The following is a 144,179-nucleotide window of genomic DNA, read 5'->3' on the forward strand; positions in this document are numbered from 1 at the left end:
CAGTTTCGTTCTCAGTGGATGCTGGTCTCCGCCAGGGCTGCGCCTTGTCACCAATCCTGTTTGTTTGTGCTCCTTTACTTAGAAAGGAGTCAGCTGAGGTGGTTCGGGCATCTGGTAAGGATGCCCACTGGGCGCCTTCCTTGGGAGGTGTTTCAGGCACGTCCAGTGGGGAGGAGACCTCGGGGAAGACCCAGGACTAGGTGGAGAGATTATATCTCAACACTGGCCTGGGAACGCCTCGGGATCCCCCCGTCAGAGTTGGTCAATGTGGCCCGGGAAAGGGAAGTCTGGGGCCCCCTGCTTGAGCTGCTCCCCCCGCGACCCGACCCCGGATAAGCGGATGAAAATGAGATGAGATTTTTTACTAATACACAATGATCCAACATCATGTGAAATTTCAAAGGTGTTGCTTGTGGTGAAGCACCCAGAGAATATCACAGTTTCTCTGTATTACTATGGAGCAATATAGCATTTTTCAGCTCCTTCTTTTGGTTTTCTGGCCCTTACTGCAATCATCGACCTTGTTTCTGGACGTAGCTTGAGGTGAATTTCAGCAAAGTAATAATAATAATAATGAACCCACAGGCCGTCCTGCAACACTGAGCAGATGAACATAGTTAGCTACTAGCAGGTAAACACATAAAGGAGAGAGACATTTATTTCTCTCCGGAATTGGAGGAGACGAAAATAGGGCAAAAGGCAGGGTGAATAATAGACTACTTATCAAGTAACCAGAAACACGACAGCAAATAAATCCTAATATGGCCACATGCTACTATGGAATACGATATCAACTTTGTGAGGTCGAACAAGCTAATAAAAACAATTACTGAAAGTTAGATATAAGTGCTAAGAAAGAAAATCAGTTTAAAGATTTTTAGAAAGTAACAAGTACGAAGAGTTATTGTAATGATATGAAAGATGCCTGCAGTGAAATGATTGACAATAAAAAAAGAGACAGGGGAAAGGATTGGAACATTAGTAGATTGAGCATCTGTCAGAAATCAACATCTGTCCAGGAGATAGTAGATGATGGTACTGGGACATTTTCACTGAGCTAAGGGAATGTGTAACGTATGCCACAAGTATAAACTGTGTAACGTCCAATTCATTTCAGACTGCAAGATTATGAAGTACACAGCCTGTACTTCCCTGGGTGTCTTACTCACATTTATAGTCACACATTAGAGCATTAGTGATGTGATTCAAAGCTATCTCTCTCCAACACTAACAAATCCATTTCCAGATTTATCAGTGTGAAGCTCCAGAAAGCCATGGGTATTGATTATGGACCACAATCACAAATTACCAAGATGAATCGTGTGTCTGCGAACGCCTAGGATAGAATAAGCAGTCTGGATAGAAGTGAACTGTGTGGTGTATCCTGTGGAATTTGTTCATCCCACAAATGGCAGGATGACTCGCGGATGCCCTTGCTGTTGTGCAAAGCCTTTTAAGACCAGGAGTGACATGGCTTGTCCAATCACAGGGGCCTCTGCGGCTGACCATAAAATGCTTCCAGATTTGTCGCACACAGACACACACACACACAAACATATACACACACACAGACTCATTGTTCAGAGTTAAAATGCTTCCAGTAAACTTGCATTTATCATATGAGCACTATTTTTGAGGTAGAACGCAAGGAATGATTTATGGAGGCATTTCGCCTTCTTTCGCGCTCACCCTCCATCATGAGCAAAATGTGCTGCCATAAAAGTAAAATACACCCTGTGCTACATGGTGAAAATGTACTAACTCATATTTTATTTACTCAGGCATTGTGTGACAAGTTGCAGTGTGCCAAAGGAAGGACTAGTGGCTTTTTGGGAGGTCCAGGCATGAATATAGATTATTTAGATGTGTAGGTAGCAGACTGTACAGTCCATTAGGATGACTGAAGATAAAACCAAAGCTTTAATTGCTCCCGGTTTACAAGGACTCCAAAGTCACTAGGCAACTAGAAAGTGCTGACATCCTTTATTTAGGAGGGGGCCCCCTCTATCCAACTCATCCCCCATCACTCGCATCCACACGTATTTAAACAAAAGTCCTCTCACCGGGGAAAACAGCCCCTCCTCCACCAAAGCATATGCGGACTATTCAGTGGGATGGGTAATTTATTAAAATCGACCTAATTTTCCGTGATATATTAAATCCCTGCCCCAGTAATCAGGAGCCCCATTTCATTGAGCATATTAGGTGCCCAGTGCTCTGTGCGATCAGAGGCCCGGAAAATGAGGGCCAGACTGGTATAAGAGAGTGTTCCCAGCCTGCTAATGGTCAGGGGATGAAATAGATTACCTCAGCATTGATTACTGTTCAGCGACAAAGTTGAGTAGCCACATATAAGCACTCAGTCAGCGACATCATTAAGGAGGCCTGTTTAAACATGAGGCATTTTAAGACAATATGTGGTACAGAAGTCCTGACGTGGTGGGCAAAGGAGATATTTGCACACTTGTATTGTTGCCATAACAGAAACTATTCAGACCTCATGCATTTTAGACATTTAGTTTAAACTCTCTAGGGTTGATTCATAAAAATATGATTAATTACATTCGGCAATTTGGCCCAATGGTCAGTTACAGGAATATGTCAATATTGTTAGATATAGAGATGGCTAACAATGTTGAATTCCCGATTACATATTTCTTTCATTACTCTGCAAATCTCCATCAAATGTTGTGAAATCCATTTGGCATCTCCAAAAGAGGCAAAACCACATTTTTCACATTTAAAAAAAACATTTATTTGGCAGCTGCTTTTATCCTGAGCAACTTACAACTGAGGAACAACAATAAACCTTCAGTACAGTGGGATACCTTGTTGTAATTGTTAAGTTCTGCAAAATAAGACAAAGGGAACAAGATTATAGGGAAAGAATTGCACTGCAAGTACAAAGTAAATGCAAGCCAGACAAGCTAGGCTGAGAGGTTTTCTTGGAGATGGAGTGAGATACCCCTGTATTAATAGAATTTGGTATTTTTTACTACTATCAGGGAACGACAAATGAGATCTGTGATGGCCTTATGTGCAGGGATAGATGGCGTATCTTGACTATGGGGCATAATGAGCGTAAGCCCATATGATTGAGTTCAAGTAGCTGGGTGTCCCGCTCCACACGTCACTAAGTAGGCAAGCACTAGTGACATCAATTTGATCCAGATTAATATTTTCTGGAAACAGATCAGATGGGCAGGTCATTCTGGTAAAAAATAATTTGTGTGTCCCAAACGCCCTGCCAGCACTTTTCTGCTGGACAAACCATATTTGGACACATGCCCTGACGGATCCTTATTAAAGAGGTTTGAATGAAAGTGTTACTTCATCCATGCACATGTGCATTAGGGACTAGCCGAGATGGACTGAATTAGTGGCCAGTTAGATAGGTATCAAACCAAGTCAGAACTTTTCCATTGTTGTCCATATTGGAGAGTAATTTAAGATGAGTAGACAGGGGGAAATCGAAGAACATTTACCAGCACCTCTTAGGCATAGTCTTTACCATCTTCAAATGCCAAATTCTTTTCAGGCTACTCTTTCTTTTATTTTGACTAACACCAAACTACCCAGACACATAAAAACGAAAATATAAAAACTAATATATAATCCAACAGGCCCTCAATTTTAAAGTTTAAGAAACTGAATTTCAAGATATCACCAGCTCAGTATCGGGGCAAGATTGTTTCATTTGATAAAGCTGGATGGAGCTGGGAACATCACTCACACAGCATTTCTTTCTGTCTTAATCTTTTACAGAGAATGACAGTAATCCCAGGTTGTGATCAGATTTATACCGTAAACACTGCAATCCAGTTGGTAGTGAGGTGCCCTCACACACTCCATGACACCAAAACCACTAGGACACTGTCCTCAGCTACATAACATAAATACAATAATGTAGAATAAAATGTGCATCTCTCAGTCATGTTGAATGCAATTACTCTGAAAACTGTTCAAAGCCCAGCAGAAAGTGGATAAGTACAAGTATAGCTCCCTTCACATCTAGCCAAACCTCAGAGGCCATTTTTGCGTGGAAACAGACAAAGCCTGGTCATTGTCATGTTGTTCTGCTTGTTTTGGGGTTGAGACTAAATTAGTTGCAACTGAGCTTGAGGTCCCAAGACAGCATGCTCCCACGATGTTTGGGCCACCATTTGTCATTATACAATTTGTCGGTACTGTTTTCAGCAAACAGGAAGTCCCTTAAAACAAGCAGACGGTCTGGCAAGGTCGTGTCTCCTCCGACAGGCTCAGGGATGAGGGCTGATGGGATTGGACAGATTCAAGATGGTGCGGTTATATCTGATGGCTGGGACTTTTTCCTCCCAGTTTTTCTAAGGAATGAGCCAGTACACTTGGACAGCCTGCCAGCCTTTAAGGCGCGTGAGAGATCTATCCAACAAAAAAACATTGTCATTTGTGTACTCTTTTTGCCTCTGGTTTTTCTCCTGACACACAAGCACCCATGCGTTCTTATAACTAAAACAGCATTTCGGTTTGCACTCCAACATTTCCATTATTTCCCCTCCCTGTCTTCCAGTGGTTCCAGCTGGTGTTGTTGGATTGCACATTGCAGCATGATCCTTAGGGAAGGCATTGTTATGGAAGTTGGGTCTACTGCACAAGAATCTATTCTAACTCCATTCAAAAGCTTCCCTGTCTTAACACCACAGCTGTCAGCATTGTCACTACATGATGAGCCGTGACACTGCCGAATCTAGCAACGCTTTGTCACCCTGATACACTTAAGCATTGGTTACAGAGCTCCAGCTCGGAAAAGACATGCTGTCAAGTAAGGAAAGACCATTATCTGCAATAGACACAGAAGTACAGGGGATCCCTGCAGACACAGAGATGATTAAGGGCTAAGTGTCATTCTTCCTGTCTTGGCGTATTTTTTTGAAAGAGCTCTATCTCTTACTGTCCTTTTTTACCATGCGCCTCAGACTTAGTCCTATCCATCACGCCTCCACTGAAGGGACAGACCCTGACGACCACAGGGTAGAGTCCTAAAGTATGGGCCCTGTTCAAACACATTCCTTCAAAACAACTGTAGAGCTACAAAATTTGGCTATCTGGGATGAGCACAAGGACAGCTAAGTGTGAGCAGGATTTGCTGTGATGGGAAAGTATTTAAGGAATGCACACACAAGAATCAGAGTCCTGGTTCTGTGGGACGAAATAATGGAGCTAAGCCTCGCTGACATGTGTCTGGCTGTTGGTGTCTGATTTCCCAATGACTACACCACTAGCATGCCACTAAAACTGCAAGATTTATGTGTGATTCCCAATGGGGCCACTCACACTCAACACTCATGCACTCGAGGTATTGTAGGGCATTTTAAATAAAGGTTTTTAGACAAGGAAGGACTGGATACACAGTTACAGCAATCCCAACACACAGTCCAACATTAATTCAAAAATCAGTGCCTTGCTTGAGGGACCTTTTGTGGCAGTTAAAGTTAAAGCAATAATAATGTAGTTTGGGAAATAGGCCTATCTCTCACTTTCATATCTACCAGGTTAAAATGAAGCTACAGCTGGCAGTGAGTATAGCTTAACACAAAGACTGGAAACAGGGGGGGACAACTAACTAACTAACTAGTAAGGCAAAAGTTTTTAATGCTATAATTAATTGTTTAAATCATTGAATAAACAACACCAATTTGCTAGTAGCAGTAACTTCCTGGAGTTACAGCAAACGTTGCAGAGCAACCATGGCGCCCTGTCAAATGGTGAGTTGTATGTTTTACAACTTAGACTTCTGCAGACTAAAGTGAATAATGTAGTAATTATACAATATTTTCTTAATGTAACCAACAACTTACATTAAGAGAGAGCCAGGCTAGCTGCCTCCCCTTGTTTTCACTCCTTGTGCTAAACTAAGCTGACTGGTTGCTCTTGGTAGCCTTTACCCTAAGAGTGGTATACTCAGCATTTGTCAATAAATCAATAAAAGTTCAAATTTTCACCCTATCTTGCACAACTGCGCCTCTTTCAACTTACACTGCGAGTATGAATTGTGCACAGAATAATGAAAAGCAATTATGTTTCTAAACAAAGCCATGGTGGTAATAGGCTTTTGTTTTATTTTTATCCACACTTTGAAAATAGATTCTGCGGCTGTTAGTGGTTTTCTTTTTTGAGATCCTGTGGGTTACACTCAGGACACAATCCTCCTAACACCAGTCTGCCCACAGCGCTATTGTGATGCAGGTTCAATCCAGATGAATTAGACGGCAAGTGAGTATGAATGCGGGGGACAGCGGCAGACAATCTGGCTGAAGCGAGGAGGAAACAGAAGTCGGCTGCTTAGACTGTGTCTCAATTAATTATTTAAAGACCAGATTCTCTATCCAATGACCCCGTTAAAGAAGCACAAATTATTTAGCAAGCTGCCACATCAGTGCTTGGTGTGAGGACATGAAGCATGAGCTCTCACTGAGGTATCATAGGAAGCATGTGAACCTCCGTTGAGGCTGCTTGCTGCATGACACACAGCCTCATGGGTATTGATGGCTGTATCAGGGTACAAGAGTAGGGTTTCTCTCACCGGTCACCAATCCAGCCTGTTTGTATAGGCCAGGTTTAATAAGGAGGGTGACCTGGGAACCATTGTTACCAACAATGAATGCTTTAGATGCAACAAATGAGGGGTGTCCTTCTAAAATCATATTCCTATGTTTGAAAACGAGAAAACAACTCCTTCAGAACATCTGATTGCACAGGGTTGAAATAGATTTTAGTACTTGTCGCAAGACATGGAGAAGTCCATGGTGGGCAGTGTGGTAACAATTTTGCAGATCAGATTCTTAAGATTGAAAGGACAGGGAATATAAATCATTTTAAGAACATCTTCATGAGCAAGTGTGGCAAAAACTGAGCCTGGCTCATTTTTACTCTCTCTTTTTGGTATAAGTACATACAGTATGTGTTATGTATAACACTGAAACATATAGACGCATTATGCCGCAGTGTCACCAAGACAAAGTCTTGCACTCAGTGACATACACTGTAATGAAACAGCCTTGTCTGACAGCGCGACAGTCACTGTGTTATTTTTGTAGCTCTTAAAAAAGCTATATACTTTCCACAGCCACTCAAAATGTGTTATAATTTCCGAGCAGGCCAGAGTGCGTGTGCGTATGAGAGAGGGAGAAAGGTCCGATGAAGAGAGAGGGGACAGAGTGTTTGCACACATACATGCAGGTGTGTGTGTGTGTCTCTACTGTGTATGTGATAGGGAGTTAGCCTTGATCTTGTTAGTGGTGACTGGGGGCTCTGTGGGACCTCACACACTGGGTTGTGGGTGTAATTGCCCCTGGCAGGCCGGCCTGTAACCACGTGGAGAGTTAGGGGAAAAGGAATGGGGAGAAGAGTACGGGGCTTTTGTTTGTGGCAGCCGCCAAATGTCTGCCTGTGTGGCAGTGCTGAGCTCCCGGGTGTGGAGGCTTGGCTTCAGGGAGATGATTGTTATGGCACTGGTGTTGGCTTTAAAAATGACTTTTTAATGGGAATGCATTTCACAGGCAAGAGCACCGAGATCTGGGAAGCCAACATCACAGCGACCAGGGTACAGAAGTTCAGCATGTGCTCGTGTCTGGAGACGGTTCATCAGTGGAAACAGCCTGCCATCTGCTGCTCAACACAAGAACGACAGGCAGGCTCTTTGAAATCCCTGCAGACTTCGCTCTCCTGAGACAAAATATTTTTAAAACAGACATCAGAAATTGATATTGTGTTAAATGTTAAAAACAAATCATAAATGACAGCATATCAAATTATCCAAAACCCAAATGCACATTATATTCACACACAGTAACATATTCTTATACCTTATCTCTATTGCTTTGGAGGTGATAATATTGTATTTCAAATAACTGGGTCAAATAAATTTAACCTATTCTATTTCACAATTTCTTTTTTGCTTGTTCCTTTTCCATTTTGATTTTGCATGTAAACAAACACGATGCATATGTCATCATTCGTGTAACTGCGGTTGTAGAGTAGCTTAATTAAAGATCCATTCAATACATGACCTTTTCCACTTACCTCAAGCACTTTCAATGCTTTTCCTTAATGAACAAATGAATAATGCAGTAACCTAGACTCAGCCAACAAAAGTCATTTGCTGCCTAATGTGTTTGCCTAAATAGCAGTGATGAGCAGGCCTACCTTTTAAGTGGATAAGGTACCTCTGCTCAGCTTGCGGTAAGTGTCTAGCTTAATTTAATTCAATAATCCCGATAAATGAAATAAATCCCTTTTGGGACATCCATTTCTTGAGTACTGAGATAATATAAAATGAGGTTCACAGAGAAAAAATTAGGACATTATGGTTGATTGAGCTTTTACAAAAAGCAGAAATATTAATACAGAGATACTCTTTATGTTTATAATTTTGCAATAATGAATGAAGGCATCCATGCGGAAAACAATCAGAGCTCAAAATGGATGACAGTGATTGTGAGGCTTAGTGAAAGAATGCATTAGCATTTTCACACACTCCAAATGCAAATTGTTTCACTTAAACTTTTTAAATACCATTTTGTGTTCCGACTTAATTTTAATAAGTTTGCAGATAAGGAAGCATAAGCATGGACTTCAAAGGCAGATCGTGAGTCTCTGCAACGCATTTATTCACCATTTGAATCATGAGAGGAAATGGGCAAATTGAAAAGAATAAAAGATCTCTGAGAAATAATACATTTTGTGCTGAATCGGGATTATTTAAATATAATAAAAAATATCCATATCAAACATTAATTTGAATTCAATATAGATTCTTGTATAATTGAATGCACTACTTTGCACAAATTAAAACAGGCCTCTTTGGAAGCTGGCACTGCTTATATTGAAAATGTTTTCCTTATACCCATGCAATTGAGTCTGGGCTGAAACCTATTTATGTTTATGGTTGGCATTGTAAATATATTTGTCATATTAAATGATACAAAAAGTTTGTATATGACCCAGCTAAATGATTTTTATCTTAGGCCTTGTCACATGAATATGATATCATTTGTTAACTTATTTAAAAACGATGTCCTGTATTTGTATATAACAAATGCAGGAGTTATAGTTATTGCTTCAACAAGCTCAAGTTAATGCTTAAATGGCTTAAAGCTGCCAATAGTTAAAACAGCACCACCAAATCTTATAATCATCTTGTAAACGTCAGGAGAACTTCAACTCATTAACTGTGTGTTTTTAATCGTTGGAAACCAGTCAATGATCTCACTCTAAATAATGGACCTACTGTAAGTCAAATTCTGCTGTACCTGTGTATTACCAGACTGAACTGTTTTTATTCAACCCCCCCCTCCCCCGCTCCTCCACAGACTTATCACTTGTTTCCTGCAACTGCAGCCTCTTGTAAGTCAAATTGATTGAGTCGTCCTTGAACATCTGTTGTTCAGCCAAGCCTCAAAGGTAATCCTGCTAATGGTCCTCTAAGCTATCCACATAAACACACACATAAATAAAAATGTTTCCAAAGAGATTTGGTCATTGACTCGCCGCTAATCAATTCTGCAGCCGCATCTGTTGATGAAGGTTTGGGAAGTACAGAGCAAGATATATGTAGCGATCAATGCCTGGCACTGGGCTGGCTGGGCAATGAGTGACAGTCACGGCTCCACCGGGAGTCAACATTTACACACAGATGGACCGGGCCTGTCGAATGTCTTGGCAAAAGGCTGCTGCACACACACACACACATACACTAAACAGTGAAACATTGACCAACAGAATGTTGTCCATCAACGACACAAGAGGGAAAATTATGGTCTTGTGTGAAGCGGAGTCAATAAAGTGAAGACGTGGCATTCCATAATTTGAGCTGCGAGGCTCTGGCGCAGACTGATATGACGACTGTTGGATGAATGCCTCTTCAGAGAGCCAGTGTTTTAGGATTTTGGGGAAAAAGGAAAGAAAGGCTTTTCAAGATGCTGGCCATTGAAATTGTACCTTCATTTTGACAAGAGGGGAAAAATGCTTATTTCCAAATCTGAGCAGCATTGTGCTTGGTGCTAAAGAAAGGCTGAACTCACACGTACAGTATAACAAGAGCATCAAAAAGTTGCACTGTCAATTATCACAGCTCCATCCTGCATTTGACACATTATCTGTGTGATGTGTTGTCACATGGGAGAATAATAATCACATCACTGCTGTTTTATTTTATCAAAACACTTGTCCACTTAGATTGAAGTATTCACCAGCACGGCTTTCTATTTCTGAAGACAAACAGATGAAAAAAAAAAAGGATGAACACGATACTCATGGGAGGACGACTGGAAAATTCTCCCAAACCTGAGCTTACATCCAGAGAAGGATCTGCATATGACAGACCGAGCTTGGCTTTTTTGGATCACACCCGCTGCCGAGCAATATTCATAAATTTAATTTTCAATCATCCTTTTATTAGTTTGGGTGTTATTAAATGAGATTGCTTCATCTTAATATAATATATTTCTAGGGCCCACGAATGTGGCTAGGAGCTGATATTCAAATTCAATAACATGGCCTGTACTTAGTGCATAGCACTAATAAATGCCAACGTATGATGCATATGAAGACGGGGCTCAGCGCGGAAGGTGCGCCATGCAATAATAAAACTGTGAATGTCCTTCAGAGGTGAGTCTCTCCACCCTTGTGCTCCGCTGCTCATATGCCTGAAAAAGCCCAGGTGACCTACATACAGAGACAGGTAGGATGGGAGTACAGAAGAGAGGAGAGGCAGACGTTCATATTTCCCTGAATTTTATTATTTTATTGACTGCACCAGACAAATCCCTGAAGAATGTTTACACTGGCTTTGATACTGTACGTCGGAGAGTAGACTGTGTATTATGTGACTGACCTTTAACCTCTCCGCTGGACGCTGGAGGAGGATCCATCTTTGAACAGACATTTTGGTGTAGGGGTAGAAGAATGAATGACCAATGAGATATAGTACACAGCAGCAGCTTGGTTGCAGTGTCTCACCTCTTGGCCTACGCAGGGTTAAAACTTGATGCCTCTACCTTTTTTTCCTATTTTATAGCTGGAACCTGACAACTGCTCCTCCAAAGGTTGCAGCTTAGGAAGCTTAGCTGCAGCAGCGGGTGACCTTTACTTTTATTATGAATATTTCTATTTCATCATTATTATAAAGTGAAATCTATGCATATGATCAGCACAATGGATTTCTTTTTCATTAGTTGTGTAAAATGCCAGTCAGTGAATAGAGGGGCGGACGAGGCTGCTTGACAGATTACCCTCCCAACTCCCCCACTGGAGGGATCTGACAATTGGAATTAATATGCGCGGAGTTTTCCCTTCCTCTATTTGCTGGCTAAGGTTTTCCAGGCAACTTTACCAGGGGTAACATTATCGGGAGCTTTGCAGAGAGCTTCTTCATCATGCTCACTTCTGAGCCGGCCCAACACTTGTCACTGTCAATCACAAGGTGATAATACACAGATGATTCTCTCATTTGGTTTAATAAAATCTCCAGGCTTATTTGAACTGCAGTCATTACAGCAAATAATTGCTGCATTGAGGTTTTGGCCAGGCCATAGCCTCGGGGATAAGGAAAGACTATTGCTATATGAAGGATTTGGCTGATGTTTTTTTAACCTTTACTCCCCAGTTGTTCATATTTCTTTAAATGAATATTAAATTTGAATCTAGATTTGGCTCTCTTTATTCACACTAACGTTGTTATTACAGATTATTTGGACACAGAGTCATCCGTTTTCACTTTTTTATGACCGCACTGTCAAGACAGGTTTCACCTGGGACTTCCAATTGTAATTTTTAACTGTCATTTAAACCAGATTGTAGATCTGAATGTGCACGCCTAAAATTCTCTGAAGGAATGGACTGACAGAAGGAACATATTTCATATTAAATTTGAATTCTGGCACTAGCTGAACTGTAAAATGCTGCCGAAAATAAAACACAGGCTATGAATGTTTCGTAGACAAACAGTCAGATGATGAAATATCTGATTTAATTTTTGATCCTCCCAAAACATCAAAATATATGTTTCGATTCTGTTCTAATCTAAATTAAAACATTTTAAAACAAAGGCTCCCTTTTACAATTTTACAAGTATAAAAGAATATCCAGTTCCAACGGGTCACATATTCAATTAGCTAATCCAATCTCCCCACTTTAATTGCATCCATTAATATATTTGTCTGACCGAACAAGGTCACAATAGCTGATTAAATAAAGAATCAATGGCAAAGACAAAAAACTAATTACAAAAGCAATGGTGTGGATATTTGTACCTTTGTTTGTGTCACACTTTATCTCAATGTCGATGAAGGTAAAGCCGGCATCAACTTATTTGTTTTGAGGTGGTTTTGATTTGCACGTGCCAAAAGAATGATGGTGACCTTGCGTCGTCGGCCGTGCCGACAAAGAGGCAGGTCACAAATTATCTTTGTCAGTGAAGTGTACTTGGGACCATATACAATCAGATAACAATAATGGAGTCAATAATTTGTATTTACTCTGAAACTTGGACAAAGTAATTTCTCCCAATTAATGCAATCACCCATGCATTAAATTAGTTTTTTTTTCTTACCCTGAAAAATAATTAGGTGTAATTGTTAGGAAATCAATCAATCAACAGAATGAACTGCCAATGAAGCGTGGTCAAAACTAAAGAAATGTGTGACACAGATGGCTTGGATACGCCTTACCCTCAAGGGAGTTCTACTGAGCAGTTCACCGTTATATTTAAATGAAGGCGACAGAGAAGTGCATGTTTGTTTATGTCAGACAAAAGGCCTCTAAACACCTTTAGGGGGCATCTTAGTCAATTTCAGTAAAAATCTGAAGAGAACCTACAATATTACATTACATGTCATTTAGCTGCTATTTTGTCCATTTTTAGTATACTCAACATTTATGAGGGGCCACTTAGGGGTTCAGTATCTTGCCAAGGACACTTCGGCATGCAGATGGGGAAGAGTGGGGTTTGAGCTGGCAACCTTCATGTTGGAGAATGCCCGCTCTCCCCCCTTGGCCACACCGCCCATGGTGCCCATAGTACAATACATTTTGTATTTTAAACAGAGGACAACATAGAGGAGCAGATAATATAACTTTGACTGATGTGGATCATTGGGGCCAACCAATATTGGAGTGTAAAACATTTTTGATACTGCTAGATCCTCAAATGGATCTACTAAAAAAATATTTTGCAATGATTACTAACATGTTCTTATTGAACCCTTATTACAAAGAAACCTCACTAAGGCTTGATACAAACAAACATAAACAGTGATAACATATGTCTGTGAAAGGCTCATATTGGTTAATTATATCGGCCAACCTATAACTTGTTTGTCTCCAACTATAGGAAAGCTTTTTTTAACCTTAAGATTTTTTGTTTGCTATTTCAAGGGTAGAAATTTTCACAAAAATAGTTTCTCTAATTTCAAGTATCTCTTATCACACAGATGTATGTCCACGTGATTATTTTTTATGGTACTTTAGGTTTTAATAAGTTATTCGATGCTATGAAAACACAGGGAAAGGTCATAATTGACAGTTGAGACGGCCTCACGATTGTTCAAGCACGTGTGTAGGACCTTGCTACCGTGGCAACTTCCCACAATCACAACTGGGCAGGCTTCAAAAGCACAAGATGGTTGGGTGCGTATCTGGGGTAGTTTAACTTCATGTCTGGATAGTGGGAGGAAGTTGCAAACATTGGCCATGTTTTTGTAAAGTCTATGATATAAACACATAGTTCCATGCTGATTCATAACCAGACTTTGTGAAGCTGCAGGAGCCAAAATCAGTACAATAGCAGAGGGGTGGATCCTCAGTAGAGTCGTCCTGCCTATACACATGTACTCGTCCAATCAAGAGCCACTTTCAACTGTCAGTCATTACATTACATTACATTAGTCAGTCATGATGATTTTACAACATTAAATAAATTACGTGTGATAGATCAGTGTGATAGATCAGTGTAACGGATCAAGGTGAACTACGTTAAAAAAGACAGAAACCTTCTTTTAGAAAGATATATTTAAAACCTAGTTTTCACTTTGTTTCCACCAACATGAATAAAGCAGTAATTTGACCAGTACTGCAGCCAGCCAGAAGGGGGTGATCAAGATGCTTTGGCTTCACTTTAGAGGTGCTGCCATGTCATTTGTATAGTCTACAGGCCACACAGTAATAATCAGAAACCCTTGACGACGGACAGCAGACATGTCAACATGTCTAAGTAGAAACATACAGTTACAATTATTGTAACATTCAAAATAACTACATTCAATTTAAACATCACTGTTGGGAGAAGTTTGACCGTGGGTATTATTTTTAAAGAAATCCTGACTGGTAGGCTTTCTTGCTTCAGCCTTCAGCCACTGTTTGGTGAGGTTTAGGTAACAAAACTACTTAGGTTGGGTTTAGGAAAACATAATAGTTTGCGTTAAAATGGACTATTCCACAATAATAACTATACAAAATGATTCTTTCTGACAGGTAACATTTCAGGAAAACTTAATCGCTAACTTAACAAAGCTTGGCTCACTTCTTTAGTGTGTCGTAAAAAGAACTTCATGTAGCTGAGCCATGTCTTGTCATATAACAAGACACGACTCTGTAAATTACAATATTATTATTTACCTGAAAACAGCCACGGATCTATCAGTCTACTTTACCCACATTGTGGTAAAGTACACTTTTCGTTTTTAAGTGACGGATCTGCTAGCAAATCAACTGTGAGGACGCTCATCCCTTAGACCAATGACAATTCGTACTCACGCAACGAAACGCCCCCCTCGCTACGTTAGATTGAACTCCGGTTTCTGTGCCTGTCAAATTATTTGGCTAGCTAACGTTAGCTAGTTAGCCGGGATGACACCCACAGGAATGTCGAGCAGCTGAAAGGAGTTAGCTAGAAAATTATATGTGGACACGCGTTAACACCTCCGCTAAAGAAACAAGTAGAGAACCAAGCAAATACGGTGAGTCACACCACTCCACTTGCTTCCGTGTAGAGGCTCAAATTGAAGGGGTATTTAAGTTGGTAGCAACACCAGAGGTAGCTTCTTTGGCTAACGCTGTAGATGTCAAGACGTGAGTCAAGGAAACAGGCGAGACAGCGCCGGGGAGTGGACATTGATATTATTCACGGAGAAAGTATAGGTCATATTTACAACTGTCAGCTAAAGTCAGGTCTTTTGCAAGCACCTATTGTAAGTCAGTCGTGTTTGCTAACTTAGCAGTAGCAGTAGCACCAGGATGGGGCGAATAACCCGTCAACTCGGTGTCCTGCCAGAAATGCCAAGACAGTAGCTGCTTATTTTACTCAAACTGTAACACAGGTCTTTGATACATTCTTCAAACATTCAGCATTAGCTACGCGACAGACCTCGCTTATTGAATGTCAATAACAACATAGCAGCTAACGCTAGCATACTTCATCGGACTGCTAAGTTAGCATGAAGCTGCACTGTCCCAAAACAATCCTTCATGTTACATAATTCCGCAGCAATCTTTCTTTTGTTTTTTCCTCCCTGCACACAGTCAGCACTTATATATTCTAATGAAGACCACCAGGCTGCCGTGTTATCTGGAGAACAGTAGATCTGCATCATGTGTTTTTATTGTGTGGATGTTTGGAAGTTGTCACTGTGTGTGAACAGTCAGTTTTCTCATGCGTGTTATTTTCCACCAGAGCAGCGGATGGCCTCGGCAGTACGTGTGGTGGGACCTACATAAAGAGAGGAGCACCATTCCGAATCTCTGAATGAGTAATGAATTTAAACCCCTTCTGGAGCATGTCTGCCAACACGAGTCGCAAGGTAAAGCTACAAGTGTTGAATGAACGGTCTGCAACAACGCATCTGAATCAGTTTGGAAAGCACATGAATGATCATATACAAAGTTGTCAATGGCTCAAAGCATTCATCAGATGATCTTGTTCAAATTTCTCTGCGAGCCTTTCTCTGAAATCTAGCACACATGGCAGATACCTGTGCTTTGTAGCTCTGACCAAGAGACTATTTTCTAAGTCGTTACTGCTCAAACCTTGCTCAAGACATTGTGTTCCGGCTTTTAAGAACATGACAGGGCCCATCATAATCTCTTGGCATTGTTTCAAGTTACCTCACAATTATCTTAATCAGTTAGTCGGATGGGGCCTTGTGACACTGTGGGTTTGCAAAGTGATATTTAATTTCCTGAAAACTCACCAAAGAATTGGATTAAAGTTGATGTGCCTGTACTCTTCACTCAAGTTTATATTCATTCATTTTCTAAGGCATCTTGCCAAACTAAAACTGTTTAAAGTATAACTGCAGCATTATACTCAAGTCGAGGGTGCTGATTTCAAATCAGGTATATACATAGGGCTGAAAACTGAGACTTCATGGTAAGAATCCTTGAAAGCATTACTTGTGTCAGAGTTTAGTACAGTTAACTTGTAATAGATAAACTATTTGACAACAAAAGAGAGGGGTTGGGGACATTTTAGCACACTGTTGCAACCCTGATGAGGTAGGAAGGAGGCAAACAATGTATCTTGCATGTGGGTGCGACTTTCATTTTGTCCTACCTAGTCAGAAGAACAATACAGAAACATTCTCTAGTCAAGTCTGTCCTCAATAAATGTTCATACGAGTTTGGTTGAATAACGCACTATTCACGTCAGGCATTTCTGGCATACTTGCAGTCATCATCCGAAGCCTTCACTGTTGCCTGATACATTGTGCTGACTGTATACAGTGACACTACAATCCCTCTTATCATCCTTAGCAGCATCAGCTAGCTACAATCATTGTGTACTTCAGAGAGCATGGTCTTGTCTAGACAGTGTTTCCCGAAATCGGGAAAAGGTTGCCTTCTCTAATATGGCTGCCAAGACCTTCCTACTTGTCATACAGCTAAATATGTATGCACATGGTGATCCTTTTATGTTTCTCAATGAAAACAGCAGAGACCCGACAACGAGGAACAAAGCGGTCACGGGGAGCAGAGAGCCAGCCCAGCCCGGCTGTCCTTGGGCAAAAAGCAACTTCCACCCATTCCAAAGAATGCCACCCCAATTACCAAGCCTGCTTCATCGGGCACTCCAGCACAGTCAGCCAATGGAACACATGCCTCCTATGGCCCTTTTTATCTGGAGTACTCTCTCCTGGCTGAGTTGTAAGTACTGGTGCAATAAGAGGATACAAATTCAGTTTTTTTAATTATTATTATTATTGTTCCTTTGGCATTTGTCATGTTGTGTTCTATGTTTGTAAATGGTGTAATTTGAAAAAAAAATGTGTTGGTTTCAAAGCATGCCATCTAGTTTCATTAACCCAAGAGTAAAATGTGTTTCATGCATATGTTATCTTCCCTTTTGATTTGATCTAACTTCTTCCCATGTGATCTGCAGCACACTTGTGATCAAGCAGAAACTCCCTGGAATTTATGTTCAACCATCCTACAAGTCAGCTTTAAGTAAGGACCCTCTTTTGATGCTCCTGTAGTTGATAATGTTTAATATTTATCATATTAATCAAACGCCCACATTTTCTAAATTGCCATATGGAACCTTTCTTTAAACAATGTCAAAATCTGCCAATACACTATATTCTACAGAAAATTGAATTTTTATTATAAACTGGTAACATACTACTTATAGTTATCATGAGTCTTATTGGTGTTCTAAAAAGTAAAGATTCTGAAATACTTTGTTTCTCTCTCTAGTGTGGTTTGGGGTCATATTCATCAGACATGGCTTGTATCAGGATGGAGTCTTCAAATTCACTGTCTATATTCCTGATAACTATCCAGATGGAGAGTGTCCCGTGAGTAGTTTAATTTTGACTAAAGGATTTTGGACTATTGACACAAAACATAAACCTAAAAGCAGTCACACCACAGTTTCATAATGAACCAAAAAAATGACTCGAAAAAAATATAAGAGATCTCTCAATTTGTAATTTTGTTTGGTTGATTCCTTGTAGGGCTCATGTTGGCTTAATCTCGCCTCTAACATGCTTGTGTGTGTTCAGTCATATTTGAAACTTTCTCAAAATCAGTGTGCTGTTGATATCATTCTAGATGTGTAATGAATTATGAATTGAACAGTGATAATGGAAAGTCAGCTATATAGAACACTCTTATAGAGAACTCTGGACCATTTTTATTTTGCCTCATTTCAGAAATTAGTATTTGACATCCCAGTCTTCCACCCTCTTGTGGACCCCGTGTCTGGAGAGCTTGATGTCAGAAGAGCTTTCACCAAATGGAGGTAGGTTTTCTGCTTGTGCCAGTAACTTTCACTTTCTTTTCAAATGTGGTTTTGGTAGCAAGTCCTGCTTGGCTGTGCTTCTTACTCAGTGCAAAGTTAATTTAGAAGTAAACCAAAATAGTCAGAATGTTTATTTTAAATGAAATGGAGAGAAAACGTATTCAGCATCGTGTTGTAATTCGGAGTCAGAATATTTTAAACTGTGGCGGTGGGCAAGGAACACACCGTATTCCCAGAAAGGTTTAATAATATATCCAACCTCCTATGCTGTGTTCTTGTAGACGAAATCACAACCACATCTGGCAAGTCCTGATGTACGCACGTACAATTTTCTACAAGATCAATACCACGGAACCACTCAACCCAGAGGCTGCTGTGCTGTAAGTGTCCTCATGTTCTTGAAACTGTTTTTATCTGATATTATAGATTCAAATTATTAAAAAAGTAATTCCTAATGGGCTGTAATGTTGCCAAAGAATCAGTTTTTTTCCAAAATTTTCCAAATTTCTGAAAACCTTTTGTTTGCTTTTTTGTTACAATTCAGTGTCAAAAGTATATCAGTATATAACTCTGTATGTGGTTGGTCAGGGTTAAAGGTTACAAAAGCTTTTTGGAAATAATAATTTGTTCATTGATTGACCACCAAAACACACTTACTTTTGTCCTGTCAGATATGAAAAGGATGTGCAGTTGTTCAAAAGCAAAGTGGTGGATAGTGTGAAACTATGCAACAGTCATCTTTTTGACCACCCCAAGATAGATGATCCCTACGCAATAAGGTTGGTAAACTGTCCACATTCTGTCCATACCACAAAAAACACACTTAGTTCTGTAAGTATGTGGATAGGTGCCATGAGATGCTGAAAGGTTAAGTCTCTGACAAACTCTACTCTATTGGTTACAGTTTTTCTCCATGGAACCCAGCAGTTCATGAGGAAGCAAAGGAGCGCATGTTCACATGCAAAGTAAGTTTTATGAAAAACCTATGTTTACAAAGTGTAAATGAGCAGGAGTCTCCTTTAAGGGTTTGTGTTAGTGTGCAAGCACCTCGTTTGGATGAGCTCTCCCTGTTATGTAACTGCAAATTTGCCTTGTTGCCCTTAGAGACGGCCTGAGGATCACCACAAGGGAATGCAGGTGTCAGGGCTGTCTTGGGTGAAGCCTGGATCGACGCAGCCATTCAGCAAAGACGACAGTCCCCCCCAGAGCTGAACCTCTACTGTAGCTTCAGTGGCCACTAGAGGGAAGCAAAAGCATCAGATGCCGTGCCACTGGCTTTCCTCAGCTGTCTTACTGGATGAACTGGATCCTCGGAACCGTTGGGAGAACTTTATATAAAATCTCCATGTTATTGCTCAGCTTTAAGCTTTGTAGGCATCTCCTCAAACAGCTTTAGAATAAGGAAACAAAGTTTGTATCATATGTTAATCGACAAAGACAAATGGATGTCTCAGCAACATCATTTAGGCTGTGATGCAATCAAAAAGCTTTTCCCATTTCGGATCCATGCACACGTTGGGCTTGGTGATATCATGCTGTCCCAAAAGGAGCTGAAAAGTATGAGCAAAGCAATTTGCCTTCATACAGTAAGTAATAGTGGACTATGATCTTGTACCGCTTGTTGAAACTGGCTCAGGACTGTTTATTATGTAAGACTTGGAATGTTTGTAGTCACAGGTGGTGAGAGAAACTTCCTGATTACCACCTCTCCCAATACCCAATTAGGTTGATATGTTTTATATTTGTTTCTTATTGGATGATGATTTCTTTTAAATTCTGTCTGTCTTCTATTGTCTTACATAGTTCCTAATATATATATATATATATATATAAGAAGCAGAACAGGCAAATATGGTTTTAAAATGAGATACTAAATGACTAAATGACTAAATTTGTGTTTTATTTTGTCTGATTCAAACCATTTTGAATGTTTTATGTACCTTTGGCTCTTGGTTATTAAAGGTTTGATGTGCAAATAATGGATGCTGTGCTAAGGTTTGACTTCAGGAGGCATGTCTGCATCAAGGCTTTGGTTTTATTAGTATGTATTTTGGTTCAAATGTTAATTGAGCACCCTTTTAGATCTGTACTTCAAAAGTCAAAATAGTTACTGCAGGAAACCAACACACTAGGTGTAAAGGATTCATAAATATTTTGATAATATTTTGTTATTAGCAGCACAGATGAAGATAAATCCCACAATGATACCCACCTTTGCCAGACCAAAGTCACTTTGTGTGACGTCTCCTGAAATGGCTTCAGCCACTTTCAATATTTTTACACTTAGGATATTGGGGGGCAGTTTAAGATTTTTGGGAACCCCCTCTTATAAAATACTCTATTAGAATAGCAGACATGGAATGCTGAAACCTGTTGGATTTATTTTTAGCTGCTGTGAAAGGAACATATGTAACAGAATCTCAGTGTGATTCACACGTGGCCACTTGTGCTGTAGGAATCCTCAGACGAGTTTGAATGTGGTCTGTATGGGACGGTTCCTCCACCGGTTTGTGAAAGATATTGCTGCATAGATGACATTAGATTGAAATGCTTTTCTCTGAAGTAAATAAAAATGATCAAAAAAAGTCCAGTCAGTTTGTCTTTGCCATAAAGGGGTTTTAGTCATTTAAAACACTAGCAAAGCCTGAAGTAAAACACTAGCAAAGCCCGAAGTAAAACACTGATTATAGAAAGACATTAAAGAAATAGAATGAATTTAATGGAAGTGTTTAAAACTTGTTTTTGAAAACCTGTTTCATGATTACTCTGTTACCAAAAGTCCCAAGTCAGCTGTTGCACACAAAGAGTCTGGGCAATTTAATTAAATACGCATTGATTACTGTTTCGTAATCTAATAAGTAGATGTAGGTTATAATAAAATACAATTATTGAAAAATCTGTTTGAAGTGACTATGTTCACCTGGATCCATATTGTCTTACACCGATGTAAAAACGATACAAGATCTCAAGCACTGGTTTATTTTCTATTAAAGCAGTTTCAAATTGTAAGAGAAGGATGCATCTAGGAACAGACACTGAGGAGCCAATGGTTTCTGTGGTTTCTAAGGTCAATAACTTCACACAACACAATCTTCAAACCTACCTTTTTAGCTTAGCATTCTCCTCTTCAATTCTATTTTAACCTACCTGCTTTATTTGATTTGGATGTTCATTTCATTACTGTATTGTTTATTCTATTGTTGTATTTAGACTATTGTTAAGCACCTTCTATTAAAACTTTGTACAAAAGGTGATATAAAATTAAAGTGTGATATAAGCTGAGAGAAGAGGCACTTTATCGATCCCACGCCAGGGAAATGCACTTATTACATCAGCAGATAGTCAAAATGACGTAGCCAGTAAATTCGAATAAAGGCAGAATAAAACAGGCAATGAAATACCAAATAAGAAAATAAAGTTAAAAAAAAAAGGAAATATGCAGAATATACACATCAAAATGTATACAAAATATATGTATATACACAATATACAAATTGACATCAGTACACATGCAATATAAACGCTATGCAATGTAAAGATAAATAGAATACTATATAAAATGTAAACCTAATACATACAGTGTAAACAGATTGTATACAGTGAAACTGAATATATACAGTGAACAGGGTTCTACAAGCCATTGAATTGCACGTAGGAATGAGCGCCATGTCGCTGTCAGCCACCAGAGGTCGCCATGTACCCGTGGAGGAGAGCGGCGCTCTTCCTGTTTGCGCTGAGCAGCGAGTCCACTCCATGTGCGAAAGTAAAACCTCTCCTGATTGGCTGTGGCCCGGACGCGGCCATCTTATGCTCGCCTGTCAACACGGGCGCTTTACAAACGAGCACCCGACTCGAGCCGCCGCTCTCCGGTGCTGACCCGGGGCGACACCGCACCGGCAGCAGCAGCAGCTCCTCCGCCACGCTACCCGGGAGTTTGCTCACACCCACAGGCGCCATCGTTTCCAACAGCCTTCGGTCCAATCACAGAGGAGCTCACTAATATGCAAATGCGCTGTTATCGCGGTCACGTCAGCAGCAGCCGCTGCGCAGCGGTCACCAGCGGGAGAACAAGTCACAACACACGCACAACTTCGCCGGTTACACCGCGTCTGCGCCCGGAGCTTCGCTTTCCGCTTCGATTCAGGTGAGGAATTACACTTCGACTGATAGAGAACTGACGAGCGGAGAGTTTCATTCAGGCGGAGCGCTGTCATATTTCTGACAGTCCGGAGTGGGGCTCAGCTGTGTGATGACACAGTCCTGCTCCGTGTGCGTGAGTGTGCGTGTGTGTGAGGGAGGGAGGGAGAGTGTGTTATCTGGTAGAAACCACGCACCCTCACTAACTTGTCCGCGTTGAAATGTAGCGCTGGCGACGGCGGGTGCTTCCTCACTTTCTCGCAGTTTCGCCGGTGAAAGAGAAGACGCGCTCGGCTCGGAAAGTAGTCCTCCTCGGTCATGGTGGTCCTGAACTGACAGCGACCAGCCAGTCCGCTCGGCACGGCCCGGTACGGCACGGTAGGAACTTTAATGTGGACGCATGGAACTGTTCGCTAATACTTAAGCAGCTTCAGCGAGGGCTGAAAACACAAAGTCGGCAGACAAAGTAGTCCTTAATCACAACGGACACCATCACTGTCGACCTCTCCATCCATCTCCGGCCTCCTCCTCTTCGCTGAGGAAGCGTCACGACAGCTCTCTGGATCCCGTGGCTTCTGGAGTGTGGTGGGTGTCTGGTTTACAGGAGCACGTGTGCCTCACCTCGAGGGCTCGTATCTTTCTTTAATTTAACACCCAATGTCCCGCGTGTACTTAATCCTGCTTCCACTTGTCGAGCAGTTTGGGCTCCAGGTGGCTCAACACATCGCTGGGTCGTCGGGCACCGTGCGAGCCGGGGTTGAAGCCACGGAGGGATGCTGACTTCAGTGGGGAGCACTGGGAGAAATGAATCTGGAAAAACGCGACGGACATCTCGCTGAGTTTAGGGCATTAACAACGCTTTGTTTCAAATCAACTTCACTTTGCATCCCTTTGCATCTTCCTCACCACATATGAACCCATCTTCTTCACTGACGTGCTGCCTCTTGTGAGGCCCTATGTGACACCAGGTCCAGGTTTCAATGGCTACCTCGGGACCGTTGTATACACAGCTCTTGTTGATGTTATAGTCCCTGAGCAGCACGGGTTCGGTTGATGCTTCACCGGATCCACAATAATGAAGGAAACAGCTGGGAGTCGACAGAGGCTGCCAGGACATGGTGTGTTCCTTTGGACGACATGGGGGCGGTTATAGTTTAGCAGGGGCTCTGCTTTAGCTAAGAGGCTCTGTAATAGGCTGCAGTGAATCAGGGCACATGGCACATATGGTGGTATGATCATGTATTATTGATCAAACACAGTTGTGGACTTTCAGCGTTCAACATCCGGGGCTTCAAACTTAATTTTGAATGTGACCATCAAGACACAAGCTGCAAAACAGTTGTTGGAAACCATTACATCTACCAAGGAGGTAATGTTTTCATCAGTGTTTGTTTGTAACGCAAAACCTACAGAATTTCTATGAAACTTGGTGGAAGGATGTGGTTCAGGTCTGGAAAGGACTCATTCAATCCTGGCATTGATCCAGATCAGAGATGGATCCAGGTTTTTTTCCCCCGTCTTTTTTATTTATTAGTATAATTAATTGATCTTGGTTGAAAAAAACGATCATGTTTTGGGGACACATTTTGGGTGTGTGAAATTTGGTTGTGATCCAAATCCAGATGTAGTGTATTTAAATACGGTTCATAAGGCAACTGTTGGACCTTGGCGGACGTATACGCTCTGCTGAGGGCCATCCTAGTTTCAAATAAGACGAAGGAAATTAATGAGTTGAATACATTGTGTTCATAAGATGAAAATGATCCAAGCATCAAATATGTTGTCAATGTTTGGCACAAATCCCCAAAATGATTAGCCGAAATAATAAGTGCACGTCCGTATAATTATCATGAGAACACAGGGAGAACAGTGTATTACACAACCACATTAACACAATTTGAGACACAATCTTGAGTGTGACTTGGAAAGTTGTAATTTTATTTTGTTCCTAAATTGTTTCGATGTGGCCATTACGCACACTTTATTTGAGACACTTGATTTCACAAGCCTCCCATTGCACTTGTTGATAGTAGGTTAGATAAATCATCATTATGTTGCCTTAACAGATGCGTGGGACAGTCACATGTTTCCTTAATAAACAGGACAATTAACAAAGCACTGGAGTGGACATGAAGCTGAAAGCACACATACTGAAAGCAGAGAAAATACTAATATAAGGAAAAAGTTAAATCTCAGCAGCTTAGCCTATGTAAACACATGTCCTCAATAATGTATTTGTGATATAACAACAAACTGAAATATATGAGACAAAAAATATATACCTCATGACACTACTCTCAAGCTGTGAATTAGCTGCAGTACAACTGGTGTGAAAGTAAAAGAGCCCGACCGTTATGAATTTCCTAGGGGCGATACTGATTTTGTGGAGTCAAATATTCTGATACCTCTATATTGGCTGATTAAAAAAAAAATGCAATAATTGCTTAGTTCTCATTATCAAACCCATAGGACTAAGAAGTGTTGTTTTGGCTTGATATTTTACAGTTGAACTATAAACTTACTTTAGTAACTATAAAAAAAAACATTAAACTATAGAATAGAGAATATAAACATCATAAAAGTTATCATAACGGCTAACTTAATCGCAGATATGGATATATCTGTAAAAGGATTGTGTTGGCCGATGTGTATTTGCCAACCGATAAATCGGTCAGGCTCTAGAAAGTAGGACAGCTCGCTTACCGTTAGGTTCAGGCTTCTCACTGTGGATTTGCAATGTTCTCCCTTTTAACTTTGTCCAAATACATGTTAGGTTAACTGCCAACTGGATCTGTGTGTAGTAGAGAGCGTGAATGGTTGTCTGTTGTGTCAGACATGTGATTGATTGGCACCCTGTCCAGGGGGTGTTCCACCGCTCCTCAGTACATGTGATCTGGGATCAATTTCAGCCCCCCACCACCTCACCAAGATAAAAGGTTTTACAGGTTTCACTTTGAAGCATGGTAAAAATCCCAACTGTTGATAACACTCTTTCAAATTTTATGAGTAAAACTTTGTTAGAATCGAAAAAATTACTATTAATAATGTCCAGCAGTATTTAAGTTAACAAAGTCTCTTAGAATAAGGCGTTATGGGGCAGCATTAATTGTGGTTTTGTGTTGCAACTGTTAAAATGATCAAGGATTTTTCAGCCTTCAACCTTAAAACCTTTAAGTGCCAATGTTGTTTCGGCTGGTCACGCACCTCTTTACTTTTGTAAGTTGGCTAGTCCATATAAATCATGAATGTCATCATTGAAGGAGCTCAGATATTCTCATATAGCTCCTGAAGGGGAATTACATAGACTTTTGCTAAAGATGAGGTATTCAGCAGGAAACTATGGAAAAAAGTTATGTTTAAGCACAGTCATCTTTGAACTTTTTCGGTAGTGTTGTTTGGTGGTTATATTTTTGTGTTATGGGAGGGTTCAAGGAAACTTGATTGAAGATATTCATGGTCTGCAGAACATGCAGAAAATAAATCCCTGCTAAAGAAGACAATACCTTAAATTCACTAATATTTTAATAAAGATTATAACAATACAGACAATAACACCAACATCACTGTTCATGTCCAGTAGCTGGACGACCTTACTCACGTTCAATTTTGTACTTTAAGAGAAACATAACAGTTTTCAGTTACAAACAATTATATTATTCTGTTAAATATATACATTTCCTATTTACGTTACAGATGGGTTGGACTGATAACGTTGCTGCCCAGCTCCCACATTAATGTTAGTTGTTTTATTATTAACCATGGCCGCTATCCGATAGCGTAATGATAAATTAACTGACAGCTAATGTGGCTATCAGCTAATTGCTAATAGATAAATGGATAACGTTAAAGTGTGCCGCTGGCCAGGTTAACATTTATGATTACTGTTAAACACTTCAATAGCCTGGATGCCTGATTAATTTAGCCCCGCCCACAAAATTTGAGGTCGGGAAGTTCGGTCTGGAGTCGCTCCGTTGGGGAGAAATTATGCCCGACCGGGCCAATCAGATTGTCAGGGCGGTCTTTATACGATGATGGACAGATGATCAACGGTAACGTCATCAAAGTGCCCTTGGATTGAATTCGTTTTCAACAAACATATCTGCCGCTAGAGAGCTGAGATGTGTAGATGCTGCCATTGAGTCTGTTTTAGAAGACATCGACAGCGCATTCATTTTGAAAGAGGAACAGAGAACGTGGAGGCGACGCCAAAGCACCACGCTAATCCCTATTGCGCCGTCGCTTGGCTGTTCACACCGGACACTGAAGCGACGCTGAACCATTGGGCAGCGCTAATAATATCACCCGTTGATCCAGTAGATTAAAAGCATATACTTACTTGTTGCTCCAACATTAAGCAACAGCGTCCCAACATTTGTCTTTCTTGGTGTTGTCTTTATACAACATGTTCTGAGGATCATACAACGCACTTCTCAACTTCAATTGTTTATTTAATGTCATCCATGTTGAAGAACTTCGCTGTTTGCTCCGTTAAATGTCAGGTGTCTGGGGTAAATTACGTATTCTCCACTCAAGCCTATGAGGAGAATACGTAGCCCCCCCCCCCCCCACCCCCCTCTCTCTCTTTTTATCTGTATCACTACTTGTGTAGCTGTAGTGGATGGGCAGAGGGGGACATTTAATAATATCATTGGTCTGCAAGTTTTGTGTTGTCTGGAGGAGGCAAAGACTGCACTGTTGAAATTGATGCTGTTGCAAATGAGTATCCAATCCGATACAATTTTTTTTTTTATTATCGCATAGTATGAGTATCAGGTTTTTTAAAACATTTGTCATAGTTTCAGGTTTATTTGGCCTATAATTTGAAATGACACAAGGTAATGTAGGCTGCCATAGTTTTAGAATGATCCACTACGAGCAACATGTATTGTATTTTGGAGAAGGGTACGTGAAGGCACTGAACTTTATGTTAAACCACACATCAGCCCTAATACCAATAGGTAAATTGAAATGTAAAATGAAATGTATAATAAAAACAATTAAAATCCTCCATCGATAGTCTATAGTTAGACTAAGAAACTGAAAACATATGCTCTGCTTATTTTTTCTTGTGTGTCTGTGTGCATAGCAAGTCAGCATATAATGACTGACCTGGGTAAGCTTCTGTTACCCACCGCCGGTCAGTGGTTGCAGAACACACACACCCACACACACATAGACACGTACACAAACACACTGGCGCACACACTTAAAGGGCCTCATCTGCCTCTGTCCCTAGCTGTTGAAATTGTATCAGCTGTCTGCACTTCTCACAAATTCTGCAGCAGCAGTGTAGGCCACTTCATTGGTTGTAGAGTTGGAGGGGTTGAGGTACATTTGTGTGAATGTGTGTGTTAAAGGGGAGGGGTACAGGAAGAGGCACCTGCGGGTGGCTGGCGGTTGCTTTGCACCAGCTGCTTTGCTACACACATGAAAGGCAGTGCTGACAGCTAATTGACAGCACCAAATTTCTTTCTGACCTAGTCATTACCTGCCTTTTGTGAGCTTTGTTAATGTCCGATGGGAATTCATGCCATTCTACTGACCTACTGAGTATGTATCAAGGATGATTAAATAGATTGTCGGAAAAGGTATTTGAGAAATTGTCATCACATACTGTAACTCTTGTGTTTACCTAATTAGTTTGTTTACAAACCTAATGTGATCCTTTTCTAGAATACACATTATGTAGTGTTCATCTTCTGATGTTAATTTTTTTATTTTTATATTTTTGTTTTTGGACAGGGACACAATATACTGAACATGCTGTAGAAAGTGAGGCTCATTGGGACCAGCTTGGATCCAGTGGAGTTCCAAAGGGTCCAGTCACCCTATCATGGAATTCTTTGACGATCCCGGCCTCTTTGTTGGAGGTTTGGAAGGGCTGGACGAGGATGAGTTTCCCTCAGCACCCTCACTTGTGGATGAGCTGAACCTCAGTGCTGATTTTGAGCCCCTCCACCAAGTGGAGCCTCTGGGCCAAGGAAAGCCGCCAGACATAATGCCCCCAATTTCTATCCAACAAGGAATACCTGCTTATGTTCAACCGATGGATCACTATATTGGCATTAAGGGACAGAATACTACAGGGCAAACATTTTCTGGTCATAGAGCCACAGGTGCTGGAGGTGGCAGCATAATGCCAGAGCAACATGGCCAGTACCACAATGCTGCCCTGAGCCAAGTGCCTCAGTCAAATGGGCTCTTTTGTAACAGTAGCAGTCCAATGTGGGGCAACCAAGACCAGAATGGGAATATGTTCCACCCTGTATCTCAACAACAGCAACATCCGCAACAACAGAGTTGTCATCAGCAGCAGCTACTGCACAACCAGCAACTTAATGTCAGACAACATATACGAGAGCAACAACACCAACCCTGCCATGATCCACAACAGGAGCAGCAGCACAGAATGAGGCAGCAGCTGCAACAACAGCAAAGTCATCAGCAACAGCTGTTAAACCAGTGCCAGTCCCAACAAATTAACACACAGACTATGCCCATGCAGCAACAGCAGCATCACAATTTCTCCTTTCACCAGGGAATTCAGCAAGTTCACCATAGTCAGCAGCGGGCTCAGCACCAACTATCTGTAGGAGGACAGAGATTCCAATCAAGGCCTCTGCCAAACAAGTCTTATTTGGATAGTCAGAATGCTTCTCTGAGTGGGACTTGCTTACAGCAACATCAGCAGCAACATGGTTCCTACCGTTTAACCTCAGGAGGCCAAGCCTTCTCTGGATCAGGACTGGAAGACCCAAACCGGCCCTTCCCCATGCATTCATCATCTATGGTTCTCTCCCTGCCCACATGCTCAGTCAGTTCTGCCCCTGCTTACCAACTGGCTCAGTACCCTGCTTACCCTGGAGAGCCTGAAGTACCCACTCTCAATCAGCAGTCTTTGTCCACAGCCTCAGTGTCAGGTCCCACACTCACCACCAATGTATCTCTCACTTCCACAGTGTCTGAGCTCTCAGGGACAGTATGTCAGTTTCCATCCACAGGAATTTTAAATCAGCAGCACACTAAGACCTCAGGTAATCAAGAAGATGAATGTCCTTTCCGGGCCCTACATTGTCCTGGCGAACCCCAAGGAAGCAGTGGGTCATCGGAGATGTTTGGTGAGTCCATGAGCTGCTACCCAACCATGGCCAGCCAGCTTTCCTCTAAACAGCCTCAGAGCTGCGGGGCCATCAACACTAATGGATACCAGGCTTTGGGAGATGGTCTCCTCACATCAGAGGCTCATGATGGAGACATGGAGGGACTGGAGCCTCCTGACCTCTTGCCTGACCTACTGCCCCAGCTGGAGGTTGCTCTCAGCCAGCAGGATGAATCCAACTGTTCCTGGGCCAGTTCCAGTTTCAGTTCCAGTTTGGAGAGGCGACACAGGCACAGGAAACCACCACCTGTTGAGTACAAGGAAGAGAAGGTAATACAAAGTCTATATATATATTTTGATCCTTCAAAACTACAATGCATTGCCAATACATGGCTGGATATTTTGGCAGAGAACCCCCTAAAGTAACATTCTATCTGCTCTAATTTATATAAACAGAGTCAATACACGCTGTCCTTAACCTTTTCTAGTTCTCAGGTCAGATTATAGAGAAGTAAGGGGAGAGAAGGTTAATGATATGACATTTATTGAAGAAGTTTGATGTTATAAGGGCTTCATGTGTGCTTTACTTAGGAGAACATTTCCTTGCTGACATAAATAAATTGTACATGTTTTTCCCAGTATACTGTACCTGAGAATCCAGTCACTCATGTAATGTTTAACCAACAATCCCAGATAGAACATGTGCCTGTGTAGTAGGAAACCTGCAATCAGTGGTGGAGTGGGGGGAGGTGGAGAGGCAGTACCATGGGCCATCTGAAAGCCCTCTGAAAATGATAATGGTCTGTCCAGCCTGTCCTGCTCAGCTCGCCGACAGCAGGTCAGGCCTGATTAGGCTAAGAGTGGCAGGAGTGTCTTCAGGACTTAGCTGTAAGCATACTTAGGGCTATATCAAGATGTGGGTCAGGGCAAGCCAGAGGCACTTGCACACTGCCTCGCTGGAGTGTGGGGGAGGTTGCACGCTGTTGTGGTAGCTGCCACAGTCTCTGTGTGTATGTGTGCACGTGTGAGAGAGCAGGAAAATAGCATGGTGAAGGAGAGTGGTTAGCAGTTGAGGGAGGGGGGAGGGGGTCTGGGGGATGGAGAGAGCAGTAGTTCATGGAAAAAAGGAGCGCTTAGGCAAGAAAGGGAGGGAAAGAGACAGCGAGGAAGAGCAGTGAGAGGGAGAAAAGAAGGGGGAGGTTGAGCGAATGCATTAGCTGGCTGTAACAGGCTTCAGGCAGTTCCTGGACCTCAGTTGGCTGGTAACTTAGCAGCATCCACACAGCCTCCTGGCCCGCTGGTGACGTATTGGCCAGCAGTGAAAGCGGCAGACGCTTCATCATGGTGTGCACATTTAATATAAAAAGGACCTGAATTTCAGCACATCCATGGGTTCCTTTTGATACAATTCAAGCTATGTTAATGCAAGATTAACACGTTTAACTACAATTTAAAATGTTGTCTTGAATGCAGTGGAAACTGATAAAATTATCTAATTTAAAATAGACAAATGCAAACTTATTCACACATTTATATCAGAAGAACACTTGTGTTTTTATGGCCCACTACAGAAAATAATTACTTCAGTGTTGGAAGTGTTGTTTGACATTATTTTATCAATATCACCTTTTTTGTATCAGTACCTACCCAAGAGTGGCAAACAGGAGAGACACTCATATTAACCGTGTGAGTCACATATTTAGATTTCTCTAAACGGTGCTCTCTGAGTGGCAACAGACCCATTATAGCCCTCTCCTGAACATAAACCTCAATGTCTAAGAGACAAAACGCAACCTGTGTGTTGAGCACTGCTCCAACTATCACCTAACCGGCTGTAGGCGACAACAAAACTGGCTGCCTGCCTGAACCAGAGTTCATCCACACAGCCTATTTGCCCATCTGTAAAGGTCCTTGATTGAATTGGGCTGTGAACCACAGCCATACGAACGAGCCTCTCCCTGTCTGTGTCAACATCCAGCCCTGTGTTGATGCTTACAGGCTGACTGTGCTATTCATGTGCACTGATGTGTGAAGAGCCTGCTGATAGTGTGTTTGCTGAACAGGCAAGGCATCAGGAGAAAGTTGCCCACTCTTCACACCCCCACAGAGAATGTGGCTAATTAGGATTGCCAATGGTTGTAATGGTCAGCTGCTGCTTGATGAGCACCCAGTGTTCAAGATAGAATAGTTGTCCCAGGTTACTGTGTTCAGAGCTTAAATTTAGTAAAAAATAATGCGCAGGGCTCCGTTGCAATGGATCTAAATTTAAATCAACAGATGTGGGTAAAAGTCTGGGCTGTCCGGTGAATCATTTAAACAATATGATATGTAAGTGGCTTTATCTGAGGCAGTAGTACATTTTAGTGAGACCCTTCTGAGCTGCATGCCACTGTGTATTGCTTATGTGTATTGAGGTGAGTCAGCAGCCACTCGTTATACTGTGACTAGTCAGGAAGTGAAGAATGAGATGTCTGAGCATGTTTATGTTAACAGATTTTTCCTTGTTGTGATTTTATTTGTATAGTTTGTATGTTATTTCTAAATTGGATTCCCAAAAAAGTTACTATATCATTGTATAGTATTACATAGATATTGTCCATGCAGTAACATTATGTTTCCGGAGACACTGGACAATGTTGGTATTAAAAGGTGCTTTGCATGTCTCTATTGGGATTTCATAGACCTATATATGGGTGCAAATTAAACTATGCCCCAAACGCAAAAAAGAAAGTGGTTGATGAGATTTATGGAGTTACAACAGCTCATTCAATATACCCCTTCTCTCTGCACTCAAACCGAAAGAGGATGTTTGCCACACAGATTTCAGTCCCACCCATTTAGTACCAAAGAAACCATCATCCATTCAACACTGACATGGTTCATCACCTTTCAGAGCATACACCCTACCTAACCCTAACCCTAACCCTGGGAGAAATTAAGAAAAAATAAAGCTTGTTTAAATTAATCACTTTCTTGCAACATTACGAGAATAAAGTTGCAAATAAATGAAATGTTATTGTAATTTTAGCCTATGTTATATTAGAGGTGGTTTATCAGAAGATGAGCCTCTCATCTGTGGTAAAATAAGGACTGTGGAGCATATTGTTAAGTTATACTTTAGTATAGTTTTCACAAATAACGAAACGCTTAATTTTTTTGCTCATAATTATAAAAGGTATCAGGACCTTGGAAGTCTATTCTGGCGATAGAAACACATGGACTTGTTGGAAATTGCCTGTTCTGTCGAGAAGTAAATGTTTGATACTGGTCAACTGTGAGGCTTTTGTTTGTTGGTAGATCTGTGTGATAGTCATTGGAGTTTTGTAATTTTTGGATGAAACAATGAGATTGGAAATCAAGACTTTGGATCTAGAAGAGTTGTTCACCTCGGTTTTTCATTGTTAAATTACTACTTAATTCTCATAAATAAATTAAATATTCTCATTAAATTGTGATGAAGTTGCAGGTGGCCATTCTTACTTCCCTGTGTGACATAATATCAGCCTAAGTGTATTTTGATCTATACTGATAGATCCTTATTTTCACTTTTAAACTTAATGCTGGGCACTGCCGTTTTTTGTCTTATTGCTACACTCTGCTGTCAAACCAAAGGCTTCAAGTATGAGGGTTCAAATCCTGAACAGGTTGGAACAGAGATTGAAGTGGATCCTGATGGCCTTGGCTGCTCCAGCCACTTCAGGCCCTCAGGCAGTGACATTGACCAGGTGCTTCCTCCCCGGGTACCTGTGTGGCTGATTTGTTATCTGTGTGGGTATCTAGGTATCAACCCTCTCTGCCCTGCCGTGGCTCCAGAGCATGCGTGCGTGTGCGTGTGTCTTAAAGATATGGTGGCTTTGTTGCTTCCTGACCTCTGTTGAGGTTTATATAACCAAGCCAACCAGCTGACCAGACTGGGCAGGCAATGCCATAATCAGCCCTGAAACATGACACCATGCATCACCCCAGCCCTCACCCTACCACCCACATGCAAGGCACATGTAGCACACACTCGTGCACAAACCCTTGTAAAACCTGCTGCTTCTGTAGTCATATGGTGATAGGCTGTCTCACTCGTACACTTTCTCTGATTACCCTCCCACCCCTAAACCGCCACCCCCCTTCTCTCTCCATACCCACCCCTTCGTGCTCACTCTCTGTCAAGTGTTCTATGTGCATGCATCCGGCCTCACTGGCTTGTCTGTTTTGGAGGCCTGCCAGATAAGGGCGGGGGCGGAGGATAACTAAGGGTCAGAGGTAAACAGGAAGTCAGGCGGTCTTTGCTGTGGGCTGAATGGGAGGTTTCAGTAAAAGGAGGCAGGGGAGGACCTAGGAGAGGGAGGAGGGAGTTTTACTCGAATTGACTGTGTCAGGAGCATGTGGGAACGCTGCCAGCCCAAACTGCACAGTAGGTCTGAATTTAAAGTGTGTTCTTTTATGCTGCTTTTCTCTGCATCCCTCTCTCTTCTGCCTAATGCCATAGGGATTAAATGACTTTGAATTTTTTTTCCGGGGTGACGGGTGTGTGTGTTTTGCTCAGTGGCCAAATGTGAAGAGTTTTCGTAGCATGTGTGTGTTGTGACAGGAATGTGAAGCTTCTTGGTTGAGAAGTGAGGCAGCTTCCTTGAACTCATGTTAGCCTTTGACTGGTGGAGAATGGAGAGCTGGGAGGTTAGACTGCTGCAGTGTCTTTGGGCATGGAAAGACATGATTTTGAGGAGGACTTCAAACAATTTGTATTGACCTCAGTGAAAAAGAGGAAATTTGAAAAGGTGTGAAGGGGTAATGACCTCTTTGCCCTTGTGTTGACAACTGACACATGGACTGTTGTCTTGTGGCAGGAGGAAGAGAGTGAACATGTTGGAATGAAACATCTTAAGATCAAATAAAGCTTGAATAAAACAGGCTAGATTAAGGTTAGTTGTAGTTATTAGGACTCCATTGAGTCTGTCCTGTTCCAGTCGATACATGGTTGTCTGTGCAACAGTTTGACTTTGACAAAACGTAGTGTTGGTCACGCTCTGCACACGAACGACGGTTGGCTGGCTGGTTACTGATTGCAAGTTCAGCCAACAGGTTTGTGTCATTAGAAAGTCATTAGCTTGTTGCCATGGACTCCAGTGTTGCAAGGCAATACTGTGTTTATTGAGGTTTCCTGTGTGTATTTTACAACATTAAATTTCTGTTGACGGTACAATTGACTCACTCAGTTTAATGTTTACTTATTAGAAGTAAGGTCTCTGTCAAAACTGGCACCTCAATCGCTCGTGTTTTGAGACTCGCTGTCATCGTCATATAGGCTCACAAAGAGGTCACTTTAAACAAAACATGGATGATGTTTTCTCAAGAAACAATGAGATTGACTTCAACATTTGGGTTCCAGAACTCTGGCAAGCACAGGTTCTCCATGCTGTTTGTTTCCTGCATTGTTTTTTCTTTTTCTTGACGTACTATTTATTTTTTCCTCATTAAATTACAACTTTATTCTTGTTTATATTATAACCCTATTCTCGACATCACATAAGGTTGTTTTCTATAATTCACCTCCAACACACAGACTTCAGCCTTTTATTTTCATCCACTGTTTTTTTTCTGGTCATGTTTCTACGCACACTTGAACATTAACTTTCCTTCATTTTTAATTAAGATGGTCCTTTGTCATCATTGCTGTGTCTTCTCTGTTTCACAGCTCAGAAGTCACTCCGATTGTCACCATGATTGGCTCCCTACTAACTTATGAGTATTTGCAGCCACCATTGGATATTTGCAGTGACTGAGGTTACTGAAAAAGTCCAGCCTTCATCTGACTTGTTCTCAAATATTGTAGACTACAGTGGCCATATATGCTTGTATCAAAAAATATATATTAATGTTTTTAATCCGTCATCCAATAATATTCATCATACACAGAAACTTTGCACACAGAGTCCAATGCGTTTTATTTTTTGTTCCGAAAATTCTTAATAGGACATACAATGGCGTTGAGCCGTGAGGATTCTATTTTGAGAAGCTGTGAGGTACAACAAGAATTTCATCTTTTGATCAGAAACTGCCAAAATATTCAGATCGGTTCAAAGTGTATTTCAGGATTTCAGTGAATTAAAAAGAATAGTCAGACCACTCGCGTTCAAATGTTTATTGCAACAGGTTAGTGTTTGGCATCTAGGCTCCCACTTAATCACTCCCCCGATATGATCACATATATGTGATGGGAGTGATGAGCAAATACTTGTAACCCCCCATCAGAGCCTACAGGTGGATGCTGGGGTGGTGGAGAGGCTGAAGCAACTGACAGCAATACTGACTCAGCAGTGAGTCAAGCTAAGGGAGTGATGGGAAATGTCCTCTGCTTAAATAGAGTGTGGGTGTGTACTATAGATGATTGTGGAGAGTGAGGTATGTTACATGATGTATTTCACATGATTGGAGCAGTGCAGTTCAAGTTAGCAGTCTGACCTTGGTTGCAGGCGTAACTTAATTTCTGTTGTCCAATTGATCTTGAAGAGCTCAAACAACTCTGGAACACCTTTGTCAGATTGCAAAGATGTCAAATCTATCCTGAGTTTGAAACCTTAATGATGGACAAGTTCCGGAATTGGTTTGCAAACATTGTTGACACATGAGGTTAGAGTTGCAGTTAAAAAAATATGGTCCTGGTTTGTTAAGACTAGGGCTGAGAAATGATTATAATTTTTAATCAAATTAATCACAGGTTTCTATGGATTAATCATGATTAATCACATTACCGCTTTCTCTGTATATTTTTGTGAAAACAAACAATTTATGACAAAAGACGGATATACATATTTAACATGTTTTCTTTTAATAATCATAAATAAACAAAACAATGGTGCCTCAACTCAGCAGTTCTTTATCAGTTCTCTTTGCTATTCCATATGGAACATTAATATAATCTTCATCATAAACAGAATTCGAACTTTTTTCTTTTCTTTTTAAATCAAACAAATTATTTGAGCTTCTTAGCCATTCTTTTTATAGGATGGTTGAATTTTTTTTGTATTTTTTGTCAAACAACCATTAACCACACCATGACACAATCTAATGCCTCTAAAGGTCCTCTTAGCTAGTCGTTCTTTAGCCAGTTGTTGAGGAAAACTAACTTGTTCACATTCTCTGACAGTAAAGCTGACCGCTTCTTTTGCACAATATGTCCTGCGAGTGAAGCTGGTTTGGTGCATTGCACTTGAACGCTCCTCGCATGCTTCGTGTTGCGGTGGTACTTGAGGCGGGTATTACTACTGCGAAACGATAGACACAGAGTGTACATATCACCTTGGTTTAGTTGAATGTTCGATCTTTGTTTTTTTGGAACACGATCTTCCCGTCCAGAAGGTTCTCAGGTTCATCAGAATTATCCATGTTGTTTATTTGATTGAATGGCAGCTGCCGCCTGACTGCATTAGAGCGGCGACTAGTGCAGAGTGGTCGGAATTGTGGGTATATTGGAAGGTCCTTGTGCGCATGCGTTAAATGCGTTAACGCATTATTTTTCACAGCTCTAGTTAAGACCTTATGATACAGGGTGGTGATCATAGATCAATTTGGGCTTTTTTGTTACACATCTCAACCTTAGTGGAATTTGGTCATATACTTTTTTCAAGTTAAATTGTTACAGGAACCATGATATTTGTAATATTTTCTTCTTATAATTGGGGTACAGGTGATCCTGTTAGTTATCTTCTCTGTGTTGAGCATGTGCCAGGCCTCTACCATTCCACTGGAGATTGACTCAACCGACACCTGCCTCGAACTAAGGTGGAAGTAGAGGGGAAAATAAAATGCTCACTTCATCAGTTCCTGAAGGCTGCAGGTCAACTACACACCCGCTCTGTCTTGCTTGTGCGCAGATGTTCATAGCTGCCTTTGTGTGTGTTCCTCTTTGCACAGGCAGTGGCCTGCTCTCTCTTTGCACTGCTTTAATAATGAAGGAGTTCTAAAGGTCTGGCAGCAAGCCCCTCGCTGAATTCCCCTCAACCTCATCCCTTCCTCACTTGCTGCCTCTCTGTCTTTCACATCCTTAGGGACCTCCTCTCAGCTTCACTCTTCGGATTGCACCGATGTTCCATTTAATGAATGGCATCATCCGGCTTGCTTGATTTGCACTATTCACTCTCACTTCACACCCTGTTGTCTGACCTACTGTGCCAGCTCTGATTCAGAGAGCATCATGCCATTACTCAGAGCAACTACTGTTAAAAACAAGCCTTTAAAGAAGAGGCTGTACAGTTTAGTTTGAGCTGTTTAAAAAACATGGAAAACCTTGTCCAGTTCAGTATGTAAAACAGAATTAATTCTACTGCGGCAGATGAATCATACAGCCACTGCAAAAACGATCACTTCTTTGGAAGCCACCTGTGCTGCGCTTAAATCCAAGTTACCGGAGGCTCGTTTAAAAGGAACAGATACTGGTGATTTTGATTAGTGCAGATCTCAGGTGAAGAGACCAATATGTAGTTAAAAGGATAATTACCAGTTTAATACATCCTCCAAGGAGGTTATGTTTTTGTTTGGGTTTGTTTGTCTGTCTGTGAGTTAGCAGGATTATGTAATAACAGGTGGATTACCATGAAACAAGGATTGAAGGATGCCATATGGTTCAGGAAGGAGCCCACTCAATTTAGATGTTCAATTGGATCAGGATGCAGATCCAGGAATTGTGTCACTTACTTTAACAATGTTTTTATTTAACATTTTCCTTGATTTCTCAGAGAATAATTCATGAATCTTTGTGAAAACAATCAGGCATGTTTAAGGGATTGTAATGTATGAGTGTGTGCAATTTGGTGAAGAAATTCAAAATGAAATCTGGATCTAGTGATTTTAAATGTGGTTCTATAAGGGAACAGTTAGGCCTTGGCAGAGGAATGTTCTTTGCTGAGTACCTCTATTTACAGGGTTACAGCAGGGATTTTATTTCAGTAGGTTTTTATCATGATTTATAGTTTGGTGTAGTATATGAGCTCTGGGAACCAGGTAACAGGTTTGTGATAAAACTAAAAAAGTAAACAATTGGCATTAATCAAAATTGAGTAGAACTTAATATTTGAATCTGATCCCAAGGAGACCTGCTTTCAAAGTGTCAAGATGTGTCTGAATAGGAAGGGATCCACAATGACACAGAATAAAAACTGCAGGAGTTGGCTGGTAATTGTGAAGGGTGTTTCTCTGTGGATGGATGATCTCTTGCCCTTGCTCACTTTGACTCACACAGTGCAAGCCCTTTAAAGATAATCTTAAATCTCACTGAGCGACCGTCTACTGAGCTGACACTTGAAGATGCCTCGAGAAAGCCAGATTCCTTTGTTAGAATCACTGCCTGCTATTCCCAGTCATTGGGGCCTGATTGATATAGAGCCAGGCTCAGGTTGTGCTCAAACCCCAGTACCAGCTGTGTTTGCAGGGGTCAGTGTGAAATAAGCACCATGTGAAAGCCACAGTAACATAGACATGGAGCAGCTGTTTGAACAATCTTTCCTCAGTGTAAGAGCTTTGTCTGAATAAGATTCGCTAAACAAGTTAATGTCTGTTTCTTTTTAATGCTACCATCCACATAGATGATCATTTAAATACATTAATACTGCACCTGATTTCAGTGATTTTACTGAGGTGTAGTACAACAGATTTTAGCATTTGAAATAGTCGATGATGATCAGCAGAGGCGCTGCTTCTTTTTGTTCACTGAGGAGAGGAAATCATATGTCAAATAGTAGCTTATTACACCCTGCTTCTCAGGTTGAGTAACTTTGTTACCCCTACAGGCTTTGCACTGTAATTGGAAGTATTCAAAATATGCATTAGACAGACCATTATAATGGTTAGTATTAATACCACTGCTTTTCACATCATCATGGGTTGCTCTTACTTCCTTTTTCTATTTACCCAGTGTCTTGTAAGTAACAATTAGGGGGGAGTCCTGATATGTTATTAAGGAGCCTCTTCTGGTGATGGCAAACCATTTTATCCTTTATCATGCACTCTCTGATCCTGCTCTCTGCCCTCACAGTCACCCCCTAGTGTTCATTTCTATCCAAACCAGATTGGAACTAAGCCCAACATGCTGTTAGTGTAGTGGTTCTTAAGAATCTGTCTGCCATCAAAACTCTTATCAGCAACAGGACTGGTTGTTTGTGCTGAGCTTGATTTAAATAAGGGAGACAATTAGCTGCCTGCATAATACCAAGCAAATAGGCCGTCTTTGTTAAAGCCTGTTGGAGGAGTTGCTTGAGAGAGCAGCAGGGGTAGTGCAGTGAGACTTTAGCTAGACCAGTGAGTTAATTCTATCAAGTGCACTAATCGCTGTGTTGGCATAGAATTAACCGTGTGTGTGTGTGTGTATGTGTGTTAGGGCTGCTCGATTAATCAAAATGTTATCGTGATTACGATTATGGGGTCAAGCGATCTCCAAACTACTATAATCGAGTTGAAACGATTATTTGGCATTTTTTTCGAAAGAGACGCGCATGCGCGATTCAGTCCTTCCCCCAAAGCATTCAGCGGCTCTCACTCTCAAGCAGCAATAAAGCAAAGGAGGCGATTTGTGTGTGTGGTGATCGGCAGTGAAAAAAACAGCGCAAGTGGAAAAGCAGGGAGGGCAGCAGCAGACCATGTAGCTGCCGCACTGCGCACCGCTATTCTCAGGCGCTATCCCGCCTGGCTGTTCAGACCGGTCACACCGAACTCGCATTTCTCCGCGCCGGTCAGTCGGTCATAGAGTGTAAGGGTTGCCATCATTAAGGGTTTGAATAACCAGGCACCGATATCCTGGGATCACGGAGGAATAAGACACGCAGCCGTCATAGGTGTTTATGGAACCGGAAGTGATAAAAAATAAATAAAGCATAACTTCAGAATAAGGGCGTGTGTGTGTGCGTGCGTGTGTGCGTGTGTGTGTGTGTGTACTCCGTTTTGACGGACACATGGGAATGGCTTCGCGGCCGTGGACCGCCCCTCTCCGAACATCTCGGAGAGCTCTTCGTTCACCTCTGATGAACGAAAGCCTAGGGATAGCCCTTGGCTGTGATTGGTCCGCTAACGATATCATTTCCGATATCGTTGGCGGTGAATTGTTTTCAGCACCCACAGCCTTCGGAAAACCATTAATGAAAAAGAGTTTGTCGGATCCGTCCGTCCGCCCGCCCCTAACGGATTCGGAGTAGCATATATCGGCCTTTAGATGTTTAGTGGCTTCCTCTTTTCAGTATAACTAAACAAAAGGTTCACTGCAGGGGTCCCTTAAGTGTCTGCAGCAGGAGACTGCTGGGGCTTTAAGGTGTGGGTTGCCAGAGACAGGGTGTCTGAGCAGATGGATCCACAGGTCAAAATCTCGTAAACTAATACAAGATGCCTGAGACATAGATGGAGACGGAATGGCTGATCATTCTGATCAGGACATCCATGTAGCTGATTGGATAAACTTCTGCTCCTGTGAGAGGAGGAACCTGTCTAGTATAAATGTGTCGCACATCAATACCAGTATCGGCCTTCATCACCAAGAGCTTTTGAATATCGTTATTTTTCCATTGTAATATCTTCGTCTGCATCGTCTCGTTTATGGCTCCTATCTTTCACCCTGAGACCAGGGATGTCACGATATGAAATATCGGTGCCATGATTATTGTCAGAGGAAATATTATATTTTTGTTTGGTGAGCTTGTGCTGTCCCGTTTCTCCCCTAGTTCTTCATCGCGCTAAGGGAGGCCGTGTGGTCATACTGGAGTGGGACAGACTGGTAATAATGCTTTGTTAGACTGTCAGCAGCTCCTCTAGAGGGCACCATGCTCAGCCCAGCTACTGTTACTCTTGGCCCTGATAAAGGATCATTAATGCATGGTGCTGTACTTAATTGGTTGAGGAAGCAGCGCTGTGTATCATGTCTCCTTTCATTCATCAACCTCACTCCAGTGTGGCTGCAAACTGGCCTGTAGCTGGAGGTCTAATTAGTAAAAGCCTAATCCCTTTCTCTTTTTTTGCATCTAAACCTAATAATGAACATATGAAGCCATAGGTAGGAGGTCTTTGATTGTAGATTTATGCTGTACAACATCAGGAGAATACGCCCCCATCTCACTCAGAAGGCGGTGCAGGTTCTGGTCCAGGTTCTGGTCCAGGCTCTGGTCATCTCACGCCTAGATTACTGTAACTCCCTCCTGGCAGGTCTACCTGCTACTGCCATCCGACCTTTGCAGCTCATCCAGAATGCAGCAGCTCAACTGTTTTTTAACCAACCTAAATTCACTCACACTACTCCTCTCCTCCGCTCCCTTCACTGGTTACCAGTGGCTGCTCGCATCCGGTTCAAAACACTAGTACTTGCGTACCATGCTCTGAACGGATCCGATCCAGTCTGCATCCAGGACATGGTCAAACGTTACACCCCACCCCGTTCACTCCGCTCTGCTTCGGCTAATCGGCATGTTGCTCCTTCACTGCGAGCTAAACACTCATCAAAAACACGACTGTTTGCCGTCCTGGCTCCTAAATGGTGGAATGAGCTCCCCATTGACATCCGGACATCAGAAAGTTTACAAATCTTCCGCCGAAAACTAAAAACATACCTCTTCCGACTTTACCTTTGTTGTGCAATAGTAGGAGTAGAATTGATGTTGGCTAATTATTAATAATCATGAAATATGATTATTAAAATAACAATTATTTCTTAAAAATAATTAAAATTAAAAAGCTATTAATTAAGAATAGTAACACATTTAATTAGAAATTATACAGTTATCCATTAATAATAGTTAAAATAATTAATGAAAACAATAAAATTATCAATTAAGAATAATACAAATCTGTAATCATTGCTTATTGTCGCGGGGCACCACCCTGGTTACAGGGACCAACGAGTCAATCTATAAAATATCAGTCTCAATGATATAAGTTATATTAATAATCTCAATATTTAGTATTAATGATTATATAATAAACTATGAAGGGTTTTAAGTTCAAGCACAGGCAATCATAATCCAGCTGCAATCACATACATATGCACAAATAATCACAGACTACAGATACTTTAATTACAAAAGCATTTATTAAAAAGGGGGAAATAAAGTTATAATGTTATTCAATGATTCATCATTTTAACAAGCTCGGATATTTCAAAGATAAACACAGCAGCAGCACTTATCACAATTCAGGAAATACATGTAAAACCGGCGGTCTACCTATGTATGTATGTCTGTCTCGGTATGTGTGTGTGTCTGTGTCAAAGTGTCTCTCTGTGTGTGTGTCTATGTGTGTGTGTGTGAAATACAGTTAGTGTTATTTAATGATTCATCATTTTAACAAACTCCCATATTTCAAAGATAACAGCAGCCGCTTATCACAATTTAGAAAACACATGTATTCATCTATGTGTATCTGTGTGTGTGTGTGAGAGAGCGAGAAAGGGGAGAGAAAAAGAAGAGGGCGTGGCGATGACGCAGTCACGTCACAACCAAGATGGCGGCCGATCATGATTCGTGGAACCAAGGCCTAAAAACTCTCAAAATGGCGGATTGACTACAAAACAAGATGGCGGAGCCGTTATGAATTTAGAGCCAGAATGGGAGGAGAGGGAGAGAGGAGGCGTGGCAATAATAGACTCAAAATGGTGGTTTAACTTGCGTTATTCAAAATGGAGTCTATGTTAATGACACCATGTGGCCAGAGCTCACACCGGTGGTCGTCACATTACACAAAGGGATTTTCAGACAAAGAGAATTATTTGTCTCTGCTTTGGCGTTCGGCCGCATGGCTTCCAGATGTGTCCAGCCTCTCTGAATATAGATGTAACTATGTTACATGAACTGTATTCTAAATACAGATCGGATGTGTGTATAGGTCGGTTTAGAAGGAGAGAGAGAGAGAGAGCGAGAGTATACAAGGAGAGAGAGCAAAGCTCTTAAAAGCACCGTCAGAGACAAGTTACATTTACTTTACCACTCAGCACCCAAGTGGCGTTGTGTGCTGAGGTTTGACCGGTAAAGTCTCTTTAAAGTTGTTCAAACGGTCACAATGAGCTGGAGACGCTGCTCACGGCGCTTAAAAACTATGGCACAAGGCCGTAACTGGAAACCGGAAGTGGCGAATAGCCGCTAAAACACTGGAGACTCTGCGGTCTCATACAAAACAAATACATTCAAGTATTAAAACAATACGCTACGTATTAGATTAACATCTGCCCAGACAATAAAGCCTCTTACTCTGACCTTCACGGTGTTGCATGCGCGTGTCGCGCGGATATTTCCGAAGTCCAGTGAATAATCGTGGCCGCTCAAGCCTGTTGCGCTGGTTCCTCTGTCGCAGCGGCGTCGGCTGGGCCGAATAGGAACGGATTCTGCTTGCTCCTCAACGGGATGAACGTTGTCCTTCTTCTTCAGGGATGTGGAGGTCGTGCTCCTCAGCGGAATGAATCTCGCGCTTCTGCAGGGGACGGCTGTGGAAGCCGTTTCTAGATTGTTGGGAAAAGAAAGTAAAGTCCGTGGGGAAAGTGATGTCTCGTGATGTCTTCAGAGCAGGGTAAAAATGGCTGATAAACTAAAAGTTAAGGTTACCCCCTTTAGCAACTAAAACAGCTGGGAGGCCCCGAAGGGGCCTCGTGATGTCTTCAGAGCAGGGTAAAAATGGCAGCGATTATTGATGTCTCAGTGGTTTTATTCTACCTGAGAGGGTCTGCCTCCTTGAGGTGCTGGTCATAGGATGATGCTGGCTTTAAGCCAATTGAGTGTCAGTTGGACCTCAGTGGGCGGGGCTTGGAACTCAGCGGGGGTCCTGAAGGCTCTTCAGGACATTTTCCAACCACCAGGGGGAGATTCTCAGGCCTGCTGGAGAATGTTTTCCCTCCAAAAGTTTTACAATCCTTTGTCCTCACCGTCGGCTCCAGGCTGTTTGAGGAAGGTGTGAATTAAGACTGAAAACTGGCCAAACTGGTTTCAGCTTGGCCTAGCAGGGCCCAAGTATTTACAACCCACTGGGGAGTCTACCCCAACACCTTGAATGAAAAAAAAAGAAAAATACTAACAACTTTTGGAAACTAACACTTTAGTAGCACTTAGATGGCACTTACTTATAGCATTTTGTAGTTTTGCTTTATTTTGAAGAAAGTGTACTTTCTTGATTCTTGTCATCCTCGGTATGTACCCTCGGGTTTGAATGCACTTATAGTAAGTCGCTTTGGATAAAAGCGTCAGCTAAATGAAATGTAATGTAATGTTATCTGTGCCGTTTTTATTTCAGTCAGAAACATTGTCATCTAAACATATTTTCAGTGATAACAAGGACGTGTCAAAAGCCAGGAAAAGGTTCAGCCGATATTGGAGGTGAAAATGACTTGTATTTAGTACGGATGGGCATAATTAATTGACGATCGATGAATTGATCATTAAGAATTTCGTCGAAGACATACTTTGTTCATCGATGAAAACTATTGCATGTTAGCTATGTGGCAGGAGGTTGGAATATCAGAGTTGCCCTGAAGGCAGCACAGCGAGGATGTTAGCAGCTGGAGGAAGCATCCCGAAGCTAGCCTCCGCTGCTCGCTCGGCTTCATGTCCGCACACGGACCGTCAGTCCACGGGGAAGGGAACCCAGACAGACCCGGGTCTGGGGTTCTGGGAGTGAGGGCATGACAACAAACGGCCTGAGAGGTCGAGATCCGTCAAATCAAGCTAGCTCTCAGCAGCTAGCTGCTGCTCTCTCATGGGGGCTTAAGAGTAGAGCAGCGCTTATTTTCAAGTGTTACCAGTGCACGGAGCCCGTTTAACTGCCACAAGAGTTATTAATCTTGTAATAAAGATCTCAATGAGGAAACGCGCTGTGTTTTTTCTATGTTCACTGCATTTTAATATATGGCCTATATGTAGTGAATTTTAATATAAAAATATTAAGTATTAATTGAAAATCGATCGTTAATTCTCCCGACGATCGATTAAGACAATTTAATCGAATGCCTATCCGTAGTATTAAGTATTTCCACCTTTCAGTCTGCATGCAACACCGTTGGTCTTCTACATTTTAAAAATTACTAATCAACTGTTAATTTGTGAATAAGCATCCACCTTTCACACATCTTGTTCAAGCTGTGAATGTTTCACCATCATTCTGCCCTGCTGTTTTATATATAAATTACAAAACATTGGGCCTGCAGGAGGGGTAGTCACTGGGTCTGATCGTTGCCAGCATGGTTGGGCCGACACAGTTGTCTCTCATCACATAATCTTGGAGCCTATTGTCAATTGCCTTACAACGAATTAGCCTCTAGGAGCAACCGCCAATATTTTGGGCCTTCCCGTGTAGAATTGAAAAAAAGTAAACAGGAGATGCATTTCAGTCAATATGTTGCTCTCCACATGGATCTGCAGGCAACCAAAGCCGAAGTCAAACATGATTGACCAAAATAAAGATGGAAACCAGACAGTTTCTGCCCCCAAAAATGTTGTTCCTCTCTGTCAGATTCTGCAAATTCTCATGCACACAGTTTATAGAGATATCTCCTCATTCCTCTGATTCCAGAACAACATCCTGTTAATAAGATCACATAAGGTCACAGCAATATGCAGGTTTGTTTAGTTCAGTGTAAAACGGCAAAGGGGGGCATAATGACAAGTGGTCTTGTCATTAAGTATCGCTGTAAAAAAGTAGCCACTGTGTCCATTCCGTGTTGAAAGTCAAATTGCAGCAAATTAATCCTGAACTTGAGGGAAAATCTGTCCGTCCTGTGTTGGACGTTCACTCATTTCAAGTGAGAAAATCCATTGATGCTGCGTTGTTGTGTTGCAAGGGCTTTCATTATTTTGCATTTATTTAATAAAATATTGAGTATTTGTATATGTATACAGAAACATTTCGGATTACTGGCCACTGATCACAGAAAATAACTGATGATACTAGAGTTTCAGACATGGCTATCACACATGCACCACACAGAAGAAGATTCCCTGCTCAGACGAGTTCACAACGACACAGGGATTTCACCAAAGGCAAGGGTAGAATGTAGTTTATTAAATGCGCTGCAGCACATAGACACTGGCGTTGGCCCTTTCCACCAAAAGCTGCCTTGACATCTTAGTCTGTTTTCTTGTAGTTTTTTTTTTTCCTGCCTGTAGACCCCTTAACAACTGTGGTGAACCCTTTTTCACCCCTTTTAAAGTATTAAAGTGCAAATAACCAATAATCCATTGTCCACAGTAGTGTTCACAAATACTAGTTAGAAAACTTCATTTTTGTCAGCCGGTGCACTGTGGATAATGTTACCATTAACACCGGGTGACATTCAATTCCATTTAGCTATGGGTTCCATCTCTGTGTGAGAGAAACAGCTTGCTGTAGACTCAGATGCACCGGTGGGTGCTATAGCCATCTTGTCATTTTCAGTCAGTGCACTGCGAGCTCTCAGCTCTCATTTCCCTAATGGTAAGTTAGTGGAGACTCTCACGGTGGTGCAGGCAAGAAATGAGAGCGGTGGCGCACTAATACAGGCTCTTTGATGAGGAAGTAATGGAGTGTTCAGAGACAGACACCTGTGCCTCTGCAGCCACCCAACCTCTCTGCACACACATGCACACACACATTCACGCACGCACATGCACACACACACACACACACACACACGCACACACACACCCCCTCCCTTTCAGCAGCTCTGCTACTTCCCTCCCCTTCCTCTACTCCCCTGCCCGCCTCTTCCAATCCCCTCCCTCGTCTGTCCTCATAGGAAGCCACTCCTCCTCACATAGAGCTGCCTGGCTTGTTTGCATATTAACCATTGACTTGCCAAGGAGCTGTGGCTTCATACCATGTGACTGTTAAAGCATGTGTATTGACTCATGTTCTCTTTTCTCTTTTCAATTCTTTCTTGCTCTAACTTTTTTCTGATACCTTATTAAGCATTGTGCATATTTCCACCTTAACAGCAAAATGTTATTTTTTGCACACGCAGCAGGTAAGGCCATAATTGTGACAGTGTGTGACCAGTTGTGACTATGTGGAGACTCTTTTTGTTGTTGTTGATATACACACACATATAAATATACTCACCCATTGCACTGTTGCTGTGTGTGTTGTCAAGTCTCACCCCCAGGCTGCTGTGCCTGGCAGAGGTATTATCTGACAGTGCATTTGTTTAGCTTGGAGAGGACGCTGTTGCTCAGCTCCCGGTGTGTATGTGGTCTGCTTCAAAGTCCAAACTCCAAGGCCTTTACTGGCAGGTGTATCTGATGCCAGCTGCTGCACACACTTGGAAAGGAAAGCCATTGTTTATGGCAGTCATCTCTGTTTTTGTAGATTTAAAGCTGTAGAAAGGAAAATTACACCGACCACAGAGATATAGTGCAGAGGGTATTCAGTGCCACTGTTGTATTCATGCAGCATCTCTCTGATTTTATAACCCAACTCCTTTCTCACACATACTCTCACCGATGCACACTCAGAATAAGGCTTTCCACACCATTAGTTGGTCAGTTTATTTAGGTCATCTGTACAGCTTGCAATGTAAAACCATATTGTCTTGTAGACTTTACCCATGTTTCACACCTCACTTGTATAAGCTCACAGTAAGTGTCGTATTGTTTGGGCAATAATTGAATGGCCTTTAGTGTCCTGTCTGGATGTTTTTCATAAAAAAGATGTAGAGATCATTACAAACATGATTACTTGTAGATATTTGTTCTCTATGATTTTTTTATATTGTGTTAGATCCTAGGTGATGCTGTGTTGTATATACTCTTTAAATAAAAAGCCATATTCAGCTTTACCTGTCAGAGGAGATATATTGGTTAAAAATTTTTGAATCAGTGGTGGTTATCACCGAACACTACACAAATAATGCACAAATTAACACAACAGATGTGGTGAAAGCAATGTTTATGCTTTTTCCAGCATGGCCATCAGTGCCAGTTTTTCAACATGGTGTAGAAAAGGGTATGTGGGTGGCAGGTTGAACAGGAGCGGCACATCTAAAAAGCCTGTGTATTTGTGTGTGTCTGTGTGTGTAAATGTATGAAAAGTGAACATTGTGTTGGCAGTGAATGAAGCCTGTTTAGCTGATTTTCACAGTTTATATAAAGCTGATGGGGTATCTGTCAGTAAATTAAAGGCCCTGGCCCAGTAGTGCTGTGCACTGTACCTGGCTCCAGGCCAGCTCTCCACATAATTCCCAATACCATGTGCTAGCCGGTGCACATGGCCTCTGTATCATGCTGACAGGAGTCCCCTGAAAGGCTGGCTCGTTCCTCCTGAGGTTTCTTCTGGTGCACAGGAAGACGTGCATGTACTGGACACGTCCCAGTTTCCCCTCCTTGGAATTTGTTATGCAAAAGTCAAAGCTGGGTGACCAGGACTTGACCTCAGAGGGGCTTGACTTCCCAGTAGACTCAGGACAGTGAAAGCTGAATATCACTGGTATGGTTAGGGAAGTAGACAATCAGTTATATTCACCTGCGTTGATTTTTTTTTAATTATTTTTGTCCTAAACTTTGTGCACTGTAATTTATTTTTAGCATTTGGCTTTTTGCGGTTTGTTCATCTCTCATGGACGATGGTTCGACTTTCCAGAAATAATTCAGTATGTCACTTACACAAGGACAAAAAAAAAGAAGCTACGCTGTTGACAGTTTTTGGTGTTGGAGAAATCCAGTGCTTTAGGGGTTAAGTTGTGAAAGTTAATTTAATAACTGCTAGCACCATCTGCTGGCCTACTTCCTTACAAAGAGAGAGAGAGTACAAGAGCGCGAGTGAGTGAGCGAGGGAGAGCGAGAGAGAAAAAAAGAGCCTCGGTTTTAACGACATCTCTAATATTCATGCTGATGCATTTTGCTGCTTTGTGCTTTCATTTTCCACCGCTCTGCCTGCCAGAACCTCGAGCTCGCCACACGCGCCCCAGCCAGGCAGAGGGGAGGGCAGCAAGGGAGAAGGAGGAAAAGACAAGTGAAAAAAGGAGGAAAAATCAACCAACCAAACAAGCAAGCAAGGTTATACAAAAGCCTTTTTTGTGTGTAATTAAAGGAGAAACCTACCTTATCCTGGCTGATGAAGAAGACGAGGAGAGGCGCAAAAAATAGGGAAACTGCAAGAGCGGAGAGAGAAGGAAAGAACCAGAAATAAGAGGGAAAAGGGTGCTCAGAAAGTCATAGAGAGCGCACACGAAAGGCAGGCGGAAAGAGGAATCAATGAGAGGGGAGGAGGTAGGGGAAGGCAACTCTGACACACACACACAGAGTGAGGGAGACTTTGGTGAAGCCGGACTACGGCGAAAGCAGCACGCAGTGGCAGAATGAGAGCTTCCTGGACTGCCACGCACCTCCTCTACCGCCCACAGCGCTGCTCCCTCATCACCCTGTGAAGAGACAAACGAGAGTGAGAGAGAGAGCGAGAGAGAGAGCTCCCATGCGCTCCTCTTGAGCCCTGCCCGCTGGGGGAGGAGGAGACGGTGGAACCGCTCCGGCGACCTCGCACTTGCCCGAGGAGAAGAGTTGACCGGGGAGGAGGAGAGAGGGAGGGGTGGGGGGGGACACACGACTAAAGGAAGAGTGAGAGAAAACGACAGTTGGAAAAGGGCAAAAGAGTGAGTGTTTTCGAGAGAAGAAGCGTGAGCAAGCAACCGGAGAGAGAGAGAGAGACCAAAACCCCGGGAAAGGGCAAGGCTTTTGTTAGCCGGTTGGAGAGGGGGAGGAAAGAGGAAGAAGAAGAAAAAAGAAAAAAAACATCATGTCTACAGTGAAGAGGCCAAGAGGAAGGGTAAGTGAGCTGCTCCAAGTGCTGGCTGGGAGGGAGGAGGTCCGAGGGGGAGGAAGAGGAGGAGGAGGAGGAGGGGCCGGCAGGAACTGAGCAACCTCTCTTGCTACTGGCTCATGCTGCACTGCCGCCATCTTGAACTCGTTGCTGCTTTTTTTTTCCTTCTGCTTCCCTCCTCTTCGTACTCATTTGCTTTTTCTGTCCTCGACCTTATCAAGCCGCACTTGATTTACAGTATTTTCTTTTTCCCCACCCCCCATGGCCTGATCATTCAATACATCACGTCTTTCCCCATCCTCCTGTGCAGCTCTCTCCAAGCTGCCCCTGCTCTGTAGTTTAGGTACAGTGTATGATTTGTATCTGTGTGTGTGTGTGTGTGTGTGTGTGTGTGTGTGTGTGTCTGTCTGTGTGTATGTGTCCTCCACGAGTTGAGCCTGTCACTCACCAGAGCGCTCACTACATGTGGAAACGAGGGGGAGTGAGAGAGCGAGGGAAAAGCTGTCCGGCCCAAATGGAGCTTGTTCTACCTTTTCATGGGCCATAATGGTCCCTGACATTTTTTCATGGGACTACGTGCTGCTCGAGAGATTGAAATCACTGCAGTGCTGGCAGGCTGTAATTTCAGTTATTTATAGATGTATTACACAGCTGCAGTGCTCTCACTTTTGCTGCATTTTATTTTTCCTCTCTCTCCCTCCTGCTATCTGATAGACGCCTGTTTTGATATTTTGCTATCTCTTCCATGTGCCCCTCATGTTCCTCTGCTCTTTAGCATTACTTTCAACCCCTTCCCCCTTGTTTCTTTTACCATTAAAATGAGTGAGAACATTCCAGCGTGATCCAGTAAATTTCTACCCTAATAGCCTCAGCGGCGTTGCACACGTGAAAATCATAATGCAGCTCTTGTGTGTGTGGTTTTGTGTTTGTGTGCGTGTGTGTGTGTGTTTTCTCCCCTTCCTTCCGCTAATTATTCAAGTCCCTGCCCCCACTTTGTTGGTGAGGTTCAAGCTAATTCTCTTTATTTAGCTAGCAGTGTGGAAAAAAAAAGAAAAGAAAAGAAGCATCCGTCCATGCCTGGGCCATGTAGGCATACGCAACACAATTTTAGATTAGGTCATCCATTTATGGGTTCCCTCTCCGCTGGGCTCCCGGCCCACCACAAGCGCTTGTGTTGGCATAACTGCAGTCACGCCATCTATTATTCACATATTATCATGTATCGGGCAGACTGGATTATTTATGTCTGCGAGGCTGACTGAAACCTGCGACAGAGAGCCAGCGTTTACCCCTGTCTTTGAATCACCTGCTCCACCTAAAATAATTCCTTTTGGGTCAGGCTCAGGTCAGAGTTTTCACATGGTCTCAGAGTTTTTCGACTCCATTTCACCTGATCTAAAGGAATTCTTGGAGAAAGTGCTGGCCCCTCTAAAGCTGATGGTCTTACGTAAAACGCAGAAAGTTGAAGAGAGCATTACGCCGAGTACAGGTCCACTCCCCACACTGTGGCATCTGACTTCAACTGGTTGTAGTGGTTCACACAGCCTCCACAAGGTTGTGTTTTTTATGAATGAGTCAGTGATAGTTGCAGTGGTCACATCGCTGTATCAGTGTATTTTTCTTTGCTGGGGGGGAGCTGCAGTCATTTTATTCTTTTAAACCCATGCATCATATTATATTGTTATGTTGAACCTTGCTTATAGATCAATTTGCTATAAATAACAATCACGTTATTTATAGCCTTAAGTGTATTATTTCTACTCGTATGTTGCAAAACATGACAAAGGAAATCTTAATCTCCAAGGCTGCTACCTCTGCATGTGGAGAAATGCATATTGTTTGTCATTCTTCTGTGAGAGGATCTTTTAAAGCTTGTCTTTGTACACCAGCTCTCCTTGAAAGGTCAACTTTTTATAGGCTATGTGCTATATCCTTCTTAAGCACACCATCTGAGTATTCGTTTGTGTCATTGGCAATCGATGACATCATGTCTGAAATATTTGTGAGATATTTGCGTGTAAATTCTAAATACTAATTATTACTCTCTGTACTTTTCTCACTCTCTCCTTAGCCACGGAAGAATGCTAATGGTCCTGGCAGCCAGGTACGAGTCCTCAGCCCCCCAGTGAAGAGCAGCTCGTCGTCTTCCTCGTCTTCCTCCTCATCTTCATCCTCATCAAGCTCCTCGTCAGAGAAAAGAACATCGCGGATGACGCATCATCAGATGGAGACATCTCCACTGGAAAAGCAAGAGAAGGCCAATAGGATAATATCAGAGGCTATCGCAAAGGCCCGGCAGCGCGGGGAGAAGAACATCCCCCGGGTCATGAGCCCCGAGAGCTTCCCAAGCTCTTCCTCACAGTACAAGTCCCACCGTGACCGCAAGCACAAAGGAAACGGCAAGGCACGGCAGAAAGTGAAGGCATGTAGGAAGGCATGCATTGTCCCCTCCTCCAAGCCCAAGCAGAAGGCCAAGATTGGGTATGTAATCAGAACTGTTATTACTATTTGTTAGCACTGGTTGAAATAATAATGGTTTCGTCCTTTGCGTCTTTAAAGATTCTTCACTTCACCCATAACCTTTTTTCTATTTAATGTGGATATCATAGGTTTTACTTGCTGCGATCTAGGGGAAAATTGTTTTACAAATAAAGGGAAAGAATATCCCATCAAGCCTGAGGAATTTTAAAGGCAAATTGAGATTTATTCTTTTAACATTAGATGTTTTGAAGTTTGTGTTTAAATGTTATTTCAAGAGGTCACATTTGTTGTTGTTAACTTATGTCTGTCAAGCTGCCAAATGGTTAGTGTATCACTCTTCACATGACCTAATGGTCGCACTATAATTAAAATTAATCGCATAAATCAGTCACAGTAAGATTTCGAAATTGTTAAATTGGGATGGAGGTTAAGCTTAGCTCAATGACTTGGTAGTTAAGATAATATCGTATGGCAAATGCTTATATTAAACAGTGAATACATTTTTGTTTGGGTATATTATCAATACCTGATCTCTATGCTTGCCTTGGACTTCCCTTCAAATAGTACATGGGCGTTTCTCTAGTAATATACAATGTTTCATATTCTCTAAGTAATATAGAAGCAATGGTGTATTTTACTGGTTGATTTTGCTGTTGCAGTTTAACGTGTGCATTTTCTGCCTCTGCTTGCTGAGATGAAAGCTCAAAGTTCAACAGAATTTACTGCATGCCATAACAATAAACCAGGCTCAGTCATCAGCATAGACATAGGAGGAGCAAACAAAGGCTGCATTTACGTGTGAGACAGTACTGCCTAGTATATTCAGGCAAGTAGTGCTGATGTATAGATACTGTAATCCGCCTCCCATCCCCCTGTTTAACTGCTATACGCACTGTGAGCTTTAAGCCACACCCAGCACAAGCTATTGAAATATCAGATGGTGTTAATGTGAGGACAGAGGCATGGAGGAAAAGGGGAATGGTAGATTGTGCTACTGGAAAAAACAGACAAAAAACTTCACTAAGAAGGCCTGTTTTATTTAGACTTAGCACAAGAGACTGACAATATATGGCTGGCAGCTGCTTTGATTAATAATTAGATGAGATAGGCCGAGGGAGACAGGCTGTTGTAGATAATGGATTTTGCTTGTTGTGCGTCTGTGTGATTGAGTGATAATGAGAAAGTTGTGGCAGTGCTGATGTTCTGGAGAATAGTGAGATGCTGGAGATATCAGTCATGGTGATATGGTCTCATCAGCTTTTCAGCTCAAGTTAGATGTACTTGCCAGGTGATACTCATTGCAGGATAGGCCTCTCGCTGTTTGGTCAGCGAAAGGATTGTTTATGTGGTGGTATCAGTGGTTAAGCCCAGTTTCGATCACGAAATTGCATTTCCAATTGATAATCTTTTTAAATATAGTTATACCCATAGCAAATATATACATACATAGATATACACAGTACAGTAAGTTGCATTGAACAGTGACAGGGGCACATACCAAAGAAATTAACAACAATAATAATAATAATTGTATCGTGCTCTGCACATGCCCACCCACATTCCATAACATCAGGATAAAGCATAAATGGATTTAGAGTGACATGACAAGACCAAGCAGATGGACGAATGAAGGGACAAATGTCATGTCATGTCAAGAAAAATAAAATAGGCAAATATACTGACTCGATGGAATAATCAACAGAAACATATGAATTTCCTCTTTACGGATTTGATAGTTAATTGGACAAACACTGATTATAACACAGACTTTGATTCAGAGTCAATGGAAAATAGTGGGGGGATATATTTGTGCCTCAATATTGAAATGGAGGTCAAATAAGATGTTATAATATTTGGGTGTATACTATCTAGGCAGGGTTAGAAAGGAAATAATGGGTTTCCAGATTTAAATATATAAAATATGTGTTCTGTAATTAATTGAGTCTGAGTACTAAATTTGTGTCTAGATTTCCAATTAATAAGAATGCTCTTAGTATGATAGCAAAAATGAGTGAAAATAAATTTGAGTAATGGTTTTGTGGGTACAAATTGCTAGATCTCCCAGTAAGCAGATCTTTAGTGATGGTAGATTTGCACAATCCAGACCAGATATTATGATAATAATGGTCTCCCAGAATTGACAAACGAGGGGACAATACCATCTGACATAAAGGTGTCTGTGGTATTATGAGGCAATAAGACCATTGCTCATAGTAGGGCTGTAACGATTATTGAACCAAAACTCTGTATAAATGTTAATGAAGCGACACAGACGCTTTCTCTTACTGTTTACTTTCCCGAGTTGTTGGCTTATGAAGATACGCGGAACAACTTATTTCTGTTGCATCTGTCTTTCTTAGTTTGAACTGAACTATGTCGGGTTTGTGGGGGAGACTGAAACAGACGTAAATATACGGATTGACCTCTGGATCCTGAGACTGTGGGAAATGCTCGACACACCCTCACCTCTTTCCTATTCTTTTTTGTTTGTTTGTTTAAGCTGTTTTAAGTGAAATCCAGTCCAACTTGTTATTGAGTCTTCTTCCCTTTACTGTTCCAAATGTTGGTATTTAATAAATGCCAGAAATTTCCCCAAGCACTACAACCGGGATGTTTATAGTTTCCCTTACGGAGGGTTCGTCTTTAATGCTGATGTCTCTACATTCAGTTTTTTCTGTATCAAAACTTGTGTTTTGATATTGTTTTTTGCAGATCAATTTATATTTATTATAATGTATTGGAGATGCTTTCCTTAAGGTAAAGAGGGAGGTTCCTTCTGAGTTTTCTTATATTGTTTTTAATACTGAAATGAAATTGAGCTGAAACAGCTATGGGTGCCTAAGTGGGAGATTTTAATTCCAAAGCACTTGATGTTGCCAGTGGTGAGGAGTTGTGGGATTTGGCTCTGGACCATGTTACTCCACAAAGCTTAATGGAAGGGAAGAATAATTGGGTTTTGTCCAAGTAATTGTGTAGTCTGAAATGTCAAATGAACTGATGAGTTTGAATGCTTGTTGGAATGATTTTGATGGAATGTTTTTTTTGTACATAGTAACATATCATCTGCATAGAGACAGATTTTATGGCTTGAGTTCAAGTTTGATATTCCACTGATGCTGTCATTCTGTTGGATAGCAGTAGCTAGTAGCTCGATGAAGCTACTAGCTAGTAACACTGTCTAAAATAGCCCTCCTCAGATTGACCTGTTTTGAGTGCCCCGCCCCCCTCTCACCCCGCCCCTTCTACCCCTCTCCCCTCCTCCCTCCTCCCTCCTTCACGAGATACAAGCGCTCAGATTTTTAGCTATCCATTACCTCTGTAGAAATATGGCTACTGGAGGCGAAGATACAATCTTGCAACCATATCGTTTTGAACCAGTCAGTTGGGCCAGATCCTGCTTGCAATAGCCCCTGTTGAGTCAACGTTTAGAGGTGTCCCAGGGTCTCCGCCTCGACGATTAGCATGTTTATGCGGCCACTTAGATGTCTGAGGGGTAGCAGCAGCGAGCTAACGCTAGCTTGCAGCAACTTCAAGATCTACGCGAGGGCAGCTCACTGGGAGCATTGGAGACTTCCCTGTGGTGTAGCCGGGAACGTGGCGTTGACACGGTGCGATGCCGGGACGTCCGAGGCAGCGGCGGATCTGCTGATATGATGAAATAGCAGCTGGGATCGTAGCTTTTGCCGCGTGTTAACTCGCTGCTTACCTTGAGCTGGCTACACTTCAGGGAAGTGTCCAATGCTCCCAGTGAGCTGCCCTTGCGTAGTGTGATAGCAACAGCGAGCTAACGCTAGCTGCAAGCATCTAAGTGGCCGCATAAACATGCCGATCGTCGAGGCATAGACCCCCGGGACACTAAACGCTTTCCGCAGGATCCGAACTTCACCCTAATGCACAGTGTCAGTCCGGGCTCCGCCGGCCCGGCTCAGTCGGCACCGTCTCCCCGGGGAGAAGGTGAAGAGCGTTAGCCCGCGTAAGCTCTCTCTCTGGAGCCGGTGAGATGATGGTGGGGGGTGGTCAAAGGCCATGTAGCGAGACTATGACGTATTTTTGGGTCGTAACCCCATTTTGACATAGAGGAACCACAACAAATCACGGAGTTGTTTTATTCCAGAGTTTTTGGGACGGTAGAGGTGCCAGATACCCAAATTAATGTGTAGAAGCACTACAAAAGTGGAATTTTCATAATATGTCCCATTTAAGTGTTTTTATCCACGAATTAATGATTCTCCCAAGCCCACTTTTTGTCATTATGATGAATAAAATGTCCATTTTCTTTTGTCGAGTGTTTATGTACATCTAGAGAGGTGACTCTTGCATTGATGGTTTTTGTTGATGCTGGGCAATATGCATCAGGTTGAACAAGCTTCCTGTGTTAGTTGATTATGGAATGCCTTTAATGAAGCCTGTTTGATCTGGGTGGATTTGGGTTTTAATGACGCCTACAATCCTTGCAGTTAGTGTTTTGCTGATGGTTTTCATGTCCATGTTAATGAGTGGATTTTCATGTCTGTGTTAATGAGTGATATGGGGTGATATATAGCACAGAGGGTGGGGTCTTTGTTGGGTTTAGGTAGTTTTGAGATCAAAGCTGTATTCATGTGGGCTGGTATATCAATGCACACCTTTTTCCTCCTAACCACCTTACATCTGTGATGACAGGGTTGATAAATTAGCCTTTAGCCTTAAATTAAAGACAGTATAAGACTTGTTAGACAGGAGGGGCAGTTGCCAAGTTGTCTGCAGTTATTCATTCAAAAGTGTCACTGATAACAGTCCTTGTTATGATGTGGTAATGAGTTTCGGTAACCCATTTTTTTCAGTGTAACCATGCTTGGCCTACATCCAGAAAAAGCATAGTATCAGAATGTATGCAGACTAGCCCGCTTGCATTGCCTGATACACTGTTTTATAGCTCTCATTACAATATGAATTCCAGCCATTGTAGAACATCAAACTATTTAAGTCTACTCATTTGACAAAATGTCACTACTTTACATTGGCAAAGTGGTGAGAAGATAAAGGGTGAATTTTTCTTTTAGGTTAAGACCTTAATTACTAACCCAAATTTTCAATAACGAACAATGCTTTAGTGCACTGCCTTGCACAAAACAGGGAATGCCCCCATGGATGGTGTTGCCACTTAATCTTGATTGAGCCTCAGACGCAGTCCAAATTGAAATCAGAACACATATGCACTCATTTGTAAAAAGTTATCAGGACAATTAAGATTGTCACGCACACCTTGCCTGAATGGTGCAATGCTGGTTACATCTCTGCCATGCATAATCTTTAATTTCGTCTTCGAGGATGTGGTCATTGTCATCCTTGAAGTAGCTCACTCTCAATGTTCATCCTTTGTTTTAATTGAGAAAAGAAGTTCAGATTCACAGGCCCTTGGCACAAATTCGGCATTGACGTATAGTTCTGTCTCTGTATGACAAGAGGCTTGTGGGAGTGTGTGAATATTTCACCGAGGTGTGAGGTTGCCTAGTTGGTCAAGTTAATCAAGCTTTTGCCTCTCTGCAGTAAAAAAGAGGGGACAGGGATTTTCTGAAGAGCTTTACTTGGTGATGAAGCTTTAGTTCTGAATAAGCAACATACATTGTATTCTTGATGATTGTGATGAAGTGGAAAAAATATTGTTCCAGGACTGGAATGACCATTCCCTTTTTATGAAGTTGTGCTGTAAATCACAAGTGATAATAAATTACAGTAATACAGCCACTTAACTATTGTGTTCCTTGAAGGAAAGTGAAACATTTTCTCTTGGGCAGTCAGGCAGGTGTTGCCTGTGAATCATGAGGAGTCAGAACATGATCAGTCACAGGCTCACGGCACTGTAATGTAAACAGAAAGATACAAATATGAAAACCACCTTGTTGGCATTATCACAAGGTGACCTATTTCTTCGAACAATGTTAAAACTATTGTGTTTAAAATAAAAAATACATACCATAAAAGTGTTTATTGATTGGACGCTCAAGGACGTATACACAGTTTATCAGTATGACAGCTTTATCTGGGACTTAAAACAGAGAGGAGGACTCACGCAGGCCTTGCAGAACAAGCGTAGCTGTACACTGACTTGGTTGTAAAAGGTGTAATGTGGTGACAAAAGAGAGAAGCTTGTTCCAAAAGACATTAGCTGCTGTTGTGAATTTGTACTAGTTGTATATAGTCCAGAAAGATTTGAGCCAGGGTACTTGCATCAACGTCGTGAACCTATGGCCGTGTTTTCTGTTTCAAACTTTTGTAATACACCACCACGTTCTCTTTAACCGTCGAGGCCCTCGCGTGATTAACTTCAGTACTGGGTGACGTGTGGGAGTGGAGACAATCAGGCTCCATCCATACTACGACAACATTTTATTTAGAAAATGGGTGTTTCAAACTAAAACAAGCTCTATCCACACAAGCGACCGGAAAACATGCCTGAAAACGCGTATGACAAGACAACTCAATTACACTTGGTATTTGCTGGAATTTTGCAGATTACTCTAATATAGCTTGTCTCCAATGTTGGTAAGCAGTTGTATCATTGCGAAATGTAGCATTTAACTGCACAACAGCTGTTGGCAAAGTGAACAGGGTCAATAATGCTTCTAATTGATCATCCATGTTGTGTTATTGTTGATGATAACACTGGATGTTTTCTTCCAGAAGGGGGTCAAAGTAATTACAGTCTGCTGAATCAATGAATGGTACGTTATGACCGAAAAGACCCAATCAGCAAAGAGTTGTGCAAGTCCACGTCATCATCTCCAAAGATCTTTGTTTCTGTCTGTCCAGACTTAACCTCTGCCATAGAGTTTTAAAAATAAAACCAGCAGCATTATACAAATTTGTTTGCCTCTCTTAAACTCCGGGGTAGTGCGTACACAAGGCAAATCCATAGCAGAGTTGATGTGTTTTCAAATGAAAACGTAGTAGTGTGGATGTAGTATCAGTGAGTGCCGGGAATATACTGGGGTCTGCTTTCCTCTACTGTATTTGGCTTGATCCACCAAACGCAGTGAGTCCTGTTATTTGTTCACCTGCTTTTATGTAGCAGGAATTTGTGTCTGCACACACTGAGCTATCGTGAGATAGTTGTTCTGTTGCTAATGTGGGGTAATGGAGATGGCCTGGGTACATAATGACAAGATGCTCTAGTGAGGGATGCATACGTGAGGAGAGTCCTGTTCATATGTTTGCACCACCCAGGATCTCCCCATAAAATATTAATGCCTCTCAGCTGAAAAGGTACTAATCATCCTCTAAAATGTCATTACTCCAGCCTCCGCTCTGTATAGGGGGTGTTTGGGCTTTGTGTTCAGAAAGCCTGAGGTTGTGTGTGGATTCAGTGTTTATGAATCCACACACAACATCTGACTGCTTTTAAACCGAAAATGGGGCCTGAGATAAAACAGTTTTTTGGGATTGCCTGTACTTAAGGCTCAGTTTCTCTGTGACTACTACTGTCTTTCTTCTAACCTAGTGGTTCTCAAAGTGGGGGGCGCGGAAACTCTCCAGGGGGGGCGCAATGTCACAGACAAAAAAAAAAAAAAGACCAACCACCTGTCACTGGTTAGTGAAAGCTCCCTCAGTGGTGAAATACTAGGGGCTGGACTGACACAAACAAATCAAATACTTTTTCGTTCCTTATTCACCAATCAAAAGAGGAGTGTTATCATTTGAACGCGAGTTGCTCATATGCTTCTGAGTTTTAAAAGTAACTGCAGGCATGCTAAGCGCTCACCCTCACTGAGACGACACCCTGCAGAGTTTGTGCGATTGCTGTTTCCTCTATAATTCAGATATTCATGCTTTATAAACATTCTTTTTAAAGACTTACTCCTTCCTTAGTAATACCTTCCTGCACTTGCAGCCTATTCTTAGCCATATCAGGAGTAATTAGCTCTACAGTCTTTTGTAGAAAGCTCATAGCCCCAAGAGCTAGCCTTCTAGCTAGCTAACTTCTTACAACTGCAGCTAGCCCTTTTCTCCTTAACACCTACCTTTACATCTTTAATCATCCACCGTGTTATAACAAATGAAACACCAGCACTTGAATACTATTCTGTGCTGTCCCTGTCTACATTGTGTACTGTTGGTTTTGTTAAGAACCATAGCCTAGCACAGCCTTATTCATTATCGTGTTCAAGTCGCTCACAGCCACACATACAAACAAACTCACAAGACCACAACGTTGCAATTAGAATTGTATTTACATTACACACACTGTATCAGCAAACAAACACAACTATGGACAATTTTCTGATTCGTAAAAGTCAGGCAACCGATGCGCCAGTTGCGAAGACGCCAAAGCTAGGGACGGGGGGGCCCAAACTACCCCTAACCAGCTTTGTTGGGGGCCCAGCTTGCAAAAGTTTGAGAACCCCTGTTCTAACCCATGTAACTATGAATAAGTGCCTTCTGGCTTGCATTGCTGGGTTACTCTACCAGCTGCTCACCGAGTTTATTAGAGATCATATCATCATATGAGAAATGAAAATGAAGACCGCTGATTAAAATCTGGATACACCAGGCACAGTGACAGGTGCACTAACATGATCAATATTAAAAAAAAGAAAAAAGTGCTTTGATATCAAGCAATCTGGGGGCTTTTTAGGGAAATTCATCAAAGAAAAGCATGGCACATTTTTATAAAATGTTACCATTGTAGAACTATAGAAACTCTTTGAATTAGTGTTGATAACATCCGCTTATTATTACATTATTAAATTGTTAACAAAAAGTAAATTTCTAAGAATTACCAAAGCTTAAATATAATGAACTAACAGATCTAATAGACTTATACACACAAATAACAAGTGAAAGCTCCTGCTCATTGCAGCTTGAAGGGCAAATAGCCCTGGGAATCATCTGGTGAAAATTACTCATATGTCATTTAGAAAACTCATCATTCAGCACATTATTGTATTGCCCTTTAAATTAGATTTGTGTGATGTTTGCTATATACCAAGCCTTTGAACGGATCATATTAGGAAACAATGATATAAGTTATGTGTATAAAAATATTCAGCAACACAGTCTGTCCCTTGCTGAGACGAGGGTTATTTAGGCCAGGCTTGCGCTATCACACCTCTCTCCAGGCTGGAATCTGCTTTTTTTAGACACCCTACCTGATGAAAAATAACCTCATATAATCACCAGATGAAAGCACCCAGCCGCTCATTCAGTTTTTTTTGTCTCTCCATCCCCCCTCCGCCTTTTTATTTTTTTCTCCTAATATGAATCTGGGTCCTGCAGCTTGCTCATAGCTGTGCATCTGATGTTTCCTGCTATGAGGGATGTTCTAAATATGCTGATAGTACAAAGCAGCAGGATAGCTGCAAAATATCAAACAAAATGGTGCTTGTGAGATCAATTACATGATAGAAAATGGAGGTTTTGGTCTTGCGTATATGCTGCAGCATATAGCTGTTCATATTTCACTGCTTGCCCGCTAGCAGTCTAATCTCTTTCCCCCCACTTTTTCATTAGAAAAAGCTAAAGCTGTTTTTAAGTGAATGTTTTGCTAGTTAATCCCTCGCAGGGTGTGTACGTGTGCATGTTCTGATGTGTCACTGTGTGATAGTGTATAAACATGTTGTGTAGTATGCCTTTGTGTTGAAAGTCATGCAAGTCATCCTGTATGTGTAACTCATTTTTAAAATGTTTGCTGAATAAAGCAGAAATGCCCTGTGTGCCCATGTGTGCACTGCTGCACATGTCTTTGAGAGGGGCCTTGATGGTGATGTTACTCCAGTTTCCAGTTGTATACTGTGTGGCAGAGATTATAGCCTTCCATTCATAAGAATGGGTATTTCCTGAAGAGGATCAGATCTGCTGTGTGAATAATACCCTCAGGATGAGAAACACACTGGTTTTGAGTATGAGTCAGTCACACACCATCAATATTCCTGAGGTAGACCAACTTAAATTTGATGAAGGCCCCTTTGAGATGCCGAAGAATTTCATTGCCTTCTTGGCTTGCAAAGCATCTTCATATCTAGACAAGGCATGGAGGTTATTCGCCACAATAGGAGAATGGAAGCTAAGTCAGCCTCCAACAGCAACTAGCCCAGACATGTGCAAAGTACGGCCCGCAAGTCTTTTTAATCCGCCCTGCCGAACTTGTCCAAATATTTAAAGGACTCATCGTATGCCCATTTTACCACAGTTGATATGGTTTCTTGGGGTCATAATGAAATGTCTGTAACAGATTTTGGTCAAAATGCCACAAGGATAATTTTAAACGGCACCCTTTTTACCCTGTCTAAACAGCCCTCCTCAGATTGACCTGTTTTGAGTGCCCCGCCCCCCCTCTCACGCTAACGCTAACGCTCCCGAGCTAACAAGCTCCACCAGCGGAGAGACGGCTGGGAGCATTGCTACAAAGCATGCTAACTACGCTAGCAAGCAGTCAACGCAAGAACGGGCGGCTATGGCTCAGAGGTTGGTGGCTAATGTACAGACTCTGCAACGTTTTTTTCACAGACAAACTCCGATTCAAGAGTCAACTACCAAGGCAAGTTTTTGGTGCCATTCGAATTAGCAAAGTCTAGCAAGCCTTTCTCTGAAGGCGAGTTTTTGTTAAATTGCCATGCAAATAAATGCTTTGCTACTTGCTAGAGGCCAAATCCTTTCATGTTATAATTTTTCATGTCATTTATATTAGTTCACAAAAACACTCCATCCATCTGGTCCTGGCCCGGACCCTCTGTCAAATTTTAGAACCCATTGTGGCCCGCGGGTCAAAAAAGTTTGCCCACCCCTGAACTTGCCTGTCACTGTGGTATCCTATCATCAGGGATCAATCTATTTTGTCAGATCAGGGGCAGCTGTAGTCTAATAAGAGATGCACGATTATTATCCCGAAAGGATAGCCACTTTAAATCATGGTGGCAAGAAAAATAATCACCTTGTCCTCCATCAGTAGCAAACATTAAGAGCAGCACATATGGTCAAGATGTTGTACAAATATGAAATTATTAGATTACGCATTTATGGAATTAGAGAAGAACAGTGTCTCGTAGGATAAAGTTATCTGGGGGAGTCGGAGTATAAAGATATTATTTAATGTGGTATAGAATGGACATTATATGGATACAATCATTTTGTCTGTCTCAATATCATTGAGAAATTACTTTAAATGTGGTATGTAATAAATAAACAGAAAATAATACATATATTAAACCTACAAATAAAGTATGCTATTTCTCCTAAAATAACTGGCCTGTTGTGAAGGATCCAAATGAAACAGAATGAGACATTCAGTGAGCTAACAAAACATAAAACCTGCTTTTATTTGTCTAAAAGTTGCAACTTAACTGTTTTTATATTGATTCTTCTTGAGTCATGTTCCATAGGTTACCTTGACTAGCAGTTTGTTCTAAATATATGGTGCAGGTGTGATGTTATGATTGAAGTGAACTGTGTTGAAATAAATAACATTTTATTTTCAATTCATCATACAGTATACAGCCGTCCTTTTGTGAAGCAAATGCTTTTGCCAGTTTTTCTATATTAGATTAAGGGAAAATCTACTTATCAGCTTGACCAGACTGTTTGTCACTTGTAAATGCCAGTGGTCAGTGGATATGAATTCTATGGCATTCACACTACCTGTGCAAAATCTGTCCTCTGAGCTCTTTACGTACATCGGGGAGTCTTGACTTTGACCCTGAAACCTGAAAGCCGACTGCTTTCATACCTCTCCATCTGAGTGAGAGGTTGATTTTGAAAGACTGCATGTGCTGCCTGTCATTTAACTTCATATATTTGAGCTGCTGGGGAGGCTATCCATTTACATGAAGTGTGTGTGTTACTGTGGTGTTTGTAAACCCCTGGGTGGTCCTGCATGTACCGGCTACAGCAGGGTGGAACAGGCTGTAACCGTCATTAAAATATGGCTCAGACTTAGTGTATTTCGATTTGAGTGTGTGTGCGTGCATGTGGAAGATATACTTATCTTCATATTAAGCTTTAACTAGACCACATTGTTGTAAATGCCTACTTACGTGCAGTGCCAAGGAGCCATCTCCCCATCAATATTCTCTGTCTGTTCTGGCTAAACTGATGATTCAGAGCCCACAAGTATCTTGTTTCACAGTTCAGGTTTTCCCATATGGGGATAAGAGAGATGCTTTATCCCTGCTACTTTGTGTTAGCTGCCGAGCTGCTGCCTGGTGATGTGACACTGTTGTTCAGTAAGGCCTGAATTCTCAGCCAGCTTTTTATTTAGTCCAGAAAGAACGCTGTTTTCTATCCCATTCAGCTGCTTTATCTCTTTTTCTCTCTCTGTCTAATCTTCAGGGCGTCATAGCTTGTTATTTTTTTTTTCACCTGCACTATGTCACCCTGACTTGGCATATTTCTCAGCCATTCATCGTGCCAGTGGACCGGCACCAGGGTCATTTTCCGCAGGAAGTGATGTCACCATAAACATAACCGCCCACATTGTCAAATGCCTTCCCCAGGGCAAGTTGCGTGGCAACCGTAAAGTGTCATTGTTAAGAGGATTTGTGAAATGTAATATCATCCAGAGGGGGCAGGGACAGCCCTTAGCACAGTGCTGCTGGAGGAACCTGCTGTTTCCTACTTTCTACAGTCGGATAATACAATAGGCATGTGTGTGTGTTCAGTTCCTGAATGTCTCAAATACAGATTAGTCTGTATGGGCTTTTCCCTTTGGCCTTTTTGTTTAGGGAAACTATGTTGTTGTGAGTGATCCATTGAAATCTTGTTTTTCAAGGTGCTGTTGCTATTGTGACAACTAGTCCGGTTAGTTAGACAAGCTAATCTTGTTTAAAGAATGTCAAACCCAAAGGTCGAAACATTTTAAGGGAATTCAGCAAACATAAATCTGTCTTTTTGTTTAAACTACTGAAACCTATAGTTATTTATTTTTATTTTGGTCCGTGCATCAGTTATATTCTGTTGATTACCTCAGCCAAGGAACTAATATTTTTTGTAGTGGTTTGGACCCAGAGAATCTCTCTAGTTAATTGAAGAGCTTTTCAACACCAAGATGAACTGAGCTGACAAGACTAGAAGAGAGGTCTTAATGTTCAACCAAAGCTGAAGTTAAGAACATTTTCACAGTTTATTGTGTAGATAACATAGTGTTGTATGACCCAAAACACAGTGAATGTTTTGTTGTTGTTGTTATTTCTCTTATCTCCACATTGTATGACGATTATTAAGATAGAGACAGGATAAAAAGGGAAAGACATCTCAGACATTTTAACTTGTGACAGGAAAAGTCTACTATTATTGACAGCTCCGTTGTTTTCCCTCATGTCTCAGTAATTATTTAATCGTTTATTTTCTGTGTTAATGCTTTATTTTTCTTTCTAAAAATGTGAACTGCAACATCAACAAACGTCAGTTACAGACTGCTTGACGACGGTAACCTTGTTCATACCCACAGGTTATAAGAAAGTAATGTTGATGTGAATCATAATCACATTACACTTTGTTATATGATTATTTTATCAGCAACTCGTGTCAGAATAATGTTAGTCAGAATATTGCTGTCTACATCTAGCAGGTACTTCAGCTGGTTGACGTCTTGTCTGGTGGACCCACTCTGTTTCTAGAAATGTAACCTCTGTCTAGCAAATGATTGTTTATCTTACATGAGAATGTGTTGCTAGTATGGGAATCTTTGTTCACATGTTCGGTATGAGTCATTGTAATCTCCTATGAACAAGCCCACAGGGACATTCTCCTCCTCAACAGACATGTACCTGCTCATGCACCTGTGTGTCTGACTGCGTGTGTATGTGTTAGGTCAGCTGCATTATAAAAGCACGTTGGAAAGAGAGAGAGGGGGAAGATGTTGTTTTGAGTCCGTATGTTATCACCACTAGTTTTTTTATTTTTTCCCATTAGCATCTGATCAAGCCAGAGATCTGGCGCCTGTGGCTTCCAAGAGATAATACATGTGGAGAGGCGCAAGATAGGAAATGTGTGCATATATTGTGAGAGAACATATGGGGAAAGGTCACAGAAATAATGTGTGACTGTGTGTGAAAGAGAGAACAGAGAGGAAGAGTATGAAGCCCTGGTAAATAGAAGCTTTCATCTGTTCATTGTGCAGTTTGCTACTATCTGCGCTCCTAATAACATTATCCCTGCAGTCTGTCTTGATACTGCAATTCTATATTAGGTTATAGGGAGAATTTCAACACTCAAAATGGTAGTTTAAAGAGAAAAAAAACTATTTACCTAATTATCACTGAATCAATGTTGATCTGAATCTTCAGGCTAGCCGGGAGCTTCAGCAGGGCACTGAATTATAAAGTAAATGCAAGCAGCTATTGTAAGCAAACTCCTTCTTGTGAGGGTAACCCAAAATCCTCCTGTTGTATATGTGTTGAGGTTAAAAAACACAGAAGTAAACCTACACAACTTGTTCTGCTTTTGCAAACTGGTGCAAGCTACAGTTTGTAAGTGCAATAAACAGTCAAATGACCAAATGGTGCTGGAAGTTTATTCTTTCTGCAAGACGTCCATGATGACATAGTGATTGTCAGTCGTCTGCTACGATCCTTTGATATAGGACAATCTATTTAAGACAGTATCCTACCCAAGCAGTTCTTAGTCCAACCAGGAAAGGCAGAAATTAAAGATTAGTCAAGTTAAGTAAAGTTTAGAATATGATTCATTTCCTCAGCCTCTGTACTTCACCGGATCTGTTCAGCCAGAATTGCTTTGTCTGTCAGGCAACTTTTAGGAGTTTATTGGTTTGAGAATCCTGTTTTTTTCATAATTCTTTAAGAAATTTAAGATGTGTGGGATTCATTTACACTTAAGCATACCTTGATTTTGAAAGAAAAAGTCAATTCATTTCATAATATTCCTAAAGACTGTCTTTGCAGGTGTTCAATGGGTATTTCTGAGTTTTATAGTTAAGGAACTTGTCTTATTCTCTCCTTCAGGAAAATTGTCATCAAGATTGGAAAGAAGAAAAAGCGAAAGCCAGAGTCTTCAGAGGGGGAGTCTGGAGATGACCCTCCAACTCGACACGTCTCTAAAGATGATTCTGTAAGATCCAGTATACACTCTGCACACACTCACTCTCAAACATATTACCACACAGTACAAGTCCCCATTATTGTAAATGGGACTGTAATTATTAGAAGGGTATATCATTTTATTTTAACAAACAAAATATTTGAAACCTAGATCGTTAGGCAATTTTATTTGGGAATTTTGATCCTTAAACTTCACACATCATTATAATCATTTATGAAGCCAAATATCTGCTGAAAAGAAAAGGTTGGTACTTTCTCTGTAACACTGGTACGAGGCAGTGAGTGAAGTGTTGTCCTCGGCCTGACTGTTCCCGCTGGAGGAAGGCTGCACAGCTTTAGTTTGAGCCTGGGAGGATAGACTGTGGTTCATCTGCGGTTCAAACAGAGGTCACGCAGTGGATGGCTATCTCAAGTAAACAAAATGAATCTGTGCTAATGCCGCAAATTTACAGCATCGCATCATTCATCTGCATCTGCAAACACCTAAATATATATATATAAAAAATGTATGTGGTATTTTTACTTTTACTTGAGTAAAATGTTTGAGTTCAACTGCCTGAATTAGATGTTCATCTGCCTGAATTAGATGTTCAATTGCCTGAATTAGATGTTCATCATTAAGAATCCATTTGATAGGGAACGTCATTCCCGCTGAGTTGTTTGTTTTTATTTTTATTTTTGATAACAGAAAATCAAATGATCACATTATTTGATCAAAAGCAGAGCAATGATTTGACTTTGCCGCAACACGTCTCTCTCCTTTCTGCGTCCTATCCGGACCGCTGCCTATGATATAATTACCCTCTAAAAATGGCGCCCCTGGCCTTAATTTAAACAGGCTGTTGATGACTCATTTAGGATGATACGGTGGAAGAAGTCAAAGTAGTATGGCCGACAGCTAGAAGAGAAGCATGGCCTCCTCGGGGGGTTCAGGCCTATTGTCGTGGCGCATGACAGGTTTGACTTTCCAGCTGCTGGTCAGCTTAGGTTTGGGGAGGAGAGGGTGTATCTCCATGGGGATATTATACTCCACACCTAATTAACTTTGGCTCAGTGGCATTTATTCCTAATTAACTACATATTATCATTAGGAGGGGCTCATGTATTGATGCAGGATACAGCGGCCTACACATATGATAATTACAAAGGCTTGACAGGGAGAAACAGGAAGAAGCCGGATTTTAAAACACATGATTTTCTGACTGCTTTTTCTGAGAGTTTTGCTCTATTTCTTACTTGGTATTTTGAAATTTAACCAGGTCATGCATGGGGTATTCATGACATTATCATTTTCAACATGGAATAGTGTGACTCCTAAATGTTTGTCATTTAGGTTTTTCATCCTTTACCAAAACATTTAGAGTGAGTAAGTGAAGAGTGAAACTAGAGTGTCTTGTTGTGTGACTTTGATGAAGACCGTAATGGTTAATAAGCACACTGAGGGAGACTGTTAATCAGTACAGTTCTCTGCACTGTACTAATTTAGGCACTAAAATTTAAAAAAAGGAGATGCTCCAAAAAATAATCCCCTGAATGTTTTTTGCATCAATTATCTTCATAAAGTGCAGTAAACAGTAAAAGCTTAGATCTGCCTTTAAAACAGCATCAATCATTCAAGTACACGTTGGGGCCAGAGTGCAGCTTGGGCCGCTTTTTCGGTTTGAACCTCTCCAAGCCCGAGTAAGTAAGTTAAAAAAAATAATGTAAACTGCACTGAGTTAGTGTTACCCTGCACCGGGCATACATGGTTATCCTTTTATCCATGATTGCAAACACATAGACATTTGCAGTGTAGATAGGCTCGCCCGGTCAATGTGACTGTAGCTGACCCACACCTGAATATCTTTTGAAAATCTTTGTTTACTCCCAGCCTTGTTTCGAGTATTCACAGTATATTGTGCTCTGATTTGCAATTTACCTGTCAGGTAGTTTATTACAAGCATCTTGGGGAGCCTGCCCCAGTTTTTGTGTTGATTTAGTTTCAGTTTCTTAATTTGATCCTTGACTGATCCTGTTATGTTGAGATCAAGACACTGGGATTGAAACCATCTGGACTCTGGTCAGGTTTCCAGTTGGTTGTTCATGACTCTGAGTTTATGTTTGAGGTTTTTGTCCTGATGCAGAATGATCAGATACATCGCTGATGGTATTGAGCCAATGTAAAAATCTAAACATGTTAAGTGTGTGCAGTTCTGTATATAGTGCTACATAAATAGTAGTCACTAATGTTTACTGTAGAAACAGGTCATTGGTCCTTCATTAGTCGCTGCAGTCTCCACATCTCTCCCAGTCTACCTGTTGCAACCTCAGCAGGGCCATTGTCGGGTTTGGAAATAAAAAAAAAAAAAAAATGTTTTACTTGACCACCAAGGTTTGGCAATCAATTAAATCACAGTTGTTATTTTTCACTTATGAAACAGTGCAACTTTTCCCTCCTTATATTTCTTTTCTAGAAGAGGAGATCTAATCGCCAGGTAAAGAGGAAGAAGTATGCTGAGGAGCTGGAGGCCAGGATGTCCGATGAGGAAGTCAAGGTTATAGTCAAGGCCAAGAAAAGCAACACTGCAGCATCCAAGGAGCATGCACTTCAACTCTTTGTAGTAAGAATTCCTGCCTACAACTTCCACATAGCTCTAAGTTGAGTTTTACATGACAAATACTGCACCAGAGTGCAGCCAAATTAATTTCACTGATGATTCAGTCTAAATTTTTAATTATTTTGTTGGTGGCAATAATGTGCATAAACATTAAAAAGATCAGGTTTTGTAGATGGAGAGCAGGATTACAGTGAAGTGCAGCACGGCCTGTTCTTTTTACTATTGAATTGTCACATATAAACCTGGACTGATTCAGTATTAAAGAGAGAAGATACATATTCAGTGCCAATTTTTTATTATTCAACAGCATTGGAATTAGCAGGAGACTTATTAAGAAAAGCTATGGCCAAAACCATTTTCTAGAATAATGCAGTTTCACCCTGCTTTCTGTTTTATATATCAATCATAGGTTTTATATCATCTGTTATATTTGTGTTGTCCAAAATCACAAATTTACCAAACATTTCATATTGATCAGGATGAAAAAACTGTATAAGCCACAGGTGAATCACAATCATGTGCACACTGTTTTTATTATGTATTTATATTACCACACAATATTGTTTATACCTTGCACTTTAGTATAGAGTATTTACATTGGGTGTCTTTTTTATGTTTGCTCTGAGAGACATACATTAAATTAAAGGTTTCATGTTTATTGCATCTGTAGGAGAATCCCAGTGAAGAAGATGCTGCTGTTGTCGACAAAATAATGTCTTCTCGTGTCCTCAAGAAGGAGGTAAAAATGATTTGTTGCTTCAAATTTTCCGTGGTTTTAAGTGATTGTAAGAGATGCAGTAAATTGCTGCACAATTATTGTATAGGTTACATTACAATTACTTTGCAAGATAGTGAGATTTGAATTATTTATTATAAGTAACACTGTCAGCATTATTTTACTGTTTTATGTTAAAAGATATGTCTTAATAACTTTCTATAGTGTAAATCAGTAAAAAAAAAAAAAAAAACGTTTTGAGTTTGTATCTAATTCAGTGTTTTTCTGTTATTTTTAAATCTCTCTTTAGGTCTCTCCTGGAGTTGTCATCGAAGTGGAGGAGTTTTTTGTTAAATATAAAAACTAGTAAGTTCATTGTTCGGTCGTAGACTGTTGTTAATTTTCAAGTGAGCACTGTTTCTATGAATTTCCTTATGAAGCTTAATCAAAATCGGATTAAACGTCTACAATAAAATATTATCTTTTTGGTTTACTGATCATTGTTTGATAATCTTTGAATAGTGATAGATTGAATGCAACTATATTGATTCAAAATATAACTCTTATTATTATGTATTTTTTTATTTCTGTTTTAAAACATCCCAAGTTTTAGAACAAAAAATCTTTCGACACCTTCAGAAAATCCGGCATGTTGAAATGATTCTGAATAAGGACTATACTATATGAATACACAAACACACAAGGCATCCTTGAAACATATTTTGCAACAGTGATTTAATTTCTTGATTATGTACTCAGGGATATTATTTAAACAAATCTAGCTGCTCCCCACAGCAAATTATCAGTGAGAGTTTTGGTTAATTAGGATTTATGAACCGTAGTTTTACTTCCCCGGCCTTGCAGAGAAATAATTTATTTTCACTTGACAGATAATCTGTCATCAGCAAGATTGCGTTCATACATTTTCAGCTTAATGATAAAAAGGATGGAGATATGATTTTCACATTTAACATGTTATAAACCACATGTGATTGAAGAGTCATGTGTCTGAAATCTTTAAAAGACAACGTGATCACATCTGTGTTTTCCCCAAATACCGGTAAATGTAATGGTTTTTCATTGTAGTCTTATTGTGTGTGTGCGTGTAGCTCCTACCTACACTGTGAGTGGGCCACAGAGCAGCAGCTGGTGAAGGACAAGAGGATTCAGCAGAAGATCAAACGCTTCAAGATGAAACAAGCACAGAGGGCACTCTTCTTCGCAAATGTAAGGCTGTGTGTTTGTTTGTAGACATAAATTGTATGCACATATTGGGCAAAAGTTATGAAGCAGGTGTTTGTTTCCACAATATGATGTATTCTAGGACGTTTGTGTTGAGTGTTCATGGATATAAATATTGTGTATGTGGATGTTTAATATATTTTTTAAGTAGGTTTGTGTTGGAAGGCACATCTGTGTGCATATATTTGAATCACTTTACTCACTCAGTTGATACAGCGCTGATGCTCGTCCCAGATGGTGAGTGGGCACTTAGGTTTATTCTCTCCGTCTCTCTTACACTCGTCTTTCTTTCTGTCTCTCAGATGGAGGAGGACCCGTATAACCCCGACTATGTAGAGGTAGACAGAGTGCTGGAGGTGTCGTATTGTGAGGACAAAGACACAGGAGAGGTAAAGCTAGTCCTCTTACATGTGCTAATCATATCTGAGTGGCATGCATGTGGTTATTGTGTCTGCATGCCTGAACACGTTTTACATTTTTTGCAGCATTTTTTTCTCCTTTCAATATATCCTCGACACTACTGATATCTTTGTATCTCACAAGTGCCCAAGGCCATCCTAATGGGCTTCCCTGCAGCCTTTGTTAATATCATAAAAGCAGAGCGTGGCCTCGCTCTAGTCTTTTCCAGTGTTAAATCTTCTCTGCCTCCTGCAGGAGGTGGTGTACTACCTGGTGAAGTGGTGCTCTCTGCCTTATGAGGACAGCACCTGGGAGCTAAAGGACGACGTGGATCAGGGCAAGATTGAAGAGTTTGAGCATCTGCAGGCAGCCAAGCCAGACTCACGCAGGATGGTAGGTCTTGCCCACACATCCCCTATCACTGTAATTTATTTTTCTGTGACTGCTATTTTACTGTATACACATATACACATATTGTCGCTGCCATTTTGATTTGCTAGTAAGTGTGCCGCCCTTTAAATAAAACCTGCTCTATAATTATACAGATTTCCTCTAGGTTAGAATGTGTAAGCATCTCATCCACCCACATAAGCTTGGGGAAATTATAGGCATCATTAGCCAAACATTAAAAAACATTCATACTCTAAAATATACAAACTGAATTCCAAGGATTTCCCTGAGATTATCCAGATGGCCTGTATATGAGGACGCGAATGTTAAAGTCAGTTATTGCAGAGAATCTCCAGAGTTTCTCCTGCGAGCCCACTCGGGATCGTGTTCTATTGAGGCCATGTGAGAATACAGCAGGAGATTCTGTGGAGGATTCACAGCAAATGTTTGGTTGGTTGAGTTTCCAACACATGAAGAACGCATAGTTGGAAAAAAAACTAAAATCATAAAAAACGATCTCTGCAGTGGAAAATTTGAAGTCGCGTCCTGCCTTCTGACTGCTCTGCTCCCTTTTGCCTGATGATTTTGTTGTTGTTGTGAACCTATCTGACCAGAGAATGTCCTTGAATTTGATGAAGGTGGGCCTAGGAGGTCCTTGAATTAAGAAGGTGTGAGATTCCCTGGGAATGTTACTGCTCTATCATTATGTAAGGGGTAGAGTCTTATGTGGTCATCCAAAATATCCACAAATATAAATGTATATTAATCATCCAATCTGCCATTAAACTCTTCCTTAAAACTTGTCACTTAGGATCGTCCCCCGGCCAATCTGTGGAAGAAGAGGGAGCACTCGAGGGAATACAATAGCGGCAACAGCCTCAGGGACTACCAGCTCGAGGGAGTCAACTGGCTCCTCTTCAATTGGTACAACAGGTTAGTTATAAGTATGGTGTATATACATACCTTCACACACACACACAGCCCTCCACACCCACTGGGGCCACAGGGCAAAAACTGTATGTTTGTTATGTAAGCAGTATCTACAACCCGGATCTTGAGCAGGTCATGATGCAGTAACTTTATAGTCATAAGACCTATGACTGAACCAGACATATTACACAATATATAGATTGTGTTGTGTTTAACTATTGACCGATGCTGTTTTATACCAATTTTCTGCCAATACAGCCTTACATGATCAACAGGTTGCAGAGAACAAGGGGAGACATGCAAAATATACGTGCATCACACAGATCATGATGTTTTGTTGCTTTATATCGACTTGAATTACAGAGCTTTCATTTTGAAAAGTTGTGAACTTGGCTCTGCAGATAGGGTTGGTTGCCTAACAGACCTTTCTGAAATGGATGACACACATGTGAACTGAAATGAGGCTCATTCAGTTTTGTTTTATGAAAAGCATTGACTATTAAATCTTTCTTGCAGATAAACTAGGTAGGATGAACACACATTTTCATATGGAAAACTAGTGGATTCCTACACTTTAACACCTCATGCTAAATCTTAAGTATCTTTATACATGTATTTTTAAGCTTCAGTGATCCCATACTTATAGCATATGACAGTGTATTTATTGATTCAGAGATTTTGCATTGGCACATTGCATTATAAGAGGTATCTTCTTTGTGCACCGGAACGGCAGATGAATAATGAATCACTTTTCCTGCAGTATGTGTTTGGGGATCATGCTGCGATTTGGCCGTATTCCCATTATTTGCCTGGGCCTGCGAGGAGAGTCAAATTTCCTGTCAAGATGCACACTGCTACAGCAACAATTGCTTTCCCCCCACCCACGACCACAAAAGAAACACTGCACAGTACATCTGGAGTACAAGGAGTCAGTGTGCTTGCATTAACCCTGGGAATTGGCTTTGTTATGTGTGAGCATGCAGGAGTTTGTGTATGCCTACGCAGAAAGATTCATCAAAAGTAGAGAGCTGCTTAAGAGGCCAGTGGGAATATCTGCACGTTGCAATTAGCATCAAGACATAATACCCCCACCCACTGGACAGCTGAATAAATGGTTTGCCGGCACGCACCACGCAGCAGAGGCAGTTGCATTTGCCATTATGTTGTATATCATCTCTTTATGCGCTGTTATTATCGGTGATGATGATGTTTTCTCCTCTGTTGTTCTTTTAGTATCATGGGGATTTTGTGCATTTTCCTTGTTTCCCCTCACTTTCTTCTCCCTCCATTTCTTCGTCTTCACCACCTCTCTTTTATCCATACACACATTTTCCTGTGCACTGTGAACCTGGACTTTTGTTGCATGAAAAATAATTTCTTGTAATAAATAGATAAAGCGCCTCATACAGCATCTCTACACCAATGATATAATCTTTAGATTTTCACTCAGATGTGATTGATTTGTATATGGCTGATCACTTTTTCCTAAATATCTTGATTAACTCATTTTTTCTTCTAAACCTCTGTTTTCTCGCCCCATCAGACGGAACTGCATCCTGGCAGATGAGATGGGTCTGGGAAAGACTATCCAGTCCATCACGTTCCTAGAGGAGATCTATCGTGTGGGCATCAAGACGCCTTTCCTCATTATTGCCCCGCTCTCCACCATCGCCAACTGGGAGCGTGAATTCCGCACTTGGACCAACCTCAATGTGATCGTCTACCACGGAAGCATGGTCAGCAGACAGATGCTGCAGCAGTACGAGATGTATTTCAGGGACACACAGGTAAATAGGCACCAAGGATATTTACATTTTGTCACACAAAAAGTAGGTTTCTGGCATTATGTGGCAGAATCCATTTTGTTGTGTCTGTTCAAGTGTTGCACAGCAGCAGCGCAGCACACACAGTGAATTGCACAGCATTTCTAACATAGACATTTCTTTGAAAATGTACAATCAAGCACCAAATGTAAAATTCTGTTCTTTGTTATACTGGCCAGGTATTATCTCAAGGCTTAGTTGTGTAATGTCCTCATATTTTGTTTACAATTAATAACTAGATTATGATAAATTATTATAGATGTATGTATATGATATATTGTATCATATAGGATATCATGTTTTATATTGTTTTAAACACTTGTTTTTCCCCAGTTGTACACCATCATTTTTTTACTTATATAATATATAACATTTTATTTGTTGGTCCATATAAGTATGAAAATGAATTGGAATAAATAAATTACAAAATACATCACATAAATATGTTATAACTTTCACACTTTACAAGTTAACAGGGATTAATTCAAATACCTTCTGACTTTTGTCAGTGCTATCAAAAACAAGAACTTGTTTAGGTTAACATCCTTTTATGATCAGCTATTTTGAGTCATACAATCTTAACATAAAATAATACACAAATATCCCAGGCAGAGCTAAATGACTTGCACTTGTCCATTTTGGAAGCTTGAGCGGAATTCTAAATGCATCATAATCTGCCACTTGAAGCTTTTCTGATTTTGCATGATTATAGCTGCACCACAAGTGTGCTGTGTAAAGTGGAGAACAGTAGGCTCTAGAAAGTGCTTTTCTAACAGCATCTGCACACAAAAAATGTTTCCTTGTGCATACAGTTTACTGCACTGACGCTGCACATCGGCACCATCTCATAATATTGTTTACTTCTACATTTTATTCACTGTAGTGTAGACTCAGAGATGTAGTGATGGCAATGCAGCTTTTATTGCTGCACGTTTCAATAGAAAGCACTGCTGTATGTATTCTATGTGTTTCATCTCCTCCAGTAGTTGTTTTGGTCTGAGAGAAGCTTGAAGAAGAAAGAAGCAAGCAGCTCTTGTGAATACGCAGCTGAGTGTACAGTGCACTTCACATATCTAATGCACATTGAATCAAGAGCATAGGGAGCACTTTTAGGTCATCCTGACACACCTGATCGTTCCCTTTTTACAGCGAAGCAGAGAGCAACAGCCCTGTTTTTAACAGATTGAAACTCGGTGAATCACTTTGATTATAAATTATCGCAGGGCTTTTTTAGAAAGCAGCTGCGCTGTGTCAGTAAAACGTCCTGTGAGTAATCTAATGATATATTTAAAAACAGGATGCCCGCGCACAAGAATGACTTTTCAATATCGAAACCTAGGCAGAAACGTAATTATGATGTGCAACACAAAGTCCACTCAGACGTTGTAACCTGTTTAACAGAGTAACTCACATGAACGAAGAGGTAAGCGATCAGCAGCTGAAACATAAGTGAGATGACCAGGCTATTTTTTTTTTCTCCAGACAAAAGATCTCCAGTGTAGTTTATAGGATTTATATACTGTAGTAAATAGCAAGATGCACAACAGCACACATGCCAAACAATAAGTAGACCAGTAGGTAACTAGTGAGGCATGAGAGGAGACTTTCAGTGCTTGGCAGGCCACGTGATGTGTCACAACAGGCACTTAAAAGCTCTTAGCATTCAAACGAACCGTAGGAAGAATTAAGACGAGTGGGAGCAGAACAGAGCCGACCTGCCACCATGCTGTCTCCCAGGCAGTCTGTGATGTCACAGCAGCCCCCAAGGGGAGCTCTCTGTCAGTGTTGCTCAGGCATATCGAGAGAGGCAGGCATCTTTACAGCAGTCTGCTGGCTGGCTGGCAGTGGGAGGGTGTTACTGGATAACTGAGTATCCCTTGAGGGATGTTGTCAAGGCAATAGATACAAATGGAGAGGCGTGGTGAAGAAAAAGCCTCCCCAGACAGAAAAAAAACTAACAAATAAACAAACAGCAGAAAAAAAAAACTAGCAGCCGTGCACGTCCTGGTTGTGCTGCAGATTGCTTTTCTGTCCAGAGGTGTGTTGTAGATTTGCTGTCCAATCTAAAAAAAAAAATAAAGCAGGCTGTGTGTTTGAAAGCATTAGGCTGTAAAGTCATATACTTCATATGTCATATAGTTTCTAATGTCCACAGGTCAGAAGATCAACTCCAATCTATGTCCACACACTAGGTTTTCAATTTGAAATGGCATTTTATAATGAAAAATTATCTCTGATCAGAGAAGCATTTTAGCATTGTGTCAGTAATAAACTATATCCAAACGAAAAAGCCTTAAAACATAAATTACATGAATGATCACTGGGCATGCACTTGCCGGTCTTAACAGGAAGCAGGTTTATCTTCTCTAAGTGGTTGCTTATTTCCTGAAATTAACAAGGAACAGCTTCGGCGAAGAGTAAGAGGGGGGATTTACTTGCTTGGAAAGAAAATGAAGAACAAACAGTTACTGCCAGACAGGATGGGTTACCGATGCTTGTTATTTTTTATCCACTTGTTTGATTCTTGACTGACATAGTTTCCACTTTTCTCCTGTCCCCACTAAAACCGACCCAACCCAGTGTCTCCATTTAAAGGGGTTTGGACCCTCTGGATTAATGTGAATTCCAGGGGTAAATGTAGCAGAACTGATGCATTTTAAAAATAAAACATGAGTTTTGATGTAGCCCACGGGTGTGCAGGAGAACTATATGAATACTGCATGTGTTCACAGCATTTGTTTCTCTGTATTTCCATATGCAACAACTACACAATCTGGTATATGCTACATACCAAATTATTTTTGCGAGTGAACACACTGATTGTGCACCTCCACAGATACATTTCATGAGCATAGCATATTACTGAAAAATGTGAACAGTCGTTTCAGGAATCTATTAGAAACTAATTTCCCAATGCCTATTTCTCTTTCCTCTTTTGTCTTAAGGGTCGTGTTATAAGGGGCGCCTACAAGTTCCAGGCTCTGATCACCACATTTGAGATGATCCTGGGAGGCTGTCCCGAGCTCAACGCCATAGAGTGGCGCTGTGTTATCATCGACGAGGCCCACCGCCTCAAGAACAAGAACTGCAAGCTGCTGGAGGGCTTCAAGCTCATGAATCTGGTACATTAACCATCAACTTAGGGGGATGAACAAGTTAATGTCCCATTTCAACAGTTTAGAAAATAATTCAACCTATTTTGACTTGAAATCACTTCTCTACTGTTCATGGTTTGGTCAAATCAGACTGATTGTAAAAACTGTACCATCGTACTCTCATGCATCTCGTCCTCTTTCAGGAGCACAAGGTCCTGCTGACAGGGACTCCTCTCCAGAACACGGTGGAGGAACTCTTCAGTCTGCTCCACTTCCTGGAACCTGGACGTTTCCCCTCCGAGACCACCTTCATGCAAGAGTTTGGAGACCTTAAAACAGAAGCGCAGGTGACTTATAACATTTCTATCTTGTGGAAATATTGGTACAGTTACAGTAGAGTCACTGCTAAAAATAAGATTTCAGAGTGAACCTACACTGCACTTTGAGATACACATGTTCAAACAGTAAAGGTTTACAATTGTGAGAAGCACATCATATTTAGCGCTTGTGAATCATTTGACAGGACAGTGAAATTATTGTTGCTTAGAGACAACAGCAGACGTTGTTGTTGTTCCGATTTGGAGGTCTTATTGTTACAGATGGAGCCCTTGAAGTGAGGCTTTATCTAACTAGGCCACAGTGACATTTCATACAACACACACACGCTTGCCTAACATATGGTGGATAATGCTTGTCATTGTTAGACAATGTACTGTAGAACTGAACACAACACAAAAAGCTTTTAACATTCCTGCTACATGTTGTAGTTTGACATTTCATATTTAGCCCGCAGCACCTGGGAAATGGTCATAGAAAAAGCTTTGATTTGAAGTTGTTAGGGTTAGGGTTATTATTTTTTTTAGTATTCAAAACTGGGTTCTCAAGCAGAACCTCTTAGTTCAAGTGCAACTGTGAATGTTAAATCCTTTTATTAGTTATAATTGTTTTTTCTGTTTAAGAGGTCCTTCATCATTACATTAAGAGGACCTGTAAGTGTAGTACAAACTGCTGGTGTGGGACAGTTGACCCATTGCTGTTGGCCTAATAATAGCTCAGCTGTAACCAAGAGTTTAAAGGAAGGGTTGGTATCTTATATGTTGAAATCCTCCTCACGTTCCAACGCCATCTATAAGATAACAATTATCTGAAAAGAAAAAAAGCAGGCCTTTACTAAACACATGCCCGATCATTTCATTTGGACTGAATTAAAAGTTTGCGTGCCTGTCTATCACTAACCAACCTGCCTGCCCTTGCTCGTAAGCGAGCGAGTCACAGAAAGTTTCAAGGCAGTGCATTCATGTGTTTTTTGAGGGTGTAGCTTTGACATGAGGGCTTGTTGGAGGGGGTGTGGGATAGGTTGCATATTTTAAAGTCTAGCCTGCTCTGTCAGCTGTTCCAGGATTACAAACCTTGGCTTTAATTCTATTGAACTCATGAACTGGGAGATGTGTTTCTGCACCAAAAACAAAATAAGGTGAAAACCGACAACATGAATAATCTAGATATTAACTCTACAGCCAGCCATTGATTTTATATATATATATATATATATATATATAAAACAGTGTGTTAACAATATTTTTGTCAAAACCCTGTTATTTATAGTAAGAGTAAATTATTGGGTTTCATTAAAGCATTTCTTAATATTTTAAATACAAATGAAATGTTTTGCAGGCAGCTACTGTTTAGTTAAACTTGGCGCAAGCTAACATATGCACATTATTTGCATTCTGTATGGTGTGTACATCCTTGCATTTTCCATGTATGATGAAACATGATCAAGGATTAAGGAAATCTTTATTGTCCACGTTGGGCAATTTGCAATACAGACAGCTGTATCAACACAGACCTCTATCTCAACTTAAGAGATGGACAACTACAATATATAAGACGTAGAAAAACATGAAACTACAAAGAACTTCAGGGTCTCAGTAAAATAAAATCACAATAAAAGATTTTATAAATAATACATTTCTGTAATGTCTTGTCCTGCATATAGGTGAAGTGAATCTGAGGACTGATGGAAAAAGCTTAAACCTACTAAACAAGGGATGTCTATAGGGTCTGCCAGAATTGGACCGGAAATGCAAAGAAAAATTAAGTGAATACTGTCAAAGAATACAATAAATTATTCTCCACTTTGGGATAGAAATAAAAAAAAACATGTAATGACACCTATAAGACTGCTGTTTTAGTTTCAGTCAGAGCGCAACATATGTAACTCAACGCCTGTGTAGTTATCCAACAGCATTTACTCAGAGTCATCACTGTATTTCTCCTCCTCTTCTTCGTCCACAGGTGCAGAAGCTTCAGGGAATCCTGAAGCCCATGATGCTGCGACGGTTGAAGGAGGATGTGGAGAAGAAGTTGGCTCCGAAAGAGGAAACCATCATCGAGGTTGAGCTCACCAATATTCAGAAGAAATATTACCGAGCCATCCTGGAGAAAAACTTCTCTTTTCTGGCTAAAGGCGCTGGCCAGTCAAACGTGCCCAATCTGGTCAACACTATGATGGAGCTGAGAAAGTGCTGCAACCACCCCTACCTCATCAAAGGTATGATGGTACCTTTTAAAGGTTAAATACAGGTTCAGGTAGTTAAATATAGCTGAAATGTATAGTTGTCGTCTGGGTAGATGGCAGAAGGTGCAATTTACCCAGTTTCCTGTTTAGTCTTGTTGAGGTGATGTTGGCTCAGTTTATCAGAATCAAGTGCACACTATAATTTGATACCTCAAGAGATTGTTACAACAGACTTGGCATACTGATAACATTCTTAAATATAATTTGTTCCCCTTTCGATTAAACAGCAGTGTCACCAGAACCAAACGCAGGTTTGCTTTTGACAGTGGAATTATATGCCAAACTATATATATTACACACACACATCTATAAAGTTAAAACTCTGGATACATCCTCACTAACACTTTAAAACAGTGATCTAAAATGAAAATTTTAAGTAAATTGATTCCAGATGAGTGTTTTATTCATCAATAATCTTCTTACTGAATAACACACTTAAACATCAACATGCACGTACATTGCAATAGTTTGTGCCTGTGTAAACAGAAAGTAGATGTCTACTCTGCAGTTGGTTGCTTAGTCACATAGAAGGAGAAGCAAAAAGAGCAGGGATTAACTTTCTTTGTCTGGGGAAAAAGGTGGAACTGTAACTGACAGTAAGTGTTTGAAACACTTGTAGCTCATCATCCTTGATGCGTTCGCCTTTGGTAGTCGAGGCTTTTTATTTCTAAGAAAAGGGTCATGTTATGGGAGCTTGACTAATCATTAAAGGATATGTTGTTTACTTTCGGATTTATGTTTCTTTGTTTTTAGAGGTGCCAGCCAGGTCTATATTTGTCAGTCTCAGCCCAAACAAAGGATACATACATGGGATTTTTACTCTTCACATTTCACATTAAAGGGATAGTTCATCCCAAAATGAATTAATTATCTACTCACCCCTATGTTGATGGGGGTTGGTGAAGTGTCTGAGTCCACAAAACACTTCTGGAGTCTCAGGGGGTAAACTTTGTTGGAGCAGAATCCAATACAATTGAAGTAAGTGGAGTGCTTCATTAGACCTAATTAAACAACAGAAAAACCATAACATGCCTCCATACTACTCCTGTGGTTTCATCCAAGTGTCCAGAAGCCCCGACATTCATATTCGACTCGAAACGGCGTCATTTAAACCTTGTTTATAGTGTAAATGTATGCTGATAGCTTTTGACGAGGTTCATTCAGGGACAGTTGGAAATGTTAAGGTCCGCTAGCTTAGTCACTTCTGGTGGACTTTTAGACTTGGTGTAAATTATCTTGTTTCTAGTGGAATATGAATATCGGGACTACCGGACACTTGGACGACACCAAATGATCAGTATCCAGGCATGTTGTGTTTTTCCTGTTTTGTTACATCTGAAGATAGGTCCCTAATCAGCTAAACTGTATATCCCTGAAACTCCAGAAGTGTTTTCTGGACTCAAACATTCACCCACCCCGCCTTCCATCGGCATAGGGGTGCGTGGATAATGAGTTAATTTTTGGCTCTGGGTGAACTATCCCTTTAAATCACACTTTTTCCAAACAAGGGAAATGAATGAAAATGGGGTGTCTATTGAGTTGAACCTGAAGTGGAACCTGCAGCGAAATTCTGAAGAGAAAACCTCAGTTTTCGAACTAAATCATGCCTCAATAAATCAAAGTAGTGCTGCGCCATGTGTAAATTAAGTAAAAGTAATGCATTTTAAAACTATCACTACTACATTCATTGTCTCTAGTTTTTTTTGTGCCCCTGCACAGTGAATTTTTGCTGCTTGAGTACAACTGTAAAGCTCTGATCATCATGAATTAAAATGTAGGCAAATGAAATAAAATCTTGTTCTTGTCAACTCAAGAAGCACTAAAACACTATATTGCCTGTGTATCCGTGTTTGTTCTCTCAGGGGCAGAAGAGAAGATCATGGAGGATTTCAGGGAAGTTTACAGCCCCACTGCCATCGACTTTCACCTGCAGGCCATGGTGCAGTCTGCCGGGAAGCTGGTCCTCATTGACAAACTGCTGCCAAAGATGAAGGCAGGAGGGCACAAGGTGCTCATCTTCTCCCAGATGGTGCGCTGCCTGGACATCTTGGAAGACTACCTCATTCAGAGAAGGTAACAGATGATGAAGAATTTGTTATTTGCTTACCAATCTTAAGAATTACAGCACAGATTCTGGAAATATGAGGATAAGGATATCAACTGCTTCTGTGCTCTCAGATGGAAAGTGATCTGGGTCAGGTAATGGCCATAAAGCTAGCTCTGAGCCTTGAGAATCAAGATATGAGCTCTCACCCTGCTTCAGTCAGTGTGTCTTGCTTTGTAAATCACACAGTGTCAGCAGCATCTTGGATAAAGCCTAAAACACCCAATAGAAACCTCAATGGGAGTGATCAGAAACATTCAGACATTCACAGAGAAGGTTTTATAACTAAAATCAAGGTTTAGAATCTGATCAGATGATTTTGAATTATTAATACTACAGGATTGTTGGTTTCTGGTTATCATCTTTGTCTTTATTTTTAGTCTCAAGTCTCCTCAGTTCTTTTTTTTATCTTTGTCTATGAAGGTCCTTTTGTTGCTCTCTTGCCTCTCTCTCTCTCTCTCTGTCTCTGTCTCTGTCTCTGTCTCCTGGCTTCCCACCAGTATCAGGAGCAAATCGTAAACTATTGTAAACATGTGAGATGCTGCACAGCGCAGACCTCAGTCAGGGTTCAGCAGCAGGTTTCAGAAGCCCTCAGGGCTACACCGCAGTAGACAGGAGAGTGTTCCTGTAAGGTTCCTCCTGAGTTGAAGTGGAATACCCTGGGGAGGGCAGGAAGGGTCACATTGTGGGAGGGGGTGAAAGTGGACACAATGATAAAAAGGCTTAACTGCTCCTTATAGGAACAGGTTTATCCTTCAGGATGTAGTTTCCCAGGTGTTGATGGGAGTCCATAAGTGCCATGGCTGTAATGGTGGGATAATGGTTCATGTCTGTCTTGTAGGTACCTATATGAGCGGATAGATGGACGTGTGCGTGGGAATATGCGGCAGGCTGCCATCGACCGCTTCAGTAAGCCCGACTCAGACCGCTTTGTTTTCTTGCTGTGTACACGGGCTGGTGGACTGGGAATCAACCTCACGGCAGCAGACACCTGTATCATTTTTGACTCTGACTGGAACCCACAGAACGACCTGCAGGTACGAGAGAGACACATGACACTCACTTAACAGTAGTATTATTACCTGGCAACAAGATACTGTGTTTGACATACTACTCATTCAAGAGCATGTACATTTAACTTTCAATCCACCATAGGCCCAGGCTCGCTGCCACCGGATTGGTCAGAACAAGGCGGTGAAGGTGTATCGCCTGATCACCAGGAACTCGTACGAGCGGGAAATGTTTGATCGTGCCAGCCTCAAACTTGGCCTGGACAAAGCAGTGCTGCAGAGCATGAGTGGTCGAGACAACAGCCTGGGAGGAGGAGGTGCTGGGGGAGGGGTAAGTTATTTTTGAGGATTCCACAAATGATTTGGAACAGAGCATTTCAATTAACCTCATATCATTTTGTTATTCGCAAAGGTGTTCATGTACTGAAATATTTAGTTATCAAACCATTCCACGAACTGGTGCCGCACTAGGATATCATTTACAATTTTTTTATTGAGACCTAACTTAACACTCATTTTATTATCCATGTTTTTCTACTTGGTGTACCTTGACTCCTGGATTGGATTTATCAGTCACTACACAATTACAAGGAAAATCAAATAAGTAAATCTTTGAATTAAATTAAATTAGTGAAAATTATGGACAAAACATTGAGGTTTTGTTTTGTTCAATTGTTTTTTCAACAAAATAAAAGTCTACGGTTTCTTTTGATGACATCAGAGCGACACTGTGACAGATGGCAGATAAAACAGGACGCCAAGCAAAGACACAGAGCTGATAAATTTTTTTTTAACATTTTCAATTGAAATGCACCCAATCCTATTAATCTAATTTTCTTTTGAGGGAGTGTGTCAACAGTGTGTAAAGTGTGTAGGGGGATACTTAGCTGCGTTTGATCTCTTCTGAGAATTATCTGAACTATAAGGAGGTTGAGCTATTAGCAGGTTTCCACATCTGGTCTGACTGAACATCATTGCATACTAAACAGCTGCTTAGATTTTAAACATGGCTGCTTATACAATTTTAATAATCCAGTGTGTTTGTGTGTGTACATTAAACAGGCTTAGTCTCAAAGGAGTGTGTGGTATTAGGATCCACGCTGTTCTATTTCTATCAATATTTTTCTCCAGTATCGTTTATTTTTATTTATTGGATATAGTTTCTTGATCCTAACTGTTCGTCCTCGCTCCTTTGTCTCCCAGGCAGTGCAGCAGCAGCTGTCTAAGAAGGAGATCGAGGATCTCTTGCGACGTGGTGCTTACGGGGCCATCATGGATGATGAGGATGAAGGGGCCAAATTCTGCGAGGAGGACATCGACCAGATCCTCCAACGCAGGACAAAGACCATCACCATAGAGTCTGAAGGACGAGGCTCCACCTTTGCTAAGGTTAATTAAATTGTTAAATAATACTATGCTAACACAAGGGCTGTTAATTGGAGCTTCATTTGATGTGTTATTTCAGACAACTTTATATATCTTTCATCAATTTACAAATCTCAAGCTGTTTCATGTTTTAGACATGAAACAAATACACGAGAATCTGTAAATCTGATGATTAATCTGATTATGATGTTTGCTTTCAGGCCAGTTTTGTGGCATCTGGAAACCGCACAGACATTTCTCTGGATGACCCCAACTTCTGGGACAAGTGGGCCCAAAAGGCCGACCTCGATATGGATATGGTCAATGGCAGGGTAAGAACCATCAACACAAATTATACAGTCTACAGAATAAGGATAATTAGGACACTGCACAAATAGATGTTGCATCTTGCAAAGAAATACCTCATCCAAATCCCCTTTGCTGAAATCCTGTTTACCATCCTATTTCCCTCTCTACAGAATAGTTTGGTGATCGATACTCCTCGGGTCAGAAAACAGACTAGGCCATTCAGCGCCACCAAGGATGAGCTGGCGGAGCTTTCAGAGGGCGACAGTGACAGTGACGAAACCAAACCGAAGCTCCGGCGAAACCATGACCGACTCAACAGCTACGGGCGCACAGAGTGTTTCAGAGTAGAGAAGAACCTGCTTGTATACGGGTAAGAAGATTTGAAGCAGTAGAAGTTGTGGTGATGATCAACAAAGTTAAGTGAATGTTAAATAATACAGGAAAGAAATATTCAACTTTATATTTCCATAAAATCCAATTTAACCAAAGGCAATATGGTTTCATGCAAGTAATAGAATACTAGAAACAAGATATAGACACTGACAAACATCCAATAAAACAATGACAACTAACTAACACTATAAAACACCGTAAAAGAGCTGTTCATTTGCGCTCAGCTAAAAGGGAAAACATATTAAAAGTAATAATAAATAAAGAAATCAATGAAGTAGTTCACATCGCTGTAACCTTTAAGTTTTCAGTCAATGTTTTGTTTGTTTTTATTCATGTGCCAAGATGCATGGAATTGAATAGAATTTCCCTAGTGTAACCAAACAAATGTTACCTCGTCTAAATCTTGCATTCTTTTTCAAGGTGGGGTCGATGGAAAGACATTCTTAACCATGGGCGTTTTAAGAAGCAGTTAACAGACCGGGATGTAGAGTCGATCTGCAGGGCTCTACTGGCATACTGCCTGGTCCATTATCGTGGAGATGACAAAATCAAAAGCTTTATGTGGGACCTGATTGCTCCGACTGAGGATGGACAAACCAAGGAGCTGCAGAATCACCTCGGTGAGTCTTGGGACTTAACTCTATCAGTTAGCTGTCTCTATAGTTATAGACTGAACCAAATAGACTTTAGGATGTTACCTAATGTTCTATAGTGCACTTTTTGACTTTCTACCTCTTCTTCTTCCACTAGGTTTATCTGCCCCAGTCCCCCGGGGCAGAAAGGGTAAGAAGATGAAGACACAGTCGAGTGCTTTTGACATCCACAAAGCAGAGTGGCTCAGGAAACACAACCCGGAGCACATGCTGCAGGACGATGGCTACAAGAAACACCTCAAACACCACTGCAACAAGTAAGTGTTTCCTGATGCCTCTTTGTTACCTCCGCTAAGGTGGTTAGTACTACAGTACTACATTAGTACTAATGTTTTCACCACTGTTCCCACCAACTGGAATAACCACCACAAGTCTGGTGGATGGATGTGATAGGGTCAGGAAAGAACCCATAAAATGTTGGTGTGGATCCGAAACGGGGTGTGACTTTTTTTTTCTTCACTTTTACATGATGATATAGGGTGTCTTCCAACATCTTCAGTGTTTTCTCTTTAGTACGTGAAATCTGGTGCAGCTTGATTGAACTGAAAGGGACAGTTGGGCCGTGGCGGAGGTACGTGCTCTACTGAGTGCTACTCTAGATCATGCTGCACACACAATGTGACACCTTTCATCATTCACACCATGTGGAGCACTTTTTATAGACATTTCAACATCACCAAATTATAAGCAACAACTCTTTATACCACTCTCGATCATCCAAAGTAGTGTCATCAGTTGTGTTATCAGATTAAAGTGGCAGTTGTCTTTTAATTCTTTAATTTGCTTACAGTTCACATGGTGGTTCTGCTGTTGGGTTGTTGTATCTTGCAGGGTTGAGGCTGTGTGAGTTCTTGTGCCTGTGTATGAACATTCAGGCTGTTATAGTGATGGGCAGGTGCTCATTATTCTCTCATGGCACATATTGTATCTGTTTGTTTTTAATAGAATGAAGCCTAAGTGTATGAAAATACAATTTGCACATGGCTCAAATTTAAAACTGCAGCACCTCCAAGCCAAAGTAATTAGGAGGCATTAAAACGTCTATTGGAGGCGACAGTTTACTGATTCATTACCGGACGTGCATCACATCTTGACCAGCTGACTGATTCAAATCTTAATGAGACTTCAGCCCGGCTAATGGTCGTCATAGATCTCTCTTATTTACAGACAGAGGAGAAAAAAGATAACTGCTATCAAAACATGGGCTGCTGAGAAATACAGCCAAATAGATGGCTTCTTTCCTTTTTTTTTTAAAGGGTGGGCGTTGTGTCCATAAGGCTTTTTGACACAGAGTGCTGCAGCTTCCATAGAAAGTTCCTCATTGTGTTCCGGGGCAGTAGTGCTGAATCCAGGGATTGTCCAATACGTGACAAGCTGGGCAGACAGGCACACGCAGTCAGTGCTGTTTGCTGACCTCTGCGTTTTCACTTCGAGGACCTGGAATGTGACTGGTTGGGTGGGCGGTGTGCGATGATGCATTCACTATCTTCCTTATGGTGCAATCAATGCAGGAATGAGGGTCTCACGCACGAGTGGAAACTATAGGAAGTATTGCGGAAATATCCTGATAGTGTCCAGATGTGTGAAAGAAAAAAACTAAAAGGTTGAAAACTCAGATTTTCATGAGTTTTCTTAGTTTACAAGCACTTTGCCTGTGTTTTTTAAATACAAATATCAGTGTCTAGTACACTACAAAGATATAAGACTGACAATTTTATCAGACAAGATAAAGCTTTGAGAAAGCACATCAAAATGTTTATGCATTTTAAATGAGAATTAGGTATTTGGTTCAGTATCTCCCTGTTTCATTGGTTGTCTTCTGTGAAGAGGCCACGATGGATTATCTGCATGCCGCTCATGTCATGCATACATGCCGTGTTTGCAGCCAAAAGACGGCGTGTGACTGTGCTGGGATCCTCCACAGGCTCTCTCTCTCTTTAAGTGAACCACATCACACTCCCACAGACACTGACAAACAAAAGGCACGGAGAGAGTGATGATGAAGTGCCGTGCTGACAGGCGGGGGGAAGCGGCATCTGCTCCTGGGCGGGTCCGGGCCCACAGGAGGATAAAGGGGTTTAGGAGGGAGAGGGAGGAAGTTCAAGACTTTGATTTACCAGTGCTGCTAGTCCAGACCGGTCACCACAGACATCCATCACTCCGACAAACAGACAGACCTCAGAGCCTTGCAGTGTTTTTTCCTGGTCCTGTCAGAGAATCAGGGAAGGATGTGGAGCTCATTTATAACTATATTCAGCTGAGTTACAGCAGACGAAAGATGGGGCGCCTGCTTCTCTAAATTTAAGTGTAGCAGTACGTAGTTTTTTTCAGTGCTCTTGAAAGAAGAGCTGCATTGTAGAGAAGCCTTGGCAGGAGTGTCCACAGGTCCAGGTGGAATGATGGATGAATATGGTAACGCATACATCGCGAACCGTTCATCTTATCGGGTTTGCACTAACCACGTGTATTGTCATTAGTCCAGTGAAGAGCAGTGTCAAATTTAGTGTGATTTGGACACAGGATACGTTCAATATTAATAAATTTGCGGATAAACAGGTGACTTAGTGCCTTGCAGCCAGTGGGGAGGGGGCAGCGTGCCCTCAGTCCTTGGATCCAGTTGAACATGCCTTCTTCTACATTCTCTGATAAACTACAGCAGCAGTTGGCAGCTAGGTCAAACCACGGGTCAAAATCACAGGCAGAATTTTTTTTTTTACCATATCAGACTAACCAAGATATTCATGGGAGCTGCAGGTGCTGATCTCCCTTATAGCAGCAACCATTATAAGATCACCTCCTGTTTGTCCATTTGTCTTCCAAGTTAAAACATGACATTCGCTTAGTTGCTGCAATTCTTAATATCGAGCTGAATTACAGAGCTTTTTTTTTTAGCTCTTTAATAGCCAACATGCAATGTATGAAAAAACACAGGCTCAGTAAATCAATCAAACTTATGCACAAACCCCACAGGCAGGATACATACAACATTTTTGTCACTCTGCACCATCGACTGTTTATAATGTTCAGCACTCAGACAAAAACAAAGGGCAAGGTATATTGTAGAACTGTTTGAGGAGGACACACTAATGAATAGGAAATTCTGGAGTGGTTCCGGAGCTTTAACACAGGAAAAGTAAACAGTCCATTCCAAACAGGCAGGCTTAGTAAAGAAACATCAGTAATAATAAGAATTATGTATTTAACAAATTATGATATTGTATGTGTAATTTGCAATGATTTGGTTAAAAAATGTCATGTTTTAATCTGAGAGCTTTAATATTATGTTTCTGTCTGGATCTTTCCTTAATCCCCCTGCTCATCTGACTATGTCACACATCCTCTGAGATGCAGCCATTCTATAAGTCTACTGTAATTGTAGGACAATTAATAGCCCCATAGCAATAAGAGCAATCCGCAGAAAATGCACTCTTTTCATGCCAGAAATCCTTAAAGCTCTGCGCCACATTTTTTTTTCCCAACGGCAGACATTACACCATGGAATTTGAAAATCGTTTTGTGTTCATACAAAATGATTACACAGAGCCCTTTCTACATTAAGCGAAATCTCAAGGCATGTCAGACGTTATAGCCTGGAACATCATCGCACGGAGGTTGCCACCACTTATCTACGTCTGTGCTCAAAACCTACTGGCTGGGATGTGTGATCATGCATCACAGAGCTAATGTCTCCCTGGTGAGTCACCCTCCCTCTACCTTGTCAGCCTCGACTTCCCAGCCTTCATCTACTGCCAGAGCACAGCCATATGACGAGTGGAGAAAGACTTGTGTGCATGTGTGAGTGTGTGTGTTCGCCCTAAGAGCCTGGATGTTGAGCTGCTCATGACTCACTGTGATGTCACCATACAATAATGTCGATACAATAAGTCACCAAGGTAATTGATTGTATACTTGTCAATCAGCCCGAGTTAGTTAGTGTGTGTCCTGCTTTGTGGGCTGCACAACTAATGATGTATAGCTGTTCTCTGCTCATTCTCTGTACAATGTGAATATGATATGTATGATATACATGATATATATATATATATATCAATATATATATTCAAAAGTGTAATTGCTGTAGTGTACAGGAGTGAAATGACAGATTTATACTGTACGATTTTAGAATTTCATCTGGATTGTACCACATTTCACTAATTTGGATTGTGGTCAACAGGTTGTGTGTTAGCTCTGTGTGTGTTTTGTGTGAGGGTTCTGCTCACTCAGCGTTTGTTGTTTGCTTTGTTGTGACCGCTTGGTTTTGTCTGTGCAGGGTGCTGCTCAGGGTCAGAATGCTCTACTACCTGAAACAAGAGGTGATAGGAAGCCAGGCCCAGAATGTGCTGGATGGCGTGGACTCCAGGTGAGCTCAACTTTGACCTTATTCACAGTTACTTACTTTACATGTGCATCCTCTTTTTATGCTTTTATACAACTTTCAAGTCTCAGGACTCTTAATTTCTTATTTATTTAATTAAAAAAATATAACAGTAATAAAAGATCATGGTACACGATACTTAACACTCTGCAAAGTACGGTTATGGAAATGCTCAGATACAAGAAAAGTAGATTCAGATGGATATCAGCTTTAATAATTGTATAATTGGTAGAGTATAGTTTCCATATCGAGTTGAAGTTATTGTCTTACTATGTTTTTCTGGAGTTAAAATTGTGGTCATTAGCATATGATATCAACCTGTTGAAGGAAGAAACAGCTGAGCAGCTAAATTAATAAGACGGTCCTAGGGCTCCACCTGCTGGTGGAAGATGTAATTCTGTCGTCTGTGATTTGTCAAAACTACTGCTGAAGAGGAAAACACCATCTAGATCAGTTTTTTATAAATTGCTTTACAGTTCTCATTTTGTTGTTTCACAATGAAAATAAAAATCCTTAAAAATAGGAATGGACAATATCTATTTATAAAGACATATGATAATACATGTGAAGACCTTTTTACAATATTTGTATATATAAGTCGAAGCGAAATAAACTCTGCATAGCTTTGGGTCCTGAGATCAGTTGCTTCCTGCCACAGTTCAATTGCACAGAGTCAGGAACTATGCCAGGTTGTTGGATATCAGTTAATTAATAAAATCAATAAAAATGATCCCACATAATATCTGTCCAACTCTCCTCCTCAGTGAGATAAAGATTTGGGTGCCAGAGCCCGACCATTCAGAGCTGCCAGCCCTGTGGTGGGATGCCATCGCCGACAAATGTCTACTCCTGGGTATACATAAGCATGGTAAGAAACCTCAGCTCCTGCTGTGACTTGTTTTTTAGAAAGATGGTTATTTTAATACAGCTCACCTTGTTTCTACTCTACTTTCAAAGTGCTTTACAGATATGGAAGAGTCTGCATTTTACACTAATCCTTAACAAGACTGTGTGACAGTCACAGTATTTATGGTTAATGACTAATTATTTAAATGGTTGCCACTTACTACTGTGGTTTAGTGTTTTCAATTGATACCAAATGATTGTGTGGGAAATCAACCAGCTTTTGTATGTTGTGTGGTGTTTATCTATCTTTATCTAGAGTTTCCGTGTATTATCTTTTGCTTATGTCACTGTTTGCTTTTCCTCCTGTGTGCTCTCAGGTTATGAGAAGTACAACACTATTCGTGCAGACCCTAAACTGTGCTTCCTAGACCGTGTGGGGCGACCGGATGAGAAGGCCATCGCTGCCGAACAGAGAGGCAATGATTTTATGGATGGGTGGGTACATAACACCAGGGCCCACAAAACATTAAATGGATATTTTTTTTTAACATTAGCTTAAAGATATATTATTTAAATTGTTTCAGTGAAGATTGTCTGCTGCAGAAATGATAAAAACCTTACCTGTGCTTGTTTAGGGATGTGGATGATCCAGAATACAAGCCTGCTCCTGCTCTACTGAAGGACGATATGGAGGTAAGACCACAAGAAATGAAGGAGCATGTTCAACCAGAAAGAACTATTGAGTTGAGGAGATATTCCCTGTATATCTGATTGTTTGTGATTAATCATCACATTTCTTATACTTATTTAAATATGATGTGCTGGTACTGTCCTTCTCTTAAATGAACTTCTTCTCATGCAGGATGACGCCTCTTCTCCTGGAGACTTGGTTGTAACTGACAATCCCGGAGGTATGTGTAATTTAATGGTGATTAACCAGCAGAAATTATACATTTATTGAAACCTGGCCATTCTCCATCCCGCGAGTTTTATTTGAATTTGTTTTGTATATTACCCAGATCCAGATGCAGTTCCAGTGAGAGAAGGTGAAACCGGCTACTGGCCCTCGTCCTCGGTGTTGACCGCCAGGCTGAGGCGTCTGATCACAGCCTCCCAGCGATACACCAAAAGTCGGCAAATCCTCCACATCCACCAGTCTCAGTCTCAATCCCAGCAGCCTATGATACTGTCTGCTCCGCTCTGCCCACTGCCCCCCACCCTCAACGACACCCTCAACCCCAAGATGGCTGCTAAGATCGAACGCCAACAAAGGTAACACCTTCAGATCAAATCAACAATTAGATTAGCAATAAAATGTAACTCTTGCCGTTTTGACCAAAAACTTTGTAGTGTGTTTGACTTTCTGTGTGAAACCTTTTTACAATGTAACTTGTCCTTATTTCTCAGGTGGACCAGGCGAGAAGAAGCTGACTTCTACCGGGTAGTCTCCACTTTCGGAGTTGTTTTCGATCCAACCCTCGGCTGCTTCGACTGGACCAAGTTCAGGGCCATGGCTCGGCTACACAAGAAGACTGACGAGAGCTTGCAGAAATACCTGTGTGCTTTCACCGCCATGAGCCGACGGGTGTGCCGCCTGCCCCCCAAGGAAGGAGGTCAGTGGACCTTTTGCTTAAACACACAGAGACATTTAGTGAAACCCTCAGTTTTTATTTCTATACATTAATAATTATTGACTCTCAGAAGACCGTTATACTTTTGCCATTTTGATGATTACAAAAATTATGCCTGTCTAATTTCACAAAGAAATAAATGTGGATTGTTAGCCAATTCATAATAAGGGATGGTATCATTAAGATTTTTACAATACTACTACTCTTACCGATACTGCTCATCAATCTGGAATATTAAACAATATTCTTATCACATCAAGAAATAAAAAAAAAGACACATTCCCATTCATTCAGTTCATAGAGACACATTCATTTGTAAGATAACTTCAATTTAGTTAGAAATGATCAATAATAAGCACACAAATCCAGAGTACCAATAACAGAACCGATAACTTAATTATTCTGCCCAATGGCTCGTTTTGATAGCAAGTCTCTGTTCCAATACCTACTGTATTTATAAAATTGTGTATTATGCGTTGCCTGAAGTCAATGAAACACTCAAGAAGTGGTCTGTTAACATTGCTTCAGGAAGTCTTGTACTACATGTACTGTTGGTTGTAGATAGTTTAGAGAGGTCAGTAGCTCCCTGGTAAACAAGCTGGCTCAGCAGTGCTGAGGTAGAGGGGTTGATAAGGTTAATCATTAGTGGAAAGACAAACAGTGTGATGTTTAAACTCCTGTAATAATCAGGTCTGTGGGTTGTGCCTCAAAAGCTGTCTTCATTTCTTCTCACACACCGACTCTGACCGCTGCATCTTCCTCTTTGTTTTAGACTCTGCGGTTGACCCGTCTCTCACCATCCAGCCCATCACAGAGGAGCGAGCGTCTCGCACCCTGTACAGAGTAGAGCTGCTTCGCCAGGTGAGGGAACAAGTCCTTCGACATACATTACTTTTTGAGCGCCTGTTGCTGTGCCAGATGAGCTCTGACTTACCCGTCTGGTGGGAAGCTGGTACCCATGACCGTGATCTGCTAATTGGTGCGGCCAAGCACGGCGTGAGTCGCACAGACTACCACATTCTGAGAGACCCTGAGCTCAGCTTCATGGCTGCCCAACGCAACTACAGCCAAACTAAAACTGCACAGCAGCAATCACACACATCCACACCACTCCTCCACACTCAGCACCAGGTCCCCAGCTCGGCGTTGACAGGTTCTCCGCTGCCTCTGGTGGCCCAGAGAGACACAGAGTCCTGTGGGCTTGTGCCCAAATTGGAACCCACCTCAGAGGGGGAGGAGAGCAGGGAGAAACCGGCCGAGAGCTGGAGCCCTCGTCAAGCACCAGCTACCCCCACAGGTCTCGAAGAGAAGCCTGTTCTAGAGACGAGGGACAAGGAGACACAGATGGTGGCAGCACGAACCAAACCTCTCACACCCAACTCCTCAGAGAGGAAACCCAAGAAGGCCAGCAAGAGAAGCCGTCGGGAGACCAGGCGTGGCTCAGAGTCTAACTCAGATGGCTCCTCTTCAAGCTCTTCATCCCGCTCCTCCTCTTCATCATCTTCCTCTTCTTCCTCGTCACATTCCGGGTCCAGCTCCTCCTCTTCTTCATCTTGCTCTTCTGGCTCTTCATCAACGTCCTCTTCCTCCTCCTCATCTTCTGATGACAGCGAAAGTGAAGGAGAGGAAGGAAAGAAGAAGGGTGAGTACTCAAAGGGATAGTTCACCCAAAAATAAAAATGTATTATCTACTCCCCCCACTATGCCGATGGAGGGGTGGGTGAAGTGTTGGAGTCCATTAAACACTTAAGGAGTTTCAGGGTTGATCAGTGTTGCTGCCAAATCCAATACAATTGAAGTAGAATTGTTATTTAGGTTTTTTACATTTGAAGAATTGGTCAACATATACTTCAATTGTATTGTATTTTGTAATTATTATTAAGTAATTATTCAATTGAATTATTATATAATAATATCATACAGTATTAGATATTAATTTCTGTCTCTTGTCACGGTGTCAGTGCCTGTACCAACAAGTGTAAAGGGCTTCGATGAGGACAGCGTGGCATCACTGAGCACAACACAGGATGAAACACAGGACATTCATGTTGCTGAGAATGGAGTCAACCACAACGCCTCGCATCCTTTCCAGGGAGGAGGATACATGCTCGCTGCATCCTACTGGCCAAAGGTAAATAACTGCACATGTGATATATAAAGACAGTGACTGACTTGCAGAGAGTCAATAGCACTGCACCTGTGGATCTTCATAGTCATTATTCACCTGGTGATCAAATACAATGTGTAGTTGTCTATGATGATTTGTTTTCATGATTTAAATTAAGAAAATAAGCTGAAGATTGACATGCACCTCAGGACATATAGGTGCTGGTCTTACCGTCTTTTTTAATATTTATATTATGTGTTATATAATCTTGTTTATCAGTTTTATCCTGCCTTCAGTTTCAAAATTCTACCTGGTACAGCACCTTGCTATATATATTATATTACCAGTGTCATTATTAATATAGCATGTGGGCAATGGGGAAATCAGAGTTTGAATTTGTGGGTCATCTGTGCTGTCATTACTTTTTTTAATTTATTATACTTTTCAATTTTTTTAGGATCGTGTGATTATCAACCGCCTAGACAGCATCTGCCAGGCAGTGCTGAAGGGCAAGTGGCCGGGTACACGCCGGGTATATGAGCCTGGAGGCGCTGTGGCCTCCTTCTACACCACCAAGCTGCTGGACAACGCCAACAGCCTGTGCGAGGACCCCTCTGCCTCACCACAGGGGTCAAAGGTGACCAAGCATGTTGCAGAAAACAAGGAATTCTCAGTAAAACTCAACGATGTATGTTGATTTCTCCACTTCATTCCCTCCTCCCTCCGCTTCGCCCTAATCGTAGGACCCTACCACTTCTGCTGCCATGGCTGGTGTTAGCTGCCGCGTTCAGCATGTTGCTCTGGTTCTCTTCTTCCGTCTTTCCTTTGGGTATGATAAGTGGTTTCGGCTGCCTGGCAGGAGGAGAGATTAATTTAATAGCAGCCTCCATCTCTTTTCCCACACACTCAATATGAATTGGCCTCCGAAGCTATGATTACATCAGGACAAATCACTCAGTCGTGAGAATATAATAAGGTGCAGTTTGACGCCTCTCTAGACTAAAGGGGTCTTGCTTATGATGTAACTGAAACATAGACCTTCACTGTGGGTGTCTTCTAAAATGCAGCAACGTGGCAATTAACTCGGCGGGCTCGCTTTAATTTATTCCTCCGCTTAAATGTTTTTTTTCCGATAATGATATTTTCTTGAATTGTATGTTTTCTACCAACATAGATCCTCAAACACCTGCAGCTTGTTTCCTTTACAATCTGGACTGCATATGTAAACAGCATCTTCTCTCTGGCATGGCTTCCCAGTACAAATTACAAACAGACTCACCCACCGCCCTGCTAGCCACTACCCACTGTGTGTTTATTTGTCCCAATACTACTAACAAGAAAATGCATGAACAATATTTGCTGTTAATATATATGAATTTTTTACAATTTGACATGACATTTTCTTGTCAAAATTGAAGTAACTTGATGATAATTACTGGATAAACAAACAGATAGAGCGAGCTTCATCGTGTAATAAACAGTCTGACAAAGATTAAAATGATTAAGGGTAACGTTTTACCTCTTTATAAACCTTTTTGTTCCCTTCAACGTTTTTTCCTACACTAGTCTCACACCTTTTTTTTTGTTTGCTCACAGCAGGAGGGGGGTCTGAAGTTGACCTTCCAGAAACAAGGTCTACCTCTGAAGAGGCCCCTGGAGTCCGAGGATGGCCCTCAGGCCCAGCAGCAGTACCTGGCCCGCCTTCATGAGCTGCAGAGCGCCTCGGACACAGGGCTGGCTGATATCACCAAGCCTCAGTGCAGCTTTCAGACTGGTGCGTCCATTCGAAATACAGATACTACCCCAAAACCCATGCATATGCCTTGCTTTGAGATCTCCCCTGTTTTACTTTACCACCACTAGATGACAACAACATGTACTTTTTGGTGACTTAAAGGGATAGTCAACAAAACACTTTTGGAGTCACGGGTAAACGACCAAATCCAATACAATTTGGGGAAAAAACGTAACATGCCTCCCTACTGCTCGAGTGCGCGTGTGCATGCTGGAACGCTGCTCCGAGGGGGATATTAAAGGACATTTAGGCTTAAAACATGGTGTAAATGATGCCATTTCTTGATGAATATGAATGTCAGGCCTTGCTGACACGTGGATGACACAGCACGAGCAGTATGGAAGCATGCTGTTGTTTTTTTCTGTTTTATTTTGTCCCCTTGGACTCCAAAAGTGGTTTTTGGACTCTGCTTAGTGGTGAGTGAATAATGAGTCAATTTCAACTTTTTTCTAGTAACTAAATGTGAAAAAAACTGTAACAGCTGCTTCTCCAATTTATTTTTCATTTAAAGTTTACTTGTCTGACACAGTAGTTCATAGCTAACAGGCTGGTTCTCTTGCAGTACCTCCAGCTCTTACTGGTCAGATGAGGCTGAACGGAGTACCGGACGGCCAACCCGTGGTCAAGAAGCGAAGGGGAAGGAGGAAGAACGTAGAGGGCATGGACCTGCTCTTCATGAACAGGAGCAAAGTTCCTTCTGTTCCTGATCAGGTAAAGAGTTTTTTCAGAAAGAGGAGCACAGTGTTGTAATGCTGGTATATTTTGACAAGAAAGCAGCGCAAATATTCAGCTTGCTCTGTTTATAATGTTTAAAATAATGTAGTAAAAGTATTCTTAATGTAAATCACTGTGTCCATCTATCTCCAGGAACCTCCAGGTTGGGGGGGAATCGGCCAGTTGGGCACAGGGACGACTAGTGCACCAAGCTACAGCCAGAGCTCCAGTCAGGTCCCTGCAGACACAGAGAGCAGGGTCCCAGTCATCAACCTCAAAGATGGCACCCGCCTTGCTGGGGACGACGCCCCCAGGAGGAAAGATCTTGAACAGTGGATGCAAGAGCACCCAGGCTTTGTAGCAGATACAGGAGCTTATATTCCTGTGAGTATTTTTTTCTGTCCTCTCAATCAATATAGTAATAGTTTCTGTAGTGCCACAGGAAAGTTAACAAAATGTTTTCATCTTTAAGGGGGTTCGTATAGATGGAGGTATAGAAAAATGCCAGTGGAAGACTATTAAACTAATACTTATTTTATGTAGAAACTACCTACAGTTGGACATTTACATTTTTTTATTATTCTATATCCAGGGGGTAAATAAGATGCAAATGCAGTTCCACTTCCAGGATGGTCGGCCCAAGCAGAAGAGGCACCGCTGTAGGAATCCAAACAAGATCGACGTCAACAGCCTAACAGGAGAGGAACGAGTCCAAATCATCAACAGGAGAAACGCACGCAAGGTGAGTTTGTGTGTGGGTTTGATTGGGTTTTCAAATATTATCTTTAAAAAATTTAATTAAAATGCTTTATGTAGAGGAGAGACTGTAATAACCCCTTGTTCTGTTCCCGGAATGTAAAAATAATAACAAAGCAAAATCATCCTTTCAAAAGCTGATTTATGACTAATGACTTATGACTAGACATTACATGCTCACTTACAAATGTACAAATGAAGGACAGTTCCTTCTATAATAACAATCAAATACTTGGCAGATACATGTCTGCAGTCCTTACCATAATAAATTGAATCATTCATAAAAAGGACAGTTTACAAACAATAACACAGGGGAAGTTACATTTGATTTGTTAACCAGACTGAATAATAAGAGAAAAGACTTCTCTATGAATCTGATACAACTGTGTACTTCATACATCTGTGTATTGTGCAGTTTGCTTCATGCAGCTCAATTCTTCTTCCCTGTAGGTTGGTGGAGCCTTTGCTCCTCCTCTGAAGGATCTGTGCAGGTTCCTTCAGGAGAACCCGGAGTACGGAGTTCCACCTGAATGGGGAGATGTGGTCAAACAGTCGGTGAGTCAAACGGCAGCATGTCCACCATATAGAAACTGAAGCTGTGTCAGCAAGGAAGGCCATTTTGAACAGAATCAATAATACACTCTGTTGTGATTTCATAATTCTGTTTTTAGAGAGGTGTTGATTTAACATCATGATCATTTTGAAGGCAGATTAGTAATTGTATAATATGCTGAAAGGTGAATAAATGATTTAAGAATTAGTGTAAGGTGGGAGAGTTTAGTAGATTAGGTTGCAGCAACGCCTACAGTGTCCATGCTGGTCATAATAATTTGGCTCATCAGTCTATGTTTACCCTTTTTGTTATTACATGAACTGTGAAATGTTTAATGAAGAATCTTTTTGCTCTGCTGTGTAAAACTGATAAACAACCATATAATCAATGTTTCATCCAGGGTTACCTCCCAGCGAGTATGTATGACAGGATTCTGACAGGACCCATTGTTCCTGAGGAGGTGAGTCGACGTGGACGTCGACCCAAGAATCCTCTTGCGAAGGCAGCGGCGGCGGCAGGAGGACCCTCCACAGCAGCCTCCTCCCTTGGCCTGAATCCCCTGCTTGCCAACGGCCTCCTCTCCGGAATGGACCTCACCAGCCTGCAGGCCTTCCAGCAAAACCTCCAGAGTTTACAATCCCTGCAGCTGACTGCAGGCCTGATGGGGCTTCCTTCCGACGCAAGCAACCTGGCCGCGAGTAACCTAGCCGCCATGTTTCCAATGATGCTATCTGGTATGGCCGGAGTGCCTAACCTGCTTGGTATGAGCGGCATGCTTGGGAAGCCCGCTGAGGAGGGTGCAGGAGGCTCAGAGGAAAAGACAAAGGGAACCACCAGTGGTGCAGCAGGAGAGCCGTCTGCCTCTAAAGCCCCTTCTCACACCTCAGACACCAAAGGAGAAAGGACAGAGAGATTGAGCAAGACTCCTTCCTCAGCGTCCAACTCCTCTTCCTCGGCCACTGCCCCACAAAGTGCTTCAGCTGCCTCCGCGGCCTCTAGTCACCCACTGTCTCTTAACCCCTTGTTACTCTCCAGTATGCTTTACCCAGGGATGCTTCTCACTCCAGGCCTTAACCTTCCTGTGTCTGCAACACAGTCGCAGAGCTCTAACACTGACCCCACCCTTCCTCCTGCTCCTTTTTCTCCTCCGCCAAAACCCTCCAAGTCTTTGACGCGGGAGACAGTACGGCCAGCAGGAGCAGAAAAGGACGTTGACGAGGACGAGGCGTTGGATGACGACGACGACGAAGAGGAGGAGGAGGAGGAGGGAGAACAGAAAGAAAACAGTGGTCCTGAAAGATTGGGTAAAGAGACGTCTTCATCCGAATCTGGGAGCTCCTCCTCATCCTCGGATGATTCAGACTCCAGTGATGTAGACTGAATCTATGAGAATATAATTATAAATTTATTTATGTATCGCCTAGAAATGTATACATACAGTATATTCACATATATATGGATTTTCCAGCACTTGTTGTGATTTCTTTACGTGTAAATACAAGAACTAACTAAAAATGTTGTGTAATAAAGACAAAAAACTAAAAAAATTGAGAAAAAAAAACTGACTGAAAAGGAACTGAAATTAAATTTCAGTGTTTGTTAACAAGGTACAGTCTTGTTTTGAGACGTTTTGCATGTCAGGACTTTCAGCAGATTTCTGAACTCTGTGAACTTGTACCACACGATTATTATGTACAATTGCAACAAAAAAGGCATTATTGTAATTATGTCAGGATTTAATTTTATTAAAAAAGTGAAACTACATCAACACGCTCGTTTGAGCTGTGCTATTAATATATTTTGATTGTTGGGGGGTGGGGTTTGTGGGAGAAGCGACACTTGACAAACACTTTTGGTTTCTCTTGTAAATAATATTTCAGTACTTGGCCAGGTTCATTGACACTTATGCTTTGCAGATCATACGTTGGATATGTCAGCAATAACTTGGGCAGCTAATGAATGTCACTGAAGCTGTAGTTTATCTTGTCTGCCATGTTCCCACCCCAGTGCACAGAGTCGCTGTGTAGACACCATTTCTACATTTCTTCTCATTGATTAGGAAAAAAATACCCGTAGCTGACGCCCCTTCTTTAATACCTCTTTGAGGGGGAAGTATTATTCTTAATTTTTTAGTGAGGAACATGAGTTTGAATCGTTCAAGAAGGTTCATCATTCACATCGATTTGTGATCTTAGAAACATCAGTCACCATTACCTTACAAACATGTTCCAACATGTCCAAGCCGCACCTTAGCTACTAACCACAGTAGACATCGAACACATGCGCATCTGTTGATTTATTATTTACAGTGTCAGAAACTCTCGGAGCTGTGGGGAAAGAAAACAACCTTTTATACTGTGTGCCAAACAAACTGCCCTTTGACCCCCTGAGGTCCTGACAGAGTGTTGTGCTCTCTGTGTATTGACTCGTTATGACACCGATGATATTACTGCAGCCCCGGCGTATTGACTGCATCTTATACCTCAACTGTGCTCAATGGATTGGCTTCACTGTGCAAAATATACATGTGCATGCGTGTGTGTTTTTCCGCCGTGTCCTTGTCTCTGCTGGAGGGTGTGTGTGTGGTTGTGTGTGTGTCAGAGCCCGTTTCTCTTTCCTTTTTCCTTTCCCTTTATTGTTATTGAGAGCTTCCAATGCTTCCTTTAGTTTGTCTGGGCCTCTCACCTGGTATCTACTGCTTCCATAACTTTCCAGTCTGAATGATGTGCATCAAGGAAGGGCGGCCTGTAAGCTACGAGTCGTGGAACCACATCACCAGTGTTCTTGACCTTTTTAAAACACCACTCTTCTCACGACAAATTCGGAGGAAACATTTCGTGTTGCATGACCACCTGTCTGCCAGATTCTTGTGGAAAATACACGGCACAAGCACTGAATAGTTCAAACCCCTACCTGAGATTGAACTAAACTGTCATCGTCTCTTGAAATTGAACACAGTGCCAGATGGGCTGATTTCAGGAAGGGCTCAATAATAGCAGCTTGTGTCGCTGGAAGTTCGCAGCACTGTTGTCATTGTGTTTTTCACTTTGTCCTTGACTCCGCTCTGCTGGTGACTGGAGTTTCAGCTAGATGTAGAAGTGCCCTTATCCTGTACCTCTCTCTCTCTCTCTCTCCCTCTCCCTCTCATCCATCGTCTGTGTCCAAGCAAGCTGTGCTGCACGCTTGTGTGTTTCACCCTCCCATCTGTGCACGCGCTCATTTATGTAACACTGGAGTTCACTCAAGCCGAAGTACCTTTTTGTAATTTTCTCTAGGACTGCTGTTACTCAGTGACTGTTAATAAGTTGCATGTGATTTCTGGGATGAGGTCTTTAATTGAACAGGAGGGGGCGACAGAGCGCTCCTCCTGTGCTACAGAAAGCCACTGTTTAACACAGTCTGGTTAGTGTTGCTGTAGCATTGTTCTCTATTAGTGGGTTAAACCATGAATGAACCAACAGACTGAAGACAAGCCTGAGTTCTGATGTTACTTTAAAGCGTTTTTCTTGTACGCCTCTTAAATAGCGAGCTCATCAGGGGTTTGCTCGCAATGTAATTGCATCTTTTGTTGTATATTACTACTAACAGTACGGTATTTTTCTAAATGTGGAAGCAAAGACCTTCTTCATGCCACTGTGTTATTTTGTATAACTGCACATCTGCTCTCTTAAAACTCGTAGTGCCCTTAAACAAACACCCAGCCATCGCTTCTTCTGCTGTAGGTTTAATGTTTTGCTACCCACACTGATGGGTTGATATATTGACGACTGTGCTGAGCCTCTTTAGGACACAAATGGCACAAAAACAAAAGTAGACGTAAGATTGGACTTCCCTTTTCTGTTGCTCGTTTCATTTCCTGTTGTTTTCTATGTATCCCGAAGCACTGCTAGTGCTAGAGAAGAAGTGTTAAACCTACGTCAAAAACAAGTTTAAGTAAACAATGACCAATATGCAAGAGGAATGATGAAACACATTACTGCTGTACAGGGACGTCTGTGTTCAGATTTCATACATGTAATCACTGAGATGACGAGCATCATGAGATTTGTATTTTTTATTTCAAGCTTGATAATAGCCTAAATGTTACCCTGGTCAGTTTTTTGTCTTGGTTATTATTTAATTTTTTTTTTCATTGCACAGTTGTAATACTTGCAAGTTGTGTTCTCTGTAGTCGAAATAATTCTTTATGTAGTGCAGGAAAACACGTCTTAAAAGTCATTTGTAATTTATTGGATTACTTTCTATGAAGTTCTATAGAGGAAGTTGAGGTTTAATTATTTTTATTAAACATATTCTTCTGACTATCATAAAGTGTGCTCTTTGCCTGTTGCTTTGTCTTGTGGGGCCTTGATCTAGAAATCACTGATACCATATGAAAACTTGTCCTCATATCTGTAGACTAGTGTGACCAGCTCAGTGAATCAGATTCTCTGAGAAATACAACTCTTGATTCTTTTCAACCCTTATTTAACCAATCAAACCCTTCACTTCTCCTTCATCCTTACATTCCTAAGTTAAGTTTGTCCTTTTTTATCAAGTTACAAACCAAAGAAGGAAATGTCCTTTGTTTTGTAACTTTAACACTTTGAAAACAACATTAATAATAATATATAGAGTGTGTATACAAAGTGCAAATTATAACCCTGGTAATGACACAATACATAATTTTTCTTGACAGATAAACTATATTCAAGATAAACTAAATCTTAAATGACTGTAGAGTCACATCAGTGGTTTATTAACTACAAAGAGGTTATGTTTTCGTCTGTGTGTTTGTTTGTGAAGAGGATTGTGCATGAAATTTGGTCTCTGGAATTCTTTTCACTTTCTTTGACATTGTGAGCGTTTGTCATTAATTTTGGTTTATTTCCCAGAGATTAATGCATGGATCACAATGAAACGTGTAGGGGACTTATATGTGAGTCTATGTAATTTGGTGCAGATCCAAATTAATTTGAATGTGGTTTCTTTAGGGGTCTGTTGGGCCTTGGCAGGAGTTGTTTGTTGGTTTACATGTTGTTACACAAAAACTACAGAACCAATTTCCTCCTAACATGATGGAGGGATGCGGTCCAGGCCTGGTAGGAGCTCCTCACACTTTAGTCTAGATTTTGATTAAAGTGCAGTTCCAAGATTTGTTCTAATTTTTCATGGAACAATACACAGATTTCTACCGTTTAGGACTATGTTCTATTACAAATCCCATACATGGTTATCAAAACACTTGTTTTTCTTTATATTTCTACTATAAGAACTAGATTGAGTGGGAAGGTTCAAACAAAGGGTTAAAAAGTGTTCCTCCACACCTCCTCTTGGTGTCGCTCGGGGACCAGCAGGGCTGCCCAGTGCTGATCTTAGCAACCACACACACATGACATGTTTGGACTTGTCTGCTGACAGAGGCCAGTGGGCTGAACTTCCTCAGCCTGCAGGGCAGCAGCAGGTCGTCTTCTCTGAACCATGCTGCACTCTGCACTGACTGCTCCCAGCCACAAACACACACAGAGAAGACCCTCCTTCTGACTCCTGGACCCTCACCGTGACCTGGTAAGTCAGCTGTTGATCAAATGAGAAATGCCAGACAGATGATGTGAAACGTCAGCTGACAGTTTGAAACCAAACACTGACGAGGAGTCACTCTGTATGAGGTGTAACTTTAAAAGCTGAAGGACACACTTTCAATAACTGAATCTCTGCTTTAACCCGGCACTGATACACTTCTATTGATGATCAGGAACAAAATGAGCCTCATGGATGTTCACCACGTGTGGAAAAGTGAAAGCAAAGCCAGAGTTAAATGTACCATGTGTCAGTGAAGGCAACAGGAGGAAACAGGAACTGGTTGTGGCCCAAATAAACAGGCCACAGATTATACATTATTCATTACGTCTCATGATCCGTCATTGTTTTCCAAGTTTGCAGCTGGACAAAAACACAAAACAAATATGTAAAGTTGGGTGATAAAATAAGAATCACGTTATTGTACCGCTGTAGAGGTGGTTCAAAGTTCACCCAGCAGCACAAGGAAGTAGCAGGGAATACATTTTGGGAATAAGAACAGAAACCGATTAAATGAGATAAATGTCTGTTTTTCTAATTGTGCAATAGAAAGATAGAAGTTGTATAATTGTGCAATTTGCCTCAATTCTTTGTAATAGACAACATGAGCAGCAGTTTTTCTTGGATTATGGATTTTATTGTTAGACGGTGGGTGCTGGGAGGGCACAGAGCTGTGTCCTTCCATATAGTGCATTGTTGATTTGTGTGACCTATGACATTAAAGACAATAATAAGTTGGGAAATGGTCTTGTTTATTTCCTTCCCTGTGTTCATATCATCTGGTTCTTCTTTGTAGAAGCTACATTATTGATCTGATGTGAAGGGAGGATACAAATTCTGGGTATTTTTTAGTGAATCAGCAGGGCCTGGAGCTTCACGCTCAACACAACAGGCCACGGTGATGATTCATTTGTATGAGGAGGGGTGTGTAACCTGATACTTCCACATGCACTTCCTGTTCTACAGCTGTAGGCAGCCACACAGTGAAATGTCTTGTCTCACACCTGCAGCTAGAAGTAAGTCAGAAACTGGTCTTTAAGATAAGTTAAGATGAATAAGACTTTATTAATCCCGAAGGAAATTCTTGTGCCAGTTTGATCAAAGATACAGTAACACTATTTACAATAGTGGATTGAGTCTAAAAATAAGTGAAAAAGTAAATTATATAAACTGTATTATTCAAGTTTCTGAATGTGCCAGTTTGTCTTCTAAGTTTAGAAGCTTGTTAAAAAAATCTGTCTGTAAAAGCTCATCTCAGCCAATAATGATGAGTTGTAATGGAGAGATGAGGGAAGTAGATAAATGAGCTGCAGTAATTATCAATACATATCATCTAAATCAATACTAGATTAGAAAGAACCTTATCTTGAGGCTTCAGGATATATGTCGGATAAACCTCCATTTTGCCTGAGCAAATAGAAAAAAATGTCAGAACTGAAACGCCAGAAATGATTCCACCGGCAACCTTCTTGCCATTTAGTTTTCAGGACATAGGTCAGAGAAAACCAGACATTTAAAGAAGTCATCCTCGGGTTTCAGGCCAACTTTTGATTTATATTGACTAATTACTGACTTCAAATAAATCAAATGATTCATCAGTTAATAAAGAAAATAATCAGACCTCCACCAAGGCCCACAAGTGGATCTGCAACGAATTGCACAGAAACAGACTAAATATCAGTCCCTGAAACATGTCTACACTTGCATTTAATTATTGTCTGAGAAACCCAGAAACATGTTGAATATCGCACAATGTTTAAGAAAGTGATTAAAAAATATTCCTGGATTTGATCCGGGGTTCCTCCTGGGGTCACGTCGGGCCCCTCCACAACATTCCCTGGGAATCGGTTGAGTCATTTTTTCTTCATCCTTCTAATTAACCAAGAAACACACAATGCAGATGGAGACATAACCACCTTGTTGGACGTGAATATCTGTTTTTAACTCTGAGCGACTGATGGAGTCTGACTGTGTCCATAAAGAGAAAATACCAGATTGACACGATGTCGCTCTGTATCTCTGCAATGATTTGATTTTACTGACGTACAAACACCACATGATCAGGATCAGTGGCCTAATATGAAGATGAATGTAAACACACAATCAGTGTTCAGTCCTCCTCTCCCTCCTGTGTCATGCAGACACTGTTGACTGAGGTCTGTCCGACTCAGTGAGGACAGTCACACGGGATGATAAACGTCACATGTGAGAATGATTAGAGGAACAGAGTCTCCTTTCTGTGTAGACAGGACACACACACACACACTCACACTGATATAGTGTAGATTGAGAGTTAGAGAATGTGCTTCAGGCCTATGATGAGTCAGCTCAACCTGAAATGATCTGGTTTGCCTTTTAATGCTGTTGGTATGTCTTTACTGGAACGTGCACTGTGAACACAGGAGACCACACACTCTTATTCTAGTTGCTTGACAGACGTGTATGATAGAGTTGCACATGTTCTTAAACATGAGTCCTATCAATGAGGGTGTTACCTGAAGTAATAATACAATCAAATGATTCTTTCTTTGAGGCTCTTTTGGAAACCAGCAGTAAAGTTACACAATCACCACGTTCATGTTTTTTACAGTCTGAGGGTTGGACACAGTTTCTACAAAGACACTCGTAGGGGTCACAAACACAGTGCACCTGGTCGCCCGCAGGGACCCCGCGAGTCGGTCGTATTAGGCATTCTCAAAAAAAAAATCAAATAAAAAAAAAAATTGAAATTAAAAAATGTCAAACCGCCATCTCACTCTATGCCAGTCGTTCTCAAACTGTGTGGCTCAGAGGCATAATAGCTAGGGCGCGCGACCGGGAGGGTGAAATGTGTGTGAGTGTCCCTAGACAACACACACACACACACACACTGGCCCTGAGGCTCCGCCCCCACTCATTCGCTCAGAGAGACACAGTGAGATCAGAGCTCGTTCACGTGGAGCAGCCGGTCAGTTACAAACCAGACACAGTGTTCAAAAACCAAGTTGAAAAGAAAGTAGGATGAAGCCTGTCTTGCTCTTGGGTTCACAGTGAATGAAGGAGGACATGAGGAGAGACCAGTGTGGATTATAGGTCTGAAAACTCTGGCTGCTGACTGTAAGGGACCCAACTAATTAAGTAGACACTCAGAAACATTACACCGCAGTCACATGCATGTTATTTTTGGTTGAGCTTTATCATCGTTGTAACAAAGTGGTTATAATTTCATTTATTTTGTATCTATTTTTTAAAGAGTACAGACTGATGGAGGAATGTAGTGATACATGTCACCAAAAGTACTTCAATTAAGTTGAATTTAAGCAAAGTTGAAACAGATAACAGAAATAAATGATGCATTTAATTAATATCTGTTTCGTACCATTATTGTTGTGGAAATCATTGTTAGTAATTATGTGAGGAATAATTAACATTAATGTGATCAGACAGTCTCTTCACATATATTATTATTAATATTAAAAGGTGACCTGTGGAACTTTGTTATTCAGGGCGTTTGTATCAAACAAGTAGCCCTTCGTACTACTCAGTACCTTCGAAGTAGCTCTCAGTCTCAAAAAGATTGGTGACCCCTGCTTTTTATAAATGCATATGTGACTGTTTTCATTAAGCCTAGTTTATTTGTATTAAGTAGTTTAAGACTGATAAAAGAAAAGAAAATATAGCACTTTTTTACCTCTTATCTGTTTATTTCCCTTTTTCAAAAAGTCTGAATAAAACATTTATGTTTTCTTGTCACCTAATTGTCTCTCTGTGTTTTCTGTTGTGCAGCCGCTTCATCCGTCTCTCGCCCTGTGAGAGTGTGAGGGTCACCATGGCAACCGAGCCTCGGGGCAACCCACAATGGTTTGGCCCCAGTGATCACCTGATGTCTATGTTTAGGTTAGTGCTGCATCTCACTGTAGTACTCACACTGTGGACACTTTGTGTTTGTGTTGTCCTAGTGACTCACACATTCTATAACACATAGTTAAGAGTACTGGGCACCAGTCACTTTGTCTTGAAGACACTGTCTCTGTTGTGTTTGTGTGATATTACTCCACCTTACTCCTACATGCATGTTAGGTTTGGACACATTATAGAAAATAACAACAGCTACCGAGGGTTACTGGTGGTTTGCTGGTACAAAGAGAGAAGTCTGTTTTCCCTACAGTCGTTTTCAGACATGAACTGTGGGGAAAGTCCGGACAATTGGCTCCAGTCGGAGTCGGTCTTTCACATATGAAGAACGCAGTGGGACAGGAGCAGCATGCAGGAGGAAGGATGTAAATTATGAATTCCAACAAAAGCTCTCTTATCTCGTTGTCTTTCCAAGTTGTCATCTTTGTTGGCTCCTCTGTTTACACCTGATATCTTATTATTATATCGGTGTATTATATCTGTAGTTTATAAGATACACGATCAATGCTTCCACTCCCTCCAGACAATATCCTGCTGGATTCTCAGATGGGCTCACTGTGACCTTATCCCGACATCTCACAAGGCAGAAAGAGTTCCGGCAAATGTCCGGAGAAACTGACTTGGATGTTTGCTTTGATATAGATTTTAATAAAAAGGACGGATCGTTCCCACTCAGGTCTCCGGGGCTAAATATATGTTGTTTTTGGTGCTGCCTTAAGGTGCTCTCAAAAAAACTAAACACTACACCGAGGACAACCAAGCCAAAGTCTCCTGGTGTGTTCGGTTTGTTCATTTACTAAAACGAACCAGTTTTTTTTTTTTTTACATATTTCAAATGAATTACTCATGTATCATTCGGAATTCTCCCTTTGCTGTGTTTAATTGCAGTGTTGTCCGTTCACAGCTTCCTTGCTGGAACTAATCACCTGCATGCATGTGTGCTTCATAAACAAGTCATGGGACCTTATTCTGTGTGTGGCACGTTTAAAAAATACTTATATAATGTTATTATTACTATTGTTGTTATTATTATTTTATAGCACGGCTTTGTTGAATTTCCTACTGTGACCAATTCTTTTAAACTCACACACACACACACACACACACACACACACACACACTCTCAACACTAAGTCCACTGTGTGTAAAGCTGCCCACCCAAATTTCTAATTGCCCCCAAAATCGGAGCAGTCTAGCTCTCCGGGCCTGGTTCAGTACATGTCTGTGTTATTTGAGGAGGTTACTGTGCAGTCCTGTGGCTTTTTTTGTACGTCTTCTTCCTTTATTTACTTCTCCCGGACCTTCTATGTTCCTCTGATTCAGGACCTGCTCCAGAGATCCAGCCAAGGAAGTCCAAGCGAGACTGAGGCGCATGCTGCACACGTTTCTGCTCCAGCAGGGGGACCGTTCAGGTAATGAGAGGAACAAGGTATACTTACATATTCAGTGATTTAACAATGGGATCAGGGGATAGTAATTAAATGTTGGGGATAAATGCACGAAGACGGATTGTATTCAATGTTGCTTGGGGACAAAATCTTCAGATTTTTATGATTTTCTAAAACAATTTAAAATTATTATCCTTCAGAATATTCATTTGTTCTCTCAGAAGCAAAAGCATGTCTGCGAGCAACCTTTAACAGTTAATCCCTCCATGATGAGAGGGTTTTTTGATGATAGGTGTTAACTGTGGAATAAAGCTCTTGTTGCTGATGCATGTCACATCTAATCCCTGTGATACTGTTGGCAGAGCTGGCAGCGAGGTGCTGCCACCAGGCAGAGTTCTGGTATTACAGGATCCTGGAGAACCTGGTCAGGCAGGAGAGGAGAAGACTGGGCGTCAGCGACGTGTCTGTGAGTTTACCCCCCTCCTGTGGCCACATGTGGCACTGCTGTTGAGTCTTTTTCAGGGTAGTTGTTACCACGTTATGAACCGTGTGTGTGTCACATACAGAGAAGTGCAGATACTTGTGTTAATAGTGAGTTAATAAGGACTGATTCAACCTTTTTATTCAAGAACGTGAGTGTAAGAAGGAACGCTTCAAACTGCTCTTAGACTCTACAACACTGTTTAAAGTGTAAAATACATGTTTTTCCTATATGCAGTCTATTTATCCACACACCTATTTCAATATACCCTTATAATTAATGAAAAAATACAGTTTACATCCTCAATCATATTGTATCATTTCACTTTAGTCAATTACATTTCTCAGCTAATATTTCCATCTTAAGGGAAAATTTCATATTGTGCATATTATTTGTAATTATTATTTAATAAAAAGAATTGTTTATCTCTTTGCCTAAATTATTTTTATTTTATTTTATCTTGTAGGATTTGGGATGAATGAAGTTTATCTTATCTTATAAGTATTAAAGTGCAGGCTCTGAAAAGTACTCAAAGTATAAAAGTAAAACCTTCTCCTCTAGGCTTGTTTGCGTCTTCTCCATCTGTGCAACGCAGACTAAGACTCATGTCACATGAATATAGTTCAAAGACTAAGTCTCTTAAACCATTCTTAATTTAAATAAGATAAAAACTAACTGAAAACAGGTTAAAGCAAGAAATGATTTGGGAGCATGAACAAATTGAACGTGTTTATGAATGAAGTCTTCTTCATTTGAATTAGGCCCTGGATGGAAAATGTTTGTTTCTCTGCTTCATTGTCGACGTAGTCAATGACATTGACTGAATCTTCACTTTCTTCCATCTTGTCACGGACATGTGTGCCCCACCTCTTCTTTACAGTTTATTCTCCCTTTAGTCTTGATAAATGTCTTTAACACTGTTATGTATGTCGTGCATTATATGCACTGATAGATATTCAACTAAGTCTCTTCTGTGTTATTGTTGTTTATGTTGAAAACTATATCAATGTTGGTAAAGAGCTCGATAATGCACAATTTAAAAGAACTAATTCCCCTAAAATGTATTAAATGAAGTTTAGAGCTTGTTGGGGTAAATTAAGTAAAAAGAAATCCTCAAATCCTCAATTAAAGTACAGATACCTGAAAAATCTACTGAATAACAATATACTTTTCCACCTCTGGTCACATAACACATTCTCATCTTAAAATAAAAGTTTTGATCTGCATCATTATTCAGTTTTTGTTTTAAAGGCAAACACTGTGCATGTGTTGCAGGGCATCTTTGAGGCGGATCTTGCGCAGCGCTGCCTGGTGGCCTGTTGTCTGCAGATTTCCATTTTCTCAAACCATCTACCATGTGATCTGCCCCAGCTCCTTCAGATCCTACAGATGAAGTCACACCACTTCTGGAGGGTGGGTTTCCCAGCAGCTTATAACTTCACATTAGTATAACATGTATGCAACCTGTCGTCGAACACATGTTTAGAGAGTACATGTCCCTTTACCTCGCCAAGGAGGGGTGTGTTAGGGTAAGGGCAGTTAGACAGTTGACAGCTGGAGCGATTCCACAAGATCTACTGGATGGATCACCATGAAACTGAAAAGAAGTAGCATGTGTCAGGGAAGAGTCCATTTAATCTGGTGGCGATCTGTATTCTGGAGCGATAATTTTTTTCACTGTATTTAATATTTCGAGATATATTTCAATTTTTTTGTAAATTTCTCAATGAATAAATAAAAAATCTTTAATTATATATAAAGAGATGTAAAATGATAACATTTATGATATAAAGCAGATCTAATAATACTAACAATAATACCAGGGGGGAACTTAGTAAACTAAAGTAACAAATATTCCCCTATATTAGAGAATGGATCTTTTGTGAGGTGATGCAGAACATTTGCGTGTATGTACATATATGTATCAGATGTAATACACGTGAACGCATTATAAAGTGGCCAATGATTAAAGTATTTAAAAAAAAGCTAATATCTGACAGAGATGGAGGGAGCGGGAGAGGTATATATAATAATGGTAGAATATGTGTGGAGGCATATTGTAAGAAACAAGTGATCTTAAGAAGAAGGGGAGGACAGAGCAGCTCCATGTGTCCCCTGGTGATCTAGACCTATAGCAGCATGACTGAGAGCTGGTCCAAGACTTGAACCAGCTCTAACTCTAACCTTTATTAAAAAAGAAGCCAACATTTAAACATAGAGCGGATGTCTGCCTCCCGGGCTGAAACTGATGGATTTGAGTCAGTGACAAAAACAAGTGACGGCTCTGCCACCTTCTCCTTTGACCACTGTGCCCCCGGCCCGACAGGTGATTGAGCTGGTGCTGCGGGCTGAAGCAGGGCTGCCTCATGCTGTCATCAGACACCTCTCCCAGGTGGAGGAGAACATTCTGGAGAGCTTGGCCTGGACCAGGAACTCACCGCTGTGGGAAGAAATCCGAGCCAACGGGGGCCAGCTGCTTACCTGCCAACAGGTCGGCCATAAAAACACAAAACCTCTTCATAGGGCAGCATGGTGCTGTGTCACATTTAATACTCAAGGTTCTCTCAAGGTGGCGTCGATTTCTGAGCAAGACTAAATTAGAAATATGATGGACAATTACAGAATGAGTGTGTGATGAATAGTAAATGAAATCATGAAAAGCACATACATGACCTTAATAACAGCTTTTTGTCATATGTAGGTGATGCATCCTGCACAGCTTGAAGATCCAAAGAGAACAGAGCTACAGCCTGACACAAAACCAGCAGGTATAAACACTTTTATTATAATTCTATATTTAATTATATTCTAATGTAAGTTGTTAGTTGTTAAAATTCTCTTCAGATCCCGATTAGTCATCAATAAATAAAGACAAAAAGTTGATGTCTGTGGCCCACGCATGATTGTAATAAACCCGATCAATCATTTCATTTGGTGAGAATGGATAACCAGGATTACCTACCCCAGCTTTAAAACACAGCAAAACATGTCTTGAAAAACATCTCATTATGGATCGACTGGTCAGTTGTGTTTTTGGACGTCAGTTGTGAGCTAACGTTTCTACCATCAGCTGTGACCAGGCCTCAGAGAAGCAGCTCCCTCCATCTGTTTGCTCGTAAGGTCAGCAGATCCACCACACTGCAGCCGTCTCCTAGTGTGCACAATCCTATTCAGTGATTCAAATAGCAACTTGCTGTGTATTTAGTGCACTCCTGTTCGGTCTCAGGTGTACAGTTTGATGAGCAGGCGTCTGAGGGAGCTGTGTTCCATCCTGGACGTTCCTGACGAGCTGCGGCTGAAGATCTGGACGTGCTTCGAGTATTCTCTGGTCCACTGCTCCCACCTCATGGTCGACTGTCACCTGGACCAATCGCTCATGTGTGCTATCTACATCATAGCTAAGGTGAGCTGGGACATATCTGGGAGAGTTTATAATGACCTTTAATTGGTCTGGTAAGCTGATGGCCCCTGGTTACCGCTACTTCCGGTAGTGGACACCCATATAATGAGTGAAATAATTTTTTGGTGTGTACTCTCCCTTTAAGGATGAACTGATTAGATGCCACTAGATGTCGCCAGAGCATAGGCTTTAAGAAATGTAGCATAAAATAGAAGGTTACACGCTACTAGGCCATCTTTAAGGTTCAACAATAAATTGACATAGATCGATTCACGATATGATCTCAATATTTTAACCTGGTTAAGTTAATTTGATGATAGCTCTTCTGCTCTTTGCTACTCTTGTACTCTCACAGCATCTTGAATGTCTAATAACTGCTACAAACAGTTTGGTGTATCTCATTCCAGTCCCACCAGTATTATTACACACAGGTATTTAAAGGTTGTTGTTCTCAAAGCACCACAAAGCACTGTTGTTGTAATGATAACAACAGAAATAAATAATCATAACTAAATAATCTTCATCACTGATATGTTGACTAAACAAATACAAGTTTCATACACGGCTCAGTAGATCTCGCTCTCTCTCTCTCTCTCTCTCTCTCTCTCTCTCTCTCTCTCTCTCTCTCTCTCTCTCTCTCTCTCTCACTCTCTCTCTCTTCTGTAGTCAATTACTCTACACCTCTTTGTGAAACCAGCCCTCAGAGTAAACTCACGCCTCTCACTTACCCGGTGTGAGAGAATGATCATAAAATACACGATTGATTATAGCTAATATATGTCGTCTGTGCTTTGCTCAGCAGCAGGCAAGTTATAATGAAAGCACAGTGCAGAGCGTTTACATGAAGAGAAGAGACCATTATATGGAGCAATGCATCTTCATGTTTAAAAATATTTCCATCCAATATCTGAATAAATAAAAAATAAAATAGTCTGTATAAGTTAAAATAAACATTCACATTCTACCCCTGAATATTATTTATTTAAAGTTCTCTCTATTGTTGCCAATGATTTTGTGAAATTGGGTTGAAAATACACTGAGGCGTGTTAATGTAATCAATTTTATTCTAAATTGTTTTAAATGACAGTGCAGCTAAGTTGTCAGAACAAGCAGCACAGAGAAAGTTTTTTTCAGCCCTTACAGGGTGAAAAAAGGACTATATATCATTAAACATTAACACTTTATCAGTTGGTGTTAAAGGCATCTTTAAGAAATCACTCACAGACTCACTGGTCTGCTAACAATATAATGTATTGAATGTGACATACATAAATAAAAGACAATCAGTAATTCACGTTTTAATTTGCATTGTTTTTACAGATCACCAAGGGGGAGATACCCTTCAAACACATAATGAGGTGCTACAAGTCACAGCCAAACGCCAGGAAAAGTGTAAGTCTTTTTTCTGGATCAGCTTTGAATGAATAACATATAAAATTGAATTGTAAATAATTTTAAAATTGAGTCTCATGTCACAACTCTAAGTGCATTAACTGCCTGAGCACATGGTGCAAGTTGTGGTTTATGGTATATCCAGATTCACTTTTTCTAGATTCATGTAAACAGGCAAATGGTTTAGAGGGATTGTATTTAGTCGCATAATTAACTGTGGGTGTATATTCTGCATTACCTTTAAAGTCAGGTGTACATCGGTGGATTGCTTTTATAGTGGCAGATCAGAGACAATGCAGGAAACACCTTCACTTTGCACATCTCTGTCCGTAACAAGCAGAGTATACATGTGTCGTACACCCGTCTATGTAGGTGCGTGTTACCATCTGGATAGTCAGAGAAATACGCCCTCAGATGGACACAAGGGCTTTAGCTGTTTTAACAACCAGCTCCCATGTTATAGGGAGCAAGGCAAGGCAACCTCATTTGTATTGTACATTTCATACAAAGCAATTCAAAGTGCTTTACATGAGATATGAAAGGTATCATGACATCTTGTCAAAGCAACACAAGGCAGAACCCAAAGAAGCTGGGCTGCACTTTGCAGTGGGTGTTACAGAAGGTCAATAATCTGTCAGGTGTAGTTGAGGTTTTATATCTGCATTGTGTGCTCTGGCAACATTGGTTCAATACACTTGAACAGGTGGTTTCTTTCCTCAGGTCTGTAGCAATGTGTTGATTTCAGGACGTGACATGGACAACCCTCCCAACAGTAAGAAACCATTGAGTAAATATAAATGCCAATCATCTGTATGAGGAAGTAACAGCGTGTCCTTCATTACACACATATAAATGTACAAGGTGGACATGATTGATAAATCACACAGTATGGCACAATGCTGTCAGATTCACAAATACACATCAACATGCACTATTTAGATTATTTAACATAATATACAAACTATAAATAGAATTATGGTTTGTTAGCATTTTAGTCACTGAAGGATTTTGAATGGATTTCAATATATTATTATAATCAAATTGCAATGATTTAAAATAAACTGAGCACAGACACTGCAGAGGAGCTGTTGCAGTGATATAAATATGATCTGTTGGTCCATATGAAGCACTTCCTCTTTCCCAGCCACAGGAAAACAAGAGGATCATGGCATAATGGTGACTCCTAACACGCCATCGACACATTATCCAGGAGCCTCTCGGGAGCGGAGGGGCAATCTTATCGACTTTTACAACCAGGTCTACACGACCAGCATGCAGCACTTTGCTGAGCAGTTTGCCCCGACCTCTGGGGTAAGTGGACCATTTCGAGTGTCTGCACTTTTGGAGGAGGTAAAAGAGCGAGGCGACAAAAAGCCAATTCATGGAGATGTAAAATGTGGTAATATACTGTAATACCTCATTTGTTACAAGACTGGATTTAACGCATGCTGTGGAACCTTTATGCAGGGTGACACTCCTCCTCTGTCTCCATATCCTCACCCGTGGAAAGCATCTCCTCGCAGACACCAGGTGCTCAGCAGCCCCTCCGTCTACATTTCACCATACAACCCTGAAATCCCCTCCGCTCGTACAACCGGCCTGTGCTACTACTTCAACGCTAGTCCCCCTCAGGTCTGTTCAATGTGTTTGTCGTCGTTATCAGTTGAACTGCATGTGTGCAATCTAGACTTAGGCCTTCCTGTTTACAGTGTCTGCGTGAGATCAACAACATGATCAAGACGGGCAGGTCACCCACCAGGCGGCGCTATCCGACGAAGCTGGAGGAGGAGGAGGAGGAGGAGGAAGGAGACCAGAGCCCTTTGGCAAAAAGGCTCTGTTTGGATGGTCAGTCAGCCTGGCAGAGGAGACTGAGGAGTGTGGTGAACGCTCGTGTCGCGAGAGGGACGCAGGGCCGACCTTCTCTGGTTACAAAGCCAAAACTGCACTAGAGGGAAGAGGAGCACAGCACCACGCCCTCTGAAACTGTAGCTACATTGTCAGGTGTCAGAGGGAAAGCACAGAGCACATATTGTCTTCCGATATGTTAAGAAAACCAATGCGCCAAGTTTGGAAGCTCATAGAGTTGGTTTCTCTGCACTATTTTTGAAACCAATATTGCTGGCTATTGTTGCTATCAGACATGCACTCATATAATCTCCTGAAATGATCCGTATGTGAGAACGCAAATGTCCAAGTGAGAGGCTCCAGACTTTCTCTGCAAGTTCTCCTACTAGGCCACAAATAATAACAACTCAGGAGAATGTACGAATGAGCCCATGTGAGAAACAACTGCAGGAGATCCAATGGAGGATTCGTCGTGAGTGAGTGGCCACATTGATGATATTTCTTAAACACGCTGGATCCAAATTCTGCCAAAAAACTATAGGATAATGCAAATATCTCAGGATCAAGTGTTGCCAAACACGTAGAAGACACTGATGAAGGTGTCAAGGTACTTTTGGTGATAAGAGCCGATGTGGATGTGCTGTAAACAAACACACATGATCTCCTGCCTCTGTTCCGACCCCATTGAGCAGCGGACATTCTCATTCTCATCCTCCTTCATTCAGCCCCTTCATCCTCCTTCCCTCATTCCTTCATCCTCCTCCCCTCACCCCTTTCCTAATCTCTTCATTACCCACATCCCTTCATCCATACCCTCAAACCTCTATATTCCTCCACTCATCCCTTCTTCCACTCTCCCTCACCCCAGTCACCAGTGCACCCTCCAACACCAGCCAATCAGACACATCTTCACCTCCATCCGTTCACTCAACATCTGCTAATTTCTCCTCAGCATCCAACATATCAAATTTCCTTTCAAACATTTGAATCACATATTGTTGGGAAGCGGTCCTCGATAGTGAAACCTTAGATAAGTTCTTGAAAAGTGATTATATAAACACATTTATTTGAGAAGATGACTTGTCTTATTCTCTAAGAAGTGTGAAGTATTTTTATCTCATTAAAATGATCGTACAAACGTTTCAAAAAAAGTCTGTTTGGATTCTCTTGTATTCCACTTTTTATAAAACCTAATATTGGGGGAACTGGTTTAAACTCAGCCTCACTCTGCTGTCTTCTTTTGTTTTTAAAGCTTTGAGCTTCATGTTATTTTCTTTGTTTATTACTTGGTAGAGCAGCAAAACCTACGGACCAATCAGCAAAGGACACAACATCATGATTTATAGTTTTGACTGTACATTTTTATATCAATATAATTTCTATTCTCTTGAACAGTTGTGACATATAGGCCTGTAAATCAGGACCTGCTCTGACTCGAGCCGCCTGAATAATAAATAAAATTCATAAATTCCTAGGAGCTGAAACTCTCTGCTCGTCCAATGTGATAAACTTGGTAACCATGGCTGCCCTGTGATTGACACACAATCCCCTGAGTGTTTATCAGTAACCATGTTGTGGCATTCTACAGAGTTAATTCTCAACCCGTGTTGCTTAGTAGGTAATTACACAAGGTGATGTGGCCAGGAGACAAAGGCTCGTAGAGTAAAACCAACAGGCAGCCAGGTGCCCAACCTCAAAAGAACGTCTCAAGGTTGCCATAGAGCACAAAGGCACCTGAGCCCACAACACTTTGACAGGGTTTGTAAGGTTTGGACCAGTGTTTTAATGCTTTAAACGCCTCCCGACTCCCATCAGCTGCACAGCTCATATAACTGAGGATTTACCTGATCATGGGTTGCAACACAAGCCGGGGGGATGTGGTGGTGGATCCTGCTGAAAAGCCAGCGGAGAGGCCGAACACAGCTGCGTCCACCGAGGAGACGTCCACCAAGGAGACGTCTACCAAGGAGGTGTTCACCAAGGAGGCGTCCATGGAGAAAACCAATGGAACAGTAGACAAAGACAAGGATGAAAAAAACGAGAGTTCCGAGCTGAGGATGACCACCATCTCATCCTAAACTCAAAGTAAGAATTTATAATGTATATCAATCTGAAAGGGACAATGCACTTTAATTAAAATATGTTCCTGAGTCCAACATGTAAAAGTTCCAGATATAGCCACATGGGCTAGTTTTTATGTGCTGCCCCTGGTGAGCTGATCACCAGGGGTGATACAAATACATATGTAGAAGAATACAGACGTACATGCACAGAAACAAACAGGCATAATATAAAGATAGGAATATAAAGACAGGCATATCAAGCCAAATAAATTAGATTAAATATAATCATAATTAGCCAAGGCAGTTATATTTCATATAAAGGTAGACTAAAGGTGCTGTGCAGGAACATTAAGAAAAGACAAACCCCAAAAAAATCTATTAAAAAAGCCAAAAGTTCCCTGTTGCATTTTTGGGAAAAACCTTGCAGGAGAAAAATACGACAAAAAAGAATATCGAATTTTGCAAACCAACCGAAACAAAAATGGAATAAAATACAACGATGGGATGACAACATGTTTAAGTCACTGATAAGTGTTTTACAGAATTGGAGGAGGAGTTTATAGCTGTGGTGTTCCAGGTATGTGCTGCTCGGTAAGAACTCGCTGACTGGGCAAAGGTGATTTTTCTATTAAAAAATAACTTTGATAGTTTTCAAACTCCAGTCTGATGACTATGCTCCCCTCATTCTGTTTTCAGTTCCAGCTATGAAACGAGGATACAGCACCTCCCCTATAAAGTGTACAATTTATGGCCGTCGCATTGGGGTCACTTTGATACAATCACCTCTATAAGTTGACCGCTCCGTCTCTCTGAGGCTATCTGACATGACAAATGGGCTGCGTGGTGACTGAAATGGGCTGTGTGTGTCTGTGTTGCAGTGTGTACAGATTGGCCTGTCTGGGGTGAAGGAGGGCCTGTCAGCAGAAGGAGGAGGAGGAGGCGATGAAGAAGCTGCACCTCTCTCCTTCCACCTCTGTGTCATCTGGGCCAGCTACACACACAACAACAAAAAATTTAACTCTAGTGTTTATACTGTAGAAAATATTTTATGATAAATATACTATTTTAAACTGTGTCATGCCCCTGTGTGAACCTGTGTCGCCTGCATTTAGATCCTCAGCCAGCCCCCTGCGGCATCACTTCTTCTCCTCCTCTGAAGCGCTCACACCTCTGGTCAGGGCTGATAGTTACAACGCACTCTTTCAAAAGCTTCCAATTCTGCTGCAGGCTACAGCAGCGAGCCTTGAAGATAGTCAGCTTATGTTTTCAGCTGCGGGTACCTTTCAGCTCCCCGGCTGGATCACATTGCTCTACATATCACAAGACTGGTACTGATGTTCATTTGGACAGTCAGGGACAAGTGAGTGCTTTATACAAAAAAATCATGACATGCTGCCAGGGATTTAAAGAAAACTGTTCCAACACTTTCCAGTCTTCGCCACCAGGAGGCATTGGCAAACTGCATGCAGTCCCCTCTGCTGCCACCAGGGAGCAGAAGTGATCTATAGCACATTGCTAGGATACATTTGAGGACTCTGGCTCCATTTGCTCAAGACATTTAATCTGAAATATTGGTTGTAAGTTTATTACCAGCCAATGAATGGAGCTGGAATGAAATAGCCATTTCACAAAGTATATCAAAAATACCCATCTCAGAGGCAGCGGAAAATTACATGAAAATATTACCATTATACAAATGGAAAGTGTGATTGAATAATGTGCTAGAGAAGATAAATGAAAAGCACTTTGTTGGAAACCGTGGCACTAAATAGGTTTTTAATTTCAGTATTGGGATAAAAGAAGCACATTTTTGGCCAATTCCACTGCCAATTGATCAGTGGCTGCACACCTGCAGAGAGAGAGAGAGGGAGAGAGAGAGAGAGAAAAAGGAGGGGGCTTATCGTCTCATTATCATTTAATTAATATGCACGCACACATGCCGATTATCTTTCCTCTGCCATTTAGCAGAAATGAGACATTGATGTTTTAATGGCAGCCAAATGGATAACTCCTCTGTTGCTTTAAAGACAAGGCAGCCCCATTGATTGACACAGCCGCAAAATGTTAAGAGAGACAATTGAATTAAAGCAACATGAAACACTTGATTATTGTATTAATACTTGTCAGCAGCTCGGGCATTTGCAGGGACTGTAATCATGTGATGTAGCAGATTTCTTTTTTTTTATCAACTCTCTAGTGCAGGACACAAAAAGGGCAAGGCTTATGGAGCGGTGTATGCACACACACACACACACACACACACACACACACACACACACACACACACACACACACATATATATATATACCAATGAGAATCCGTTATGGAAACATTTTATTTGAAGGACATGCAGAACAGCAAGCTATTACATTTTTCCACTGTGCCATGACTATTAAAGGACCCAAGGCCACAGCAAGTGAAGCAAACCCAGGATGAAAGTTATATTAATCATAATTCAGTTTACTGTGCCGTGTGTGTGTGCACGTGCATGTGCGTGTGCATGCTGGATTTATGTTCATGAGGCACAGGCCAGTATTGTGTGCCAGTGAAATAGGTAATATTATGGAAGGGAGAACTATTGACATTTTTCATTTGTGCATAAACGCTGCTTGTTGCAAGTTAAGCCCAAGGCTGAATAATTTTTGGTTCTTGCAATCCAACACCACAGTGCAATAATATTGGACAGATTAGGTATGATAAAAAAAAAAGATGGTTTCATGACTTTTCCAAACATAAAACATCACAGAGGACAAACTTGTGCCACTGGAGGCTGCAGCCGCTCTCGGGACTGTGCCACCAAAAAAGAGAAAAAGAGGGCAAACAGAAAACGAGAAGGGCAACTAAAAAATCTCTCCGGGGGTGTAATCTCCTTACTCAGTAATGGACCATTTATATGACATGTATAATGGGGCTGCCACAAATATTCACAAGTAGTGGTCTTATTTTCTGCCAGCCTCCCTTTAAAGATGTGTTCTTCACAGGGTATCTTTTGTGAATATATGATCAGAGGCTCGACAGCTCCGCTCTTTAATCTTACACTGGCCTTGAAGAATGTCACTGATTCCAACCACCATACCCCCCCCCCACCCCCTCCACTTCTCTCCACCACAACTGCAGGCTACACAGACCGTCCTATTATTCAGATTGCGGTACAGCAACACATCTCTCCTTGTTTTTTTTTTTCTTTTTTGAAGGGTATGAGTTTCTTTATTCTGTGTAGAGCCACAAAAATCTGCAGATATTCACAAGAACTTGCCTCGACCTTGTGATCCTGTAGAATCATTAGTGAAGTCAGTGCCACAGGTACATCAAATTAAATGGTAATAATCACTACACTTATATCACAGGTTAACGTTTTGACCTTCAGCAGCAAGTAAATGCCCAGACTCTGCTCTCACTGTGTTCTACAAATGGAATGTGTCGCGTGCTGGTTTACATGCTGCTGGTCACTTTGCACCTGGATATTACTACATGTCTGAGCATGCACAAGGTGTGAGAAGACAATGAGAGACTTTCTGACAAACATCGACTGCTCTTTATGAAACAGATCTATATCTAGATCAGTCCTCCCACACTGCTTTGGGATAAAATGATAAGTGATAAGAGATCTGTTGACTGATCAGAATGTGAACATACAGCTCTGCGTAAACATTTAAGATACTCCAAGTGTCATAGATTTAACTGATCAATTAACTGCATTCAAAGTGCAACAAACAAGTACAGGCAGGTAGGCTGTTCCAGGCATCTTGGAAACAGTTATTCTGTAGATTCAGTCCGTCTCAGTAGACATGTGGACACCAACAATCATATATTAACAACAGTCTGAATACGACACTTTCATGTATACATCATTTTGTGATTAACTAACCAAAATAAGAATATTCCGAATAAGCAATGATTGAAGATGTGTGGTGTATTCTGACTTGGGGCACATTATGTTGACTTGTATACGTCTTGATAGACTTTTACTGCTGTATGTTGTGTCCTATTAGAGTTTTCAATAAGAAATAAACATAAAGCAGTTACCCACAGTTTGATGACACATGCCCTGTGTTTTTGGGACTTAATGTTGTTATGAGTCATAATCAGACTCTGCTCTATAACATGTAAACAAGGTTATGAAAGGAATATTCTCACAAAATAATGTATTTTTCCGAATAAAGTTAAAAGTCTGCATTCTGCTTTCAATGTCTTATGTCTCATGTGATCCCTGACTGACTCCATGATGCTGCGACCACGACTCTGAGGAGGCCACATGATCAAATCAAAAAGGGGACAGCTGCATTATGTTAAAACATTAGTCTCTCCAAGGGCCAGTGGCAAAACTCATATGCAAAACATCAGCTGGGCAGCAAGTTCAATTTGAATGAAGTTACTAATTAAATTTAGCTTCGGGAGCAGGACCCAGCCTAAACCACTCCTCTAATCACCAATCAACCCTACTTATACCTGGTCAACCCATCCTGCCCCTTTAGCCTAAGATCTCTCAAAGATAGACCGAACAAGCTACACACTTAAAAAACAGAAAATGATGATGGATCCCGGATTTCAGATCAGCTTACCTGATCGGAAGATGACCTCTTCAAAGACAACATCCTCCAGCCATCCCTCAGTCAGGCAACAGCTAAACGTCTCAGCCAAGCATCAAAAGATTTAAACAATACATAATCGTGGTGTGGTCCATGCTAATGAATATACAATCAACTTCCGGATTTTATCCTAAATGATTTGGATTCTGTATTTCGTGTTTTTTTTTCCTCACTTAAAGAGAAAAAGTCCAACACTGAAGGAGCTTCATCAGTTTGTTATATTGTCCATAGTTACAGTTAAACAATAGCAAATCCAAAAAAGCTGCTGGAGAGTATTTGTATGATGTGTGGAGCTGCCTAATGGAGCACACATCCAAAAAGGTAATCTCCTTGAACTATGGTGAAATGTCCCTGGAGCAAAGCTGCTCACAATCTGTCTCCCCACTGCCTCCAAAAACATTCACTCCAAGTCGACCGCAAATGAATACAGGGACTGAAATATCTTACCATTAAGTTTTTTGTCAAATGTCATAGCAATGAAAAGTCTGTAGGACACTGCAAATAGATTATGAATGAGTGGAAAACCCTATAAAGTCCTGAAGGCAAATAAGATTTAGCTGAAGATAAAGGTCAGGGCGCTGGAGGAGAGATATGGGGAGGCATGTGGACGAGGATGACTTGATTATCCTGGATGGGAGCACAAAGAGACATGTCCTTTTGCAACAGGGTTAGAAGAAATACCATCTTTTAATAACAGGAGCAAAAGTGCAGACTATAAATGCTCATCTCATATAAGTAAATTAATTCTTGAAGAATGCTGATGGTGTACACCAGATGTTATACTGCGGAAGTGAATATTTATCTTTTGAAATCCTACATATTATATAAGTGTGACAGAGCGATGACCAAAGACTTATAACAACATCCTTCAGCCCTTTCCACAATTTACATAATCCACCAGTGTCTATGTTGGTATTTTTTCTTACTGTGTTGTCATTTCTTAGAGCAGTGGTTCTCAACCTTTTTTCAGTGACGTACCCCCTTCGAAGAAAAAATTCTGCCGAGTACCCCCTAACCAGCCCAAAGCATTTTTGGTTGAAAGAAAGATGTAATGTGATTTATTAAGCCTTGTAACTAGACACATTCAAACTTAAAGCTCCATCAATGTCTATAACATTGCTCATTTGTAGTGGTCTCTCTTGAACTATTTCGAAATAAAAAGATATAAAAATAACTAAAGACTTTTATTATTATCTCAATATAAATAAAGATTTATGCACCTCAAAATAATTATCAACTTAAAGTGACCTCTTTTGGGATCATAATAAAGATGTGTTCTCAAACTGAACTCATAAACTTAATTATAGCTAAACACTTCTTCCCAAAAAATAAATCATTAACTAAGTTTTAAATAAAAGATTAGCTCAAAACATTTTTTTTTTATATTTATCATCTTAAAATATCTTCTTTAAGGATCAAACAGATTACTGACAGGTAGCTTGTTTCCGTTTGCTTCTGGGAGGCTTTTCGCATCGTGTCTTGAGATGACCTGAATTCAGAAAGTTTCCTCTTAAAAAACTCAGGTGGCTTACCAACATGACTTTCATGTTTTGTCTGGAGATACCGCTGAAGATGTGGTGGCTTAATGCCACTGTTGGCTAATCTCTCCCCACAGAAAAAACAAAAAGGGTAAATAACCCAATCTATGTTATTGTTAATATTATTGAAGTGTCTTTATTTTATTGTGAAATATTTGCTCGCTTTAAGGTCATACAATTTCATTTCCGCTTTTGTATTACATGCTTTTATTTTGAAAGGGTACCGGTACAGACGCGGACTTCTTGTTATGAATCATTAACTTCACAACGGAAAACTTTTACGTTTTAGCGCCCCTCCGAAGAGGCACAAGCTCTCACGGTGTTGTTTAGGGAATGCTCTCTGCTCTGGTTTCGCCTTCTTTGGTACTTGTCCCTCCGTGTTTCAGCAGCATTGCTGCTGCACTTCAACTCGACTCCATTGTTGAAGTTTTCAAGGCAGGTGATGACAGGCGATGACAGGTGGCGTGTGCCACGTTGGGTCAAACCATCAGTATGGGGGAGACTCTGTTTTTTTAGGATAATTAAAATTGAAAAGCCTACTGAATATAAAATTTAGTTCATGAACTTACACTTATATTTTATTGAATATTTGTTAAATAACAACTTTTCAAGGATTTTTGAATGGATGCTAATTTTAAATGTATTAAAAAAAAGTACCCCCTGGAGTACCTTCAAGTACCCCCAGGGGTACGCGTACCCCCATTTGAGAATCACTGTCTTAGAGTATCTTCAAAAATGTATATCTAAAATCTTTTCAACTTTAAAGGTAATGTAAGTAATTCTAATAAAAAAATGACTGGACTTTTATTTGATATATTTTGTCGTGTAATTACATGATGTAAATGTTTACGATGTTCAAACACAGAATTCCGTAACGTCAAGGTAATGGGACGTTTCATTTGCTCACTTTATCTGTTTTGTCCGTCTCTGCTGGAACTTCTGGGGCAAACATCGTATGATAAAGATAAAACAAACTGCCAGTTAGCCAGTCAGCTGTTTGTATTGGTCACATGTTCACAATTATTCATTCTTTCAAACATTACCTCATCTTTGGTCACTTCAGGTAGATTCTCATCGGCAATGGTGGTGAAGACATCAACTCCCATGATCTCACGCTGCTTCATGACGTCGTCAAACTAGATGTTTGTGTTTTTGTTTTATTGAGAGACCCCAAGTGGCCAAAGTTACAAAAATGATTTAACACAACATAAGATGATTGAACGATGTACTAGCTTCATTTTTTAGATACGTCCATTTTGCTCTGCTCCTCCTCACCTCTCCCTGGCACCACCGTGCATTATCAACTCCAATTTCCCCACACGCAACGAAACATAAGGATGTCAATGTCACCACGAGTGCACAATGTGATGTGGTCAAACATTCTGCTGCAAAAAGAGTGAAGCTTACTCCAGATCGATTTAAACAGGATCATACAAACAACAATCACCTGCAGGCAGAGAAGTGAAACCCCCTGACGCCACCTCCTGTTGATACTCCATTTTCGCATGTGACAAAGTGATGAGGCGACAGACAGAGGCTTCAGCTTTTCTGTTCATTAATGCAAGCTCTAGCTATTGTAGCTATTATAGCTCTGGCTATTATATTCATAGGTTTAAATTACAACCGTGTGCTTCAATTGTGAGCACATATGTAGACTGTTTGTGTAACCAGTATCCATCTTTAAACTATAGATACATGTTTGAGGAGTCAGTCCAGTTTAGTGCGTTTACATCTGATGTGCTCCACAGTGGGAGATCATGACAGTTTGTTTAACTCTCTGCAATGAAATACACATGTTCAGGGGCAGCTCTGTACGGCTGTGTGCATGATCTTGAGCATGTGAGCATGGTGAGTTCATGGAGAGTAAGTCCTTTCAAAGAAACTGGTGAAAAATAGGGACTGGTGTTCTAAATGTCATTCATTCAGCTGAGGTGTCAGGGTGACCTTCAGCAGAATCAGCTCTTCCTATTGTGAGCCTGGACGAGTGAGCTCTGTAAAATATCAAGTTTGATAAGAAGAAAAGTCGAAGGCAAACATGTGATCGCGGCCAGTGAACGGCCAGACTGGCCTGGGATGTGACTCTGTGATCCCTATGGGAGGATACTGTTTTACCTGTAGGTGTTCATCACTATGTAATAGTTTACAGCGACTCTGTTCTGCTCTATATTTGGTTTGGGTAAGTTAACACTCAAGCCGAGCCTCACCCTGAGATAGAGTTACTTTACCTATATCAGTCAGTCCTCATCCTCAAATTCATTTCTCTTGTCAAAGTGTGGCGATTAATTCTGTTGTGCTTTGTGTTTTAGCAATTCATTGTTTTTCATGTAGAGATAAACAAAAGCCTGTCAATCTATTGAGTGCAGCTCTGACTGTGTAGTCCTATTCACTGGAGTGAAATGCAACTGAACGGTGCATATTACCCATGATCCCCGGCTTCCTGAACCAGAAGAGCTGCAGCTGTCACAAATACACCAAACTCTATTCAGAATTTTTCATATTTTAAATTTAAATTGGTCAGGTATTATTCTTGAACTTGCTGGGCCTGATTCTTTGCAATTTCAGCTTCTTGCAGATTGCACCTTTCAGATGTCAGTCCTGATGTTTTACCTTATTTTTAAATCAACAAATAACAGTTTTTACGCTTACTTTGACTTTTCAGTTTGGCTCATATCCCATCCCCTAACATGGATGATGCTGGATTTATAATCTAACTGCAGCAAGCCACCAGGGGAATGCTTTGACTTCCCCTTTTCGGAGCAGTCATGTTTTCCATCTTTACATACAGTCTACTAACAGCCTTATTCATACAAAATTGAACCATGTGCAATGAATGCAGTTTATAGCGCCCTCTAATGGCTTTGTTCTTTCAGATCAGGAACTTAATAAAGTTATTTGTTTCGAATAGGCCATCTTGTTTTAATAACACCTGGGGAAACAAGCTGTGTGACAATCCTTCTCCATCTGCTTTGGTTTGCTCATCGAGAAACATAATCTGCAAGGTTATTTGTTTATATTCTGTTTACATTTCAGATGCCACTATTATTAAAACTTATTGACTATTTTCAGAGGCTTGTTGGGATTTATTTTACTTCCTGGTTTCATTTTGTTACTGTGATGGCCGCACTAGCCATAGATATATATATATATAAAGGCTAGATGTCTCGGCCAACCGCGTTGAACGTCCGCATATGGCGGCCATCTTGCCACAGTCAGCTCGCGCACCCATAACGTTGTGTTGTAGTTGTACGAACCTTTTAAATAACCATAACTTGCTCAATTTTCAACCAATTTTTAAACGGTTTGGTTTGTTATAAACGTCAGAGATTTAGTTATGACACTGCATACTTATGAATAATTATGTTATTTTCTAAAAAATAGAATAATGTTCTACATAGTTACAAGATTTCCCTTTATGAATATACATCAAGAATTCTTTTATTTTATTTTATTTAAAAAGTACATGTTCCACTCCCAACACAATGTTATGGGTGGGCGAGCCGCCTGTTGCAAGATGGCCGCCATGTGCGGACGTTCGACTCCGTTGGCCGGCAACGCGGACGAGACATCTAGCATTTATATATATCTATATATCTATGGTACCAGCAAACACACACACTGACATTCGGTAACATGGTGGTAACCTCTTAATTCCTAATTTGCGTAGTTGTTTTTTTTTGCACACGCACCCACTTCATTTATTAAATAACACACATGACACATTTTAATTTCATACAACATACTTTTATTTATTAAATATTTTCTTTATGTGATAATTAATTACGTTTGCTTTGAGTTACCAGTTCCTGGGGGTTGTTGCTGGAGTCATCTGGCCATTCATCATTATTGCCTTTTCTCGATTTTTAGTTGTTAAATCTTTAGTTATTGTTTGATATTTATATTTAATTAATTTCCCTTAGTTGATATTGTATGGTCTTACACTGGGATGTTATGTTGTGGCTGTAGTTTGTTTTCAATGTAAGTATGTCTAAGTGTATCCCCCTCTTTGTTTTTGAGTTGCTTGACCAGCCACCATATATGTTCCCCTCTCAGTTGAGAGGGCAGTTTTTTTGTGGTGCTGTCGACTGGCCTCCAGCTGTTACTTGAGGCTAGTTTGAGTAATTTACCTTTTTACCTGTTGTGAAATTTATTTTTCAGTTTATTAATGGAAACCAAATTCGTTCAAAGAAATTCTGTGGCTCTCTGGTCTTCCTACTCGGTCGCTGACAGTTACCCTTATAGTACATTATGTATGCACATATTTAATTTGTACACAGATTTGTCTTTGGTCCTGTTTGTTTAGCTCGCTGCTTAAAGTTGTGCAGTGAGAAACACTGTAGTTCTACATACGCAAACACGTAGTAAAGGCAAAGGAGGCATCATTCTCCTAGTTTTGCTTTAAAGATGACAACTCTTTGCTTGGGACTTGTAGCTTTAACCTCAGCCTTGGATGTGTTACATCATGTATATCATCAAGTGCGTATTTACTGACCGTTTACGGGGTCCTCATTTTAAAAACGTGTCTGCTGGAAACAGTATAAAGTACGCTGGAGACAGTATTTTCAGCCAACTCATCAAAGTGCTGTTAATTAGCTAACTAGCAGCAGCTTATAAAATCTGCTAGCGGCAGTCTTTTCAGGCAACAGAATCCACGGCTGTCAGCTCGAAACGAGACTCATTGCTTTTGTCCACCTGTCTGCATTCAAGGACCCAGTGAAGAATTATACGCCACCGTTATCAAGCCTGACAGATGTAGCAACATAACCGAGGGGAGCAGGGTTTAGCAAGAGTCTGACACAGGGTCAGTTGATTGTTTTTAGTCCTGAGATCATCCTTCAAACATACTGTGCTTAAGCTCTAATGTTTTTTATCATCTACTGGGAATAGTTTATCCAATACATGGGTTCTTACCAGCTCAAGGACTGTTTGTTTGACAGTTGAACCGTGATTTCTAACCTTTTGGATAGAGACGAAGAAGAAGAAAAGACCATTTCGTTATGAGGATACACAAGGAAACATACGTATTCATATGTGACAGTTATGACAGGGAAAACAAAGCCGATGAATGTGCTTGTTTGGTGTACCGCATGTTTTTCTGCTTAGTGTATTGGTGTATTCAACATTTAACATCGCATGGAACAAAGCCAATAGGATAAGAAAGGCTTATCATCACAATCATTTTCCCCGACAGTTTGCTGCAGTGTTCACCATGACAACAGGCCTAATACCCCCGAACATTACTAAACCATCTGCAGAGAGGTTGTTTAACGCGCATCAAATAACAGTAATAGTCTGTTAATGGCATTATTGCCCGCTGTGTCATCATGCCACAGTCCTGCAGGGCTCAAGGGAAAAAGAAAAATCTGTTCTATTGTTCCAAGTTGAAAATGTCATCGCTGAAATATTTTTTTTTTTATTTGTTTACCGTCCTCTGTGTCTGAATTTTGTTTAAATGGTCATTACGACAAGAGCAACAAAAAAAAAGCCTTCAAGGGCTTATGTTGAATGGATTCCTTTAGGCCAGCATGTTTGCTTGTCTGCAGATTTTTTAATAACAAACCCTCCTCTCTCAATGATTGGGCCATGAGGAATGTGACCTCATCTCTGGGAAAAAATAATTAGGACAGCAGCCCAGAGCACACTGAGAACCCCCCTCCTCTCCCGGAGGCATCGCAGCACAAAGACAGCCCTCTGTTCTCCACCGCCATATTTCTGTACGGGCTCAGGCTAATATTCTTATTCATTATTCTTAATGTGGCTGCTAAATGCAACCAAGTTTTGTGGCCTGGAAAAGAGCAGCTTCAATTAAGAGTTAGATTAGCCAGGAGATGGGCGGCTTTCAGATTTAATGATAAACCTGATTACAGGTTTCACAGAAATAAAAGCTACGTGTCAGGTTCCATCTCTTTGCAGCTCGTAAACCTGTGTGGAGCTGTGTGTGTGCGGAGTTTCCCTCCTATCATTATTCAGGATCATGGTCTTTCATTTTGAAGTAACTATTTCCTAATTTCACGTTGCCATTTTATGATGTTTGCTCTCCAAACCATACTCCCCCTCCTTTCTCTAACAGGCCCAGCTCATGTGCACAGTCTTGTTTGGAAATCCTGTTTGAAACAGGCTGCAGTCACACGTAGTGCTGCTCTACAAATGTCATGGACTGTAAACAAAGAGGGACGACACATTCCTACTGCTTTCATGGACAGGTGCTGCTGATGAAAACCAAACTTACAGTAAAAACTAACACTTGAACATATAGCATTGTGAAAAGTTCTACCTAAAATGACAATAACCATCTATGGGTCAAGTCTGTTTCTTCCTGCTCAGGCGGCTTCTATTCACTAGCAAAAAAACATTTGCTCATGTGCTTGAATTTTTGTAAAACAACCCTGTCACAAATCCCCAACTTATTGAATGATGTTGACCTATGAAATCCTCACTGTCTCATTTTTGGCTGGTTCACTGTACCTCTTTATGTTGTGTGTCATTTTATTTTAAACTAAGGACATATTTTGGGATTAGGGTAAGGGTAGTTCTTGGTTGAGGTTAGGATGAATGTTATGATTAGGCCACCATTGGCTTTTTTTGTATTTTTTCCACAATGATACCAGCCCACGATACTGTCACAAAATATTACAGGTGTGATGTTGCAATCAAAATCACGTTTTCAAGAGTGTGTGGTTTAAGCAAGGATGCTGGAGTTTGGGCTATACCCCTGGCCCACATTTATTTTAGTCGTTGATCATTGTACTCCACTTTCAACCAACCTCATCTACAACCTGGATAAAAGAAACGTGGCTTCAACTAGACACCATTACAAGCTGGTCTGTAGTTGAAGCGACGCAAGCAGGAGCAGCCAATCATAAATAAGTCAAGTTGCTGGATAAAGCACACAACTAATATCATAGAGAGAAAGAAAAAGTTTATTTGATCATGTACAAAACAATGCAATGGATGGAATTCACAATAGATGGGCTCCTAGATGGCTTCATGAGATTTATTTTTATTACACAGCTGATAGAAATACTGGTTTATAATGGTCATGTGCCAGTGTTGGGTTATTATATTGGGCAATTATACCATACAATTACTGCATCATTAATGTCTCCTTTAGGCCTATTGAAGTGATGAGACATAAAGACTGCACATTTCTTGTGATATGACTATTTGTAGAACACCTTTGATATTGACTGTACAATTGAACATTTTGCTTTGTGTGTAAACACAGATACAGTTTGTTATGAAAAATGGTACGCACACAGAAATGGTGTATTTGATGTTGCTCGCTTTCATCATGGCCCATCTCATGATGAGATATACTGAACATCTCTGCTTTTTTTTCTTGCATATATGAGCTAAATGAATCGTAACGGTCATTTGGAGGCTACTTTAGTCTTTTAATTAGCAGGAAAGCCTTTAGCCAAACTACTCTCATCCCTTTACCATCCTTCAGTCTCTGCACTGAGCTGTTGGGGGAGCCTGGTGTAAATGCTCTAATTGCCAAGGTCCCCAAAGCTCTCCTCTGCCAGACTGTATGTTTGGAGCAGAGTGAGAGTACATGTGTTTGCATAAGCTGTCTGTTTGCATGTGAGCCCTGGTGAACATGTGCCAATGTGTTACTGTGTGTGTGTGTGCACACTCGGTTTGATTGAATCTTTAGGACCTGTTCCAGTATAAACACTGACCTTGACAGGACTTCATGGGGACCAAAGCTCAGTCTTAATGAGGTTAAGTATTAAGGTTAGTAGTAAGATGTTAACCATGGTTATATTCAGGTTAGGGTTTGGATAAGGTATGAATTGGTCATGGTTAAGATTCGAGATATGGTTTTGGTTGGCTGTCCACACTGAACAGAAGTAAATAGTGCTAATAAGGATAGATCAGTCAGGCAACTCTCATTCAAACGTCTATAACAACAGTAAAACAGGTTAGTGTTTGGCGTTCAGGCTCTGACTTAATCGCTCCCTCAGGTATGATTTCAAAGATACTATTGGAGTTATGAGCAAATGCTCTAACCCAGCAACTGGCAGCGATACTGACGCAGCAGTGGGGCAAGCAAAGAGGACCAATGTTACATTTCCTCGTGCTCAAATAGACCACCTAATAAGGTGGGTGGGTATTATAGATGATTGTGGAAAGTGAGATATGTTACATGATGTGCGGAGCTCGAGTGGCCTGCCTGAACAGGCGTGGCTCCATTTGTGCAAACCTGTGAGTGTGTGTGGTCCAGGTATTATCAATGTTGTGTAGACCTAAATCTATTTACACAAGGGCGGGGGGGGGGGGGGGTTATGGAAGTTGTATCACATTTGATAATATGCATTTGATAATATGCTTTTTGTCACAAAGTTTTCTCTGCTTATATGTCCACCGAATGGTCAACCCAGTGACTGCGAAAATTAGTTTGTCTGCACCCAAAGGTGTAACTTTGTGTGTGTGTGTGTGGTCAGTGGGCGGCTCTCTGTATGTGTGTGTATATGTAACATCTGTTCTTTGTTGGTTGAGTGGTGCAGTGTGTGCTGGCTCTCAGGTGCAGCTGCTCCGGTCTCCTGTTGCTGTGATCTCTGAGCTGAGAGGCATTATTAGCAGCCTGCAGCTCTCCCAGTCTTTTCCACCCTAATTACATACCCATCATTAAAATGCTAATTCACACTGTTAAAGGGGCAATTAAAAGGGTAATTAAAAAGGCTTTGTTCCACCAGTCTACCTGTGTGAGCGGTCTGACCATTGCTGCTCCTCTTCTGTTCTTTTTCATTTCCATAATGCCTGAGGTCTAATCCCCGTATCCAGGTTCAACTGGGTGTCAGCAGCTACTGGTCGGGCATCTCTGAAAGCCAACACTTTACAGAGTAAAGTATTCATGATACCAAAAATATCTAGCATACTCAGACAAAGAAAAGGCATTGACCCATTGCATAAAGTTCAATTGAAACAGTTCCAGTGTATTCAACAACATAGAAGAAAGAATAGTATATCTGGACAATAAATACAGTCAAATTGATTTTACAGGGTTATTTTTTTTTTATAATCTAAATCATGCAATTAATAATTTATTCAATTTTCAGTGAATAGCTGGTCAGTTCCAACTGAATAATTTAAAGCCATAAAATAATATAAGATTTTATCCTAAGCAACCTACTTAATTTCTATTTCTATAATGGGTTAGGTTCCTTTTTTATTTAGTTCCTTCTGTTTTTCGTCTAATCGAGAGTGAAAAAACCCTCTTTATTCATACAGTATCAGGTCCATGTCCATGGGGGGTGAAAAAGCATGAATTGCTCCCTCATTTTAATACTCTGCACCCTGAGCTGAACCCTGAATAGTAAATGTATCATCATCCAATCCTGAGTGGTGAGTGGAAAAACCTGCTATAATACACTGAGTGAAATGGCAACAGAAATTATCATAGCATCACAGCTGTGTTTGGGTGCCTCCTCCTGCAGATGGACGACTTCAGGCTACAAGTGTTTGCTAATTGTCCCAATATTGTTCCAGAGGTATTTGAAAACGGTTGAGGAGGCTGAAGTGGAACTCTGGCAGCACAGCCTCCGCAGCTGTGGAGCTTCCAAATATAGACGACTTCATCAAGGATATTAGACTAACCAAACATATAAGCCTCTGAAATAAACAATACTATATTATTGCCTATAATTGGCAAGCCTGGTTGTGCAACAAACTGCAAATGCTTAACATTTCACAAACACATACATTTGCTATTATCATGAACATTGTTAAGTTGGATGTACTTTGATGTAGATGAATATAAACTGGGTAATAATCAGCCTTTCATCACTTTTAGATGTCCCTGACTAATTTCAGATGCAGCCGTACTTATTTTGCTCTGTAGCCAAGTCTGGACAATGGCGCAACCTGTAACAGCATTCCAACCAAATACTACTTTACTTTACCACATTTTAAAAAACAAATATAAGCTAAAATACAAAGCTGTATTATAATATAAAATCATATTTTTTCTTTTTTTTATATATGATTTATTTATAGATATTACAAAACAAGACTTAATGTACAATAAACCTCACAGATAAGAAATGAAAAGTTAATATATCAGACAGCCAAATGATGAGGATACACATTACAGCCTATATAAACATATACATAACAATAAATAATAATACAAGTAAAAAAAAATTATAATAAATAATGCTGCCTGCTGCTAATATGTGCTACCAATAAGGCTAGGTAAAACAGGGCACTGGTGCATTGTTGGGGCGTATTAATTAATGGTGGCGATATCTAGTTGGGTAGACCTGATGTTATCTAAGAAAGGTTCCTAGACCTTGCAGAACTTAATAGAGGTGCCCTGCAAAAAGTACTTAATTTTGTCATAAAGTCATAAAATGAATGGCATCTCTAAGCCATTGAGAGTGGCGGGTGGGGGGGTAGGGGGGTGAGAGTTCTCTATTTTCTTTTTTTAATAATACCAATAGAACAACAAATAATATCAAGTTTGTTGGCTCAGTATACCCATGAGTTAGCTGGCTAATTTGATCTTTCTGTGTCAGAGTCCGAGGTATCTGATAAAGTGACACACGCAGTTTAAAGACAGTTGTGTCTTTGGTGAAAGAACTGAAAAAGTTGTTAACTGTGGCACATACTGATGTACATAATTGTTTTGTAAATAATAAAACTACATTAGCATTTAAGCCATATGGATTTTTCCTCTTACTGGACACTCTGGATGTTTTAATATAATATCAAACACATTGGGCCCTGGTGAATAAGTAGTGTGGTTTTTATCTATTACAAACCAGTTCACTGCAGATACAGCCAGTGTTAATGGAAGTTAGCACAGATGGATCCCTCTAAAAATGAGAAATGATGGATTCGCTCCAGCTTGCTGATGCTGCGGGCGCTATTTGGTTTCAGGGCCGGTGAAGTGTCAGTGGTTTAATTTTATAGTGCGTAGTTTTCCCTGATTTCCCCCTGGAACAGAGCACTGCTGGAGAATGCGGAACATCTGCCGCCACTCAGAAAGAGATATATATAAAAACCACCATTCCTATCAGTGCTAGTTGCAGCTGATACAAGGAAGAGAGCCAAGTGCACATCAGAATAGCTGCCTCTCTCCCTGTCTCATGTTAGCTCCTGGGGATTGGCAGGCAGAAACCTATTAAATTATCCTGTGTTGCTACAGTATTTGTAGCATTTCAAATATGAGCTCCAAGGCAACGCTGCATGGTACGTATCAAACACTGAGTCTGAAAACTCTATCACATGTTATTATTAAATATCTGATAAAGTTAGACTGTTATCCCACATGGATTTTTATATAGTGTGTTAAAACAGCATTTTGTACAAACTCAACAAATTTTCAATATTGTATTACAGGGAAAATGCTTCATGGCCAAATTCATTCTCCTTAAAATCATAAATAAGAATTAAAATAACAATTTGATGAGAGAAACAAAAGAAGAAGTAGTTTTTGTTCTTGGAATATGTGAATCTTACATGTTACCCTGTAAGTTGTTTCTAAAATGCAAATACATGATATATTTCCTAATTGTTTTTATTTTAAAACCTTTTCAGTTGTTAAAGTGATTAATGATATGTCTTCACTACTGCAGGTATTTTTTCCAGAAATCACATATATCTCCCCATATTGAGAACAAGTTGTTTAAAATCTGCACATCAGAAGACTTTTTTAAAAGCATGTGGACAAGAGGCTCAAACAAATAGGAAAACATTTTTCGCAAAATATCCTCATTAAGATGGACAAAGCATTGGTTACACTAACAGGCTGTTTCACATTTGTTTTCATTTCATGATCTCAAAAATGGTTTTCCCTTTTGCAGATGTTAAAGTTAAATAATGGCTGCTTTTCTTTTGATACCATAAACTTGAATCATGACTTTTCTGTTGTTGTGCAGCTTTATTGCATCATGATTTTTTTTTATACTTTTGCTTTCTTCTCTGTTTCTTATTTATCGTTTGATTGTGTGTGTTTTAGTGTGTGTGTTTGTCTGCTCCAGAGTAGAACTGAAGGCATTTAGTCTGCCATGTCTGATCTCATTTCTAGCAAATCAGACAGAGGAGCCTGTGAGTCATTAGAAGAGAAAGAAGCAATAGACTGTGAAATGTAATGTACAGAGAGAGAGGAGGGCAAACAATGACCTTCACTAGGAGAACAGAATCAGAATGAAGGTTAGCGTGACTGTGTGGAACATCAACACTTATCTATGCCTGCGGAAGGAAAACCAAAATATCCCACTATATGAGTCTATACTATTTGTGAGCCAAAAGAATTCTTCAATTCATCTTGAAATACGATTCTCGATTGAAGAGACTGTTATAAGCTCAATGAAATGTTAAACATCTGTGTAAATAAAACTGGTAAAACTGGTTTCTAAACAAGCCACTCATCTTTCCCTAATCACCACTGTCTAATATTTAGAGCTGTGGGTGTTTCTATTAGCGTGTCTACATTTATTCCATGGCCAAGTTTACACTGGGTTTGAGTGGGTGAGAATAATAAGGGCAAGTTTCAGTATAAAGTCAAACCAAAACCACACTGCCACTGACGACTCCATCGGAAAAACATTTAAATACAAACCTCACGAGTAACAAACTTTTGATTTGTGTTTGGACTTCTGTTGTGTTGGGAACTTTTTCTGGAAAGATTTCTTTTTGGATCTGTTTTTGGATTCCAATTGATTATGGACTGTTTGGTTTCTGCATTAATGTCTTTGCCGTTTTAGTTCATAGTTTCCTGTTTTGTTTTGAAACCTCTCTCACTTTACTTCCTTTCTTTATCTGGTTTCCCTTTGTTGATCACCTTCACCAGCTTCACCCGTGTCTGGTTAACTGTGTGTAGTGGTCAGTGCGGCAGGGTCACTTCCTCTTGACCTTTTGAGTTTGTGATTCTACCTGTTCAACCAACTTCAGCCAAAATATAGACATTGGATCTTTCCTTGCTATCTGAAATGGGTCCACACTTGTTTTTGGAAGAGCCAGAAGGTAGAAACTACCTGGTGAACAGAGGTGAATTCTGGACTTTCCTCACATTTGGCAGGTGAGTTTGACACATATAATCCTCATTTTGCCCTTTATCTGTTGATTAAATAGGCAGCCATTAGCTAACCAGTTATGTTCTTTGTTGAAAGCTTGTTTTTGCTGCCCACAAGTGACACAATTTTGTTTATCGATGTAATAAAAGAAAAACATAATAATTAAAAAAAATAAATTAAAATAATTTATTTCTTGCAATAATTTATTTGCATTTTTAAAGGCCAAAAGTATAATAATACAAACAAAGCCATGCATAAAATGTACTGGACAAAACTAAATTCAAGACATTTAAAGAGGGACACAGCCTTTTACGATCCAGTGAATGAACTCAGTTTGTGAAAAATGACTGATAACATGGCTTAAGTCAAAATGAATGAATCCACAAAGATGCATTTGTGGTTTTAATAGTTGACAGTATCCAGGCATATATTATATAAATTAAATACAGAGTAAATAAAATCAGCGAGTGAACATTTCTTCTGGCTCAGACAGCAGCTGGCTCTGGGAATTTTCTGTGTATATAAAACTCCAAACTCTCTCTCTCTGCCAGACCACTAATTCCCTTTCCTGTCTTATTCTCCTCTGTCAGTTTGGTTTGTAGTAATCTTTATATCTGCCTTTAAGCACGTTCATGTTGCTTGTAAGTTTGTCTGATCATTGATTTACTGTTCTATTTTAATTTCTGAGCCAGGTTGCCAGGTTTAGTTTGCTGTAGAGCTGGACCCCATGTCGGACTCACACCTAGCCAGAAAACAATGCCCCACGGAATCATGGGCTTTCTGAGACGAGGTTGCCCCTCCCCTTTCTTTGGCTCATGGTTCTGGACAAATGCAATTTGGACCAAACTCGTGGCCACTTGTTAAAAAACAGGCTCCATTGGAGGTCCAGAGATGCATTTTGAAATGTCAAATTGGTCATGGTGCAGATTTGGAGAGGAAAAAAGACTAAACAAATAGACAGCTGGTTCCAATTACGGTTTTACTAGGCGCTGATGGGCCAGTAATTACAGGATTAGAGACGTGTAACTGCACAAAGATTTGGTTGCTGCTCCAAGTTTGGAGAGACACAGAGACTCGAGCAGTTAAAGCCAGACAAGCTCAAACAGTGATATTTGAACATTACAGCAGCAAAGGCCCTTTGGTGATATGGCAAAAATATGATTATGATACTTTTCAGTATTGTTGGATGAGTAAATGGGGACAGCATGGGGACAGCAGAGGGTTCATTAAACGTCAGAACATAGTTCAGTAAGGAAATTCCAATAACATTACGCAGACATTAAACTGTGCCAACATGTATCTTGATAAAATAATAAGCACCTATTCTAGATTCAAATTTCTATCAAAGACTAGACCTAGGTTATATATTTTTCTGACTTGTGCACTTTTCAAAATTTTAAAATATTTCAAACCCAGAGAAATCCCAAAATTACTCAATGGGACTTTTTAATTGTGTCAAATCTTCTTTAACACCATCAATATGTCTTTTGTTAATGTTTCAATTGAGAGACTCGTAGCAATACATATATCTACTATATCAAATTAAAAGCTGTAATGACTATCCCGGTAAAGCCTTTCAGGTCTCAATAGATTTTACAGTTAAACGGGTGATATGTAAACCCTATTATCAAATCATTATGCTTCATCTTTCAAGTAATCCTCATCATCTGTAACTGGTTACAAAGAAAGATTAGTCCGTCAACTGTCTGATCCTAAGGCCCAATCCTATTTCACCCCTTAGCCCTTCACTTTTGGGGAGCAGGCGTATTGTCCGAGCTAAAGTCAAAGTCAAAGTTTATTGTCACTAATGTTTGGTCCAGGTTTCAGACCCGTTGCAAATTGGTCTGGTGGGGCCGGGATAGTAAATCCTCACTGTGTAATATATTTAGAGCTGATACAATAACATTGCCTCAGATCTGTTGATTAACTGGCCAGTGGTTAGCTGAAGCATGAAACTAAAACACTGCAAATGAGTCTAAACTTAAATAACAGAGCTTTGATATTGTTTGCCTTATTGACCATAGGGATACAGGCCTGTTGGGTTTTGCTTAGGCTCCAATTTCACTTACAATTGGATCGTAGTTCATCTGCGCTTTGTTGCTTCTAACAGATCCAAAGCACTTTGATATAATTGTTTACTTTTTTGTCAACAATTTCCTCAGCTTTGGATAACACAAGCTAATATTCACAGTTGCTTGCATGCCCCTCAACGGTTCCACTCTTGTTTTAAATATCATTTACAGAAAGGTCTTCCCCATTAGTCAAACAGTGCTTTGTGGTAGGAGGTGTGCATGTACTTTGACGTGCAAGCCAAAACCTGCAGACGGACACGTTGTAGTCAGGTTGTTTCTTCTGTGGCTTAGGCTGTGATATGTACATATGTCAAGTACAAATGCTCAAAGCATAACATTGACTGTCATCCTGTTTCAAGTTAGTTTTTCAGCCCAGCCTTACTGTACGTCACCCATTATGTTCATTGGCTGAGGCTGAGGCTGTGACATTTGAGGGTTCTCTCCTTTCATTCTAGGCTAAAAACAGATTATCCTAAGATTTAGAATCTTTCCCCTCCCTGCCCAAACAGCGTTTTATCTTTGTTGAAACTGCTTTCAGTGCAGCTGGATTTTTTTATTTAGTCATTTTTAGTTCAATTCTAATAAGAAACTGAGAATAATTTGGATCCTGGTAATGCAATGATAATGACTAGTTGTTGCTGATGTGTACATATTGGAACATATGTTTATAAACATATTTACATCTTAACTTCATCTGGCCCCAACATCTCTCTTGATTAACCCATTAAATCCAGTTCCTCAAACAACGAGTTTCACTTTCTTCCTGTTCGTGTAATACCGTCCATTATTTTCCTTCTCTCACCCTGTTACTGGGGCTCTAGGCACAAAATGGTGACGGAAAGGAAAAGTGAAGGCCTGCCCACAGACAACATGTCAACCATTCTCTAATACAGCTCAAGGCTCAAAGGTCCCATCCCACATCATCCCTTTAGCTCCTGGCTCAACCAGTCTGCTGACCAGGCCACCAAGGCACTCTGTTTCTGTCAAAGATAAATATTTAAAACCATCAAATGGAAGTTTTCCCTTTTTAAAATATGAAATATTATTCATGCCTGTCTTCACCTCTTCTTCCTGTTCAGATGAAAACAGCTGATGCTGTAAATGTAAGAAATTTGACAAACAAAGAATATCACATTCAGAATGTATTATACAAGTGGGCAGCACAACTCTCTGTGTTATAGAGACCGAAAACACACAACATGTCATGTGAAAGAATAACTGATGGTTCAGTGCATTAAATCATAAGCAACATTAGAATTGTGGTAACTCTGAAGGAATTGTAATACAGACACAGACTGGGAGCTATAGGACTGGCCATCCTGAGGTGTCTTAATACATTTTTAGACAGAGAGTCTGTAGGGCTCTTCATCTCCTAGAGGGGCTGGAGCGCTGGTCTGTATCAGCAGTGGCAGCTCGGCAGCAGTTGGACGACTCCCTGTTATGTAAAGTTAACAGAGGTAAATGCAGGACATGTGTTTATCATCAATGAGCTGAGTCGTCACTGATAGAGGTGTCACTGTTTAATAGGTCACTGCTGCTATGCATCCACCGAGATAAGTAATGTGTTAAAATTGAAAGAAGACAATCCAGTTGTAATTCAATATTTACAATCTGATTAATTAATCAACAGCAAACTAATATGGAACCTATATTAGTTTGCTGTAGTGAATTTAGTTGTGGCTTCATCTAAATATGTATTTTGATCTGCATCAACCCATCAAGATCCAAGAACTATATTATTAGATGAGAAATCAATGTTAATTTTGAAAAATGCACAATCTCCGATGTTAAAGAAAGTGAAAAAAAGTTCCTGGGGCTGCCCTCTCCCTCCCCTTCCAAACCTGAAAGAGAACCTGTGGTAGCCTTTACTTGTCATAACAACTCAAAAGGTGTTTAGTTTGTCCAATTTAGGCTACTGTAAAAAAAACATGGCGGCCTCCGTAGAGAGGACCCACTCCTGGTGCAAATATAAAGTATTTAAATATAAAAGGCTCGTTTTAGGCTATAGAAAACAATATTATAGATTCAATATCTGCCAATAGATCCCTTTCACTTGAATCTTAATCATTTGACCTTTAAGGATATATGGTTAATTGTCAAATATTATATACATTTACACATGATAAATATATATATATATATATATATATATATATATATATATATATATATTGTAAACATAGTGTCTTCATGTTTTAAGCTGTTGATTGGACAAAATATTTTGGAGTGTACCTTTGGTCTCAGTGAATACTTTTCAAATTTCTAAGATTTTTTATTTTCATTGTCATTCATTCATTTGCATTGTTGCTAGGAGCACAACTGAGTAAAGTTGGAGCCAAGCAAAGAGATGCAGACTGGTGAAATGTGTTGGTCATGTCTCATCCCATGGTCAGTTTTCCTGTCAGTGTCTGAGCTGTGTGAGATGTTGTGTTTGCTAAACATATGTTTCAGAATGTTGAGGTTGCACTCACTCAGCCCTGAGACCGGCACACTCTGTAGCCACGCATTGTGGATAGTAGCTGGTTACCATGCATAGCCCCCAAGGCACTGCCTTGCTGTCCTGTATGTTGTCCACAGACATACAATGTGTAGCAGGGTGTCTGGTTTGAAATTCCCATTGTGGGCCGAGGACGGATATGTTTACAGTTTGCATTGCCAATCGGAGCTGGAGCCATGATAAACATGAGGAGGGTCAACAGATTCACATTTTAACCCATATGAAAAATAACATTATGTTGTTATTGTGATTGCATATGTCCCTTTATGTGGGCCACTGAGCGGCCTTGACCATCTCCCTGCTCACACAAGCAC

At 40.9% G+C, this 144,179-nt stretch overlaps 3 protein-coding genes across 13 annotated transcripts; all 3 read left to right on the forward strand.

Annotated features, from left to right (window-relative positions):
- The first annotated feature begins 14,839 nt into the window (after positions 1-14,839).
- aktip (akt interacting protein) lies at positions 14,840-20,857 on the forward strand. 3 transcript variants are annotated; one of them, XM_062388945.1, is made up of 10 exons: positions 14,840-14,993; positions 15,712-15,833; positions 16,964-17,175; positions 17,411-17,475; positions 17,725-17,825; positions 18,183-18,271; positions 18,553-18,651; positions 18,943-19,050; positions 19,176-19,236; positions 19,376-20,857. In XM_062388945.1, exons 2-10 carry the CDS (start codon positions 15,786-15,788, stop codon positions 19,481-19,483), a joined length of 891 nt encoding a protein of 296 aa, XP_062244929.1. In that variant the 5' UTR covers positions 14,840-14,993; positions 15,712-15,785; the 3' UTR covers positions 19,484-20,857. The 3 variants fall into 3 exon arrangements, with proteins under 3 accessions (XP_062244929.1, XP_062244944.1, XP_062244938.1); XM_062388960.1 differs by having other exon boundaries at positions 16,967-17,175; XM_062388954.1 differs by having other exon boundaries at positions 14,842-14,993; positions 15,707-15,833.
- A 1,330-nt stretch (positions 20,858-22,187) lies between these two features.
- chd9 (chromodomain helicase DNA binding protein 9) lies at positions 22,188-104,438 on the forward strand. Of its 8 annotated transcripts, none has more exons than XM_062388910.1 (39): positions 22,188-22,415; positions 28,151-29,837; positions 52,306-52,715; positions 67,649-67,754; positions 70,198-70,344; positions 71,012-71,080; positions 71,367-71,422; positions 72,166-72,283; positions 72,601-72,687; positions 72,953-73,090; positions 73,899-74,020; positions 75,561-75,804; positions 78,786-78,962; positions 79,139-79,282; positions 81,234-81,489; positions 83,379-83,589; positions 84,462-84,657; positions 84,776-84,961; positions 85,834-86,019; positions 86,217-86,327; positions 86,475-86,674; positions 87,118-87,317; positions 87,448-87,607; positions 91,621-91,710; positions 92,490-92,593; positions 92,949-93,066; positions 93,207-93,264; positions 93,434-93,482; positions 93,591-93,843; positions 93,979-94,184; positions 94,975-95,844; positions 96,164-96,333; positions 96,767-96,997; positions 97,909-98,083; positions 98,667-98,815; positions 98,972-99,202; positions 99,411-99,560; positions 100,025-100,129; positions 100,528-104,438. In XM_062388910.1, exons 2-39 carry the CDS (start codon positions 28,242-28,244, stop codon positions 101,506-101,508), a joined length of 9,060 nt encoding a protein of 3,019 aa, XP_062244894.1. In that variant the 5' UTR covers positions 22,188-22,415; positions 28,151-28,241; the 3' UTR covers positions 101,509-104,438. The 8 variants fall into 8 exon arrangements, with proteins under 8 accessions (XP_062244894.1, XP_062244902.1, XP_062244910.1 ...); XM_062388918.1 differs by having other exon boundaries at positions 96,767-96,946; positions 97,906-98,083; XM_062388926.1 differs by having other exon boundaries at positions 96,767-96,946.
- An 896-nt stretch (positions 104,439-105,334) lies between these two features.
- LOC133954510 (retinoblastoma-like protein 2) lies at positions 105,335-119,305 on the forward strand. Of its 2 annotated transcripts, XM_062388972.1 has the most exons (15): positions 105,336-105,674; positions 108,717-108,782; positions 109,452-109,562; positions 110,904-110,992; positions 111,331-111,434; positions 112,725-112,862; positions 113,776-113,940; positions 114,151-114,217; positions 114,520-114,569; positions 114,676-114,852; positions 116,170-116,241; positions 116,962-117,013; positions 117,386-117,552; positions 117,709-117,873; positions 117,951-119,305. In XM_062388972.1, exons 3-15 carry the CDS (start codon positions 109,495-109,497, stop codon positions 118,188-118,190), a joined length of 1,554 nt encoding a protein of 517 aa, XP_062244956.1. In that variant the 5' UTR covers positions 105,336-105,674; positions 108,717-108,782; positions 109,452-109,494; the 3' UTR covers positions 118,191-119,305. The 2 variants fall into 2 exon arrangements, with proteins under 2 accessions (XP_062244964.1, XP_062244956.1); XM_062388980.1 differs by lacking the exon at positions 108,717-108,782 and having other exon boundaries at positions 105,335-105,674.
- The last annotated feature ends 24,874 nt before the right edge of the window (positions 119,306-144,179 follow it).

Source organism: Platichthys flesus, chromosome 1 (assembly GCF_949316205.1).
Source record: "Platichthys flesus chromosome 1, fPlaFle2.1, whole genome shotgun sequence".
Classification (NCBI taxonomy): Eukaryota; Metazoa; Chordata; class Actinopteri; order Pleuronectiformes; family Pleuronectidae; genus Platichthys; species Platichthys flesus.

Bases quoted from the DNA above. Each gene is read 5' to 3' on its own strand.
- aktip (XM_062388945.1), top strand. From the start codon at position 15,786: ATGAATTTAAACCCCTTCTGGAGCATGTCTGCCAACACGAGTCGCAAG. The intron at 17,476-17,724 runs GTAAGGACCCTC...TTCTCTCTCTAG, and splicing joins ATCCTACAAGTCAGCTTTAA to TGTGGTTTGGGGTCATATTC. The intron at 17,826-18,182 runs GTGAGTAGTTTA...GCCTCATTTCAG, and splicing joins ATCCAGATGGAGAGTGTCCC to AAATTAGTATTTGACATCCC.
- chd9 (XM_062388880.1), top strand. From the start codon at position 28,242: ATGGAATTCTTTGACGATCCCGGCCTCTTTGTTGGAGGTTTGGAAGGG. The intron at 73,091-73,898 runs GTAGGTCTTGCC...CTTGTCACTTAG, and splicing joins AGCCAGACTCACGCAGGATG to GATCGTCCCCCGGCCAATCT. The intron at 79,283-81,233 runs GTGACTTATAAC...CTTCGTCCACAG, and splicing joins ACCTTAAAACAGAAGCGCAG to GTGCAGAAGCTTCAGGGAAT.
- LOC133954510 (XM_062388980.1), top strand. From the start codon at position 109,495: ATGGCAACCGAGCCTCGGGGCAACCCACAATGGTTTGGCCCCAGTGAT. The intron at 110,993-111,330 runs GTAATGAGAGGA...TACTGTTGGCAG, and splicing joins CCAGCAGGGGGACCGTTCAG to AGCTGGCAGCGAGGTGCTGC. The intron at 117,874-117,950 runs GTCTGTTCAATG...TCCTGTTTACAG, and splicing joins TCAACGCTAGTCCCCCTCAG to TGTCTGCGTGAGATCAACAA.